Genomic DNA, 112,598 nt, shown 5'->3' with positions numbered 1-112,598 from the left:
CTCTACCTTCTGATGTCCAAAGCTTTTACATCACAGATGATGTCCTCATGGTTGTTGTATTTGTTATCTATTGCTATGTAATGGATTACCACAGATTTAGTAGCCTGGAACACCACGCATTTATTATTGCACAGTTTCTAAGGGTCAGAAGCCAAGGCATGGCTTAATTGCATTTCCGGCGTAAGTCTCACAAGGTTGCAATCAAGGTGTCTGCCAGGCTGCATTCTCATCTGTAGGCTCAACCGGAAAACAATCTGCTTCTGAGCTCCCTCAGGTTCTTGGCAGCATTCATTTCTTTGCAACTATAGGGCTGAGTTTCCAGTTTCTTTCTGGATGTCAGCTAGCAGCTGCCCTTACTTCTTAGTGTCTAGTCTCTTCAGTTCCTAAAAGCCAGGAGGTGAAGATCATGGGGGGCCTTTAAAATCTGTCTGACACAGTGGACTAATCAGACACCTTAGTCTAGGTAGCCCTGATTATAATGTGATCACACCTCCACATATGCTCCAAAAATTTAGGACCTTGTTCACCAAGTAAAAAATATGTGAGTGGATTAACAATATCCAATCCCTCTGTCAGTCAAGGAAACCCACAAAGAAAAGATGGCTATTGAAAGTAATCATGAGTCTGGCTTTCTGAAACATTCGTGATCTGACAGTGGGGCACCTTTTATCAAAAAAGCTACACAACAGTGTAGTCAAGATATAGGATCAATCTTCCACACTCATCACCACTGACAGGCAGCTGATATTATTAACCATTGGAAGAGTTCCCTCAAAAACTACTTTAAAAAAAAAAAGATTCCTGGGGCATCTGGGTGGCTCAGTCGGTTAAGCGTCCGACTTCAGCTCAGGTCATGATCTCACAATTCTTGGGTTTGAGCCCCACGTCACGCTGTCTGCTGACAGCTCAGAGCTTGGAGCCTGCTTCAGATTCTGTATCTCCCTCTCTCTCCGCCCCTCTCCAACTTGCACACGCTCTCTCTCTCTCTCTCTCTATATATATATATATCTCTGTCTCTCTCTCTCAAAAATAAATAAACATAAAAATTTGTTTTAAATAAAATAAATAAACAAACAAACATTCCTGGGGAATTTTGCTTGCAAAAAGATGGAGTAGACATAATTTTCCCTATTTCCCCTGCTAGTACAACTAGAAATCAGACTTAATACACAGGCATACCCTGTTTTACTGTGCTTCTCAGATAATTGAATTTTTTTCAAATTGAAGTCTTGGCAACCCTCTGTTGAGCAAGTCTAGTGGCACCATTTTCCAACAGCACTTACTCACTTTGTTTCTCTGTGTCACATTTTGATAATTCTTACAATATTTCAAACTTTTTCATTATTATTATATTTGTTATGGTGATCAGTGATTATGACTTGCTGAAAGCTCAGATGATAGCAGTTTTTAGCAACAAAGAACTTTTTAATTAAGGTATGTACATCATCTTTTAGACATAGTGCCATTGCACACTTAATAGACTATAGTGTAGTGTAAATATAACTTTTATATGCACTGGAAAACCAAAAAATTCATTTGACTCACTTTATTGCAATATTCACTTTATTGCAGTGGTCTGGAACCAAGCCAGAAATATTTCCAAGGTATGTCTGTATAAATAAACAAAGAAAGACTTTGAAAAGTTGCAAGGAGAAGGTAGACAGGCTAATAATCTAGGGACACAAGGAATGACATGATGGTGAGTTCCCCAGGTTTTCTTTTTGTCTCACTGGCCCAGACTTGGAGCCTAACAAAAGCCTGTTCTCTCTAGCCAAAGGACCAGGAAGGGGAAGCCTAGAAAGACAAAACAGAAAAAAAAATGTTTGGACAATAACAGCTATAATCTAGCCAAATACCACAGAAAACAAAATACCACCAGCAAAGGCCAAATAGAATCCTAGACCTCTCTGCCCTTACCAAGTTATACTAAGGTGAAAACAAAGGGCTAGTTCTTTGAAAGGGTCCATGTAATGGACAAACTGCTAGCATGATGGACAAAGTAAAAAAATGAGAGAAGATACAATTACCAATGTCAGAAACAAAACAGAGGATCTCACTACAGACCTTACAGGCATCAAAAAGACGATAAAGGAATCCTACAAACAACTCTACACATACAAATTTGATTTAAACATAATGGACCGTTTCCTTAAAAAACACAGATGAGCACAACTCACCCAATATGAACTCATTTGAATAGCCCTGTAACTATTAAGGAAATTGAATTCATAGTTCAAATATTTTCAAAAAAAGAAATCTCCAAGCCCAGATGGTTTCACTGAAGAAGTCTACCAAGTGTTTCAGGAAGAATTAACACCAATTCTATACAATCTCTTCCATAAAATAAAAGAGGAGATAACATTTCTCCAGTCACTTTGTGAAGACTGTATTGCTGTGACACAAAACCAAACAAACACAACACAAAAAAGAAAACTACAAACCATTTTCCCTCATGAATATAAATTCAAAAATCCTTGACAAAATATTACCAAATAGAATTCAGTAATATCTAAAAATAATTATACTCCATGACCAAGTGGTTTTTTCCCCCAAGGATGGGAGTCTTGCTTAAAATTCAAAAATCAGAGGCACCTGGGTAGCTCAGTTGCTTAAGCACCCGACTTCTGCCCAGGTCATGATCTCGCAGTTTGTGAGTTCAAGCCTTGCATCAGGCTCTGTGCTGACGGCTCAGAGTCTGGACCCTGCTTCAGATTCTCTGTCTCCCTCTCTCTCTCTGCCCCTCCCCCGCTCATACTCTGTCTCCCAAAAAATGAATGAAAACATTACATTTTTTTAATATTCAAAAATCAATCAGTGTAATCTGTGATATTAATAGTCAAAAGAAAAAAGTCACACAAACATATCAATCGATGCATAACAAACATTTGACAAGTATCAGTATCATAAAAATGCTCAGAAGAGGAATAGAGGGGAATGTCACAATTTGTCCTACAAAAATACTGCAGTTAATATTCACTTAATGTAAAAGGCTGGGGTTTTTTCATATATACATTGTGACTATATTTATATAACATCCTTACAATACAAAGTTATAGAAACAGAGAATGGATTCATGATTGCCAACAGTTAAGCAGGTGAGAGCGGGAGGGAAATGAGCGTGGCTATGAAAGGGCAACCTGAAGGATCCTGTGGTGAGGAGCATGTTCTGTAGCTTGACTGTATCCATGGCATGTTGTTGGGATATTGTACTATAATTTTGCAAAATGTTACCATTGAGGAAAACTGCTTAAATGGTGCATGAGCTGTCTCTGTGTTATTTCTTACAACTGTATGTGCATCTGCAATTATCACAAAATAAGAAGTGTAATTTAAAAAATATTTTTTACTTTATCTCCCTCACCTCCTCCTGGTCAACTTAGTAAAACAGTTTGGTCACTGAGCAAAAGTGCGGCTGTCTCCAGAAAGGGATACTGTCCTCTTGGCCGCTTCCTGGGTACTGTTTGTGTAGAAGGGGTGGAGGGTTATACAGAGGTATTTTGAGAATTCAGAATTCTGCCTCGGTGATTCTTGGGCATGATGTCTCATTCTTTCCCCTACTGGCAACACTAGGTCATCTAGGTTGGTATAAGGTGCAGGCTGGCCAGAAGGGGGCCTAGAGGATTCAAATTTCATTCTGGTTCAGCCACCTCCATCCTCTTGTTGGATTGACATGGTCCTAGATCATAAGGAGAACAAACACTTGATTGTGTACACTGCTAAGTCCTCCTACAAAAGCCCATGCAGGCACAACTGGAGGACATAAAGGATCTCTGTAAGTTTCCTTAAACTGCGTTTGTCTTTCTTGCACCTGACCCTCTGAACAAAAGATGTGGGTGTGAAGCAGGTGTGATTAGGAAAGAGGAGGTTATAGTTACTGGAACGGACACACTGATTTTGTAGAGACACAGGGAGAGCAACAGCCCTAAGGGGGGGACACCATAACCCCTGGAACACAGGGAGGAGTGGATGGGAATATTAATCATAAATTGTGTTTCAGAACTGCCCCTAGGGGCTTTCTCCCCAAGGAAAATACCAGTTTCCCCCAAACTGTTGCAAGCATCTCAGATGACACTGCGGGTATGTCATACCCTATCAGACAGCCCTCAGACAGCCCAGACCACAATTTAACCTTCCCAAAGAGTCTGGAAACAAGGGATGACTCCAGTTTCTGTAATGCCCTGACACAATACCTGTCAACACCTCTGAATGGTTTCTTCACTCCCATTCACAGTCATCCTATGAGTTAGTAGCATAGACAAACAGGACAGGTTGGACTGACTACCCTGGGGTAGTCTTTCTAAAAACAGAGACTAGGGGGGCACCTGGGTGGCTCAGTCAGTTGAGTGACTTCAGCTCATATCATGATCTCATGATCTATGAGTTCAAGCCCCATGTCAGGCTCTGTGCTGACAGCTCAGAGCCTGGAGTCTGCTTCAGATTCTCTGTGTGTCTTTATCTCTGCCCCTCCCCCACTCACACTCTGTCTGTCTCTCTCTCTATCTCTCTCAAAAAAAATAATAAACTTTAAAAATAAAATAAAATAAATTAAAAAAAAACACAGACTAGCTTCAATTATTCTAACTTAACTAGGAACTCTAAGGCTTACCAACTCACCAGGGGGCTACATAGGAGACACTGTCAATCTATACACCCTCCCCCACACCGCTGACCCCCCTGAGCAGAGACTTTCCAACAATTGTCAACAACCTTAGTCTTTCAAGGGACACCATGTGCATTCCTAAGAATGTACTTCTTGAAGTGAAAGCCAGGCACTAACTTGCCTCCCTCCCCAAAACACAGTGAATTGCACCTTCAGAATTGTCACAAGAGACCTACAAGTGTTTAAACAAATACCACCAGCAGATCACGTACCTCTCAGACCAAGAAGAAGATCTCTCAAAACTAAGACTATGCTTAGTTACTTGGAGATGCTTGCCAGAAGGATAAATGACTCATTAATCATGTGGAACTCTCATGTCCCCCTACAACGGGAGTCATCTAATTAGAAAAAAATGGTGCAAAATTTACCTCTTACTATAGTTGATCTTGTTCCTCAAAGGCATTCAGGTCAGGATTATTAAGGATGATAGACTGTCTCCTTATGGGCCAAGGCAGAGTTTGTGCAATCATAAATATATGCTGCTGAATTTAGAGTTATGCCTTGGGCCAAATGAAAAGATCAACAGAAATTTAAAGAGAAAGACATTTGGTTTTCTAAGGTTGACCCTGATGGTTTATGGGATCTGTTTAGCTGGTGAATCCAGAACCTTGGGCAGAGAAGGAGGGAGGTTTGAGGTCAATCCCACTGCTTGGAGTCCTATTGATGGTAATTAAGTTACCATCAATAATGGTAATTATTGTTATCCAATACTGGTAAATGATTTAACAATAATGGTAAATACTGCTGTCCAATTATTGTCCTTAATTAAATGGTATCCAAGATAAATCAAAAGATTAATCAGATTGGCTGAAGGAGTGGCATACTTGTGGGAAAATATGCTCCAAGTAATGATGATAAAGAAACAAGAGATGGATATTGTTTGAAGACAATTTTCCATAAGACAACACTTCTGGTTGTCTTATGAGCAGAAGTACTGACAGCCTTTCTTCCAGATTATCTTTTCAAGAATGTTTGCATTTTGTTTAAGCAATGTTTAAGCAATATATCAGCCCTGGAAAATAGAGAACGTCTCCTTCCAGAGCAGAGGGTATAATAAAGAAAATGTCTCCTTCCAGGGCAGAGGTTGAAATGGTTCGCTTGCAACCCATTATAAAATGTTAGGGTTTTCTAAGCTCAGGAACCCATTATATGTTCAGGCATCAACTGTCTCTCATTCTATAGGATTTGAGGTTCTGAGAACCAGCCCAAATGCTGACTCTGGCTGCTGTTATTACTATGAATAGCAAACTGTCCTTCCACTCTGACCCATAAATCTCATGTCCTTTTTCATCATTCATGACACCGTGACAGACTAACATGTTAGCTTACATGTAGGGGACAACTTCATAACCTTTACATTCCTTGATAGAAGCACCATGGTCTATCAGCCATCACCCCAGATCTCTCTCAGTCAAGGCACTGTAGTTGTCACTCTGACCTTGTTTGCCTTCAATCATTAAATCCACCCTTGTATCTGAGGTTAGGTGTCTCACCTGCAATCTCATATTCTGAAATCTCATCATTGCCTTCAGCAATAAAGCCCAGCACCATGACAGCATCTTCTATCATTACCCCTAGCCCATGGTAATTTCTCAAAGACACCAAGTGTCCCACCTTGTCATTAGAGCATTCCTTATTACCTTATGAATGGAGTGTCCCCTGGACCCTCTTAGAAAACATGATCAAGGGTGGGTCCTCTTGTCTCATATAATAAATCCACTCTAATATTCCCAACTTCCTGAGCCCCCTGATCCCTTTTTCAGTACTCTGCCAAGGCAGTTCTGGAATTTCCAACTGTTTTATTATAAATCTTTATCATGCCCAAGCTTCATTGAGTCATTCCAGCAGGCAACTAGGACAGACTGCAAGTGTCCTTGCCAGGTCATCAAATGCCAAGCACAGGAGAGTGCTACCATGTTTATAAACTTCTTCCTATCTGGTCTTGCATTTCACCCTATGTACTCCAATGTTCACACGTATTTTTTTACTGGTTCCTGCTAGTTCATTATAGCTGGGTCCCACAATTCTTTTGGGAAGCAGTGTATTTCATCTTGGTGACAGAAGTGTATTTCTTCACTTAGGCTATTGGTTTAGAGGCAGTGAGGTGTAGGGGGCAAATCTAAGAAGAAGGAACACTGCCCTGTGAAGCAGCCACCTCAGGGGATCTTTCATGGCTACCAGGCAAAGTGAGACCACTGTCCTCTAACAAAAGAAAGGCAACTTCTTTTGCCAACCTCAAGGATTTAGGGAAATCAGGAGGTCAAGATTCTAGAATACCTATTCAAATATCTTTATTGCAGATGTCAGAGTCTCACTGCTTGGTCAGGGCTCTGGTTGTAGCATAGAAGACATATCAAGGCTACTTATTCAGTTTTATTTGCAGGTCTGCTAAGTTTTCTACTAAATCTTGGGCTTGATTTTCATCACCATATGCTGATCCCTATCAGTGATGGAGTTCTCTTTAAACACTGCCTTTGAGGCTTCTCTGCTTTCATAGCCTAGGTCAAGTTTATAGTTGCCTGAATTGAGCCTGCCATTCTCTTCTTTGAGGCTTTTGAGGCAATTAACAAAAACCTAACAACTCCCTAATTCATAAAATCTGTTCTAATATAGTTCAAGTGCTGACCCTGCGGTATTGTCTAGTGTTTCCTCTTCCACTTATATATACTTCATCCCAAGGCATGAAAAGTAACAATCTGAGGGTTAGGGTTAGGGTTAGATGTCTGAAGCCAAAAGTGAAAAGATCCACATTCAGTGTTTGAAGTGAGATGCTGTTCACCTGAGGTAAGACTTCTCACAGGGAATTATCTGCTACAGCTGCATTAGAAATCTGAAGTGGGCTCGAGGGATGTGACACAAGGCAGCAGAGGCATCAGCTATATCTACCAAGCAAACAGAAGGGGGAAGTGGAAGAGTTTAAAATACTAAATTTTTTAAAAGTCAATAAGGGAGAAAAAAGAGGACCATAGAAGAGGTGGGACAAATAGAAACCACTTAGCAATATGGTAGATTTAAGCAGCAATATATCAGTAATTATATCACACATAAATAAACCAAACAAAAGACGTATTGTCAGGGTAGACAAACACACACACACACACACACACACACACACACACACACACACACACACATACACAGAGCTGTATGCTATTTATCAAAAAAAGCATCTATAAATATGAACACTAACCAAAAGAAAGCTTAAAAAATCATATTAATAACCAAACAGAATAGCCTTTACTGCAAAAAAAATTAATAATAATAGATATTTCATAATGATAAAAGATTCAATGCACCAGGAAGATATAACCATTCTATTTTATACACCCAGTAACACAGCTGCAAACTACAAAGTGAAAACTGGCAGAACTACAAGAATAGAGGGACAAATCCACAATCATACAGGATATTTTTTTTAATTTTGTTAATGTTTATATATTCTTGAGAGAGAGAAGAGAGACAGAGAGAGAGAGAGAGAGAGAGAGAGCATGAGCAGAGGAGAAGCAGAGAGAAAGGGAGACACAGATTCACAATCAGGCTCCAGGCTCCAAGCTGTCAGCACAGAGCCCAATGTGGGGCTCAAACTCACAAACCATGAGATCATGACCTGAACCAAAGTCTGATGTTTAACCAACTGAGCCACCGGGAGCCCCAATATGGCATATTTTAACAACCCCTCTCTGCGATTTATAAAACAAATAGACAAGACAAAATTCTAAAAGTGTAGAAAATTTTAAAAAAATTTTAATGTTTTTATTTATTTTTGAGACAGAGAGAGACAGAGCATGAGCAGGGGAGGGGCAGAGAGAGGCAAAGACACAGAATATGAAGCAGGCTCCAGGCTCTGAGCTGTCAGCACAGAACCCGACGCGGGGCTCGAACTCACGGACTGTGAGATCATGACCTGAGCTGAAGTCGGACGCCCAACCGACTGAGCCACCCAGGCGCCCCAAAAGTGTAGAAAATTTTAAACTCACAATTAACAAACAACTTGACATTTATAGAGTACGTAGAACTATATCAAACATCTGCATAATAAATACTCTTTTCAAACACACATGAACATTTACACAAGTTGATTATAAACTAGTCCATGAAATATAAACCAACAATTACAAAGATTTTGAAGTCATACAAGATATGTGTTCTGACTACAATGAAATAAATCTAGAAATCAGTAACTGAAACTAAATATAATATATCCATGATTCAGAAATTTGGAAAAATATACTTCAACATAACCCATGGGTCAAAAATGCAATCACAATGCAATCACAATAGGAACAAGAAAATGTCTCAGCTGACTGACAGCATATCAGAACTTTTGGAATGTAGGGAAAGTTGAAACTTGATAGTATTAAATACATATTAGAAAATACCAGGGAGTGCCTGGGTGGCTCAGTCGGTTAAGCATCCGACTTCAGCTCAGGGCATGATCTGGCCGCTTGTGAATTTAAGCCCCACGTCAGGCTCTGTGTTTACAGTTTGGAGGCTAGAGCCTGCTTCTGATTCTGTGTCTCCCTCTCTCTCTGCCCCTCCCCTGTTCACACTCTGTCTCTCACTCTCTCTAAAAATAAATAAACATTAAAAAAAATTAAAAAAAGAAAATACAAGAATGGCTAGAAAACCAATGATTGAAGCATCAAGAATATGGTAAAAGAACAAATTAAACCCAAAGAAAATAGAAAAAGGAAAATAATAAAGTCAGAAATACATACATTTTGAAATGAAGGGGTGACTGTATGTCTCAGTCAGTTGAGCGTCCAGCTCTTAATTTCATTCAGCTCAGGTCATGATCTCACGGTTCACGAGTTCAAGCCCATATCAGACTCTGCACTGGCAATATGGAGCCTGTTTTGAATTCTCTCTCTCTCTCCCTCTGTGTCTCTGCTCTCCCCCTCCTCAAAATAAATAAATAAACTTTTTAAAAAATGAAATAAATGACAAAAGTTGAGATATAGCCAAAGTAAAAGCGATGAATCACTGAAGTAGTAATTAGGAAAGTTTATTGGGCACACACCAAAAAAAAAAAACAAAAAAAAAAACAGTTTGCAAAAAAAGGAGACTCAAACCAAAACACGGAATGAGGTTCAGGGACATATTGCTATAAAGCAGCTTCTATCAGGGGAAAGCAGTGACTGTTTATTCTTCACAGTGATTGGTTACAGCATTGCAATTTTCTTAACTGATAGGGAATTGTTCAAGGGTTACTTCATATCAACCCTGAGAAACATTTTAAGTTTTGCTTATGGTTTTCAGAAGCATAAGCAAGAAATGGATCAGGTCAAGTTAGTCTTACAAAGTAAGCTAAATAAAGCTCTGTTTGTACGACTAAACTGGTTTTGTCTGCTCAGGGAATTTTCAAGGCTCATCTCTGCTTTTTATTTTAACAATGCATATATATATATATATATATATATATATATATATATATATAATGATATGAAAAGATATTCACAATATATTGCCAAATATTTTTTTTTAAGTAGAATATCAGGTATTTTAAGTCTGTTTATAAATGTATAAAAATGTTATCTCAGGAGATTGGTACTAGGAATGACTTTTACTCTCCACTGCATATACTAGAATGTAGATTTATTTCAATGACTATACTTACATTATATATTTTCAACTTATAATTTTTAAGTAATTTCAAAATTACAGAAAGATCAAGATCAGTACAAAGAACTCCTGTACATCCTTTATGCAGATTCTCCAATTATTAATACTTTCCTACCAAATTTCAGTTCACTCTGTCTCTGTCTCATATAAATATTTGTATTGAACACAAATACAATGTTACCATTTAATCCAAAAAGTCAAGTTTCAACAACTGTTCCAATAATGTACTTTATACATCAGGATCCGTTACAAGACCATGTGTGCATTTGCCACGTTTCTTTGCTCTCCTTCAATCTTTTTTAAAAAATGTGATTGTTTATTTATTTTTGAGAGAGAGACAGAGCGTGAGTGGGGGAGGGACAGAGGTAGAGAAAGACACAGAATCCAAAGCAGGCTCCAGGCTCTGAGCTGCCAGCACAGAGCCCTATGCAAGGCTCAAACCTATGAACCGCACTGCAAGATCATGACCTGAGCCAGGTCAGATGCTTAACTGAGCCACCCAGGTGCCCCTACTCTCCTTCAATCTTAAACAGTTTTTTAGTGTTTCCTTGTCTTTCATGACCTAGATTCCTTTTGAAGAGTACAGGTCAGTTACTTTGTAGGACCTCCTTCATTTGGAATTTGCCAGATGTCTCCTTATGAGTTATGCATTTCTGGAAGCAATACCATCAAGACCAGGAGGCACATGATATTGATTTGTCTTATTACTGGTGATATTAATTTTATCCTTTGGTAAGATGATGTCTGCCAGGTTTTCTACTATGAAGTTAATTATATACATATTGTACTTCTTACATAAGCAAGAACTACTTTGTGGGAAAATACTTTGAAGCTGTGTCTACATTTATTAGTCGGCATTCTACTGTAAAATAAGCCTTTCCTTCTTCCCCATTTATTTGCTTTTTTTTAAATTTAATCTGTATGGATTAATGGATTCCTACTTTATAACGGGTAACGTTGTAAAATTTTTTATTTGGAGTCTTAAATTGGCCCAGACTTGGCAAGTAGAAGTCCCTTCAATTTAGCTCATGAATCCTTTTGACACGTAGCCAGCATTCTTTGTTTATTCTTTACTTTCTGGTATATGATGTTCCCAGATCAACTGGTCTTTTTATCTGCCTCAACCCTGGAGCCAACTATTTCTCCAAGTATCCCTGATTCCCTAGGGTGGACAATGGTATTTAGAAACCAAGAAAGGGGCTAGATGTGCTCACTGCTATTGTGTTATTGCTTCTAGGCCCTCTTAGTGGAGTGTGTGTGTGTGTGTGTGTGTGTGTGTGTGTGTGTGTGTAAAATATCATCATTATATATGGTAATATTTTGTATTATCATATTTATGGCAATATTTAATCAATGTCAATTTCATGATCTTAATGATTATGCTATGATCATGCAGGAGAATGTCGTCATTTTTTAAAAGTACACATTAAATTATCCAGAGGTAACAGGATATATTCATAAACTAAAATATTAAAAAATTCAACATTTATTTTTAAAAAATAAGGTTTCATGTCTGCCACTTCCTCTCAAATGGTTCAGAAAATAATCACAATAAAAGAGAGAAATTTATGTATATATATATGCACATATATGCATTTATCCATATGTATCCACATATATATACACACACAGAGACATACATACCTATTTGTATATATTTAAAACCCCCAGTTTCAGCCCAACACCATAGGGCTTATTCAACACATTCTCGCACTTTCCATATTTGAACCTCCTTTCTCTGACAGTGAGATAGTTGGCTTTCATGAACCTCAATATATTTACTTATAGACTCAATCTCCCTGAATGTAACTAACCTTCCAGCTTCACCAGCAGATTCCTTAGTCCTAAGACATGCCAACCAGTACACATAAACATACCTATGCATACCTATACATGCACATAAGCCAACTACTATAGGTCTAACCCTTAATCCTGAGGAAGGGAGAAAGAAGAAGAAAGGAAGAAGAACAAAGAAAAGGAGGAGAAAGGGGAGAGGAGGAGGAAGAAAGACTACTAAATGGCCTTTTGACTAAATTACCCCTTATGGAAGGAGAAGAAAAAGTAAGGAAGAAAAGAAGGAAGACAGGGAGGGAGGAAAGAAAGAAAGGAAGAGAAGGAGAGAGAGGAAGGATGAGGGAAGGAAGGAAGGAAGGAAGGAAGGAAGGAAGGAAGGAAGGAAGGAAAGAAATATGACCACTTATTATATAACTTCATAAAAGACTTAAAACTTCTTCCAAAAATAAATATGAAAAATACGTCTAGAAAAGACTGGAAAATGTTGCTAAAATATTAATCACACTTATGTCTAGGTAGTTAGGTTTTGAATCATTTTTATCTACTACTTGTTTGTTTTACACTTTTTTCAATAATCAACATGTAGTACATTATACTTTTAAAATAAAAAAATGGAACAGAACAAAAGTCCACAAATCGATTCACATGTATATTGATGTTTGTCAAATTTGTGAAAAAAATTCAGTGGAGAAAGGATAGAGCTTTCAACAAATTGTTGAAACAATTGGGTATTCACATACAAAAAATAAATAAAATATCTTTCCAAAACCTATGTCTGCCCATACTCTGCAACATATACAAAATTTAGCTCAAAATTGATCATAGATTAAATGTAAAATTAAAACTATATAGCTTGTAGAATACATAGGAGAAAACCTTTCATAACCTTGGGTTAGGTAAAGATTTCTAAAATAAACCAAAAGCACAATCCATTAAAAAAAAAAAAAAGAAATGAGAATTTGAACCTCATTAAAATTAAGAACTTCTGCTCTTTGAAAAGCACCATTAAAAGAATGAAAATACAAGCTATCTATTGGAAGAAGATATTTGCAAATCACATACCTGATATGAACTTGTATCCAGAACATATAAGAAACCCTCAAAAACCAAAGCAATTAAAAAAAAACTACCCAGTATTTTTAAATGGACAAAATATGTAACCATATTTTATAGAAAAAAAAATACTGATAGCAAATAAGCACCTGCAAAGATGTTCAATATCATTCATTAGTCATTTGAGAAATGGAAAATTAGAACCACAGTGAGATACCATTACATACCTGTTAGCGTTAACAGCACTCCGACTGATCTTGAGGGTTTACCTGCTTCAAGCTTAGGCACTCTGCCTGCTGACCAAAACTTCAGAGTTTGTAGCAGGTTCTGCTTGACATACTGCAAACTGCTGGACTTGAGGAACAAAGGACCAGATTTTCTGGAAGGTAAGGCCTGAGCACACTCGAAAACAGACACCACTGACCATGGTGTCCTCAGTAAGAGATTCTGGGTCCAGGGGCAGGAGTCCGTACTGCCTTGCCAGGACATGGCTTGATGGACTACAGGTGCAGCTTCTACTGAAACACCTGGGAGTCTGGCAGAGGCGAGGAATCTGAAAGCCCTACAAGGACAAATGATCAACGGTTGAGCCCCAGCTTCTCCTACACATGCCCCCTGACCATTTCCCCTGCTTCCTCCTTGAAAAGCTTCCTGCTACACCCGGACTGGGAAGCTGGTCTTTGGGACATCAGTCCACCATCTTATTTTAGCTTCCTGAATAAAGCAACCTTCGCTTTTCCACCAATATTTGTCTCTCCCATGTTGACTTTCAAGCAGCAAGCAGCAGAACCTGAGTTCAGAACCAGTCCTCTGTCCGGTAACATTAGAATGGCTAAAATTAAAAGATTGGCCCCATCAAGTGGTAAGGCTGTGGAGCAAGTAGAATTCCCATGTAGAGCGAGTGGGGACAAAATAGTATAATTGCTATGGAGAACAGTTTGATGGTTTCTTCCAAAGTTAAACTACACTTACCCTATGGCCCAGCAATCCCATCCCTAAAAAAATGAAACCCTAGGTCCACAGAAAGACTGGCACATAGATGCATAACTACTTTGTTTGTAATAGTCAAAACTTACAAACAACCCAAATGTCCATCAATAAGTAATTGGATGTGGTACCTCCATATAAGGCAATACTACTCAGCAATAATCACTGTGGATGAATCTCAAAATAATTGGGCAGGGTGAAATAAGTCAGACAAAAATTTCTGTATGATTCCATTTATATAAATTTATTTAAAAAAACACAAATTAATCTTTAGTAGCAGAAAGTAAATAGATCCAGGACAGGGTAGGAGGGTTATGGGAAAGAGAAAAGGAGAACTTACAAAAGGGTACAAGTGTATACATGTGTCAATATTTATCAAATTGGTACCTTTTATGTGTATTTAATAATAAAAAAGAACAATTATTAAATTGTAAAATATAAATATGTACAGTTTATTTTATGCTGTTTTAAAACTTTATAAAGCTGTTTTACTTTATAAAGCTGTTTTAAAATGATGTTTTTAAATAAAATAATGCTATCCAAAATATCATTACGGCAGAAGTATTTTATCCCACAATTTTTTTCCCAAAGAATCCATTCATAGATTCTTTTTTTTTTTTTAACACTTATTCATTTTTTGATAGAGAGAGACAGAGCGTGATTGGGGGAGGGGCAGAGAGAGAGGGAGACACAGAATCCGAAGCAGGCTTCCGGCTCTGAACTGACAGCACAGAGCCCAACACGCGGGCCTCGAACTCACCTCCCACAATTATTTTTTAAGAATAGATTCTTATAGGGACACCTGGGTGGCTCAGTTGGTTAAGTCCAACTTAGGCTCAGGTCATGATCTCACAGCTTGTGAGATCAAGCCCTGCGTTGGGTTCTGCACTGACAGCTCAGAGCCTGGAGCCTGCTTCAGATTATGTGTCTCCCTCTCTCTCTGTCCCTCCCTGCTCACATTCTCTCTCTCTCTCTCTCTCTCTCTCTCTCTCTCAAATATAAATAAACACTTAAAAATTTTCAAAAAAGAATAGATTTTTATAAGTAAATTTACTAGATCAAATAGTAATGATATTTTTAATGTTCTTGAGACACAAATTACTTTCAAGGTTGAACAAATTGTTACTGTTAAATATCACATCTCACCCTCCCCAAGCTGAGAACTATTTTTTTTTAAATGTTTATTTTTAAGAGAGAGAGAGACTGAATGCAAGGAGGGATGGGACAGAGAGAAGGAGACACAGAATCCGAAGCAGGCTCCAGGCTCTGAGCTGTCTGCACAAAGCCCGTCACGGGGCTCGAACCTGTCAACTGTGAGATCAGAACCTGAGCCCAAGTCTGCTGCTTAACTGACTGAACCACCCAAGCACCCCTCTGAGAACTAATTTTTTAAAACATTTGCAAATTTGATGATTTTAAATGGCTTCTTATTTTTATTTACATTTTTATTACTATGGAAGCCATATTTTAAACAGAAAATTTACAAACTTGAGAGGCTCAAGGGAAAGCATTTAGGGTGAGATTGCTGTGGAACTCAGGTTCTGTGAGAGATGATGAATAGCACAGGAATATTTGCCTGAGGAAGCCCCAAAGGACGCAGAGAAAGTCCTGAACTCTCCCTTCTAGGAACCGTAGGGCTATCTTTCAGGGAAGGAACTAGACCTATGGTATAGGGCACTAGAGGGAAAGAAAAAGATCAGATTCTGTGTGGCCAGAGCTCTTACCAAAGGGAGATTGTAGGTCAGGATGAGAAAGGATCTGGTTTGGTTTTGTTTTATTTTGTTTTGCTTTGTTTTGTTTTGGTGGTAAGAAGATGAGTGACCCATAACAGCAGTGTCAACACTGTGAGCCTTAACACAATGAAATAGGCTGCCTTCCCAGCCCTGGTAATCATTAAGAAAAGCCTGGAACATATGTGGCAGACCCATTGCAAAGGGAGTTCCTGACTCAAGGAGGAACTTGGATGAGACAGTCTTGAATCAGATGATCTTTATCAACCCCCCCCTTTTATTGATATGTAAGTAGCATACATCACTGGATAAGTTTCAGCATAAAGATCTGGCTTAACACATGTTGTGAAATGATTACCACAGTAAGTTTAGCTAACATCCATCATCTCAGTAAATAGAATACAGATACAATAAAAAGAAATGGGAAAAATTTTTTTCCTAATACAAGATTAGGATTTACTCCCTTAACTGCTTTCATATATATCACATAGCAGGGGTAACTATAATCATCATGTTGTGCATTACATGCCTAGAACTTATTTATCACATGATGTTTAAAAGTCATCTGATTTTGTTTTTCTCATTCCTCCTCCTCTATTTTTTTTTCTATTTGCTTCTACACTTCCCTGGGAATAGTGACTTGTCATTATCTTACTATGTTTGCAAATTGAAGGGTGAGAAATAAAGCCACTTGTTTATAAGAACATAGTGAGAAGCCTTTAAACACATATTAACTAATCACAGACGATGGATGTATTTCAGAGATGAGAAGAGAAATTCCTGAGAAAGTACTTGGCTGGCTCCATAATCATGTTAAAATGGCTCATGACCAGCACACCATTATTATTACCCCTTAATGAATGACTAACCAGTGCCCATCCCAGACAGAATATCCAAACAAAAAGACACAATAGTCATTACAAAGGTTTCATCAGTTGCACTTATCTCTCCACCAAAACATTTGAAGGCAATTTATATACTGGCAATGAAACCATGTACTGTGAAGAAGGATGTATAACTCACAGAACTCTGAGGAGGGAGGAAGTGAGAGGGAAGGAGGTAAGAAGAGTTTGAGACAATGTCTTCTTCATTAAACCCTGAAAGCAGCTAGATGGAGTGTTTGATGCCATGCTAGAAGGTTTTGATTTAATAATGAGGGGCAGGTCTTCAAGCTAGAGACTGACACAATCATGTTATTAAGAGTTATCTCTGAGGAAGTGATGTGTTGATTTTTGTATACTATCTGTCTTCTTCATAGGGATATGAGCGCCTGAAAGGTGTTTTATCTGTTTTGTTCATTGGTGCTGCCCCAGCACAGCTCAGGCAGTCAAAATATTTTTGTTTAATGAACAAATAAATCCTAGCAATTAGTAGGCAAATGAGAGACTGAGCGATCAGGAGCCAAGGCAAGGTGTGAGTATGTTCTGGAGTCTAAGCCACTCAACAGCTGCTGGGCACACAAGGCTGCATAGGCTGGGGGAAAGAGAACAGGTAAGATGGAGGGGTTTCACAGTTACTGTTGTTTTTTGTTTGGTTGGTTGTTTACTGAGATAAGATTGACATATAACACTATGTTAGATTCAAGTGTGTGACATAATTATTCAATATGTGTATATATTGGTAAATGATCGCCATAGTAAGTCCTCTTAATTAACATCCATCACCACACATACTTATGATTTTTTTTCTTGTGATGAGAACTTTTAAGATCTACTCTTTAGCCACTTTCAAATATGCAATACAATGTTGCTGACTATGGTCACCATGCTGTGCATATGTCTCCATGATTTACATATTCTGTAACTGGAACTTGGTACCTTTTGACCACCTTCACCCATTTTGCCCACCCCCCCATCCCACACCTCTGGCAACCACCAGCCTGGTCTCTGTATGTACTAGTTTGGGGGCTTTATATTTTTTGTTTTAGTTTTTTTAAGATTCCATATACAAATGAGATCATATGGTTTTTGTCTTCCTCTCTCTGATTTATTTCATGTAGCATAACCCCCTCAAGATCCACTCATGTTGTCACAAAGGCAAGATATCCTTCTTGTTATGGCTAAATAATACTCCATTATATAATACACACACACACACACACACACACACACACACACACCCCACATCTTTTTTATCCATTCATCCATTAATGGACACAAGTTGCTTCTATATCTTGGCTATTATAAAGAATGTTTCAATAAACATAGGAGTGCAGGTACCTTTTCCAGTTAGTGTTTTTATTTCCTCTAGATAAATACCCAGAAGTGGAGCTGCTGGATCATATGGCAGTTTTATTTTTAATTTTTTGAGTAATCTCCATACTGTTTTCCATAGTGGCCACACCAATTTATATTCCCACCAATAATGCACAAGTGTTCCCATTCACTATTGTTTTTTTCCTCATATGTGCAGATGGGGCAGAACTGTGCCCATCCAATTAATGTGATAACTGGGTGCAAAACTATAGCAGAAATTTGGCTAAAACATAAATATATAATCCAAGGTTAGAATAGGACGTTTAAAATTCAAAAGATGGAGAAAAATTGAATTTATAGTCCACCTCTTCCCTAGTTTAAAATTTACCATTGTACCAAATGCAAATCATCTGTACAGTATTTTAGGCCCTCTTTTTCCTTTTGTGCCCCATGGATATAACCAGTTTGTCACCTTCCTTCAGGTACATTTACCTTTAAATGTATTATAAATCATGAAAATTACCCACTATTTATTTTGTTTAAACCAGCCTCTGAGAGTTTTGATAAGAAATGCTACATTTCTTTCTATTGGAAAGTAAGGGTAGTGGTTTTGTCATCCATCAAACACAGGCTTCTCAATGTCCAGCATTACTTGTCCAAATGTCAGCTCAAGTCTGCCCCCTAGAGCAGAGTAAACCAGTGTCCTGACAGTGTTGCTGAACTGTATTAAGTTCATAGTTCTGACCCTGGGCTTTTCCAGAGGACTGCCATTTTTCCATTTTATATGCTCCTGCATTATTTGAAAGTTCATCAGATACTACTTTTATAAGTTTAAAAGTTTCCAGTTTAGGAGATACATATTAGCTATAAGAGAGTAGTACATGACAGTGTCTTGACTAAAATAGGCATCCGACTTCGGTTCAGGTCATGATCTCGCGGTCTGTGGGTTCAAGCCCCATGTCAGGCTCCGTGCTGACAGCTCAGAGCCCGAAGCCTGCTTTGGATTCTATGTCTCCTCTCTCTCTGCCCCTCCCCGGCTCTCTCTCTCTCTCTCTCCCCCTTTCTCTCTCAAAAACAAACATTAAAAAAATTGAATAGAGATGAAGAGGAGCTCAGGATGGCTTCAAACCAACCAGGCTCCCACTTGATGACTGGTAAATGATGCTACCATTCACTGAGATAGGGACCACAGGGGCAGGGGCAGACTGAGGGCAGACAGGACACGAGACAGTAGTTTACTTTTAAAAGATGAGTTTGAGGGACACCTGAGTAGCTCAGTCAGTTAAGTGGCCAACTTCAGCTCAGGTCATGATCTCACAGTTTGTGGGTTTGAGCCCAGCATCGGGCTCTGTGCTGACAGCTCAGAGCCTGGAGCCTGCTTTGGATTCTCTCTCTCTCTCTCTCTCTCTCTGCCCCTCCCCTGCTTGTACTCTGTGTGTGTCTCTCTCTCAAAACTAAATAAACATTAAAAAAGTTTTAAAGATGAGTTTGAAATGCTTGTGAAATCTGCAGCTAGTCGTACATCCAAGGGCCAGTTGTGTGTGTGCATGCACTGCTCTGGACAGAGGTCTGCAACCCAGGATATATTTGGGGATCTTCCACATGTATGTAGCTGATGCCATGGGAATGTTTGAAATTCTCCAGAGAGAATGAGGAGTGAGACAATTGCCTAGGCAGAGCCCAGAAGAAAAGCAGTATTCAAATGATAAGGATCCCTCACCAAAGACCAACCAGGAGTGATCAGAGGTACAAGGTAACCCAAAAGAATAGTAGGTCACAAGAACCAAAGAAAAAGTTTCAAAAGGGGCAGAGTGGACAGCAGTAGCAGATGCTGACAGAAAGTAAGTAGAGTGTATTTTCATAGAATGTGACAGTAAGGAGATAATAGGGTGACTTTCATGGAAACATTTTCTTTTTTTTCAACTTTTTTTTTTTTTTTTTTTTTTTTTTGGGACAGAGCGAGACAGAGCATGAAGGGGGAGGGGCAGAGAGAGAGGGAGACACAGAATCGGAAACAGGCTCCAGGCTCCGAGCCATCAGCCCAGAGCCTGACGCGGGGCTCGAACTCACGGACCGCGAGATCGTGACCTGGCTGAAGTCGGACGCTTAACCGACTGCGCCACCCAGGCGCCCCGGAAACATTTTCTATAGAGGGTAGACAACCTCTACCTTATGCCACAGATTGAAGATTGCCACAGACTGAAAACTGAGAAAGAAATGTAGATATCTCTTCAAGTTTTCTTTGAAAGGGAAGATAGTTGAAATTGGTAGCTATTAAACATCATGGATGATACCTAGTGGTATATTATGAGAGAAGGTTTTTAAGATAGAAGGATCTTGAGCATGTTTCAAAGCTATTGGAGGGGCCCCTGGGTGGCTCAGTTGGTTAACCGCCCCATTCTTGATTTCAGCTCAGGTCATGATCTCACAATTCATGAGATCGAGCCCCGTGTCAGGCTCTGCGCTGACAGCAGGAAGCCTGCTTGGGATTCCCTCTCTCCTTCTCTCTCTGCCCCTCCCTCACTCATGCTCTCTCTTTCTCTCACAATCAATAAATAAACCTTAAACATTTTTTTAAATAAATAAAAGCTATTGGAAAGGAACCATTAAAATTATGCACTAGACTTACTGATTTGAAAAGGTGTTAATGTTATATTGCTAAATGAAATGAGTTCATGTCTCAAAAAAAAATTTTATGTATGTGTGTATGGATACACACAGACAGTATTCTAGAAGGACATATGGCAAAGTATTAACCATGTTTATCCTTGAGTAGGTAGAACAAAAATTTTAATTTTATTATTTTCCTTTATCTGTATTTTTATTATGAGAAGTATTGTTTTGTGATATTTTTTAAAAGGCAATAAGCTAGCAACTTCCTTTTCAGAGTACTCTCTCCTCCATGTGCTATGGTCCTGAAAGTATATTGAAGACAGACGTCATTCCAGTTTGATGAAATATATTGTAAAATTCTTAACCATGATTTTTACAAGGACGGCTACCCTTGAGTTTGGGGAGGCGAAGGTAACCCAGGTAACCTGGCTCAAGTAGGAGTCAGCTACTGTGTCAGCCAGCCCACCACTCTATCCAAGGGTCTTCTCATCCTGAGGGTGGGCTACCTCTCCCCACACCTTTCTGTATTCTATAAGCAGACCATCACGAAATCTGAAACTTGGTTGGCAAGACTGAAAAGTATGTGAAGCAAGGATAGGGAAACAAATGTTTCCTTCACAACTACAGCATAATGCGGACCTCGATGGTGGGCCAGGCTCCATCCTCCTCCTCACTGGTGGCAAATAACAGTCAAAACTCACCATGTAATAGCTTGAAGTCATCTTTTCATGTGTGAAAATCATCATACTGCAGTCTAAGACCATATGAAAGTGCCAATCCAAAATGGATGAAAGTATCTACAAAGAACTTTTCACACTCAACACCCCAAAAATAAATAATCCAGTTAAGAAATGGACAGAAGACATGAAGACATCTTTCCAGAGAAGACATCCAGATGGCTAACAGACATATAACAAGATTCTCTACATCACTTATCATCAGTAAAATACAAATCAAAACCACAGTGAGATACCACCTAATACCTGTCAGAATGAGTACAATTAACAACACAGGAAACAAACAGATGTTGGTCAGGATGCAGAGAAAGCAGAACCCTCTTACACTGTTGGCATGAATGCAAACTGGTGCAGCCACTCTGGAAAATAGTATAAAGTTTCCTCAAACAGTTAAAAATAGTACTACCCTACAACCCAGCAATTTTACTACTAGGTATTTACCTAAAGGATACAAAAATACAGATTCAAAGGGACACATGCACGCTGATATTTATACCAGCATTATCAACAATAGCCAAAGTATGGAAAGAGCCAAAATGTCTATCAACTGATGAATGGATAAAGAAGATATGGTGTATATGCATATACAATGGAATATTACTCGACCATCAAAAAAGAATGAAATTTTGCCATTTGCACTGACATGGATGGAACTAGAGGGTATTATACTAAGCAAAATAAGTCAGAGAAAGACAAATACCATATGATTTTACTCATATGTGGAATTTAAGAAACAAAACAGATGAACATAGGTGAAGGGGAGAAAAAGAGAGAGAAGCAAACCATAAGAGACTCGTGACTATAGAGAACAAACTGAGGGCTGATGGGGGGAGGTGGGTGGGGTATGGGCTAAAAGGTTGATGGGTATTAAGGAGGGCACTTGTTGTGATGCACTAGGTGTTATATGTAAGTGATGAATCACTAAATTCTAAACCTGAAACCAATTTTACCATATAGGTTAACTAGAATTTAAATAAAAACTTGAAATTAAAAAAAAAATGGATTAAGGTATAAGTTGTATGAAAATTGAAAAAATTCAACATCACTCACTTTCAGGGAAATACAAATCAAAACCACTGTGAAAGTGGTCCACTTTCTTACACCATACATATAAATAAATTCAAAATGGATGAAAGACCTAAATGTGAGACAGGAAACCATCAAAATCCTAGAGAATAACATAGGCAGCAACCTCTTTGACCTCAGCTGCAGTACCTTCTTATCTGACATGTCTCCAGAGGCAAGAGAAACTAAAGCAAAAATGAACTATTAGGACTCCATCAAGATAAAAAGCTTATGCACAGTGAAGGAAACAACCAACAAAACTAAAAGGCAACCAACAGAATGGGAGAAGATATTTGCAAATGACACATCTGATAAAGGGTTAGTATCCAAAATCTAAAAAGAACTTATCAAACTCAAAACCCCCAAAACAAATAAACCAGTTACTAAATGGGCAGAAGACATGAATAGACATTTTCCAAAGAAGACATCCAGGTGGCCAACAGACACAAGAAAAGAGGATCATCATCACTCATCATCAGGGAAATACAAATCAAAATCATAATGAGGTATCACCTTCCACATTCAGAACGTCTCAAATTAACAACACAGGAAACAACAGGTATTGGCAAAGGATGTGGAGAAAGGGGAACCCTCTTACACTGTTGGTGAGAATGCAAACTGTTGCAGCCACTTCTGGAGAACAGTATGGAGATTCCTCAAAAAGTTAAAAATGGAGCTACCCTACAATCCAGCAATTGCACTAGCTATTTACCAAAGGATATAAAAATACAGATTCAAAGGGAGACATGCACCCCAATGTTTATAGCACCATTACCAACAATAGCCAAATTATGGAAAGAACCTACATGTCCATCAACTGATGAATGGCTAAAGAAGATGTGAGATACACACACACACACACACACACACACACACACACACACACACACACAGAGGAATATTACTCAACCGTAAACAAGAATGAAATCGTGCCATTTGCAACAACGTGGATGGAGCTAGAGTGTATTATGCTAAGCAAAGTAAGTCATTCAGAGAAAGACAAATACCATATGATTTCACTTATATGTGGAATTTAAGAAACAAAAGAGATGAACGTGGGTGGAGGAAAGGAGTGAGGGAAACCATAAAATAAGACACCTAACTATAGACAACAAACAGGTTTGATGGAAGGAAGTGAGTGGGGGTCAGGTTAAATGGGTTATGGATATTAAGGAGGGCACTTGTGATGAGCCCTGGGTGTTGTATGTAAGTGATAAATCACTAAATTGTACTCCTGAAACTAATATTACATTATATGTTAACTAACTGGAATTTAAATAAAAACTTGAAATTAAAAAAAAACACAATGAGGTATCACCTTACACCTGTCAGAATGGCTAAAAGCAAACACAAGAAACAATTGTTAGTAAGGATGTGGAAAAAAAGGAACCCTCATGCCCTGTTGGTGAGAATACAAACTGGTGCAGCCATGTAGAAAACATAGAAAACAGTATGGATGTTCCTCAAAAAATTAGAAAAAGAACTATCATATGATCCAGTAATCTCACTACTGGGTATTTACCAAAGAATGCGGAAACACTAATTTGAAAGGATATATGCACCCCATGTTCATTTCAGCATTACTTACAATAGCCAAAGTACGGAAGCAGCCCAAATGTCCATCGATAGATGAATGGATGAAGAAGATGTAGTATATATATCCAATGGAATATTATTCAGCCATAAACAATAAACAAAAAAACAAACAAACAAAATCTTGCCATTTGCAATAACATGGATGGAGCTAGAGAGTATAATGCTAAGCAAAATAAGCCAGTCAGAGAACGTCAAATACCATATGATTTCACTTATATGCAGAATTTTTAAAATTTATTTTAAGAAAGGGAGAGCACATGCACAGGTGAGGAAGTGGCAGAGAGAGAGGGAGAGAATCTCAAGCAGGTTCCACACTGCCAGCACAGAGCCTGACCCAGGACTCGATCTCATGAACCTTGAGATCGTGACCTGAGCTAGAATCAAGAGTGAGATTATTAACTGACTGAGCCACCCAGGCACTCTCATAGGTGGAATTTAAGAAACAAAACAAACAAAGGAAAAAAAGAAACAAACCAAAAAACAGACTCTTAACTAAAGAGAACAAACTAATGGTTACCAGAGGGAAGGTGGGTGGGGGGATGGGTAACATACTATAGAGAAGATTAAGAGTACATTTATCATGATGAGCACTGAGTAATGTACAGAATTATTGAATCACTATATTGTATACCTGAAAGTAATTTAACACTGAATATTAATGATACTGGAATTAAGATAAAATTTTTAAAAAGAAAACTAAAAAAAAAAATACAAACCATAGATTGCTATTTTACTTTTCTCTCAGTTTTGCTCCCCCTTTTTTTCTTTTTCTTTTTCCTTCTTTTTACTATCCATGACAAAGTTAGTGTGTATCTTACATAAGGAACCAACTATAGTATTGATTATAACTAGTAGTTTTGGAGATATTCTTTACAGAATGGAGACTCTGGCTGCCCTTGGACATTTGAAGAGCCAAGATAGAAACAAAGAACAAATAGGGGAAATGGGCAGAGGACCTGAAGAGACATTTTCCAAAGAAGACATACATACAGACAGACAGACAGACAGACAACAGACATATGAAAATATATTTAACATCAAGAATCACCAGGGAAATAGAAATCAAAATCACAATCAGATATCACCTCATACCTGTCAGAATAGCCATGATCAAAAGGACAAGAAATAACAAGTACTGGTGAGGATGTGGAAAAAAGAGAACCATTGTGCACTGTTGGTGGGAATGTAAATTATACAGCCACTACAGAAGATCATATACAGTTACCTCAAAAAATTAAAAATAGAACTACCACATGATCCAGAAATGCTGGCATTTATCTGAAGAAAAGAAAAACACAAATTCCAAGAGAAATACACTCCTGTGTTCACTGAGGCACTATTTACAATAGCCAAGATATAGAACAAACTAGGTGTCCATCAGTGGCTAAATGGATACAGAAGATGTGGTATATATATATATACAATGGAATGTTATTCAGCCATTAAAAGAAAAAAATGAAATCTTCTCATTTCCAACAATATGAACAGACCCTGAGGACATTATGCTAAGTGAATAATAAGTGACACAGAGAAAGACACTGTATGATTTCACTTATATGTGAAATCTAAAAAACAAAACAAAGGAACAAGTAAAACAAAACTCATAGATACAGGGAACAGACTGGTCGTTGCCTGAGAGGAGGGGGATAAGGAAGTGGGATCAAGAGGTACAAACTCCTTGGGTCGTCTGGGTGGCCCAGTCAGCTAAGCATCTGACTTCAGCTCAGGTCATGATCTTGAGGTTCGTGAGATCGAGCCCCATGTCGGGCTCTGTGCTGACAGCTCAGAGCCTGGAGCCTGCTTCAGATTCTGTCTCCCTCTCTCTCTGCCCCTCCCCCATTCATGCTCTGTCTCTCTTTCTCTGTCCAAAATAAATAAACATTTTTAAAAAAAGAGGTACAAACTCCCAATGATAAAATAAATAAGTCATAGGTATGTAAGTGAAGAATGGTGACTATAGTCAATAATATTGTGTTTCATATTTGAAAGTTGCTAAAGGAGTAGATATTCTTGTAGGAAAAAAAAGATTTTGTAACTATGTGTGGTGATGGATGTTAATGAGCATTATTGTGGTGATCATCTCACAATGTACACAAAAATAAAATCATTATGTCGTTCACCTACAACTAATATAATATTAAATGTCAGTTATACTTCAATATAAAAAAAAAACTAAATAGAATTCTAGTATCTTTTCTCCTAAAGAAGAAAAATTGTGATACCATATGGCCTCAATGTGTTAATTAACCCAATTGTTGTAATCACTTCACAAAGCATACACACGTCAAATCATAATGTTGTACTATTTAAAATACACAATTTTAGGGGCACCTGGGTGGCTCAGTCGGTTGAGTGTCTGACTCTTGGGTTTGGCTCATGATCTCAGGGTTCCTGAGTTCAAGCCCCACGTCGGTCTCTGCACTGACAGCGCAGAGCCTGCTTGGGATTCTCTCTCTTCCTCTCTGTCTCTCTCTGCCCCTCTCCTGTTCATGCTCTCTCTTTCTGAAAATAAATAAACTTTAAAAAATTATAAATAAATAAAATATACAATTTTATTTGTCAATCATACGTCAATAAAGCTGAAAATTAAGAAAAAAAAAATAAGTTCTCACTCCAGCAACACATATACTAAAATTGGAATGGCATGGCCCCTGAACAAGGCTGACATGTAAATTAATGGAGCGTTCAATATCTTTTCAATAAGCCATGGGATATAATGTAAGTATGGTGACTACGGTTTATAATAATGTATGTTTGCAGGCTGCTAAGAAAGGAGATCTTAAAAGTTCTTATCACAAGAAAAAATATTTTGTAACTTTGTGTGATAATGGATGTTAATTAGACTTATTGTGGTGATAATTTCACAAAAGGTTAAAAATATCAAATCATATTGTAGACTTGAAACTAATGTTATATGTCAGTTATGTCTCAATATAAAATTTAAAAAAAAATAAGAATATGGTCTCATAAAGTTAAAACCCAGAGCATAAATCTAACCTCAGTAAATCAATCTCCACCCATGTGATCAAAATCATAAGCTATTGCCAGGTCCTGCTTTTCTCACATCCACTCATTTCCATGCACATCACACACACACACACACACACACACACACACACACACACACACACACCAAGTCAGGAGCCAGTACTAAAAGGAAATTAAGGTGCAAGGGGCATCTGGGTGGCTCAGTTGGTTAAACGTCTAACTTCGGCTCAGGTTATGATTTCGCGGTCTGGGAGTTCAAGTCCCATGTCAGTCTCTGTGCTGACAGCTCGGAACCTGGAGCCTGCTTTGGATTCTGTGTCTCCCTCTCTCTCTCTCTCTCTCTCTGCTCCTCCCTTGCTTGCTCTCGCTCTCTCTCTCTCTCTCAAAAATAAACATTAAAAAATTTTTTAAATAAAAAGGAAATTAAGGTCCTGCCTCAGGTTAGAAGCATGAGTCAGAATGAACTGGTCTCTGGCCCTAACCCTGCCACCTACCTCATCAATGAGTTCCTGAACTTGTCTAAACTTCAGTTTCCTCAGCCAGCAAGTGAAAAGAATAGTTCCAATCCCAGTGTAGTGAGGATTATTTTAGGTGAGCCATTGAAGAACCTGGCACAGTAGTTGGCATGTTAATTACCAGTTCTCATTAAATGGTAGCCATTAGACGTACTTACATAATTACTTCTAATAAAGAAGTAAACCTAGAGTCACACCAATGTCTTTTATTTGAAATTATTTGCAAGGTTGATGTGGAAGAAGAAGAGTTTGTGAAGATGGGTGGGTGGTTCTTTAAATATCTCTCTTTACATTTTTAAGAATTACTTATTCTATTAAGATACCTTTGATTCTCCTTGTGCCCATAAAAGGACAACAACTCTCAACTAAGAGGCCAGAAGCAGCTGGAGCAGGTGCCCAGTCACCTTGGGGGACTGCCATACCCACTGCCGGCTGCAGTCACTCAGCACCCGCAGACACTCTCTTACAGCTACCTCCACCTGGCCTGGCATTCGGGGACCCGAAAAACACAGTGGCATCTGTAGTCATGATGTGGAGACAAAATACTATTTGGGCTCTTTTTCAAACAAGGAGGGCGTGTATTCTTCTCTGTGTTCTTCCTTCCTAGATTTCCTTCTTTCCTCCATTTTCTTTCGAGATTTTATCTCCATCCTCAGACATTCTCTTTCATTTCTCTCCTTTCTGCTCTCAGGTCCCTGAAAGAGAAAGGTCAGAAAAGGGTAGGAATGTACTAACAGCTAACAACGTGCAACATTTCTCCTATCAGAGATGAAGAAAGCACTGCTCATGTAGTAGACTTGCCCATCTTAATTTCACATAATAAGTTAGCATAAGCCTAAGTGTGTTGCTAAAGGTTTTAGTCATAAATAAAGGGAATGAGCCTTGGGTATCAGCAGAGAGACTGTGGAGGAAACTCAGCCTGTACACAACCCTGTGTCTGCCTCTGACATGTAGAGAGATGTGTTCTCACAGTACGATATAATTAATAGCCTCCTGGTGCTTTTCTGAAGAGGAATATGGCAAGTGAATCATACATGGACTGATTCTAACTTCCCAGGGCCCACTTCTTTTAAATTACATTAATAGTAGGGTTTGCATTAGTTTTAATGTGTGAAGAATGGAGTGTTGAGGAATGACATCCAACCACATTGTCATTCCCCAACAGGTTGCCCAGGGGTCCACATTCACTGATTCATTGAACACACACTACTGCTCTAAGATCAGGAGATACAGCACTAACTAAAGAAACCCTACTTCTTCAATATTACACCTAGGTGGACAGTGACAGGCAATCAATAAGCCTAAAAGGCAACAAACGATATAACAGATAGTGATAAGTACAACAATGATGAGCAAACAGGGTGATATGATAGGGAAGTGTGGAGGGGGGAGGGGAATGTTTCTTCAGTTTCCATGGTCAAGGAGCATCTTTCAAAGGAATTACTGACTAAAGAATGGCACTGATAAATGTGCTGATGGTGTCTACTTACACTTCTATTTTTAAGAAAAAAACCAAATAACATCATTACTGTCCCCCGCCTCCATAGGAACTGGAAACGCGGGGGAACGCCTGAGTGTCTGTCAGTGTGATGAGAGGCAGTCAGATGAGCAAGATCGTGACTCAGTCCTGCAGGCTGAGTTATGAGGGTGTCCGGTTCCTGCAGTGGTGTCAGCTACTCTTCAGTGCTGAGTTGTTTTCATACCTACATTGCTTCATTTCTAACTATAGTGGTCCAGGGGTCAAAGTCACAAAGCCAAACAAACGATGAAGCTGAGATACAGCTTAAGAGAAACCTAAAAATTGTACCAGGTCTGTAAATGTGCCTCCAGATTGTGTTCATCAGACCCAGCAGCTGTATTAGATCCATCAGGCTGATAAAAGTTCATATTAAACAGTCATGAATGCCTCTAATACTTATAAAAGCAGTACAAAAAAGGAGGAAATACAGTGATGATTACTTTCAGTCTGGCTTTTCCCTTATTGAGAATAAAGATTATCTGAGCAACGCTCATTAATAATGAACTGAAATCAGGGTGCCTGGGTGGCTCAGTCGGTTGAGCGTCCTAATTCAGCTCAGGTCATGATCTCACAGATTGTGGGTTCAAGCCCTGCATCAGGCTCTGTGCTGACCACTTGCTCAGAGCCTGGAGCTTGCTTCAGATTCTGTGTCTCCTTCTCTCCCTGCCCCTCCTCCACTCACGCTTTGTCTCACTCTGTTTCTCAAAAATAAATAAATGTAAAAAAAAAAATGAACTGAAATCTGTTTTCTTATTTCATTTAAAAACAAAATGTAAAAATTTTCGAAATAAGCCAGTTGAGTTTTTCAATATCAAAATGAAAGAATTTAATTTTGTTGGTCATGATCAGGTTACAAAATTAGTTTGTGGCTCTTTTTGATGCTGAAGGATAAAAAATTTTAATTTACATGTTACTATACATTTGGCTCCCAACCAAAATACATATCATTTTTAGATTTGCTAAAAAACCACACTTTTTAGTGTAGTTAGCTTTAGAAAAGTATGTCAATTGTTAAGTAGGAACAAGTTTTAAAGTATACGTATGTTCTAAATTTTTTATTTTACATTAGGATAAACTTTAAAGTATATACTCTTTAAAAATTGATATAACAGAGAGGCATCTGGGTGGCTCAGTTGGTTAAGCGTCCGACACTTGGTTTCGGCTCAGGTCATGATTACACAGTTCATGAGTCCAAGCCCTGCATCAGACTCTGCACTGAAAGTGTACAGCCTGCTTGGGATTCTCTCTCTCTCTCTCTCTCTCTCTCTCTCTGCCCCTCCCCTGCTCACACACTCTCTCTCTCTCTTAAAATAAATAAAGTTTTAAAAATTGATATAAAATAAAATATTCAATAAAATTATTTATCCTATATACATTTATATATATATATATATATATATATATATATATATATATATTATATATATAATATGAAAAAATAACTGATTTTGTGAATCCCTAGGAGGTTTCTAGCTATCATACATAGCCGTGAAAAGAGTTCTTGAGTCAAAAAATTGAAAATGCTGTCTTGCTTGCCTCAACACTCAAAAGGAAGAGCTTGGGAAATGAAATATTAGCAAATATTTTAGGGAGAATATGATGAGTATCTTTTTAAATAGGAGAACTGATTTCATGCTTGCACACTGTTAGGACTTATAATATTAGCAAATCATATCATATAAGCAGTTATATAAGATGTGGATCATGAGGACATCAGATCAACAAAGAACTGTTAAGATTAAGTTTTTGTTGTTTTTTTTTTTTTCAAAATATACCGTGACTTGCTCTGGAAAAAAAAAAATTGAGGCTGATATGTCTCCTGAATTAATATAATGAATTACTTTAACAAGTAATTTTAAAACAAGAATTCTTTCATTTCTGTTTTATTCCTGCCAAAAGCTCATAATCTAAATCTAACCATGAGGAAATATCAGATAAACCGAAATTAAGCATCATTCTAAAAAGGTGTCTAAAAAAGAAGCCTGTATTCTTCACATGTCAGGGTCATGAAAGACAAGGAAAGACTGAGGAACTGTTCCAGAATAAAATCAATTAGGGGGATGTGAAAATTGGTTGCAATACATGATCTGGAATTTCACTATAGAGAATATTAATGGGGCAACTGACGAAATATGAACAAGGTCAATAAATTAGATATAAAAGTATTGTGTTGGTGTTAATTTCCTGAGTTTAACTATTATACTGTGTCTTTCTAAGAGAATGTTCTGCCCTTGTTTGGGATTTAGGAAGGGGAGAAAGATACAAGTAAATATAACATAATAACATTTGGAGGGAATCTGAATGAAGAGTATATTTTTTATACTATTCTTGCAACACTGTTCTAAGTCTGAAACTGTAGTGTTTTGAAAAATGATATAAAGAGGGGCGCCTGGGTGGCTCAGTCGGTTAACTGTCCAACTTCGACTCAGGTCATGATCTCGCAGTTTGTGAGTTCGGGCCCCACGTCGGGCTCTGTGCTTTCATCTCAGAGCCTGGAGCCTGCTTCTGATTCTGTGTCTCCCCATCTCTCTGTCCCTCCCATGCTCATGCTCTGTCTGTCTCTGTCTCTCAATAATAAATAAACATTAAAAAAAATTTAAAAATGATATAAAGAAAAGACAAAACAGGAACTCTTAATAATATTTAGGTATGGTAAGTGACAGTTGCTCACTATTCTTCCTTCCTTACTCCTCTTATGATCAGGTGGAGAGAGCAGCCTACTGAAGGACAATCACACCCAGGGTCACTCTCTGGTAAAAGTGAGGTGCCAGCTGCAAGGCAAAGATGCATGGTGACAGTCCCAACAGCCATCACTGCTAACCTGAAGACATTGTGTTCACATGGACAATGAGGCAGGAAGCACCCGCAAGTCTTCCTCTGTACATTCATAGGACATAGCTCAAAAACCGGGTGGCAATATGCCTAGTTGCTTATTTTTCTGCCTGGTGCATGGCAGAGACATATTACTATTCTTGTTTTGCAAAATAAAACAAACAAAAAACAGAAAAAAGAAGTTACTTTTCTCAAGGCCACTCAGCAAACATGTTGCATAATTCAAAAACTATCCCCAAATTAATAGGTCTCTAGTTTATTACTTTATATATCAAGCTTGGCATTTGGAGTTTCTACTCTTCACCCATTTCATGCCTGTCTCTCCTTTGTGTTTTACGTAGACTCCCACAAGGCCCCCTGAATGCCTGGACAGCTCCTACTCCTGGACACTCACTAGACGGGGTTCAGAGATCTCCTTCTGTGTGCTTTTTACAAGTGCAGGGGAACACACTGCCGTCACACACTATCTGCTACAGAATTAAATACGAAAGGAACAGTTGGGGTAGTTTTTCCCTTCTTCAAATAGTGAAAGAAGAACAAGTCACGATTATTTATAAGAGTGACAAAAATAGTCTCAAAGAACCAGAGGACCTCAGTAACAAAAACATTCCACCTATAGTCCTCCAGGAAATCTTCTTACACTTATTGGAATCCCCAATAAAAATAATTTAAAAGATGAATATGCATCTGGGCTATCTAAAACTGAGTGTCATTTTTCATAGACCTCATCACTAAGCTGTAAATGAAGAAGTAAGAGTTGTTCTCCTCAAACTTGGGGAGGATGAACCCCTTTGGGTTTCCTTTTCTAAAGTGGTTAAATATTCAATAACTCTGTTACATACCGAAGAGACAGAGCGTCTGGTTCTAAAGCACAGTTGTTGTTCAAAGGACTCTGAGAATGCTTGAATTTTGGAATGGGATCTTCCTTTTGATTCCAGTGGCTCCTTGAATGACTCATCTGCTGAACATTTTCTATAATCCCGCATGTGGGTATGGCATCGAAATCCCTGGTCCTCATGAGAATGCCTTCTGGGATGGCTATCAGATGATGTGATTCTGGGAAGCACAGGAAACTGGAAATACAGAATAAAAATTTTTATAATATAAAGAGACTGTACAATATTAGCACAGGGACAGATTATCCATAAATTACCAACTAAACAAATCTCATGTTGAACTGAAATTTTATCTTTTTGATTAGCAGGACATTCCTTCTACAATGAAGGAGAGTCAATTGATTAAAACATTAAGTAGAACATCCCAAGACTAACTTTGTTCGTCCTCCACCATTAGGGCAATATAATGAAGCATTCCAAGCCCTAAATTGATACGTAAAAATAAATTCCAAAATTTAAAAAAAAACTTTAAAGAATATAAATGTTTAAGAAATAATGCAAAGGTGAATAGTTATATGATTGCTATATTTAGAAAGAATTTCTAAGCAAAAGCAATGGAAAAAGCCAAAAGGAAAAAACTAATTTAACTGCATAAAAATAAAGCTAATGTGCAGCACAAGCAACATAACAAAATTCATGGTAGATTTAAAAACTTTAAAAATATTTTGCTACATTTTAGTAATGTTTAATCATAATATCCTGAAAAGAACTATCTCACATACATATAAACATACAAGTCATATAATGTAATAGTATCAATGTTAAAGTCATAATCAGAAAACAATCAAAAGACAGACAGTTCAGGGAAGCCAATCTTGAAAGAACTATTCTCTTAGGTCGCCTGGGTGGTTCAGTCAGCTAAGGGTCTGACTTTAGCTCAGGTCATGATCTTGAAGTTTGTGAATTTGAGCCCCTCATTGGGCTCTCTGCTGTCAGCACAGGGCCCATTTTGGATCCTCTGTCTCCCTCTCTCTTTGCTCCTCCCCCACTCACTCACTCTCTCTTAAAAATAAATAAATATTAAAAAAAAAAAAAAAAGAGGGGCGCCTGGGTGGCTCAGTTGTCCAGCTTCGGCTCAAGTCATGATCTCACAGTTTGTGGGTTTGGGCCCCGCATCAGGCTCTGTGCTGACAGCTCGGAGCCTGAAGCCTGCTTCAGATTCTGTGTCTCCCTCTCTCTCTGCCCCTCCCCGGCTCTCGTTCTCTCTCTCTCTCTCAAAAATAAATAAACATTAACAAATTAAAAAAAAAAAAAAAAGAACTGTTCTCTCAATTTTTCTCACTTCCCAACCGACTCCAATTTAGCTTTTGCACGCAAGGCTGATTTTGGTCAGGATATTGGTCTCAATGTTGCCAAACTCTGTGCACTTTTGCTCTTTAATCATTTTGTAGCATTCAATCCAGTAGCACACGTGGCTCCCCTGGAAACAATCTTTCCTTGTCTTCTACCACTGCAGCTCAAGGGTGATCTTTCTGCACTGTGTTTTAGACATTGCTACTCCCTTGTTCCTCTAGCAGCTTACAACTATTGGAGTTCCTCTGGGTTCTAAACTAGTCTTTCTTCCCTTCCTTTCCTTTCTCACTCTACACTGTCCCCCTAAATATCTCATCGTCAGGCTTCAGTTTCTAGCTATATTATGATTTCCTAATGTGTATTGTTAGAGCAGACATCTCCTTGGAGTTTCTGCACCCTCAAGTTTCCTCATGGTATCCCACTGGCACCCAACTTGACTTGTGCAAATCTGAACTCATGACCTCTCCTCCCCAAACCTGCTCCTCCTGTGTCCCCTAACTTAGAAGATGGCACCACCATGCACTCAGTTACTCAGACCAGTAACTCAGGAGCCACTCTTCACATTCAATTGCCACGTCAGCAGATTCCACCTCTCAAATGTCTCTAAAAACTACCCATGCTTTTCAAGCACCACTGTTACTATTGTAATTCAAGGCACCCAGATCATCTTTCAGCCAGGTTACAGAAGCAACCTCTTCATAGTGGATCTCCCATATCCATGCACTCATTTATTTTGTTGTTCCTGCAGCAGAAAGAGTGGGGAGGACAACTACCAAGTCACAACTGATCACTTTTCGTTTTGCACCTCATCTTGTATCACCTGCCCTTTCGGTGTCAGTCTCACTGGTTAGTCACTTCCTCCAACTCCCATGCTCCTACCCGGCACAGGCACCTTCACAGATGGTCCTCTGTGCTCATGACCACTCACCACCCTACCACATTACCTCAGGTAATGGCGAATCATACTCAGTCATTCTGCATTTCCACAGAAACCCTTCCCTACTGCCCTGGTTGGTTCCGGTCCCAGTTAGATGCCTTCCTGGGATCTTGTACTTCTCCTGTATGATACTCATCACAACTATACTCAAAATTTGGGGTAATTTTGTTACACGTCTCTCTTCTCCATTAGACCATATGCTCCATCACATCAAGAGCCATGTTTCATCCTCTGCTAGAATCCCACTATGCAGCACTTTGCCTTATTCACAGCATGAGTTCATTAAATATATATTAGATGAGGGGCACCTGGCTGGCTCAGTTAGAAGAGCATGAGACTCTCAATCTTGGGGTTGTGAGTCTCAGCCCCACATTGGGTGTAGAGATTACCTTTTTAAAAATCTTAAGCCTTTTAAAAATAAAACCTTAATATATATATGTATATGCATATACATATATATACACATATATATTCTTTCATTCTCTCTCTCTATATATATATGAATAAATATACAAAGAATGAAAGAAAAATAAATATCAAAATACCAACTGGTAAAAATTGTTTATGCTTATTAGTAGACAAAGATTATGGAAAATGAAATAATACACAATCTTACCTTTCAGTTTTAAAACAAAAATGTTACTAATGGTACCAATACCAGCAAGAGTGCAGGGATCTAGGCTGGTAGGACCACAAATGTGGATAGCCTTCCCAGAAAGCTGTTGGCGATATGTGCCAGGGGGCTTACAATATCCCCCTCCTTGGATCCATCCATTGCACATTGTTGTTTGCTGTATTGTGTCCCCCTGCCCCAAATTCGTATGTTGAAGCCTTATATGAGTAGCTCAGAATATGACATTTGGAGACAGGGCCTTTAAAGATTAAGTCAAGGTAAGACCATTATGGTGGGTCTCATTCCAGTCTGACAAGTGCCATTATAAGAAAAAGAAATTTGGACACACACGGAGGGATGCCAGAGATAGGCTCACACAGAGGAAGGAACGTGAAGACACAGCAAGAAAGTGGCCATCTGCAAGCTGAGAAGAGAGGCTTTGGAAGAAACCAAACCTGCTCACACCTTTATCTCAGACCACTAACCTCCAGAACTGTGAGAAAATAAATTCCTGCTGCTTCAGTCACCCAGTCTGTGGTATTTTGTTATGGCAGCCTGAAAAAAACTAACACACATGTCTAGAAACTTTCTCTCAAAAAATAATCAAAAATGTGGTTAAAGATTTGTAAAGCTACTAAAAAGACATGAGGTAAATTTGTATATATTATTCCATTTATTATAGGTAATACTGAGTACTTGGTGCTTTGGATAAACTGGGGAGCTAAACACTTTGGATAAACTGGGGAGCTAAACACTTTGGATAAACTGGGGAGCTAAACAGGCACAGTGTCCTGCAGAGAGATGATGTCTGCATAGGAGAAGAACACTAAACAAAAAGGGCATATGCCTACAGCCTTGGCCAAATGCTGTAAAGGAAAAGTTCAAGGTGCCTTGAGAGGATATAAAATAGGGTAAAATAATGTATGTTTGTGTGGGTGCTGGAGTGGCTAAGAGGATCGGGGAGACTTTTGTGAAGGTGTGATGATTAAGATACAGTCTGAAGGATGAGCAGGGTTAATTAGGGAACAGGGAACACTCTTCTGCCTGAGGATGAGCCCCATATGTGCCACAGAAGAGCTTGCAGGCTGTAAGGAAAAGAAGCTCGCTGAGCGGGAGCACCTGGGAGGAGGGAGGTGGGAGGAGGGCTTGAAGCAGGATAACATTGTAAGATGGACAACCTTAAAACATACCTGAATGTTTTGAAAGGTTTTCTTTGTGCCATGGAACTTTTTTTTTTTTTTTTTAGCATTTTCTAAGTTTTCTGCAGTGATCATGTATTATATTATCGAGAAAAAAAAATGGTACTTTAAAAACTTGAGACTGAGACACAGAAGAACACATACTAAATGACTCCACTTGCATGAGGTCTCTAAATTCCTCAAACCCATAGAAGCGAGGAATAGAGTGGTGGTCGCCAGGACTTGAGAGAAGGGGGAAACAGGAAGTGGCTGATCAATGGGTATAAAGTTCCAGTTATGCAAAGATGAATGAGTTCTAAAGGTCTACTGTACAGCCTTGGACCTATAGTTAACAATACTGTATTGCACACTTAAAAATCTGCTAAGATGGTAAATCTCGTGTTAAGTGTTCTTGCCACAATAAAATTTTATTTATTTATTTATTTTTATTTTTTTTAACGTTTATTTATTCTTGAGACAGAGAGAGACAGAGCATGAACGGGGGAGGGTCAGAGAGAGGGAGACACAGAATCCGAAACAGACTCCAGGCTCCGAGCTGTCAGCACAGAGCCCGGTGCGGGGCTCGAACCCACGGTCCGCGAGCTCATGACGTGGGCCGAAGTCGGACGCTCAACCGACTGAGCCACCCAGGCGCCCCCACAATAAAATTTTAAAAATAAAATTTTTAGGGGCGCCTGGGTGGCTCAGTTGGTTGAATGTCCAACTTCAGCTCAGGTCATGATCCCGCGGTCTGTGAGTTCGAGCCCCGCATGGGGCTCTGTGCTGACAGCTCGGAGCCTCGAGCCTGCTTCGGATTCTGTCTCCCTCTCTCTCTGCCTCCCCGCCCCTCACTAACGCTCCGTCTCCCTCTGCCTCAGAAATAAATAAACATTTAAAAAAAAAAATAAAAATAAATAAATAAATATAATTTTTAAATTTGAGGTTGGATATGAAATGAGAATGTTTGCACAAAGGGCATAAAAAAAAGGCAAGAGTTATATACTTAATATTATACACTTAATATTTCCTATAAGATAGGTTTTTCCAGTTGTTTGTTTTTGTGTGTGACTTTGTGGGAAACAGGCTTAAAAGATCTCTCTAATCGATTACAGGGAGAAGTTCCCATTTTTAAATATGTTTACTTACCATGCAAGCTCTACTTTTGGAATTTTATATGCCCTTCTAGTGTAATTTTCCTGGCAAAGACATGAAACAGTGCCCTAGCTTATTTTTATGTAGCTTATTTTTACCAAGTACGTACATATCACCTCCACAGCCATGGACTAGCCTTAGAGGTTTCTCTCCCACACTGTGAGTGTGGGCTCTTGCCCACGGGATGGGATCCTTCATTTTGAGCTCACCAGCTGGGGTCCCAGATGACAGAGTGACAAAGTGTGTACAGACACTGCCTTCAGACCAGTCTCTGTCCAGTTCCCAGTTCTGACCCAAGGCATAGGTTCTCACTTTAATTAATTAATAAGAAATCGGTGGGGTACCTGGCTGGCTCAGTCCATGGAGCATGTAACTCTGGATCTCAGGATTGTGAGTTTGAGCCCCACGTTGGGTGGAGAGATTACTTAAAAATAAAATCTTTAAAAATTATAATAATAAATAAATAAAAAGACATTGGTTATGTAAAATTTTCCTCTGGAGAGCTTAACTATTTGATATTCTTTGTCTTGGCTTTAATTGCAATCACCCTTCACTTGTACCCCTCCTGCTCTCTGTGTAAATACAAGCCCCTGAGACACCCATTAACACCAAAATGAGAAACAATGAGGAGAAAGTTCCAGGTGCTGGGATAATAAGACCCATGTTAAGTCGTAGTGCACAGTACCAGAGTACCACACTCTCTGGGGACCATGTCCTTGACCTCTGACCTCAGAACAAATCCTGGGAGGGAATCATCCTTCCCTTTTACAGATGAGGAAAATGAATCTTAGGTCAGCTAAATGTCTCGCCTAAGACTTATGCATGCAGGTGGAGAGAAAGAGAAAGGGCAAGCTTTATGGTGTCTCTTCTTATAAGAGTAGTAATCCCATCTCACCTCATGAGCTCATCTACACCTAATTACTTCCAAAGGCCTCATCTCCAAATACCATCACATTCAGGGTTAGGACTTCAGCATATGAATTTTGGAGGGTTAGCAGGGGGCGGGGGCGACATCGGTCCATGACAGAACATATGCCAAATGCCAACCACCAGTATAAAATTACCTACTGTCTTCCCATTGTGATATAAGAGAGAAAGAGAAACATTAGAGACAATGAGGGAAAGGCAAAATGAAAGACTCTAGAACTTTTTGCAGTACTTAACTAAAGCATCATCTGGAAAAAAATTCCCAATTTTCAACACTTCCAGCACATAATAATAAGAAGCATAGGTGCTCGTTAGGTACCAGGCAATGTCCTAATTACATTATATAAATTACTTATTGAATCTTCCCTACACCCTTATGAGGCATATGCTGTTCCCATCAGTCACCTTTACATATGGTCAGAGAGACGTAGGTAACTCAGTCAGTTACGCTGCTAGTGGCCGACCCTGGGTGGCTGCCTCTGGAGCCCTCCCTTCATCCTTCTCTACTCTGCTGTCCTTCCAGCGACTCCTCTACATCCAATAGAAAATAGAAAACAAATCCATAGAGCGTTATGCTAAAAGTGCTACTGTAGAGTTGTCACTGTTGCCTGAAACTCTATCACTAGTTTCATCTTTGGGATTAAGGCATTGTCTCCTGTTGAAATTAAATATAAATTTAACCTGAAAAACAAGAAACCACTGTTACTCACGTAACTTTAGGGCACTCCTTCTCCTCAGGTTTATGAAAAATCCTCTGAGGGGGCCATGCCCCGCCCGCTCCGTGTAGTGAACAAATGCGGGCAAACCACCCCTATGGTGAGATACTGTAATGGTGACAGTGTGTAGCCATACTCAGGTCAGTCAGGATAAAAATGAAAATTGTAAGTGTCTTCTATTGCTTTAAATTGAGACCATGAAGAGAGAATATAAAAATGGTTAAAGGAGATTATTTATTTATTTATTTTGAGGGAGACAGTGTGCATGGGGGAGGGACAGACAGAGAGAATCCCAAGCAGGCTCTGGGCTGTCAGCACAGAGCCCCACACAGGTTTTGAACTCAGAAACTGGGAGATCATGACCTGAGCTGAAACCAAGAGTCGGGTGCTTAACCAACTGAGCCACCCAGGTGCCCCAAAGGTGATTATTTTCAAAAAGAAAAAAATGGGGACACATAGGTGGCTCAGTCCGTTGAGCATCCAGCCTCTGCTCAGGTCATGATTTCTTGGTTCATGGGTTCAAGCCCTGCCTCAGACTCTGTGCTGACAGCATGGAGCCGGCTTCAGAGTTTCTTTCTTTCTGCCCCTCCCCTGCTTGTGTTCTCTCTCTCTCTCTCTCTCTCTCTCTCTCAAAAATGAATAAACATGAAAAAAAAATTTTAATCCCTTGGGTGCAGACAGGTAGAGGCTTATTTTTATATCCCCTCAAATGATATCATGTGGGCAAGCATATACTGTGCCTACCTTGGAGCACTGAGAAAGCATTTAGAATTAGCAAAGCTTGGGGTGCCTGAGTGGCTCAGTTGATTATGCACCCAACTTGAGCTCGGGTCATGATTTCATAGCTCCTGGGTTCAAGCCCCCCACTGACCAGCTCTGTGCTGACAGCTCAGAGCCTGGGGCCTGATTGGGATTCTGTGTCTCCCTCTCTCTCTCTGGCTCTCCCCCACTCACACTCTGTCTCTTTCTCTATCTCTCAAAAGTAAATAAACATTAAAAAATAAATAAATAAATAGAATTAACAAAGCCCTCGGCCAGGGAATTTGGTTCTTCCTTGAAGACTCCTTTCATTTAGCATAATCTCCCCTTCCATAGGCCCAAACTGTGCCAAAGGATGGTAAGAGAACCATGGTAAGATACAGAAGATGCCTAGAAAGCTGAATAGACTAAAGTCTTTAAAATCCGCTTTCAAAGAGCAGAATAAATAAGGAATACAGAAACTTTTACTTGTGGCGCTGGAGGTACAAGGCACATCAGTTCAGTTAATGAAAGAGACTTCATATCACTTCATTTTTTTCCACCAAGAACATCAGGACAGTAAAGTTAGATTTTTAACTTCACTTTAAATCAGCAATCATAGATCATTAAACTGAGGCTTGTTAAAAAATAGTGTTCTCTAAAAAGGACCACGCTCTACCCCTTGTCTACCTTGTTCTTTCTGACAAATTGTATTTTCCACTAGACTGGAAGTTCCACAAGCTCAGAGATTTTGTTTGTCTTCTTGTGCCCTATAAGCCTATAGAGGCTTGCATAATGTCTGGCACATAATAGGTATTCAATAAATATGTCCAATGAATCAAGGCTCCATCGCTATGGTTTTGCGGGAATCATGAGGCTGAAAGCCATATTAGAAACCACATTCAAATGGGAAAGAAGGAGAAAACTCTTCTCTTCCAACGCATGTAATATTTATGGATACAGGTTACTAATAGGTTGTGAGAGGGAAGAGCCTTAGGTTGGAGCAGTGGGGAGAGAAGAAAAGAGATAAGGCTAAGAGTAAGCTTTTCTTTTTAAGTTATTCATTGAGCTCAAAGCAAAACACACACACACAAAATGAAAACCTAATGGTTCTCATATCTCTAAGGTAAGAAAAACCTGAGTACATTTTAGAATTCGAACAGTTAAGTATCCAACTACAGGCTCTCTTCATAAATATGTGGCATAATGTGACCAGAGGTGGAGATTCAGACCCCTGACTATTTCCCAGGACTCTGCTCACCTCACTCTGGGTCCCCTGCTCTGTGTTCTGTGCTTATGCTCTTGCTGTTCTATTGAATAATGTGGTCATTTTTATTCCATGCTTTGCATCCTTAAATAAGCACATGCTTTCTGCATGTTAGTCTGATAATTATGGAAGTCACTGTTGACTAAGAGAATCTGAAGAGGTTAATTCAGGCAAATGCTCAAAGCTAGCATGGGCAGGAAAAGATATATGGACATCTTTTAGAAATGTCATACATAACAAATTCCACCCTGATAGTTTAAGGCAAACAGCACTGAAACCTAAAAATTGATTCTCTAAAAAGGATTATGTCAGTATTAAAAGTCTAATAAATGCTAAAATTTATTCAACAAAACTGTATTTTAAAAGTCATGTTTCTTCTTTTGTTTTCCTATTTTCAGTGGCTCCAAAGGGCTGTTGAGATAAATAGCAAATCAGAACTTTTCTCTTTGTTTCTCCCTGGTCCTCACTATCTGGAAACTGGAAACTAATTACACTCCTGGTTCACACATTGTGAATACCTCACTCGAAGTGGAACATAAGAGATTAAAATGAGAGTGTGATATGCAGGTGTTCATTTACAACAGAATCATGGACAATTAGTACTAGAAGGGTTCCCAGGGATCATCCAGTCCAGCCTCTCTTCTTTTTTACTTAAGGTACCTGAAGCTCAAAGAGCTGTTGAAACTTGCCCTTAGTCCCTGAGTATGCATTTGGTAAGAAACCTATTTTCAAATATTTGTGTCTTAAAGACATTCTTCAAAACTTGCTGGCCAGTGGGAGTAAAAGAGATTTTGCCTTACACACTTTTATATCCCTTATAAGCATTAAGCATCTGAGAACTCTAGGGATAAAAATGAAATAAAATAACATTACCCCAAAACTTACTTGTTTCTGGGGTTGACAGAGGCAGAAGGTTGAGAATGTATTCTCTACAGCTGGAATTTTAAGTGACTCAATGAAAAAGAAAAGCTGTATTATTGTTGTGTAACTGGGAAGCAGAGGACATGTGTGTCTGCAGTGGAGTCTTCCAGCACCACAGCTGAACAAAGAGAACCACTGTCTGCACCTGCTGCGGAGTCCTCACCTGGTCAGGCCCACCCACTCCCCATCAGGGGCTTTCCTGCTTGCATCTTGTTCCCTAGACATTGGGTGTTTGCCTTGCTGAGGGCAGGACAATTGTGGCTCCTTCTACCCTCAGGAAACCAAAGGGGAACCAGAAGAAAGAGGATATCAAATTTATTCAAAGGTGGTGATTTATCATGTGGAATCACCAATTCTTCAGAGGTTATCAAATAGTGGAGCTTATTTTCAGTATTTTAAAAAGACTATAGGAAATCACACATTGACCCATGCCGATGCTGCACAAACTATAATATCAAGTGTCTTTCCTTTGGCTTGAATTACATTAACCCTCAGAAGGATTGTCTCAGGTTTATCAGTAGCTCCGAATTGTAGTTAAAGATATCTTAGACTACTAAAAATGAAGAAATCTTTACCTAATAGATGAACATCAGTTCCCCTGGAGAACAAGATAAAGTAATAAAAGGGATTTTTGTGGATATAAAAAGGTTTAGAAGTACTGCTTTTTAACCAAAGAAAATTTTATACCAAAGGCCTCTTCAAAAATTATCCAATAGAAACCCCCCTCCCCTAGTCCAACTCTCCCCTGGTTCTCTGATAATAACTCACTGGGCAGGGCAGGGAGGTTTTCCTGTAACTGGCAGCTTGTGATCCATGACGGTCTCGGAGTCCTCTCTCATTCTCTTCTATCCAGCTGTGACCCCAGAAGCTGCTCATCCATTTGGCAAAAGACACATCATCATCATCATCATCATCATCTTTGTGCTCCATGTATAGGTGATTCAAGGTACTGAAGGCCTGTCCCTAGATCTGACAGAGAGCAATATCATCCAACAGGGCTGACTTGATGAAACCCAGGATCTCCCCCAAAAGACAAAATGAAACTGGTATTTTCAAATGCTCTCCGATAATGGGATTCTTAAGGGAGAAAGATTTACTAAACAACCACTTCACCATCAGGCAGCCTCAGGGAATGTCTATTTATAAATTGTGCAGCCCACATTCCCTCCCCTCCCCCTGTCTTTTTAAATTGAGGCTTTTTAATCCTTCCATTGCTGGGGCTTGTGCCTCCAAGCCTAAGGGTGGGAAGCACAGTCCACTGCCTGGTTTTCCCTGTGCTTTGCTGCCGATGGCATGTGATGGCATCTCCAGCTGTCAATGATGATGGAGCATGACCTTATAATATGCCTGTCAGCTCCAGGCTAGTTCTGAAATGGGGCCACTTACAAGGGACAGACTGACTACAGCCTGCTAGATGGCCAGCTTTTGGCATGTTATATTGTCTGCTAGATACACTCCTAGTAAATAAAACTGCTATTGATACAAAATCCTGGAATTAAGGGAGCATTTTTTTTACTGATGTATCATTTATATCTGCATAAATGTAAATAATATACATGTATGTATATAATGTACAAATATTAAGCGTTCAGTTTGATGAATTTTTTACATGCATATACCCATATATAATCACCACCATGCAGGTGAAGACAAAACATTTCCAGCATCTCAGCTGGCTCCCTTTGTCCTTCCTCCAATCCAACCTCCCTCCAAAAGGTTATGACTTCTGCCCGCTGACTCTATAATTTTGCCTGTTTTTGAACTTTGTTTCAATGGTATTATACAGAATGTATTATTTCATATCATTCAATGTTATATTGGTGAGATTTATCCATACTTTTGTAGTAATGGTAGTTCATGCTATATAGTACTGCATTGTATGAATATCCCACATTTAAAAAAATTCAATCTACTAACTGATGGTCATTTTGGGCTGTCATTTGGGTTGTGTTCAGGTAGGGCTATTATAAAAAGCTTCTATGAACACTATAACCTTGCCTTTTAGTGGGCATTTTTTTGAGATAACAGGAATAATGGATTTATTAAACCCCTGCTTTGTACCAGGTATGAAGTCAAATATCTTACATATTTGTAAATGTACATATTTTTAAATGTATCCTGGGAGGTTTGTATCACATTTTATAGATAAGGACAGTGAGATTCAAACAGATCATCACTTGCTCAAGGTTAAATTACTACTAAGCAGCATAGCCAAGTTTGAAGCAAGGTGTAGAATAATGAAGTCCAGACTCCACCATTCCACCAGTATTACAAGAAAACTTTGAGAAATCTTGCATTTGTAAACAGAGGTATTCTTGGCCATTTCCCATATGAAAACTCTTTGAGCTGCAAAAAGACATGCTTAATAATTGTGACCAGTGTTTCTAGAGCATGGTACCACAATTTCTAAGTTGCTAAGGGAAAATAACCAAAGCATAAAATAGCTTGCAACATTTTTACTTCTTGTTTTAAATAGTGAGAGATACAGGCTTGTAACTTTGTATATTTTTATTACAGAATGCAGAAAGCCTGCTTCTCAATGGCCCAGATGAGAAAAGTTATAACTATAAATGTATGCAACCACTATTGGTTGTCTCTATTATTAAAGAAAGAAACATGGTAACTTCATTGGGGAAGCAGGATAGGTATGTCCACAAAACTTAACTATGGATAAACCTCTTCTTTTCTATTCCTCTTAAGACAGGAATGTCTTTTCTTCCAATTTTTGAAACAAAATAATAAATCTATGACCAGTGGATTGAAAACCCAGAACAGATCATACCTAATTATTGCTTAAAAGTATTTTGAGGAAAAGAAATAGGACATTATTTTAAAAACCTTTTTGAGTGACATCTATCTCTTGGAGTTCTGAACCCTTCTTATATTGGGAAATGTTCAGATAAAGTTATAAATATGGAGATTTATTATGTGGAATTGGCTTATGCAATTATAGAGGTTGATAAGCCTCACAATCTACCATTTGCAAACTAGAGACCCAGAAAAGCCAGTGGTGTAATTCAGTCCAAGTCTAAAGACCTGATAACCAGGGGAGCCAATGGTGTAAATCCAAGCCCAAGGGCAGGAGAAGATGAGATATCCCAATTTATGAAGTGAGGCGGGAAAAAAGTGCAAATTCCTCCTTCTGTCCTTTGTTCTAATCAGACCCTCAACTGATTGGATGAGGCCCACCACACTGGGGAGGACAATCAACTTTATTGAGCCCATCACTTCAAATGCTAATCTCATCTAAAAACACCCTTACAGACACATCCAGAAATAGTGTTTAATCTGGGCACCCCATAAAATTGACATAAAATTAACCATCACAGGCACTAATCCCATTCATGAGGGCTCCACCCTCTCATTTATCTCCCAAAGCCGTTATCTACAAACCATCATATTATATTTAGGCTTCAACATATGAATTTTGTAGGATTACAACATACAGCCCATAGCAGGGTCCCCACATAAACAGCACCCATTAAAAACCATGGGCACTAAGTCCCAAATGAGAATGTAGACACTTCACATGTGTTGCCAAAACTCATTACTGGAGAAATTAAATGCATCCTATAATAAGGCTTCAATGGAAAAAATATATATATATTTTGGAAGCTTGTGCCTGGCTTTCTTCAGACTTCACCCAACATGCCCTTTACCATTTTAGATTTTACTTTGTATCCTTTCAGTGTAACAAATCTTATCCATAAGTATAACTATATGCTGTGGATTTTTCTAGCAATCTTTAAACTGTGGTGCCAGTTGGTGTCAGAAGTGGGATTTATTAAAAACAGCTCTGACTCACTGAAATATGGCTAAAACAGTGTTTGGAGAAAGGAGGTATGAAAGGGATACAATTGTGAACCTTCACCTCCCAATGGCTACCTAGTCACCTGTGGTATGAAACAGCAGCTGAGATGATGTCTCTTGTGAAAGGTGAAGTTTACCTATGGAATTAAAAATGATAGATCCAACCCTAGGAGAATTGGGTTTATTGGCTGCTTTCGGCCATGGTAGCTAAGGTGAAGGAATAAAAAAGTGCAGGCTGGGTGACACCTTTAGGTTTTGTTCTGTCCTTCAGGTGGGAAGAGAAAGGGTTCAAACATTCCTTTAAAACATTTTGTGTGAGCCAAAATGTTGTATGTTTGTATTGTTCACTCCTCCAAGTGGGAGGAAATAAGATTAAGTCAGTTCCAAGGCTGGAGAAAACTTTACACAAATTAGGAAAAAAAGACAGAGATGGGGGGGGCGGGAGAAGAAGAGGGGAAAAATAACAATCTACCCACTGGTGCAGCAGCCTGTTGCATTCCAGCTGGGATTTCTCAGTAGTTGTAATGTTAATTCTAAAAGTGTTGAATTTACTGCTAAGGTTTGAGTAAACTTGCAACAACAACAACAACAACAACAAAAAAAAAAGAAAAAAAAGAAAAAAGAAAAAAAAGAAAAAAGAAAGAAAGAGCAAGAAAGAGACTTTCTAAAATGTGTTTATTTTTTGTTTTATGGGTATTGCATCTGGGTATATAATTTTTTTAATGATGTAAAAAATATATGCTTGTAATTTCATAAAGGCTAGAAGGATTATTCTAATCTGGTGAAGTCTCCCAATAAAAGTGTTAATATAACATAACTTTCTTGTTTGGATGGATTAAAAATTTAAACTCTTTGAACTTCTGAATATTGAAATCTTCATAACTAATTATTTTTGCTATGATTTTTGCCTGTTGGACCCTATGAGAAAAGGCAGACAACATAAAGAGAAATATTCTCCACAGGAAAATAGAGTTTTTGAGGTTTAAAAAGTAGTTTTTTAGCTTGATAATAAGTTTCTGTAAAATCAGAGGTCTGACTCTTACAGGCTGGTGATTTTCTAGACTAAGTGTGTATATTTTTGAGTAGGTCAATTTGAACTCTAAGTCCAACAAGATAAAGGGGGCTTAAAAAGCCTTGGAACACCACTGTCTAACCTGTAGTCTCTCACCTTTGCTGCTGTCAAAGAAAAGTCATTGGCTTTTTGGAATCCTGAATTCAGAGATCCTAATTGCCTGGACTCGATGGTATGCTGAAACCTAACAACATCTGTAACAGACAGTTCCAATCTTGGAAAGTAGACATAGGCTAAATGAATCAAACAGACTCTAAGACGACTTTAGACTTAAGACACCCCTCTGTGGGGCCAGAAACATTGTGGATGCTGGCTGGACAACATGGGTCACCTGTAGATACCCACTAGTAAGGGCTCATTCTCTGATGGGACCATCTGAAACCAAGCTGCTAGTGGCTGTATATTTCTAACACAGGGGCTAATTGCATTTGGGATGAATGATCACAAGGAACCTAATGTGTGATTCCCATTGAAAGCTGTTAAGTTGGAAGACAACACAGAATGTAGGGTAGACCTCTCCACTCCACTCCTGACAGAGGGGGGTCTCCTCTCACCCGCTGCTCAGGAATGTCTCACTGCTGTTGACTTATGTCTGACTTTCAAGATTATTTGAAATTTGCAACGACAGACCTGATAGCCTGATTCTACCTTACTTACCTTTCTCCTTAGTTAGGCAATTTGATTATTAAATGCAGCAATTCCCAAACAAAGATTGTTCTTTTTCAGGCTGATTATTGAATAAATGATCAGGATGAAAAGGGTGAGGGTTATGTAAACATGTTCTGAAAACTTTTGAAAATTCAGGATTTTGTCCTAACCAGTTCCTGAAGATGATATGTCTTTCTGGTTAAGTTATATTAACAGTGTTTTTCTGTGTAAATTCTTCTATCCCTCTGTTATGAATTTGTTAAATTATCACTTATTAAGTGGAGCATGGGATGTCAGATGGTGAACTGTGGTTCAACAACAGACCACAAGCAGAATTAAAATAGAGAAGGTTTTTATTTACAGGTCCTGGAGGAAGTACCTGGCACACCTTGAGGGCTATTGTGGGGAGGTCATGGCAGAGTGCCGACAGAGTGAGGCAGAAGCTGGGACACAGGTTTTTATTAAAGTCTGCAGGTGGAGTGCTTTGGGATTCCCAGGTCTAAGGTTACATTGGTCAACTCAAGCTAAAAGGGCAGGGTCTGATAAGCCACAGGGTAGTCTTATTTAAGGAGCTCCATAAGGGGAAGGCAGTGGGGGTCAGGGGAGATTGTTGATCACAAGGGCTGTTGGGGAAGTGATAGCAGGAACTTACATGTGCCTGTGACTCTGCAGACTGCTATCTAGGGCATGTGGTTGTATGAGGGGTCTAGTGTCAGTTTAAGGTCCCTGCTTGGTCAAACAAAATGATGTCAAGGTAGCAATACCATGGAGTAACAGCTAAATTCTCAATACCCTCTTTACACCCAACCCTTGTTGATGAAAAATGAGAATAAAAAATGACTGGGGAAGAAACATAAAGTAATGATTATTAAATGAGACACACTGATTTTGTAATAACAGAAAACACACACACACGCACACACACACACACACACACATACACACACACACACACCCAGCACCTGGGAAATGCCGGAAGGAGGACATTAATGATCCCTATTTCTCATAACTACTCTGTTTTTCAGAACTACTCCTGAATGCCAATGTTGCCTTCCCAGGATGCTGTGAGGTCCTGAATTCAAACCAACTACTGAACCTATGATCACACCTGACAGTGCTGACTGTGGGGCAGCTCCTATGTTCCCATGAAGAACACCTCTAGATGTCGTCCACACTCATGAGGCAAATGAACTGATGTCAAAAACAAGCAAAACTGGCTGAAACTGCCTTCTGGAAGTCCTTCTGGAAAACTAGGGACTCAACTGCATTGCTTGGACTGGACAGAGACCCTAGAGCAGAAGGACCCACAGTGGGAAGCCACACTGGGGGGCCCTGTTAACCTCTAATGCCTAACTAATGTATGCCTTCATTGGGTGACCTAACAATTGCAAACTTTTTGTTTCCAAGAGTACTCTCTGGGATTATATATCTTATACATGCACCTTGACTTTCATGAGTCACCTCAGTCCTGGAAGACATGCAGGACAGCTTCAGCTTTACTAGCCTTGTACTGCACTTGAACTGATGACTTAGGTCAAGTAAAAAAAGTTAATGCAAAAACTTTAGGAGAGGGCCACCTGACTTACTAAAATTGAAATTGTTAATTTTTTAAAAGGTTACTTATTTATTTTGAGAGAGAGAGTGCCTGTGGGCCCATGGGTGGGGGAGGGGCAGAGCTAGAAAGGGAGAGAATCCCAAGCAGGCTCCACAATGTCAGCACAAGATCATGTCATGAACCGCGAGATCATGACCTGAGCTGAAATCAAAAGTCAGACGCTTAACTGCCTGAGCCACTTAGGAGCCCCTGACCTTTATTGTTAATGGGACTTGTTTAATTTTAATTTTTTTAATTTATTTTTAGAGAGAAAGCACGAGCAGAGGATAGGGGCAGAAGAGGAGACAGAGAGAGAGACAGAGGGAGAGAGAGAGAGAGAGGGAGAGAGAGAAAGAGAGAACCTTAAGCAGGCCCCATGCTCAGCACAGAACCCAACTCAGGTCTCAATCCCGTGACCCTGGGATCATGACCTGAGCCTAAATCTTAACCAACTGAGCTACCCAGGCGTCCTAGTGGGATTTGTTTTAATTGGCTAAATCCAGGACTGTGGAGGGCATAAGAGAGTCAGTACAGCAAGTTGCCTTCACCCTGCCGCATGGGGTTCTACTGATGATAATTTTGCTCTAAAAACGTCTTGGCCAAATGGGGTAGACTATGTGGAAAAGAGTTAGCATAGTAGCCTGAGATTACATATCCTTAGAAAAGCCTTCCTGAAAGGTTGGCCCTTGACTGGCATCTGGGAACCTGGCTGGTTAACTTTCCCTAGTATTATAAAATTTACCCTAATTAATGAGTAGTCTAAATAGCTTATCCAAACTTTGGTTTATGCTGAACTAGTTTTTTTTTTTCTGAAAGTCTGGAATTTCTGTACATGCTAGACAGTGTGTGCCTCATGACCATCATCCAATAAAAGGCCTGGGGTCTGAGTTCCCAGTGAGTTTCTCTGGTAAACAACACTTCTCATTAATGGAAGAATTAAGCATGTTCTATATTCCAAGGGCTCTTGGAAGCTTGAGACAGTTTTCCTCCAGACTTCGCTTATGTGTCTTTTTACTTTGATGATTTTTCTTTGCATCATTTTATCAACTGCATGCTGAGCCCTGTGAGTCCTGTGAGTCACTGCACCTAAGGCTGGTCTCCAGGACTCCCCAATACAGGAAGGAAAAGGAACCCTTCACAACTTTGGCCAAAAATTCTCCCAAAGAAATAAGCTATGAAGTTACCCCCCAAATGAAAAAGAATTTGGTCTACATTATATAAAATCAGTCCACTTCCATTTTTTCTCCTACTTTAGCTCATTTACTTAAAGGTATGAGAAAGATGGCTCCCTGATTTGCCTGAACAAAGGTCCTTATAACAAACCCGGAGCAGCAAGGGGACAGCAGCAGCAGTTGTCAGGTCTTGGCAGCTGGCGGAGAACTGCTCTTCCAGTCTGTCTTAGAATCCCTCGCACAAGAGGAGGCCATGTCCCAACCTGGGAGCCTGGCCACCAGCTTCCCCTGGCGGAGCCCTGGACACCTGCCTTGAGGAGACAGTGCCAGGGGCACTGGACCAAAGGGAGCTGCCCTTTGGCTCCTGCTCTAATGTTCTGCCTTGCCAGGCCCACGGTGTGTACTCAAAAGTGTCAAAGGGGCCAAGACAGCTGAAGTTTTCTAGAAAGCTTAAATGTGTGTTTTCTTATCATTCTTAATGTGAAAGGAATTACCTTCCCTTCGAGGGTAGGAAGCTTGTGGTGTGTGTGTTCTCATAAAGCAGTCAGACATCATGGGTACCCAGGGAATCAGTGAGAATAATCCTTGGGCTATGTGAAAATGAAGCAGCTTTTCGATGCCCCCTCTCACATTCACTGCTTCAGGAGATTACTATCATGAAAAAATGATTTTCTCTTTATTTCATTCTCTCATTTATTTATTTCCCTTTATATACTGCAATGCCTTCCCTTTATTTATTTCATTCTCTATAGCCCCTATGGTTATAGTAATTTATTTTTTTGGTTCATTTTCTTCCTTGGCAGTTAAAGGGAAGAATTATTCCCCATACTATTTTCAAGCTTTCCTGAGCCAGTCTCATTCGAGAAAGGAGGTGCTATGTATGGGAGAACTGAGCTGCTACATCCTTATATATTTATGTATAGTCAAAATACATCAGCGGTTTTTATACAGTTTCTACTTGCCAGAAAGCAGTGCTTGAATATTTGAAACTGTGTGCTGTTATATTTAGTGTCCTGGTTGTTAGAATGTTCTTTTGCAGGCAACATGTCATAATGTAGTCATCCATTTCCATGATTGTTACCAAGTTACACTGTGAAGTTTGCAGTGTATCAAGTTACACTGTTGAAGTGATCATCAAAGGCACGACTGCTTGGTGTTTAACCAAGGGTCTGAAAGTATGTATTATTTGAGGGCAGATAATCATTATTTATTATTCTAAAAAGTTATGTAGCTTATATCATGAAAACTATTTTTAAAATATACTATTGTTGATGTAAAAAATATATGAGGAGGATGGGCGCCTGGGTGGCTCAGTCCACTAAGCCTCCAATTCTCTCATTCTCTCAGGTCATGATCTAACAGTTGGTGAGTTTGAGCCCTACAATGGGCTCTGAGCTGGCAGCATGGAGACTGCTTGGAGAAGTCTCTCTCTTCCTCTCTTTCTGCCTCTCCATCACTCACAAACACACGTACTCTCTCTTTCTCAATATAAATAAATTTTAAAAATGTATGTATATGAGGGTGGAAAAGGTTTGCCTACAAAAATATTGGTTAGATAAATATCTAGTTACTTTGGCATTAAGCATCATTAAGTTCTGCAGGATTTGGGCTACTGGTGGGTTTCATAATAGTCAAAGTCATTAGATGCTGGAATAGGTTTTTATAAGACAATACATCATCTCTTCCACAGAGAACTTTAAGCATGGCATTCATTCTCATCTGCCAGAGATGGAACCTGTCTAGCTTTGCCTCCAGTAGTATTCTTAATTTTATGGCCTATCAAGGTCTTGTTGATCCCTGAGCAGCTATTATTCTAAAACAGATTGCACATCCTATTTGTTAAAATTTGCCATTATGTAAAAGAAAAAAAAAAAACTTTATCAGTTTAGTTCATCGGTGTGTTATACTTCAGAAAAGGCTTCCTCCAAGTCATTAATTACAATTTCACCGAAACTAAGGGTGATGTCTTAGCACTTTCTTTTAATCTGAGTCTACAAGCCTCCCCATAAGAAATGCCTCAGAAAAGAACTGAAGGAATTAGATAATCTTTTGAGCTCACTTCTAAGAGGGGCAAAATTGTGCAATGTACAATAATGGTGTAGACCACCAAACATTTAAAGGAAACTGTGACAAAATATGACATTTAGGAAAAGAAATTGCAAAGTTTGAGTCAATAAACAATGGGTGGTCTTCAGACTATTACAAATAAAAATTTTAATGAAGCTTCAGAACAATATTTTCTGAGGATCAAATGCCATATAATGTTAGTATGAATATAGTCTTTCTGGAAAGAAATATAGCAAGATGTATTAAGAAGATTTTTAAAAAATATTTATATTCTTTGATCCAGAAATTTTTCTTCTTAGTATTATAGGTATATAAACAGGTACAACAAAAGATATTTGTTCATCATAACATTATTTAAAATAGAAAAAATATGGAAACATCTTAAATGTATGACAATTGAAGACCATGCTAATAAATTATGATATATTCATATAACAGAATTCTGTGCAATCATAAAAAAGCAAGGGATTTAATGACACTGAAAACTTCTCAAAATATTTGTCAACTTGACTGGGCCATGTTACCCAGATGTTTGGTCAAACATTATCCTGGATATTTTTGTGAGGGTGTTTTTGGATGAGATTTACATTTTTTAAGTGTAAACTGTTATTTATTTATTTATGGCAAATAAAATTTCAAAAAAATTTTGAATATAGTTGACACACAATGGTACGTTAGTTTCAGGTGTACAACATAGTGATTCCACATCTCCATATGTTATATTATGCTCACCACAAGTGTAGCTATGTCTGCTACCATACAACATCATTACAATATCATCGACTATGTTCCCTATGCTGTGCCTTTTATTCCCATGCCTTCTTCACTCCATAACCAGAAGCCTGTATCTCCCATTTCTCTTCATCCATTTGCCCATCCCTCTGGCAACTATCACTCTGGTCTCTTTATTTATAGGTCTAATTCTTTTTTTTTTGTTAGTTTATTCATTTGTTTTATTTTGTAGATTCCACATATAATTGAAATCATATGTTAATTGTCTTTCTCAATCTGATTTATTTCACTTAACATAAGACCCCTAGATCCATCCATGTTTGTTGTAAATGGCAAGATCTCTGGATGAGATTTATATTTCAGCTGGTGGACTTTGAGTAAAGCAGATTGCCATCCATACTGCAGGTGAGCCTCATTTAATCAAAAAAGCCTAAATAGAAAATAAGGTTGACCTACCCCCAAAATAGGGAATTCTACCAACAGACTGCCTTTGTACTTCAACTGCAATATTGCTTACCCATGAGTCTCTAGCCTGCTGGCCCACTCTGCAAATTTTGGACTTCCAGCCTCCATATCACGTGAGCCAATTCTTTAAATTAAATCTCTCCCTCAATCTCTCTCTCTCTCTCCATAACACACACACACACACACACACACACACACACACACACACACACACATCCTACACATCCTATTGGTTTTGTTTCTCTGGAGAACACTAATATATACAATTCATTAGTATGATCTCAAATATCAACTATGAATCATGGATTTCAGATAATTTTTATTTGTTCTTTATACTTATTTCTATTCTCTTCAAGTGATTATGCATCACTTTTGTAATCATGAAAAGATGTTATTTTAAAATTTGTTAATGTTTATTTATTTTTGAGAGAGAGAGAGAGAGCACAAGCAGGGGAGGGGCACAGAGAGAGGGAGACACAGACTCTGAAGCAGGCTCCAGGCTCTGAGCTGCCAGCACAGAGCCTGATGCAGGGCTCTAACTCACGAACTGTGAAATCATGACCTGAGCCAAAGTCAGAGGCTTGACCAACTGAGCCACCCAGGTGCCCTGAAAGATGTTATTTTAAAACGACTCATGCGGGGCGCCTGGGTGGCGCAGTCGGTTAAGCGTCCGACTTCAGCCAGGTCACGATCTCGCGGTCCGTGAGTTCGAGCCCCGCGTCAGGCTCTGGGCTGATGGCTCGGAGCCTGGAGCCTGTTTCCGATTCTGTGTCTCCCTCTCTCTCTGCCCCTCCCCCGTTCATGCTCTGTCTCTCTCTGTCCCAAAAATAAATAAAAAAAAAAACGTTGAAAAAAAAAATTTTGAAAAAAATAAAACGACTCATGCATGTCATACTTAATGGGGAAAGACTGAAAGCTTCCCCCCTGAGATAAGGAAAAAGGCAAGAATGCCCACTCTCACCACTTTTTTCAACACAGTGCTAGAAGTTCTATCCAGTTCAATAAGGGAAGAAGAATGGAAGTTGGGTGAGGGAAGGCATACAGATTTTAAAGAAAGAAATTAAATTGTCTCTATTTGTGATAATGATTGTCTCTATATAAAATCCCAAGGGATATACAAAAAATACTCCTAGAACCTAGAAGTGAGTTTCAGCAATGTTACCAGATACAGACTCAATACAAAGAAAAATTAACTGTATTTTCTACATACTGAAAATGAACATACAGAAATAAAAATTAAAATTATAATACCATTTACAATTGCTCCAAAGAGAGTGAAATACCTAGATACAAATCTAACAAAACATGTACAGACACTGTATGCTGAAAAGGACAAAAAGCTGATAAAAAGAAATCAAAGAAGATGAAATAAATAGAAAGGCTTACTCATGAATTAGAAGAGTCAACAGAGTAAAGATGTCATTTCTCCCCATACTGACCTCTAGGTTTAATATAAATGCCTATCAAGGTGTTTGTAGACATAGAAAAGCTTACTCTAAAATTTATAGAAATTCAAAGGACATGAAATAGTTAAAAACAGTTCTGAAAATGAAGAATAAAGTAGAAAAATCATGCTATACAATGTGAAGGCTTACTGTATGGCTACAATAATAAAGAATGTTCTATTGATAGAGAAAGACACACATGGACCAATGGAACAGAACAGAGAATCCAGGAACAGATATAAATATATATATTTAAACTAGATTTTGCAAAAGTGCAAAAGCACTTTTGGCAGGGTGGGGGTGGGGAATAAGGAACAATCTACTCAACAAATGGTGCTGGGACAATTGGACATTCACATTTTAAAAACTGAATCTTCCAGCAGCCATCTGGCAGTGCACACACATGTGTGTTTGCCCTGTTTAAAAAAAAAAACAAAGTAAAAACAAAGTAAAAAATGAATCTCGACCTATGTCTCACACCTTATACAAAATTAACTCACAATGGATCACAGAATTAAAAATAAGTTGTGAAGTTATAAAGCTTCTAGGGAACAAAATGGAGACAATATCTGAGATCAAGAACTAGGTAAAGAGGGGTGCCTGGCTGGCTCAGTTGGTGGAACGTGTAACTCCTGATCTCAGGGTTGTAGGTTTGGGTGTAGATATTACTTAAAAATAAAGTCTTGGGGCACCTGGGTGGATCAGTGGGTTGGGTGTCCAACTCTTGATTTTGGCTAGGGTTGTGATCTCACAGTTCATGGGATCAAGCCCTACATCAGGCTCTGCACTGACAGTACAGAGTCTCCTTGGGATTCTCTCTTCTCTCTCTGCCTCTCTCCTATTCACACACACTCTCTCTCAAAATAAATAAATAAATTTTTAAAAAATATTTAAAAATAAAATTTAAAAAAATAAAAAAATAACAAAGCAAAGAGTTCTTAGATTGACACTAGACATATAATTCATAAAAGGAAAAACTGATTAGCTAGATCCCATCATATTAAGAACTTTTGCTCTGTAAATCACCCTGTTAAGAAAATGAAAAGAAAAGCTAAAGACTGGGAGAAAATATTTGCAAACAATGTATCCAACAAGGACTAGTTTCTAGAATATATAAATAACTGTCAAAATTCAACATTAAAAGAACAAAAGAGCAAAAGACATGAAAGACACTTCATTGAAAAAGATATATAGATAGCAAATAAGCACAAGGAAAGGTGTTGACATCATTACCCATCAGGAAATGCAAGTTAAAGACAAAATCAGTTATCCCTCTAAACACCTATCAGAATGGATAAAATTTATTAAGACTAGTGTAAACACCAAATGCTAGAGATGCAGCAGAGAAGCTAACTCATTCTTGCCTTGCTGGTAGGACTTAAAAGTGGTACAGTCACTTTGGAAACCAGTTTGCTAGTTCATTTTAAAACTAAAAGTGTGGGGCTCCTGGGTGGCTCAGTTGTTTAAGTGTCTGACTCTTGATTTCGGCTCAGGTCATGATCTTACAGTTTGTGAGATCGAGCCCCAAACTGGAATCTGTGCTGACAGTGAGGAGCTCACTTGGGATTCTCTGTCTCCCTATCTCTGCCCGTCCCTGACTCATGGCATGCACATGCATGCTCTCTCTCTTTCTCTCTCTCAAAATAAATCAGTATTGGGTATAATGCACTATTGGGTATTTACCCTTGAGTAATTAAAACCTATGTTCATGCAAAAACCTACACGTGAATGAATGTACAGATTTGATATACACAATTTAGATTGCCCTCAAGAGAATTATGCTGAGTGAAAAGTCTTAAAAGAATTCATACTATATAATTTTATTTATACAACATTCTTGAAATAACACAATCATAGAGATGAAGAACAGATTAGTGATTGCCAAAGGTTAAGGATTGGGAGCAGGGGGTTGTGGCTATAAAAGTTTAGCATGAGAAAAACTTTGTGATGATGGAACAGTTCTGTATTTTGATTGCAATGGTAGTTACATGAAACATGTGTGAAAACTGCACAGAATTTTAATACACACATACGAGTGCATGTATGACTAATGAAATCTGAATAAATTTTGTAGATTGTATCAATGTCAATTTCCTGGTTTGATATTGTCCTATAGTTATGCAAGTTGTCAATATTGGAAGAAGTGGCATGAAGGGTACATGGGACCTCCGTGTGCATTTATTTGCAACTTTCTGCGAATCCATAATTATTTCATAATAAAAGTAAAAAGAAAAATGACTACTAAGAAAAAGAAACTTCTCTAAATGGGTAGCTACAAGATCAAAATGCTGTTGAGCTAGAGGTATTCGGGGATGACAATAATGAAGACAGCATAGGTTTTCAATCTCTCTGAATCCCCACATAAAAAAGCCAGTAGAACAATTGTAGAGGAACATATCCATAGACAACTCTACAGCAAATATTGGTGACAAAATGGGCTCTGCCCCCAAGTGGACAGTGTGAGTCAAACCACCAAAAGCTAAGACCTGGGACAGTTGTCCAAGCAGGAGGAAAAAGAAGGAAGCAACAGGGCATCTGCCAGACCTGAGAACAGGAGAACCACAAAACAGCCAATAGTTTGGCAAACATAAGGGACCAGTTTAAGAACAGTGCTAATCTTTCATCCACCAGCATTGCTAAATTATTTTATTATTTCTAGTAAATTACACTTTTGGGGGGGTTCTATGGAGACAACCAGATTGTCTGTAGATAATGAAAAGTTACTTCTTCCTTTCCAATCTCCTTTTATTTTCTTTTTTGTCTTATTATTTTGTCTAACACCTTCAGTACTATGTAATAGAACCTGAAGTCCCTGACTGATTCTTGACTTAAAAAAGAGAAAAGTACTAACATTTCATTGTTAGGTATGATAATTTATTTAGACTTCCAGATGATCTTTATAAAGCTTCTATAATAAAAATGTTTTTATAATTGTGTCATGGGCAATTATGGCAAGATAGTAACATTGGTTAAATCTTAGTAGAAGATGGTGGTAGAGTAAAAATAATTGCAACTTTTTTGCTACTTCTCCTATGGAAAGTTGGAGTCTAATTCACCTCCCCATGAATCTGTGCTGGCCTTAGTAACGTGTCTGACCCATAAAATGTGGCACAACAAGGCTTTACAAAGCCATGCAGCTTCTTCCTAGGGCTCTTGGGACATTCTCTCTAGGAACCCTGAGATGGCCCCGACTGCCATGCTGGAAAGGCCACAAGAAGGTGTCCCCCTGAGTAATCTGAAATGCATCCAGTCTTCAAGCCATTTTCACCAAGGTGTCAGGCACTGAGTGAAGCTTTCTGGAACCCTCCAGATCAGGCCAACTGCCAGGAGTATAAACCATTGACACCAACAGGAGAGTCAATCAAGCCTTGCCCAAACTCCTGAGCAATACAACTTTAAGATATAATAAAATGGTTGTTCAAAGCCACTAAGTTGCTTTAAGCCACTGCTACTTGGGATAGGTTGTTAAGCGGCAATAGTTAACCAGAACATAGACACAGAAACTATCTTTTATGGCTTTACATTTTTTCATAATTTAGCAAAATTGAGTCTCCTCCTCATTGCTGGATTTGAAGCTAGTTTCCACTGGTTTGGAAAAACAACAAAAGGTAAAGATAGGGGACGTATAGCCTAGAGGTCCTCAGGTTCAATGCTAGATCAAGGCTAAGATCAAGTTTGCATAACCAAGGTTCCTAGTCTAATAGGAATGAATTAGAAAATGGTACCCTTTTTTTGGTGGATATTCCACTGCAGGCTGATCACTTAGTGATGGACAGTATCTTCATGCAATTCAGAAAAAGGAGCACCTTTCTCCAGGCAGACACAGCCTGATACCAGACTATGAGGAACAGAATGCAGGCTGGACCTTAGCCCCCACTTGATCCAGCCTTCTTGTGTAGGGCACAATTCATGTAACCTATATATAATATCTTTATAAGTATAAGCAAGGCAACATTTCCACATGCGCAAATGACACAAATTCTTGTGGGTGGTGATGAACTAAATTGATGAGGATAGAAAGATCTTAACAAATCTGTGAGTGGGCAGAAAGGTAGCAAATGCATGCATCAAGTATATGCATGCACGATCAGTCACAGCTAAGGAGAGGGAGCTAGGGTTAAGGAAAAATGCAGAGGTTCCTTCTGACAGCAAAAAGAGCAGCTACTTGATTGAATCATAAAGTGACATTCCCCCCGAGAACAAAGAAGTACCACCCACTTAACTGATGCTTTGATGGAAGTTGAATAAGGCGGAATCCATCAGGAGAAAAATTAGAGAAAAATTAACAGCATGAGGGCTCAGAGGAAACATGGACTTCGATATATCATAAGTAGGGTATGAAGGACAAACCAGTCAGGTCCCAATGGAAGCAGCTTCAGTGGTGCCGATGGTAACAATGACTACAGCATGCTTGGACTGGAAACCAGTAGACAGGATGATGGTGGATGGTGGGGAAGCAGACTATTTCTGGTGATGGCAGCAGTGACAGCATGAGCTGGTCTCTTAGATGATACCTGTGGTTGGACAGCAATGGTGGCATTAGATTATTAATTTTGGCAACAGTAATGGAAATGAAGCAGCAGTCAGGGAATTGTTCAACAAACCCTTCATCAACTCTTTATTCAGCACTGACCACGTTTCAGGTATCATGTTGGGTGGATAAAACAAGTATGTTAACGAACAATTCTTATGTGCTCAGCCACGTAATAGATGTAGGAGCACAAAATGACCAGAACATGATTTTCACCCCTCAAGGACTCAGAATTGAATATGGGTAGCACATGAGAACAAATAATTATGGCAATGTAGGAGTTGTGAGGGGGAAATATATATTGTTGTGCAGGTCCAATGCAGGAAGAGAAAGCATATCCCTTTGCTCTGACATATAGCATTACAGGAGACATTGTGTTATGCACTGTATAAGATAAAAGATGAATCAGATATACCTTCTGATCTAGGATGATTATAGTCTAATAGATGAGGCAGGACAAGTATAATTCTATAAAACAAGGTAAAAAGAGTTCTGTTTTAAGAAAGTTCCAGAGAAGTATTTTGGGAGGTTAAAGGAAGGCTCATATATAGTAGATATACTATATATACTATTAAAATAGACTATTTTAAGTAAATGGAAATTCTATTTATTCTATCCTAAATGTCATTTTTTCCCCTTTTTTGATACCCTTAAATATCATTTCCTTAAAACAGTATCTATTGAGTGCTGACTATATGCTTTGGCCTGAATGTTTGTGTCTCCCCTGCATACACCAAATTCTTAGGTTGAATTCTTAGCCCTAATGTGATGGTATTTGGAGATGGAGCCTTTGGGAGGTAATTCGAATTAAATGGTATCATGAAGGTGGGTGGGGCCCTGGTCCTATGCAATTAGTGCCTTTCTAAGAAGAAGCACTAAAGAACTTGTGCACGTAAGCACTCACTCTCACACACTCTCTCTCTCTCTCTCCCTTAGTTACCACACAAAAAAAGAGAGGTCATGTGAGGACATGCCAGGACTAGAGCTCTCACTAGAAACCAAATTGGCCAGAACCTTGATCTTGGACTTCCCTGCTTCCAGAACTGTGAAAAATAAATTTCTGCTGTCCAAGCCACCCAGTCTATGGTATTTGGTTATAGCAGCCCTAGGAGACTAATACAGATTTTGGCACAGTGAGTGAGGCACTATTCCCCCAAAACTCATGTCCTCACAGGTAAAATACATTCATTTTATCCCAATATCCCCCAACTACTCATTCCAGCATATATTCTAAAAGCTAAAGTCCAAAGTCTTGTTTCAACATCATCCAAATCAAACATGGATGACGAAAAAAACATTGAGTGAGACTTAAGATATGATTTATCCTGAGGCAAAATTCCCATCCAGCTGTGAACCTGTGAAACCACACGTTATTTCCTTCTGAAATACAATGATGTGACAGACAGATTATAGACATTTCCATTCCAAAAAGGAGAAATATGAAAGAAGGGTTGAGGGGTCCCAAAAAAGTTCAAAATTTAGTAAGGCAAATCCCATTAGATCTTAAGGCTCAAGAACAATTTTCTTTGTTTCCATACTCTGCCCTCCAGGCCCAATTGGGTGGCAGGGTCACCTCAGTGAGGGAGGGGAACAGCCCAGTCCATGCAGCTTTCTACAAGGGTGACTGCCTCTGAGACACCTGGTGGGCCCACCCTTTGAAATAGAAGAGGAACCAGCCCTGCCCTCTGACTCTGTAGTGGGAATGGCAGTCCTCATTTTTTAACAGCCTCTGGGGTCATTGTTCCCTTTTGAAAGATAAGGCATGCTTATAGCAGAGTAGCTCTATGGTCCCATATGGTCTCATATATCACAAAAGTCCAATAGCCTTCCTTCATTCTGCTGTTCCCCCTTCATTTTGGTCCTCTTTAGTCCCAGCTGGCAGTGTTTCTTCTAGTATTACTCCTGGCTCTGCTGAGATGGCTGATGAAGCTCATGAGTTGTACTCAAGATCTATCAAATAGTTGTTCAGCCATACCATTAGTGTTTCTTTGAGAACAAGCTTTCTCATTTTGCAATATGGATAGGCTAAGAATTTTCCAACCTCCAGTTTTTAGTTCCTTTTTACTTAACAGTTTCTTCTTTGGTACATCTCTCTCCTCTCCCATTTTACTGAAAGCAATAGGAAGGACCCAGACCACAGCTTCCATATCCAATTTTATCACTCATAAGTCCTACCTTCTACAAAACACTAGGACACAATTCAGCAAAGTTCTTTGGCACTTTATAACAAAGATCATTTTCCTCCAGTTTCTAGTAACCTGTTCCTCATTTACTCTGAGACCTCACTGAAAGAGCCTTTAACATCTATATTTCTACCAACATTCTGTTCATGATTATTTATGTATTTCAGTAAGAAAATGGATGCTTGGTCTCCATCTCTCACTTTTTTCTTTCTGAGCCCTCAACAGAATTGCCTTAAATGTCTTTGTCTACCAATAGTTCCTTCACAGAAATCTTGGCTTTTTCTAGCACATAACTGAAAACTCTCAGCCTCCACCCATCACAACTCCAAAGCCACATCCACATTTTTAGATATTTCTCACAGCAGCACTCCACTCCTAGTACCAAAATTTGTATCACTTAGTACGCTCCAGAGAAACAATCTATTGGATATATATGTTTATAAAGATATTTGTTATAAGGAAGAGACTCATGCAATTATGGAAGCTGAGAAGTCTCAAGATCTGTAGTTGAGAGACACCCAAGAAAGCTGATGGTACAAATTGCAGTCTGAAAGCTGGCAAATTCAAGACCCAAGAGCCAATGCTTCAGTTAATTCCAAAGGCAGGAAAAAAAAAAAGAAAAAGAAAAAGAAAAAAAACAAACAATGTCCCAGCTACAGGCAGTCAAGCAGTGGAACCTCCCTCTTACTGAGGGAAGATTAGCTTTTTTATTCCTTTCAAGCCTTCAACTGATTAGGGCCACTCACATTAGGAAGAGCAATCTGCTTTACCTAAATGTTAATCTCATCCAAAAACAGCCTCACAGACACACCCAGAATAATATATGGCCAAATATCTGGGCACCTTGTGGACTAGTTGACCAGATAAAATTAACCCTTACACTATCTTCTGGGCTCTGGAGTACAAGATGAACAAACTTTTTGTAGAGTTTATGTCCTTTGAGGGGTCACATAAATAATTTCAAATACTGCCAAGTGCTATGAGTGAGCCTCACTCATAGATGAGCTTCATCTATAAAATAGATGAAGTGTATGGAAGGAGGTGGGGGTGGGCAGGCATTTCCTTATAGGAAGTAGAGAAGGTCTAAAAGTTTCTGAGCTCAAGAATGAAATTGGAGTTATGCTTTGGGAAGAGTAATCTAGTCTCTAGGTGCAGAGTAACACATAGAAGAGAGGTTCTGGAAGCTGGGAATCTAATACAGCATTCAGAAAAGATAAAATAGAGAAAAGAGGGTCTGTGGACTCATTGGAAGGCTTGAACACCAATCAAGCAGCTATCTACCAATTCTACAAATAATAAAGTCTTTCAGGTAGCAATGACAATTAAGGGCATAGAATTTCACAATTTTAAAGCTATGAGGAGCCTTAGAAATGATCTAATCTGGGGCACCTGCGTGGCTCAGTCAGTTAAGGGACCGACTCTTGATAATGGCTCAGGTTGTGCTCTCACTGTCTTGAGATCCAGCTGCTTAGAGTCCCAGATAGGGGTCCCCACGGGCTGAGTGTGGAACCGGCTTAGGATTCTCTCTCTTCCTCTCTCTCTGCCCCTCCCCCACTCATGCTTTCTCTCTCAAAAATAATAAACATTTTAAAAAAAGAAATCATCGAATCCACTGGTCACATTGGTGCTCACAGTCTCTCTCTCTCTCTCTCTCTCTCTCTCTCTCTCTCTCTCACACACACACACACACACACACACAGCTCAGTAGTATTAAAATCTAGAATGAGAACTCGGGTCTTGCAACACCTGGCTGGCTCAGGCAGTAGAGGATGCAACTCTTGATGTCACAATCATGGGTTCAAGCCCCATGTTGGGTATAGAGCCTACCTAAAACAAAACAAAACTCAGATCTTTTGCATTCCAGTCCATTAGATGTTCTACCTCATTCAACTGACTCCTAAGATACAGACCAGAGAAGAGATAAAGAAATCTTCTATTGAGTTCCATGAATCTAGCAAGAGAAAGAAAATGTCTGTGTTCACATACACAAAACTTCAGTTTTCTTAGAAACAATTTTACTTCTCTCCTTTCAAATTTTAGAAATAGAAAATTAAGCAGTGAATGTCTGCTATTTTGCAAAAAACAAGATATGAAGAAGACCTTATATATTATCTAGTTAAATCTTTCATATAAAGGGGTGAGAGGTGTGTTTTCGCTATTTCACAGCTTAGAAATTTATGCATCAGGTCAATAAGGTCATAGAACTAGTGACATGCAGTTCTATATTATAATCAATTAGGAAATGATAGAGAAAATGGGAAAAAGATGAATAGGCTAGGGAATGAAAATGTTATGTTTACCAAATCACAAAAGAAACAAGAACAAATTCATTTACTGATGACAACCTTAAAAATCAAACCAACAAAAGCAGCCCTTTAAATAAATATTAAAGTGTTTCAAGAAACTCTAACACTGATGTCTTTGGAAAGGGGACCTGGGTGGCTGGGGACAGGGAGATTTTTCACAGTAAAACTTTTATAACTTGTATTGCAACCATAACAATGTTACCTATTCTGATAAATAAGTAACAGCTAAAAATAAAAACCTTCAAATGACTTAGTTCCTGCCAATAGTAATTACTAGCATTCTACAATCCCCCGAGGCTGCTGAAAAATGGAAATTTCAAGAAAGAAAAATCCTAATTCTATTCTGAAGAGGCAAGGGTGAAATTACATTAAGGGTCAGAAGACTTTCCTTTGAGGTTTGGGAATCAAGAAGAGGACTACCTACCCCAACCGCTATTTGATCAACTCAATTCTATTGCTATTATTTTTAAATTTTTTTTAACGTTTATTTATTTTTGTGACAGAGACAGAGCATGAATGGGGAGGGTCAGAGAGAGAGGGAGACACAGAATCCAAAGCAGGCTCCAGGCTCTGAGCTGTCAGCACAGAGCCCCACGCCGGGCTCCAACTCAGGGACTGTGAAATCATGACCTAAGCCGAAGTCGGATACCCAACTGACTGAGCCACCCAGGCGCCCCAATTGCTATTATTTTTAGCTCATCTTTTAGTCTGTTACTAAGGAATTCCTTTACCTGAAAGCAATTTACTAACTGGAATCTACATGAAGCGGGAGAAAAGCAATGATCCTGAAACATTCAAATCAGCCCATTCTAATTTAATCCGTCTATTTTGGATATTTTGGATTGAAATACATTGTATTTCAATCTTTATGTAGCTCTACTGTGATATTGAAAATTCTGTTGTGCCCCAAAGCAAAATGATCATTTGTAAATTTTTAATATAAGGGTTTGCAGACCAGTGTATTTGAAATAGGGAGTCATAGCTCTGAATTGGTTCTCTAGTAATACTTGCCTTTTCCCATTGAAAATACTATGAATTCCGAAAAATTCCTTGCAAGGGAAATTCTTGTATTTTAAGATGTCTGGTCCAGAGCACGGGGAAAGGACTTGACAAAGCTATTCGATATATGAAAGCTATGGATTGACATTTCGGTTTAGGAATGAAGCAAGAAATCTGAGACAGCTAGTGCAAAACACCCAAGGCAGCGGGCGGATCAAAGCACTGCAGAGGGCGCGGGTGCTCCAGGGATCGCGATGTGGGCTGGTGTGTCAGGAGAAATCCAGCAAAAGGCACAAATATGTACTGGAAAGCCGCTAATAGGTGAGAACTCTGGGTCTTCGCATTTCTACCTACTCAGTTCCCGTACATCATCATCGCTTTCGTAACTGGTGCAGACGGTGAACCATAGGGACTCAAGCCGTTTTGGCCGAAGCAAATTTAGATTTACCCGTTTCCCCCAAGTCTGATTTCTGCTATCTGCCCCCAATCTAAATGCCTCCAAACTAAAATCTGGCCATAGTAGACATAAAAGAATCAGTGACACAACAGGCTACCTATGGCTTTGAGCTCTTCTTTAACACACCTTTACAAGTCCTTCTAATCCACTGGCTTCACAGACATGAAGACAGAAAACCAAGCTACAGGACCTGAGAATCTAAGAAGCGCCTACGTGGCTGAAACGGGAAAACGAGGCCCAAATTCTACCAATAAATTGGGCTATTTGGGCTACGCCCCGCCCACCGCTCCTGCCAGCCAATAACATTCACAACTCTTCAGCCACTCCCGCCCATTCGTAGGGCTGCTGCAAATCCTCCACTGACCGCCTGCGCACTGTAGATCCGACTTATATGCGCCCCTCCTCCGCTTCTCAAGATAAGAGGACCCTCTGAAGACGGAGAGGACGACACTGGCTACCACTGGAGTCCGAAGACTCCAGAAGCTAGTGTCACAAACAGCGAGGGGGCTTAAAGAAAGAGAAGGAGCCACTTACGACGACTCTCTCCCGCCCTGTTCCCCCTAACCCGGAAGTAATTCTCCCCTATTTCCGTTCCCGCCTACGGTTAAGACGGGAGGAGAAGGACGGTAGGGTCTGGCCCGGCATGCCCTGGGCTTCCGGTGACCTCTGGCCCTTTTCTGTCGTCCGCTCTTGCTTCCCAGCGTGCTCGCTCGCTCATTGCCTCCCTTCCCTCCTTCTGGTCTTCCTTCGCACGCTACCTGGTGACTGAGGCGCCCGCGACGAGCAGTGAGGCGGTGGCGGAGGACACTCAGTCATGGCCGCCTCTAAGCCTGTGGAGGCGGCGGTGGTCGCAGCGGCTGCGCCCAGCTCCGGGAGTGGGGTGGGCGGCGGCGGTGCGACTGCAGGCCCCGGCACTGGGGGCCTGCCGCGATGGCAGCTGGCGCTGGCAGTCGGGGCTCCCCTGCTGCTAGGTGCAGGTGCCATGTACCTGTGGAGCAGGCAGCGGCGGCGCCGGGAGGCTGGGGGCCGAGGAGACGCCGGCGGTTTAAAGCGCAACAGCGAGCGGAAGACCCCGGAGGGTAGGGCCAGTCCGGCCCCGGGCAGCGGACATCCCGACGGCTCCGGTGCTCACCTGGAAATGGTGAGAAGTAGCCCTGGGCCGTGGAGGTGGAACCCAGCGGGTGCAGCCTTTTCTTGACGAATTGTGCAGGTCAGGGGGCTTCCCGTCAGACGAAAGCTGCCTGGAAGCACATGAGTTTAGGGACGCACATTTCTGGATGCTTTTGTAGGGATTGGAATAGCCCGAGGGCACAGGTTAGCGGCCTTCTTTGACAGTTTCCTTTTAGTTTCAGAAAAATACATATGTGGGGTTTTTGGTTTTTTGTTTTTTTCTGAGTGACACAGCATTTATCTCTGGTGTTTTGGGTACGGGGGATATTTGCAAATGTGATGATTGTGTTTAACTAGTGAGGGAAGCCAAATTCCATGAACGATTAGTACATTGTGGTTGATAGGAATTGTGATTTCCAAGGCCTAGAATTTGATAGATAATAACCTTTAATAATGAGCCACCCCGGTATTTGAAGTCTCAGGGTATGGGATGGGTAAATACAGTGACTGTTGGTTGGCAAAGCGAAATGGTGTTGAGTAGCATTTGCTTTTTTATCTATGGGAATGAGTTTTTAAACTTTCTGGGTAGAAGCATCTTAAATTCGTTTTTAAATTTTACCTGAAAAATTACCAGACCAAGCCTGGCCTGCGTGATAAAGGTTCTTTGATGTCAGGCCATGCATCAGAGTATCTGCTGAACTACTTTGTATGGTTTTGTTGAACAGACTGTTAAATCCTTTTGGTATCTGACAGCTGTGGGCAATTGACCTGGCTACATTTAACAATACTGGGATAGGGTGGGGTGGAGGATTTTATCTGCCTCTCGGATTGTACAGTGGTAATTCCAGAGTAACTCAGAGTTCATTGAAACCTTTGATCAAAAAACTCCCAGTTAAATACATTTGCAAGTCATTTCCACCTTACATTATTCAGGTTAAAGACATGGTTTTGCTAAGTAGTCAAATAAGCTTTAAAGGAAGTTTTATGTGGGAGTGAACTACCATAACTTCATGCCTAATATATGTCAGACATTGTGCTAGGCCATGAAGAGAGCCAGAGACAGTCTTTGCAATGGCAGAGTAAAACATTGCCCCCTCACCCCAGCTTTTTTTTTTTTTTTTTTTTTTTTTTTTTTTTTTTTATGTAGAAAAATGCAGTGTAGTAAGCTGGAAGAACCTATGGACTGTAAGAACTAGGAAATGTGCACTTTATGGTGGGCTCTCCAGCATAGTTACCTTGGGAAAGTCATTTGATCACTCTGATCTTAGTGTCATCCCATACAATAAGAGAATTAAAATACTCTCTTTAAGTCTTATTTTTTCCAGCCTTGAAAATTGGTGATTCTGAATGCTAATGACAAATCTGAAATTCTCTGGTCATTTTTATTTCATTTGTTAGTTTAACTTTAATCACGGAAGAATAATGAATGAATGAGAAATATATAAAAGCTTTTAGTTCTATAATCACTAAAAAAAAATAATTCTTACACATGAAACTTTTTGACATTTTTTTGTAGTTTCAAAAACTTCCCTGTCTCAAAAACTTCCCTGTCTCACTCATTTGGTGTTTGAATTTAGTACACCATTGGTATAGAATTTAGCAAATTGTCTTACAGATTTTAGATTTTCTTGAGTCCATTTTTAGTTTTTCAGCATTGCCTGGGATAACAGGGTGATGATTTTTAAATTTTTGGAGTGTTTTGTCATTTTATCAGAATAATTTTTTATTAATTCACTGCTGCTAAAAATTAGATTTTAAGATTGACTTCTTTGTGTAACTTGAACTGCTCTAAAATGATTTATTATTTTTGACCTTAAATAAAACTGAGCAAAACACACATATGGTTGTTCACCTTGTGGAATTTGTGGGCTTATATTCTTGCTTTGAATTACTAAATGATTCTTCACTAAAGCAACAGTAGGAATGTCTTTTCCATTTTTGTAAAGGAAATTTGTGTTTTTACTGATGGACCAATAAATACTGGAAGACTATTTTTTGTCTTTTTTATAGTCTGGTCCTTAGAATTATTATTAGATTTATCTAAATATAACTGACCACTAGTTATAATTTATTTATTATCTGTGGTTGGAGAAATTGCTTTATATTTGAATAGCACCTTTCAGTTGGCAACCTTAGTGGGTTTTGTAAATAAGGAAGTCATTTGTTTCAACTGAGGAAAAACTGGCAGAATCCTGATGCTCTGTTCTTTCTCCACCTGAGCAATAGCTATAATTTTTAAGGGAATGAAGGAATGGACAAATACTGTCTGTTCAAGGTTCAGTGAATAAAACAGAAAATCATTGCTTTTTGTCTGTTGGCCTATGTTTGCCTTAATGTAAAATGAACTAATAAAACTGGCTGGCTTGAGATTTTTGTGTACAATGTAGACTGTATCCAGTTATCTTTTTTTCTGGAATAAACACCGGAAAGTAAAAGCAGAAATTCATATTTCTGTTTAATTAATGGGGATTTTAGGATTTCACTAAAGAAAGGCATCTAATTACAGTTGATAGCATCTGACATTGAAATACTTCAAGTATTAAATCATGTTCCATTTGGGGGCACTGGAAAACCTACCACAAGGTGCTATTTTGCTTCAGTAATGTTTTTAAAAAGACTTGAAGAATTACAGATTTCCAAAGTTGGAAAGATTCTTTGAAGATCATCTTATCCATATGGCTTCTCAATCTCTGAGTGTCTGAGGTATCACAAGGGACTACCACACCCACATATATACCAAGTATGGTATTCTGGCTGCACAGATGTCTTAGGTATTTCTTTTTTTCAAACAGGATTTTTTGAAAGGTGCATTTATTTAAAACTTTGATTGGCTATAGTAGCGTTCTATCCTGTTGTTTTTTAATCTGATAAAAAAAATACAGTTATTCTGGTGTTCAAGCTTTTTTAATGTTGCACAGTAGTTATCCCACATGAAATGGTTAGAAACCACTAATCTAAGTCAGCCCTCTAGAATGGGAAAGGAGAAATGTACTTAAGCATTTTAATTAGGAGAGCAAAGACTGAGTGACCTGGTGTTTTCAGTCATCTTTGAAATGAAGTAATTCTCTCCCCTCAAATGATCTGTTTCTAGTCATTTTTTTTTAAAAATCAGGGTCACTGGGTCACCTGGGTGGCTCAGTTAAGCATCTGACTCTTAGTGTTGGCTCAGGTCGTCATCTCATGGTTTATGGGATCAAGCCCCACATCAGGCTCTGTGCTGACAGCACGGAGTCTGCTTGGGATTCTCTCTCTCCCTCTCTCTGCTCCTCCCCCACTTGTTCACTCTCAAAATAAATAAACTTTAAAGAAAAATCAGGGTCACCAGTGACATTTCTATGTAACAAGTACAGTGAACACCTTTCAGTCTTTATCTTAACTTGATCCTTGGCAGTATTTTACATTGTCTTCTCTTAATTTCATAACTTTTCCTGTGGCTTCTGACATCTTGTATTCTGATTTCCTTTGCCTTTTAAAAAATTCCTGATACCTCCCTTGCTGATTGTTCTTGGTCTCCTTTCCAGGCTCTTTTCTCTACCTCTTCCTTTTGGTGACCTTCATGGTTCTATCATAAGCATTCTCTTACTTTCCACACCTTCACTGGATACTTGCTTGCTGTGCAGGAACTTATCACGTATACTGATAGCTTCCTAATTTCTTGTGTATAGCCTACACCTCTCAAGAGGCCCAAATTTAAGGGGGAATTCTCACTTCATTACCTTACAGGTATTTCACATCCAGACTCCTTCCTGTTTTTCTTGAGAATACCAACTAATGTGCCTCATCAGACTACTTTCCTAAGCCAGAGACTTGGATATCATCCTTAACTTTTAACTATTGGCATATTCTCCACATCTAATCCAGAAAAACATCCAGAAGAGTTTTAAGCCTGACTGCTACATTCACACAGCCATTATTTCTCAACTGAATAACTGCTACTCTCATTGTCTTCCTTGAATCCATTTGTCACTACCAGAATAAAATCCTGACAGTTATGTGCTTAAAATCATTAAGTGGTGTTCTGTTCATTGCCCAACAGATAAAGTTCAAACTCATCGTCATTTAAGATCCTCCATGATCTTGATCCTGTTTACCTCTTCAACTTTATCTCTTGACATTTCCTCTTATTTCTTGGCTTTGGATATTCTGTGAACACTGCCCAATACTCTACCTTCTCATCCTTCAAGTCACAACATGTAGATCATTTAACCTTTTCTGAACCCTTTACCTGGGCATAGGTTATGTGATTACATAACACTGAACTTTTCCCTTCCATAGCACTTACCACATGGTACTAGAGTTGCTTATTTATATCTTTCCTACTATATATACTCTTGACTATGTGAAGGCTGGGACTGGCTCTATCTCACTATTCTCAGAACCTAATAAATGCCTTGTACAAAGCAGGTGTTGAGTCAGTGTACCAATGAAGCTTCATTCTTTGACGTGTATGTGTGTGTCCACATCTCCACAAGTTGAATATTTTTTCAGAATTCAGCTTTTCATTTTTATTCCACCAATCAACCTAGAACTTGGTATAACAGTCTTAAACCTTACTTAAACATTCTTTTTATAAATCACTTGATTTTGTATGAACTACAACCATAATCCTGCAGAAGCTGCATTCTTACAAATGAATTCTTAGGTAAAGAGTGTTCTGTATTATGATTCAGTGGGTGGGGTTGGTTGTAGATTTTTGAAATATTGGGATACAATACGGGAAAGGACTTATTATCTCAGGTATTATTCATATAATAGGTTTTATTCATATAAAAGTAATATTTGGTTGATAAAAGTATTTTTAAAAGACTTTCTCATGCTATAAGTTTTCCACAGTTGATTGCTACTTCTGTTAAGCTGGGATTCGAATTTTTAAATATGCTTTTGGAATTTGGTAAATTTAAGAGAATGAAGCCATTGAAAAGAAACAGTGTTAAACCACTTTGTCTATATTTTGATATATGTAAATGTATATTAGGGTGATACCCATTTTATTTTCTTACACATAGATTACCTGATTCCAGTTCATTTCCTTTCACAGTAACTATACGTGATTATCAGAATAATATTTTGTAAATATTTGCTGAGCATTTACAGTGACTCCTTATTGCCAAATGTCTATCATTGAAAGCTTTCTATAATGTAGTCAATGTTACCATTGCAGGACTTGTTTTAAAGGACCCTTTCTGGTCTGAATTTGTGTGTGTGTGTGTGTGTGTGTGTGTGTGTGTGTGTGTGTGTGGTTTTTCCTCCTTGGAGTATTTTCCTGGCTGTTCTTTATTAGTCATTTTTGTTCCAGAGCACATTCCTGTAAGTAACCTTCACTGACTATCAAATCTCCATTACTTTTTTTTCAACTTTGTATTCTACTAAATTTACTGGCATTATGCCTTAATATCTGTTCCTTTGGTCTTTAAATGTTACTTGTTTTTTCCAGAGTAGATTAGCCTCTGCAAAAGGTACAGGGTAGATTTGTAGGTTTTGCCTCTTGTTTGACAAGTTCTAGCACAGTGCTTATGGAGAGGAGACCTACATATTTACTGTGTTTTTCATTGTTTCCTTTTAGATTTATTACCTGAGTTACTTGTTTTTAATTCTTGTGTCTTACCCAAATACTTTTGGATATATGTGTGTATATTTATATGTAGTTGCTACTTTGGTTCTAATAATTTTCTAGTTATTAGTTACACAGTTTACTAATTACCTAATCACATTTTCCCGATGTGAATTGGGGTTTCCGGTTTTTTAATCAGTGGTGATTCTTTAGAGAAGCTGCCAGTCTACTTGTTTCTTGACCTGCCTCTAGTGTTCCTTCAGGGTAAAGACTATCCTGTTGATTGTGGAGTCACATCAAATGTGCTTTTTATTAAAATGAATTCAGTTATATTTCCTTGGCATAAAGAAAGAAAAAGATCTGATTGTGCTGATGACTCTCTTTGTCTTTTCATTTAAAGACCTTTTGCCCTAAAGTTAGTAGTTAGCAAGATAGGATATCTGAATCTGTTTTGTTTCAGTTCCAGAGTGTGAATCTGGATGTGATTGTAATAATAATCTTCATAAAATGTGGATGACAATCCATGCAGTACAGAAGTAAAGTTTAGGCAACCTGGAGTGGAATTGCTAGAGTTTGAATCCTGCCTTGAGCAAGTTACTCTGACTGTCTGGCCTTCAGTTGCTCTTTATGTAAAATGAGGATAGTAATAGCACCTACCATGCATCTCCAGTGTGGTGCTCTGCTAAAGATTTGTCAAAAGTAATTTTGACAGTTGATTTTTTTAAATGTTTATTTATTTTTCAGAGAGACACAGTGAGCAGGGGAGGGGCAGAGAGAGGGAGACAGAGGATCTGAAGCAGGCTCTGTGCTGACAGCAGAGAGCCCGATGTGGGGCTCAAAGAACCACAAGATTGTGACCTGAGCCAAGTCCAGTGCTTAAGGGACTGAGCCACCCAGGTGCCCTTTTTGCTTAATGCATTAACTTCAGGATTCCTTGTGAGATTTGGCTTCAAATATTTATTGAATTCATTTAGCAGAATCACATGGAATCATGGAGTTAACTCTGCTGAACAGTTATTCATTATGAAAGAGATGGAACTTACCCAAATCATGCATGGGGGAAAAAACCTAAGTTTTCTAGTAGACCATTTTAAATCATACTTTATGTGACATACTAGGCAGATGTCAACATCTTTTTCATAGTTCTTCTGTATTCTAACCAGTATTGATGAAGTTTGAATTCACACTCATGTATGAAAATTGAGTATGTGGCTGAAGTGGAGTAACGAAAGTTTGGAGTCTTGTGTGTAGGTCTTGGTGGTGGGAAGTTACTGGAAGGTTTTGAGCAAGGAATGATACAATTTACTTGTTAAAAAGAATTTTCAGAGCAATTAGAAAATAATTCGTTGTAATAAATGCAGAGAGAGCTGCATTTTCACATAACTTCAGTGTAAAATATTATGGAATGTTCAGAACCTGAAAACGGCTACCCAAACCAAAAGTGATTTCCAGTAACATAAATGGCTTTTAAATGTCTTTTAAACATAAATGGTTTTTAAATGACGTTTAATCCACCTGAGTACTTATAGATATGCAAACAAACCGTATGAAATAAACTGGCATTTCAGGATGTTCCCATTATGTTTTAGATCAGTATGTCTGCATCTCATTTATCAAATATGCTTTCAAAATTGTCTTTGAGCTTGTTTTCTAACTCCAATCTTTAATTATGAAAGTTCTTATTATAACTCAAGAATGTAGACTGGTGGCGGCAGGTGGGGATTACTGAAAAGCAGTGTGAAGGATTCTTGTAGGATGGAATTAAAATCCCTCATAAGGAATTGTTAGTCATGTGTTCTCTAATGCAAACTTTTTTGTCCAGTGCATTTATTTTAATTTCTGCCTGCTTTTGGCCTCAAAGCTTGTGAAAATAAGGTCTAGTTCCTGATGTAGGGGAAGGCTGGCATTGTGTTAACCAGCTTTTTGTCCTACATTTCATCAGTGGGCCAAAATGATTAGTTTTTCTGTACTGTCCTTGCTGTAATGCCATTCTTTCTCTGCATTTTTATTTTTTTTATTAAAAAAATATTTTAATGTTTATTTTTGAGAGAAAAAGAGAGCACAAGTGGGGGAGGAGCAGAGAGAGAGAGGGAGACTAAGAATCTGAAGCAGGCTCCAGGCCCTGAGCTGTCAGTACAGAGCCCCTGTGCAGGGCTTGAACTCAAGCTGCGAGATCATGACCTGAGCTGAAGTCAGACGTATAACCCACCCACGCCCTCCGTCTGTATTTTTATTAAGGAAGGGAAATAGTTGGACAGAAAGTAATGAGGCAGACAGTGGGCGTGGGGTGATAGGGATGTTAACCAAGGTTGTGCTCTCCAGAAATGTGGTTTGGTTTGCTTTCTGGAGTGGAAATGGAAGCAACTGAAGAAAATTTGCACTTGGTGATTTGCCTATGTAATTTGATCCTTTTCCACACAGTGTCATTCAAACCATTGTTTTTTTTACAGTATAATAAAAAGAAGTTAATCAGATTCTAATTTTGGCCTTAGGAGTTAAAAGACTTTTTTTTTTTTTTTTAAGACTTTTCAGGCCCAACATGAGGCTTGAACTCAACAACGCCAAGATCAAGAGTCGCATGCTCTACTAACTGAGCCAGCCAGGTGCCCTGGAGTTAAAGAATTTTTAATAACTTTTAAAAGGAGCTATTATATAAAACGACTAATGGAGGAAAATAGCTAATTGAAAGATTCACTTGGTTGGTTTTAAGTTGATTTAGACTTTGCTGGATAAAAATAAGTATCCATCCTCTAAGTAGAGAAAGGAAAGCCTTGTGTACTCATCTCTCCAGATATGTCTGTTCTTTTAACTTGTCAGCCCTTGCTATAACTGCCTCTTCTTGTATTCTGTATGATATTATTTGGCCTTAAACTTCTAGTAGACAGGAAGGAGTTCATTACCTGTTTCTGCGGAGACAAGGTCATTACTCTGTCCAGAAGATGTTTTTATCTAATCTGTAAATCTTTATTAAAAATACTGAATAAGGGCACCTGGGTGGCTTAGTCAGTTGAGTGTCCGACTTCTGATTTCAGCTCAGGTCATGATCCCAGGGTCGAACCAGGCTCCATGCGCCTGTGTAAGATTCTCCCTCTCTCTCTCTGCCCCTCTCCCCAGCTCATGCTCTCGCTTGCTCTCTCTCTCTCTCTAAAAAAATAAAAAAGTTAAAAAAAAAAATACTGGGGCACCTGGGTGGCTCAGTCGGTTGAGCATCTGACTCTTGATTTCAGCTCAGGTCATGATCTCACAGTTGGTGGGATCATGGGATCTAGTCCCTCATTGGGCTTTGCACTGATAGTGCAGGGTCTGCTTGGAATTCTCTCTCTCCCTCTCTCTCTGCCCCTCCCCCCTTTCTCTCTCTCAAAATAAATAAATAAACTTTTAAAAACAGTCTTCAGTAGGTCTGTAGTCAAATATACTTCTCACATGCTTTTAATATGCCACATTATTTTCTACATAAACAGTCCCTAGTGTTTAAGGATGTGTATTTGCCATGTCCTAAATGAGTTAGAAACATTGTAAACGTTTTGCCAAAAATTGGAAGAATGTTTATCTTGATATTTAGTATCAAAAGTAACTTTCCTTATTTTGAAGTTTTATTGGCCCATAAAGATTCCTGATTATGATGTGTTCTTGGCAAATTGAACCTTTTATCAGTAAAACTGTCCTTTTGTGTTCCATCTGAGGCTTTTTAATGCTTTTTTGGTCTGATACTGCCTTATTTTTCTTAGTGTTTGCCTTCTCTAACTTTTATAGTCTTTTTGACCTGTCACTTTGTTTTAGGTTATGCCTGATAGCATAGTTTGAAAATTTTTTAATATGGAGATTTAACCTATTGACATTTAACCTATGTTGTTATTAACCTGTTTAATGATTCGTGCCATATGTAACCTGTTTTGTTTTTTCCTTTATCCTCCCCTTTCTACTTGTATTGATAATTTGCCCTACTTTTGGGTCTATTTTTAGTGATAAGGAAGTTATACTACCTCTATTTCTGTTCTTGCAGTCAACCTTAAAAACTAGTTTGGCTAGGTATAAGATTCTAAATTGGAGATAATCTTTCGTCAGAACTTTAAAGTTGTTACTTCATTGTTTTTTAGTACCCCACGTTGGTGATATTCTAATACCACTTTGGTTCTTTTTCCTTTGTGGATAGTCTGTTTTTTCTACCTAAAAACTTTTAGGATTTTTGTTGGCAAATTTCACCATGATGTGTCTAAAAATGTGTGTTATTTCAGCTCCAGGAATTTTTCTTTTCTTTTCTTTTCTTTTTTTCTTTTTTTTTAATTAGGGCTCACACTCAATGTGGGGCTTGAACTCACAACCCTGATCAAGAGTTGCATGCTCTGCTGACTGGGCCAGCCGGGGGCCCTTCCAGGAATTTTTCTAATATTTCCTTCAACACACCATTCTGTGCCTTTCCTTCTAAATTCCAGATAGGTAGATGTTGGAACATCTGAATTTATATTCCATGTCATTTAGGTTTTCCTCCAAATGTCTCATCTTCCTGTCCTCTATTTTCATTGCATTCTGACAGATTTCCTTGGCTCTATCTTCTACTTGTTAATTTGCTCCTCAGTTATGCCCATTCTAATATATAGTCCCAGACTGTCTATTAAGATGATCTCAGCAGAAACTGAGTTTTTCTTTTAATGTTTATTTTTGAGAGAGAGACAGGGAGGGAGAGAGAGGGAGAGGGAGAGATATCTCAAGCAGGGGTGGGGCACAGAGAAGGGAAGGCATGGAATCTGAAGCAGGCTCCAGGGTCCAAGCGGTCAGCACAGAGCCCGATGTGGGGCTCAAACCTATGAAATGTGAGATCATGACCTGAGCCAACGTCATATGCTTAACCGACTGAGCCACCCAGGCGCCCCAATCCCAGACCGTCTGTTGAGTTGATTATAATAATCCTTTTTAATTTTCAAGATGTCTAATTAGTATTCTTTCAAAGCAGACTCCTTTTAAAATCACTGTGATAGCCTCTTATTCCTCTGATGTTAAAGTTTCAGTTTGCCTGGTTTATCCTGTTTTCTCAAATACTAGTTTTTCTATTTGAGTTGGGTGCCTCTCTCTTAGGGTATTAAATTTTTTTCTATGGTAGCCGTTCTCAGCAGTTTGGTCTCTTGTAAGACAGCCAAGGTATGCCTATCACTTACCTCTTGGGTGTAGGGGATCCTCGCTCCTTCTGGATGACAGCCCTAGTCCAGGCTCACTTCTCCTCTCAATGGAGTGGGAGGACTGTAGGGGCTGCTTCTAATGCACTTTTCCAGCAATAACTTGATAGTTACCCTCCTATAGTCTATAGCTATATACGAGATTCCTGATTGTCTATGATGGATATTTTGTGCTAAAGATTTTCACTGTCAAAGCGTTTGGAAGATGATTGAGGCTTTTGACAAATGGAAGATTTTATATTCATCTTTTAATTTATTTGTGGTTTATTTGGGTCTCCTACATCCTAGTTTTAAAATACGTTCCTTATTGACACTAGCTGGCTTAAACTAGCTGTTTAATATTCTGAACTTAGATAAATGGAGTTTCCGACAAATTTTTGCACACTATACTTTTAAAAAATAATTAGAGTAGTACTTGGATTAAAGGAGAAGGGAAACAAAAGGTAAATAGTGGGGGGAAAGCAGCAAAGAAAAATGAAGCAAGAGTAAGGGGGGAAAAAGAGCACGTTCAAAAAAAGGTTGGTGTTTCACTTTTCTGTTTAGGAGTGAGATGCCCTGGTCCATAAGCAACTTGGCTTTCACGACTCCTGTAAGTTATTTGTGAGGGCAACTACTTCTGCTTTTGTTTTGTCAGTGCTTACCTGTTGCAGACATTATGTATTCTTTCATAATCACATATTTGTTAAAGTTGGATGATGCTGGGGTGCCTGGTGGCTCAGTCGGTTGAGTGTCGACTTCAGTTCAAGTCATGATCTTACGGTTTGTGGGTTCGAACCCCATGTCGGGCTCTGTGCTGGCAGCTCAGAACCTGGAGCCTGCTTCGGATTCTGTGTCTCCCTCCCTCCCTCCCTCCCTCTCTCTGTCTCTCTCTCTCTCTCTCTGCCCCTCCCCCACTTGCGCTCTGTCTCTCTTAAAAATAAACATAAAAAAAATTAAAAAATAAAGTTGGATGATGCTGACAAACAATAAGTTTTGGGTAAAGACATGCCACAAAGCTCTTGGACTTAGCAGCTAGAACCCGGATAACTGGAATTGTCTCCAGAATGCTTCCCAAATGTTGACTGAAGTATTCACAACTGTCCTCAGTGGGTACTACCTACGAACTCTTCTTATTGTACACAGTATGTAAGTTGGGTCCTCTAGGAAGACTCTGAGACTAAGACAAGAGTACAGAAAATTTATTGATGAGCAAACAACAGATTTGGGATAACAATTATAATGAAGATGACAAAGTGTGTCTAGTATCTATTCTATACTATTGACAAACAGCCCAATAGAAAAATAGCAACACACATGAATAAGTGGTTTTCAGAATAAAAAAGCCTCGTGGCCAATAAACATGAGAAGATTTTCAGATTCATTAATAGAGGAAAATGTAAATCAAAATAATATTGGAGTATTACTTTATACCATGGTTTTTCAATGAACTTGGCACTATTGACATTTTGGATTTGATAATTCTTTGTGTTGGGGGGCTGTCCTGTGCATTGCAGAATGTCAACAGCATCCCTGATGTCTACCCACTAGGTAACAGTAGCAGCTACCCAAACCTACCCCCTGCAGTTGTGACAATCAGAAATTTCTCCAGACATTGTCAAATGCATCCTAACTGGTAGTCACTTCTGACTGATAACCCATTAGACTGGCAAAAATTAGCTATCACAACTCTTGCTGGCAGGAAAGTGGATTTTAAATATAAAGTACTACAGCAGTTTTTTTGAAATTAAAAATACATAAACCTTTGGCTTAGCAATCCTACTACTAAGACTTTATCCCATGAAGATATTTATATGAAGTGACTTACATTGTAAACAGCTATTCTACATACCCATTTTTCTTCTGTCAGTTTATCACTGTTTAGTCTCTGATCTTAATCTATTCCTGAGTATTGATAAGTGTTCTTTCTTCTCATTTCAGAACTCTCTTGATAGAGCGCAAGCAGCCAAGAACAAAGGCAACAAATATTTTAAAGCAGGAAAATATGAACAAGCTATTCAGTGCTATACTGAGGCGATCAGTTTGTGCCCTATAGAGAAGAATGCTGACCTTTCCACATTTTATCAAAACAGAGCTGCTGCCTTTGAACAGTTGGTATGTATCTTAGGGTTGTTTTTTTTTTTTTTCCTGTTCTTTTTGTTTTCTTTATTTGCATAATGTTTCAGTTAGTACCACTCAAACCTAATAAGTTTTTTGAAGTTTTGAAATTACAGGCTTTTTGTTTTCATATCTTTTAATTACATAACTTTTTTAAGAACAGATTTGAGTTTTGCTGGTTAAAAATATAATCTAAAGTTATATATATCAGGTTCTATAAAATTAGACAATACAGGAAACTACAGTTTCTGATAACCCCATCCTTCTCAACAGTTTGAGGCTATTTTTTTCAATTTTTTGTTTCCATAAATATTAATAGTAGCGTGCGGGGAGACCAAACTTATTACACAGTATTGTTTGTGACATTCTTTAATTGCCACTATATCTTGTGCAGCTTTTCTTAGCACATGCAGATTTGTTTTATTCTTTCTGAAATGGTATATGTAGTAGCTGTTACATGTTTGTATACTGGAGAACATCTAGTGATGAACATTTGGGTTGTTTCCTGTTTTACCTATTGCATTCAGTATTTGAGTAAATATTTTCGTTAAGTATTTTTTTGCATACTTTCGGGAGGATAAAATTCTAGAAATGGAAATCTAAAGAGATAGCATCAGCACCTACTCCCAACAATATGAGCATGCTTGTTTTCCATTACTCTCGCTGACTATATTATCAATCTTAATATTATTTGCCATTTTTTCTCTCATTGTTTTAATTTGCACTTTTAGAAATGTTGCTGAAGTTCACTATTCTTTTCTGTGGTTATTGGGCATTTGTAGTCTCCGCGTTTTTTTGTTCAACCAAATATTATTGACTATCTTCCTATACGGAAGGTTGCTATGGTACAAGCTGGGTCTATAAAAGCAAACCGTTATGCATAGAACTCAAGAATAGCTAAACAATGAACTATTTAAATGACATTTTCACAAATGCTTTAAATAATTAACATGATTCAGTAATAAAAAAATGACTGGCGATGGGATTGGTGCATAAAACAGTAGAGGAGACAGTGTTACAAATAGAGGAAACGGTGTGTATAATTGCTCTGAGGCAGGAAAGAGTTTGGTGTGATTAAAGAATTATAAAGGATCCTGGAGTATAGAGAGATGCAATTGGAGAGGCAGCAGAGGGCAGATGAGACAAAGTCTACAGCGGTAAGGAGTTTGGATTTGATTCTGAGTGTAATGGCAAATATTTAAGGGTTTTAAGTAAGGCAGGGACATCCTCTAAAATTGCTTTAAATGTTCTGTCAAGAATATATTGTAGGGAGGCAAGAGTGGAGACGGGGACACCAAGTAAGGATGTTGCTGAGGTAGCCTATGTGAAACATGAAGTAAGCTGAGACCAACAAGTTGCTGTTATATTGGATATGAAGGGTGAAGAAAAGCAGGAATGTAAATAATAGTGGAATGGGGAAGGAGTGAGACAGCTACGTAGAAGTTGAATTGAGAAATGTCTCTTTTGGGAGTCATCTAATTTTCTATTTTATATAATGCCAGGATGTTAGATGTGGTCACCTAGGATGAGAGAAGAGATGAGACCTTGAGGACTCAGGTGGAGGGGAAGAATTTAGCAAAGGAAATTGAGAAGGAGCAGCCAGTGAAGTAGGTAGAAATCAATTAGAGCAGCAGTTCTTTGGAGGTTTGGCAATAAAGAGGAACCAAGAAATGGGGTAGTAGCTGCAGGGAATTATGGACTCAAAGGAGGGTTTTTAAAAGATGGAAAATAACTAGAGTAAGTGGTTTTTTTTCGTTTTCTTTTTTTTTTATATGCTCATGGGAATGATTCAGTAGAGATATAGATTGATGTAGAGGTGAAATAGCTAACAAAGTAAAGTCTTTGAAGTGGAGAGAGTATGGATCCAGCTCACAAGTGGAGGATTGGCCTTTGATGAAGAGGGGTGCTTCCTCAGTTTTAACAGGAGGGAAGGAGATGATAGGAGCACAGAGATGCAGGTAGGTTTGTAGATTTGGTGGTAGAAAGATGGCCTAAGTATGTCCTTTGCCTGTTTTTGAAAATCAGGTTGCTTTTCTTTATTTACAGGTATTTATAGAGCTGTTGTAATATATTGTGGATCTTAACTCTTTTTATGTACTGGGAATATTTTTGTGTGTTGTGAGACTTAACACTCAGCCTGTTAAGTTTCGAAAAGTAATTTCTGTTGAACAGCGATTCCTTTAGTGTGACTTTTTTTAATACTTTCAATTACAGCAAAAATGGAAAGAGGTGGCACAAGATTGTACAAAGGCTGTTGAACTTAATCCCAAATATGTGAAAGCTCTCTTTAGACGTGCAAAAGCCCACGAGAAGCTAGACAATAAGAAGGAATGTTTAGAAGGTGAGGGTATTTTTGTGTTTACATATGAAAATTATATAAGGCTTTGTAGTCATTGGTAAGTTTATATGAAGTAGAGAAATCACTTGTATTTAAAAGTTAGATTCTTCCCCAACTGAGAATTTGTTTTCTAATTTAAATTGAGATTTCTGATACTTGAGTATTGTTTCTGTTCTCAATTATGGGACTAAATTAGTATTAAGATTTGAAGTTTATGTACCATACATTTTTAACTTGGCAATTAATGAGCATCAGTGTAATTCCATGATAAAGAAATCAGAAAAGAGGTTTTAGTAAGTGATAGTGTTGCTAAGATTCTACATATTTTCAGTTAATGTCCTATATAAACATGAAATAATTTTAAGATGAGTCATTAAAGAAAACATTTGTATTTTTGTGCTTGGTATTTTCAAACATTATTTTATACCCAATTGGAAATTATGTATTTGGTACAAAGCATCAGGTGAATTTGCCATTCTGAGTAAATTCTGTAAGTAAATATTCTGCAGCCTCTAATTGGCCATATCTGCTTCTAAAACTCCAATTAGAATATAGGCTACTGGCTTATTTTAAAGTACATTTTTGTGGGTGACGTGGAGCTAAACCAAAGTGATTTCTACAAGCTAAATCTGCTTTAAAAGCATCAATAATCAGATTTAGCCTTAATTACTTTTTAAAATAACATTATTTAAAAGGAAAAATCCATTTTATTTTTAAAAGTCTGGATTACCAAGTGAAGTGGTTTAGAGAACATTTTAGAAAAATTTGAGGTTTTGTGGTGGTGTGTATTTTGGTGATGGGTAGAAGGACTGTTGCTTTGGAAAAAGAGAATTCTGAGTTTTGAGCCAGCCCTTGAAGTTATTACCAGTTAATAATTGGCAGAAAGCTGATTAAGTGGATTTTAGATAGGTAGACTGAGATGGGAAAAAGACATTGACTTTGGCATTAGCCAGGTTATCCGGGGAACATATGAACAGATTGACTTGTTTGGAGGAGCAAAGATTTGGAATTCTGAGAAATTGAATTCAGAAAGAGTGGGAACAGCCAATGCTTGAATACTCTAAAAGGTTGAGAGGTTCAGGAACCACTGATCTTTTAAATTTCAAACCACTTTATCTTGAGCTGTGGCATAACCAGATGAAAATGGTATTTTGAAGCAGATTTAATTGAGAGATCCCTGGCAAGATGGCTTTGGACACAAGGAATAACTTGTGAGGTCTATAAAAAGAATCAGACATGAGAAAGCCACATTACATTGATAAGGCCTTTAGGTGCTGGGCACAAGGGAATCTTCCTGGATTCTTCATTTATTTACTATGTAGAATGTGAGGGTGGTAAGAAACATCACAAACCATACAGGGTAGTTCCTTGGATTTCACAGGTGAGAAAAGTGAATAACCAGAGAAGTGGAATGAATTTCTGAGTTTCGAGTTTGAGTTATAGAGTATATAAAACTAAAATGTTGAGAAGCAAATTATTGGAAATGAAATTGATAGCTACATCAGGCCATCAATTTGGTTTGGCTTTCGGTGGTACATGGTGCCCGTTTGATGCTGCTAATCATCTTTGCAATAATTTTATACTTTTGTTTTTTCCATCATCTCTAGATGTCACTGCTGTGTGTATACTAGAAGGGTTCCAAAATCAACAAAGCATGCTGTTAGCTGATAAAGTTCTTAAACTTCTTGGAAAAGAGAAAGCCAAAGAAAAATATAAGGTAAATCTAAGTTGGTTAATAGAGGGGATATACATTATGAAGAGTCATTTTAATTTACACTGCTTGAACTTGGGCATGATGGCAGTGGTAACAACTGAAATTAGATCTGTGTTACACTTCTTTTCCTGTAATGTTGGGCTTTTGTGGCTTATCTTTTTAAAAGAAGAATGTAAGCTATATGCAATATTGTATGTGGAGAATACTGAAAGAATTCATCTGTATTAGACGTTGCCAAACAAAGCCTATGGACCGCATCCAGTCTGCCACCTGTTTCTATAAAATTTTATTGGAACACAGCACTCAGCCATCATTTTTGGCTGCTTTTAAGGTAAAACAGTAGAGTGAGGTGGTTGTGACAGGGACTGTATGGCCTGTAAAGCCTAAAATACTTACTACCTGGTCTTTTATAGAAACAATTTGCCAGGCCCTGTCTATATCATTAAAGGTATATTTTTAAGCATATACTGTATAAATTGGCATTGGTTTTAAGCAGTCTGTAACAGATAATTTAATTCAAGAAGCCTTACTGAACAAAACTCCATGGTGGCCATTTTAGAAATAAATGGTCCTTGCCCTTACAGAATTACAGTTTAGTGAGAGAGACCATTAATAAGTATAAAAGGCATGATATGGGGAAGTGTCATGAGGGATAGAAGTAGTGTCATGGGATTACCACAGGCATCACGAAATATCTATCACTGGAAAATTTCTGCTAAACTTCAGTAATATCAAGGCAATTGTTCCTTTTTTCTTTAAGAATAATGTTTCCCTTAAGTTGATTTTAATAAGCTGTGTGTTTTTTAAATTTTACACCCCTAAATATTAGCTGAGTTAAACAGTTAAAATGGGTTTCTTCACTGCAGGACTTTCATGTGCTAGGATATGTTGTGAATCTTGGAGAGGAGTATAGCTGTAGTTGTTCTTGGTCTCTTTAAACTGTGCTTTTTTTCTCCTTGAGCATTTCCTAGAACTGGGATTCCTCACAGCACTGTAAAATATCATTTAATAGTCTCGCAACCTTGAGGGAGCCTAATTTCCTTGTGTATATTTATAATGTTATCGTGGAGTGATTATATTGGTTGGTCTTCAGGGTGCTCAGAAAATACGAGATAACCCACATTTACGTAGGTTCCAAATTAGTTTCCACTTATATTTTCTTTGAAGTTTTTATTTAAGTAATCTTTACACCCATTATGGAGCTTGAACTCACAACCCCGAGATTAAGAGTCGTATGCTCTTGTGATTGAGACAGCCAGGAGCCTCTCCACTGTTCATATGCTACCTTTGTAAATCACAAAATACTTTTCATGTTATTGTTTTTATTTCTACAACAGCCCTATGAGAAAAATAAGGCAAGTACATTTGTTGCCATTTTACAGATAAGAAAACTGAAAGTGACATGTGCAGGGTCACATGGCTAATTAGTGGCACAGCTGGAACTTGTATCTTATTCCTTTGTTACTTAAGTCCATCACTTGCATTGTATTTATTTTAAATGTGTAATTCTGTGTGGAAGGCAGGAAGATACCTTTTCCAAGCTGAAATAGTAAACTAAAAGACAGTAATGATTTAGTCTGTCTTCAGCAACTGCTATTTAAAGTGGCAAATGATTGCCACTATATATTCCTATACAATCGTTAGTGAAATACTGAAATTAAGCATACTTGTCATTTGATGGGTGACCAATTGATTTACAGTATTAACCTGTATAATCCTAAATGAAGACATTGAATTTCTCCCATAAAAATAGGGCTTTCCCTAAGATTTCCTTTGTCTTCTTTCCCAATCTTATCTATTCTAGATTAGATAATTTACTTACAAAGCCAAATTCCCTTGGGGTGCTGGGGTGGCTCGGTAGGTTAAGCCTCCAACTCCTGCTTTCAGTTCAGGTCATGATCTCATAGTTAGTGGGATTGAGCCTGTTTAGGATTCTCTCTCCCTCTCTCTGCCCTCCCCTGCTTGTGCTTGCTCTGTCTTCTCCTCTCTCACTCGCTCTCTCAGAATAAATAAATTTAATAAAGAAAAAAGCCAAATTCCTTTTTGTCCTTCTTCAAATACAAAGGCATTGAATCTACCAAAAAAAAACAGGAATGGTATTTATTATGCATACAATTTAAAATACCGTATTTCAACTTAAAAATCTTTGGGTTAGATTTTTAAGATAAAGGATCCAAAATATAAGGGCCCTACGGTTATGTTATTCCCTGTACCCTCTTGAAGATTTTATCCTAATTGGACTAAAAGGAAATAATTCTATAATGATGAATCACGTTGCCATGCCAAAAAGTAATTAAAACAAAAAATGTGATTTCATTCAGACTTTCAGTGGCATTTACTGTAATGGAGATCTTCAGATGCAGTACAGCTGGAGGTCAGATGAGAGCCCATGGTAAATGGACTTAAACATTATAGCACCTGTGTAAGATGTGGTCTTGAGTGATTAATTAAGATGCTGATCTAGAACAGAGACCAGAAGGAGATAATTTTTATTTTTTATTACATTTTTTAAAAATTTATTTTTAAGTAATGTCTATACCCAAGATGGGGCTCAAACTTACCACCCCCAAGAGTTGCATGCTCTGCCAGCTGAGCCAGCCAGGTGCCCCAGGAAATAATTTTTAACTCGGCAGTTATTTGCCTCCTGTGTTTGAGATTTCACTTTCTTGGACTTTAACATGTAGTCCTAGGAGGTCTGGATATTTTACATGTTTGGAGAGGAGAGGTGTCATTTAAAACCTGCTTTGAACAACTGGGATGAGTAGCTTTACCAGTTCCACTGTCTCTTGTCCTGTGGTTTGCAGTCTGATATTCTTCAGTTATTTGAGAATGAGATCCTAGTTTTTACAGCAGTCATTCTCAGTATTGTACAAATGTACCTGCTTCTTTGGTCGGTGTTTTCTCATTTTGAAATATTTAAATGTGATTGAATTTCAGAATCGTGAACCTCTGATGCCATCTCCACAGTTTATCAAATCTTACTTCAGTTCTTTCACGGATGATATAATTTCTCAGCCCATGCTTAAAGGAGAGAAGTCTGATGAAGATAAAGACAAGGAAGGAGAGGCCTCAGAAGTTAAAGAAAAGTAAGTTTATCAACTGTAGTATCTACGTAGTACCACATGATACTCTCAAGAGGATTCCCAGTGAGTCGAACAGTTGACTGTATTTGAATAGGGGTACTAACTTGAAAATTATCATGTAGCTCAACATACAGATGTTTTAGTGCAGGGAAGTTTATAATTTATAACTGTGAGATGCTTAGGAGTGCCCCATAGAGTGACTTTCTTCCAAGTTTTTCCTGCTTGCCTAGCCATTCTTTGGGCTTCTTGTGTCTGTTTCTGTAGAAAACTGAAACCAAAGTACAAGATGCTGTGTTTACAACTGAGGATCAAGTCATGTATGTATAGAAGTCACCTAGTCTGCTCATCCATTTATATTTATCAGTATTGTGTTTTGCTGTTAAGGTTAGCTCTCCTTTCTAAGAGAAGGTATAATATTATTACCAACATGACATTTTTTAATGAGTTGGGAAGAAAAGGGAATATTTGTTCTAGTAGCAGAGCATAATTTTGTGTCCATGGCATATTGGAAAGTTTGAGGAAACATTGCTTTTGATTTGTATGTCCCTAATTTTTCAACCAATGTTGGCCACCTTTTAAGGGAGGATACCATGTATAATTGTAGTTGATACACAGTCTTTTCAGAAAATTGTAGTACAGAAGTAAATGTTGAAGACCATGCCAATAATTTCCTCTTCGGGTTAGGGAACATTCCTTGCTAGAAAAATTGCAGTGAAGTTAGAGTGCAGGGAATATTACCATGTAATTATAGGATAAGTTAGCAGAGTTGTAAGATTTTGACTGATAAGTTACTTGCCAGTTTTCTCTACTCAGGATATATAATGAAGGAAATGAGAAATGTATTTTAACTTACAGAGACTTATATTTGTAAGACCCCTTAAAGGTCAGCTAGTCATCTTAGAAGAATACTGATGTCGCTGTATTTTAAAAATTTAGGGAACGGTGATTTTTTTTTAAAGTCCTACTTAATAGAAGAATCTTCCCTTAAATTTGCTTCTTTGGTATTTCCACCTATTCATTCTAGGTCTGTTTTGTAAACAACACAACTTCTGGGTGAGAGTCCTTCAGATAATTCTCTGCCTCCAGTATTGCTCCTTGACAGTGCATTTTCTACAACATAGCCAGAGTGTTCTCTACCAAGCAGAGATCAGGTCACGTCTCTTCCCTTGGCTTATGTGACCTAAACTTAATTATCTGCTAATTCTCTGTTCTTTCTGTTAGGCATAAAATAACTGTTGAGTGACATCAGTATGCCACAGGTGTGAAGGTGAATAAGACTGGATCCTTATCAATGATGCAGATCAGTCAGTCATTAGCTCATCCTTTAACATATATAAATGTCGAAGCCTGCGCAGTAACCCTCGGTTTCTGCTGTTGACTCTGCTGTTTACCTTTTTTTCCTAGTCTCCAAGACATCGAGAAAAATCCCAGTCCGCATCAGAAATCCTAATCAGTTATTCCTCCACCACCACACCACCCTATTCCAGTCCCATACTGGAATGTTAAGGGGAAGTAGATAGTTGATTAACTCTAGCATACGAGATGTTGCAAGTTTCAGCATTTGATCCTTTCTTAGTAAATAATTTCCTATGTTCATTTTTATTTTCAGTTCTGGATATCTAAGGGCCAAACAGTATATGGAAGAAGAAAATTACGATAAAATCATAAGTGAATGCTCAAAAGAAATAGATGCTCAAGGCAAATACATGGCGGAAGCATTATTACTACGAGCCACCTTCTACCTGCTTATTGGCAATGCCAATGCGGCCAAACCAGATTTAGATAAGGTCATCAGTTTGAAAGAAGCTAATGTGAAGGTACATTTAAAAATGTGTGTGTGTGTAAAACTTGATTAAAAAAAGAGACTTACAGGTTTTCCCAAATTTTCAAATTTTAGTTTCTGTTCTCCAAAAGGCTGTTTTTATTTTGGAAGGAACTACCCCTAATGATGATTGGGTCAGTATGGTGAAACTGAAACATAAATATGAGTGATGTTTATCTTTAGCTAGGAAAGGATTTTTTTTTCTTTTTTCTATGGCATCTGGTAACTTGAGCTTCCCGTGATAGCCACTGCTTACTGTATTAGACTATACTTGGATAGGGGTAAGGGTGATATAGCAGTGCTATAGGTAATATTGTAAATAAAAATACAATAGGGAATACAAGATTATAAAATGCATTCAATAAAATAAACACATTTAATCTGAAAGATTTTTGTTACATGAATTAAAAAATAGGTTCTAAAAATATGATATAGAGATATATTGAAATATACCAAAAGTTTTTGTAGTTGCATAGTTGGAACAGCTTTTTATCTTCCAGGTATTCTTATGTGTACATAATTATTTTCATAATTAAGATTTAGGGGGACCTGTTGAATTATATGAGTCTTCTACTCAGTGTTAACAAGACAAAGCTTAGCTACCAATTAACTAAAATTTCTTACTAGTTTGTTACATTTGTTCGGCCTGTTTGCTCAGTGAATTAAGTGAATTCTGTCTTTTTTCACCTCCAGATAATTCATTCATGTATTTTGTGTAATATAAAAGTTATTTTCAAGGCCTGAATTTTTAACAAACTATCTTAACTTCTTATAAACAAAAATAATTACAACTAAGTATTATTAAAAGTTCCTTTTAGAACTACCCTACGACCCAGCAATAGCACTACTAGGAATTTACCCAGGGAATACAGTAGTGCTGATTCATAGGGGCACATGTACTCCAATGTTTATAGCAGTGCTTTGAACAATAGCCAAATTATGGAAAGGGCCTAAATGTCCATCAACTGATGAATGGATAAAGAAGATGTGGTTTGTATATACAATGGAATACTACTTGGCAATGAGCAAGAATGAAATCATGCCATTTGCAGCAACATGGATGGAACTGGAAGGTATTATGCTGAGTGAAATAAGTCAATCAGAAAAAGATACTATGTTTTCACTCATATGTGGATCTTGAGAAACTTAACAGAAGACCATGGGGGAAGGGAAGGGGAAAAAAATAGTTACAGAGAGGGAAGGAGGCAAACCATAAGAGACTCTTAAATACAGAGAACAAACTGAGGGTGGATGGGAGGGTGGGGGAGAGGGGAAAATGGGTGATGGGCATTGAGGAGGACACTTGTTGGGATGAGCACTGGGTGTTGTGTATAAATGATGAACCACAGGAATCTACCCCAAAAACCAAGAGCACGCTTTACACACTGTATGTTAGCCAATTTGACAATAAATTATATTTAAAAAAAAAAAAAGTTCCTTTTAAAATGAGGTTTTCAAATTGAAGATACACTAATAATATGATCTTTATTTTTATTTCCTAGTGATCACAAATATGTTCTGTTTTTGTTAAAATTGTGGGGGTGTTCTTACTTCATCGAAAGAAAATTTACATGTACTTTTACCTCAAAAAAATTTTTTTTGGAGAAGAAACCTATTTCTTCCTTCATGACCATAACTTTTTGTTGTAATGGCAAGTGGTAACAATGCTTATCATACACCCTGTACAAAAATTCACTCAAAATGTCAAAATGTGGTGTTCTCTCGCTCTCAAAAGAAAAAAAAAAAAGACTTGTATACTTTTAAAGGATGAGCTTTATGGTGTATGAGTTATACTTGAATAAAGCTGTTACTTTAGAAAAACTAAATTGGAATAAACAGTAACAGTGAACCTTTTCTTTTCTCATTTTGGTTATGTAGCTTCGCGCAAATGCTCTCATCAAAAGAGGCAGCATGTACATGCAACAACAGCAGCCTTTGCTGTCTACTCAGGATTTTAACATGGCTGCTGACATTGATCCTCAGAATGCAGACGTTTATCACCACCGAGGACAGGTACTTTTCTTATCAAGAGTTCTGACCTTTGTATTAAGGAATAGGATACTAGTTTTGAGAAGGTTGTCAAAAGTTTTCTTGTGTCACTTCTGATAGCGTGAACAAAGTATCAAAGTATTTCACAGTCTGGGTGGGCATTTATGTAGTCCTGTCTTGAATATTTGTCCTTTATAAAAAAAGAAACAGAAGGTTACAATTACTGGCTTGCTGGTTCGAGTTTGTTTTTCACGTATTTCTGGCTTTTAGGTTTTCAGTGAGTAAAACATTAAAAGCATTTATTGAATATTTTAGGTTAATGCTAGAATCAACAGGATGATTTCTGTGGGCTTGCTGTAAGGAAATAGCGTCCTAAACTATACAAAAAACTGTACAAAAAAAAATCTCTTCTGAATGGAGTTTTATAGTATTTGGTTTTTTAGTAAAAATTTGTTTTTTAGCAAAAATACATAGTGAAGGAAATCATTTCCAATTCCAGCCTTATCTGGGGAAAACAGGTCTTTATAACCCGTTTAACATGGATGGCTTCTTGGACTACATTAGGGTGGAATGTATAGGCTACATTTCCATACAACAGAAAAGCTGAAGTTCTTTCTAGTGTAGGAAAATTTTACCTAATACTTCTATCTGAAGGCTGTTACGAGATGTTAAGATAATCTCTTAAAATTCTTGACATTTTGATCCTTACTGGTAGTGTCTTAAGATTAATTTGAAAGATAATTACTCTTGTCTGATATGTTTGAAATTTGAAAGTAGGGATGTTTTAGTCTTCTAGGAGAACAGGTTTCTTGCTTAAGAGTGACCAAAACTGCAGTACAAAAATGGTGGGTTTAATAGTATTTAGTGTTTTTGAAAAAACTGGACACTAGTTTTTACAATCTTTCCTTTAAATGATAGGATTTTCTAGTTCATGATTTCTAGAAAGTAATTTTGTATTGAATACTACATGCTTAGCATTATGCTAAATTGTGGTAAGAGACACTGTATAGATAATTGTTTTTTTTTTCTTCCTTAGCTGAAAATATTGCTTGATCAAGTTGAGGAAGCAGTGGCAGATTTCGATGAATGTATTAGATTAAGACCTGAGTCAGCCCTGGCACAAGCTCAGAAATGTTTTGCATTGGTGGGTTCTACTTTCTTTTGTATTTTCCTAAACATCATTTTTATTTCCCATTGTTAACAAAAATAAGTGTTTCATTGTCTACAAAACCGTCACCTATTTTTCTGCCAAAGGAAGACTACAAGAGAAAAACTGTTGGTTTAGGGAAATGGAAGTATAGTTGCTAATTGAGGTTTTGCTCCTATATTTCTCTGGATGTTTTGAGTTTATCTTGATAGGTGTTTGTCCCTGATTTCATCCTCCCCTAAACAGCACCGTTCTTCTTACTTTTCTACCATAAACTAGCACAAAAAACAAAAGCATTTTGAGGAAGTACTCTTCAGTCATACCACATAACTGCTTTCTCATCTCGCCTTTGTAAAGCTGTTAATACTCAGAAACATGACGCTAAAAATCAGGTAAAATAAGTCCATTTCTAGTGAAATGAGGTACTTTCAGTTAGCCCTTATAGTCTGAGTCCTAAAAGAGTTTTTCTTAAAGAAATTGGGTCACAAGCACATTTATATTATGGATGAAAAATGTTACTAGATGAAGCTTTATAACACCTGTAGTAAGGTGATAATAAATTATATTTAGAAGCCACCATTTACAAAATGGAGAGCATACTGGACTTCTAAAAGCCCTCATTTATATGCAATGGTAACTTACACGTTAGTATGCCTTCTTCTAGATTATTAAACATCTTGAGATTGTATAATGGCAATGAAGTCATAGTTGTACATAGCAAATGGAGATACATCCAGAGATAGTTTCTTGCAACCCTTTTAGATGCAGCAAATTAGGTTAGCAAATCACCTGCTTTTCTGGAAATAATTATGTGATTTTTGTGTGACTTTTGTAATATGTTAAATTCCATGAGTTTTTGAGTTCTTGATTTGACAGGCCTCTTTTGATTTATTTCCACAGTATCGCCAGGCATATACAGGAAACAATTCTTCACAAATCCAAGCAGCTATGAAAGGTTTTGAAGAGGTTATAAAGAAATTCCCAAGGTGTGCTGAAGGCTATGCACTGTATGCTCAGGTAAATGTGATTTTTCATATTTTTTTAGTGGGCAGTCCTTTTTTTTTTTTTTTCTTTTTTCTTTTAAGATTTTATGTATGTATGTTTATTTTTTGAGAGAGAGAGAGAGAGAGAAAGGGAGACACATAATCCAAAGCAGGCTGTAGACTCTGAGCTCAGAGCAGTCAGCCCAGAGCCCGACACGGCTTAAACTCACGAACTGTGAGATAATGACCTGAGCTGAAGTCGGACACTTAGCCTACTGAGCCACCCAGGTGCCCAGAACCCCTAGATGGAGAGTTACATGCTCCACTGACTGAGCCAGCCAACCAGGTACCCCCAATTACCAGTCCTTTTAAAGAACTGTATTCATACGCTGAATTCCATATGGAAATCAGAAAACTGTGCTTCCCTGGTTGCAGCTTCTATGAATACAAATAGCTTTGTTCCTGTTTTGATTTTCCTGGCACCAAAATGGTCTTGAATCACCTCAGGAGTGGCTCTTATGTTAATACAGTTTGAAAACCCTGGCCCTAAACTCCTAACATGGGGAGTCTGAAGTAGAGCATTTCCCTCAAGTGTTCATTTGGATTGGGTTCGCAAAATTAATTCCTTTAGGAAAATTTACCCTGTGCAATTGGTGAGAAGAATGTCCAAGGAAAGGTTTTTCTTTCTCTTTGATCATTGTTCTTTTAAATGGTTAGATAGGCTGTAACAGCTTATTTTAATTTCTCTATGGTTTGCCAAGTCCTGAGCTTTCCTTGCTTTAGGATTGAAGGTGTGGAAAGTGGGATGTATATTTGAATTTTTTTCACTTTTTAATTGTAGTCTGAAGTCTCTGAGAACTTACCAATTTTCAGTCATCCATTTAAATGAAAATGGTTAGCTTCTTATAGCCACAGTTAGACTTTTTCCTAAATGATCTTGGAATGGCTGTTTTCTTTCTTAGTCTTTAAGTTGAAATTTGCTTTTGGTATATTCATAAACCAGACATCTCAATACGCTGTATAATATCTTCTCTTACTCTTTTTTATTCCAAATAAATGTTTTCCCCCTGACCCAAACATCACAGAAATAGGAAACATTTAAAAATGACCATCTGTGGGGGTGCCTGGGTGGCTCATTCAGTTGTGTGTCTGACTCTTGATTTCAGCTCATGTCATGATCTCACTGTTGTGAGATCGAGCCCCATGTCAGGGTATGCCCTGAGCGTGGAATCTGCTTGGGATTCTCTCTCCCTCCCTCTCTCTCTGTCCCTCCTCTGCTCGCTCGTGCAATCTTTGTCTCAAAAATAAACTTTTTTTTTTTTTTTTAAATGACCATCTATGGTAGATTCCTACCTCCAAACCTTTCTGAAGGTTGTTTTTGTTTTTATTGTCTTTCATGCTACCTTTAGTCAAGTTGTAAGTGCCACAGGCCATGACTTTTTTTTTTTTTTTTTTTTTTTTTTTGTGAGTGGGATTATGACAAGATGGACTCGTGTTAGCTCTGTTCTTTAAAAGTCCTAATATCACTGCATTGTTAGGAATTGAGATTCAGGATATGAAGTACAACCCAGAAATTCTTTAAATTGAGTGTGAGGAATGCCTGGGTGGCTCAGTCAGTTAAGCGTCAAACTCTTGATCTCAGCCCAGGTCATGATCTCACAGGTTTATGAGTTTGAGCCCCACATTGGGTTCTGTGCTGACAGAGCAGAGCCTGCTTGAGATTCTCTGTCTCCCCCTCTCTTTGCTCCTTCCCTGCTTGCTTGTGCTCTCTCTCTGAAAAGTAAACATTTAAAAAAAAAAAAAAAAATAGAGTAGGAGCACCTGGTGGCTCAGTTGGTTGAGTGACCGACTTATGGTTTCAGCTCACTTTATGATCTCATGGGGTCTGAGCCCTGCATCCTGCTCTGCACTGATAGCATGGAGCCTGCTTGGGATTCTCTCCCTCCTTGTCTCTCTACCCCTCCCCCACTAGCACTCGCTCATTGTCTCTCTCTCAAAAATAACATTTAAAAACCTTTTTTTTTAAATAAAATGAATTGAGTTTGAAATGATCTTATCTCTCCTTAGAATTTCTAGACAGGATGATGAAACATTGCTGATTACGCACAGTATTGTGAAAGCATGTACAAGATAAAATTTTATAAAATGTATTATATAAGTTAAAATAGGACAAACACACATTATAATTGTATGACATTTTTATTGAAAGGTACACTTGGGTTTGATTAGGTTTGATTAGGAACAAACCAGAAGACGACAGTACCACCCTGTCCTCATCACGGAAATGAAATTCAAAAGGATTTTTTTAGCACAGATACTAGGTACAGGTCTTCAGAGTTTTCCTAATTGCACATTGCCCTGTCTCCTCTGTGCCATCTTCAGAACAGCTGTGGCTTACTCGGGCTATCTTCTTATCAGCCCTAACATTACTAGTCTGTTTGCACTAAAATAAGTATCCTTTGACCCCTCCTCTGCTTTTTACTTCACATATAATATATATGTTACTTTATACACAAATAGATGTGGTTACATAGTGTAACTTTTTTAACTCTCAAGCTTGAGCTTAGATGCTAGCCAGCTCTCCATAGTTTCAGTGTGAACTGGTATCCATGTAACCAAGCTTTCCATTTCTGCCATGGGATTTGCCCTAAAATAGTTGACTGTAGCTGCTTTTTTTTTTTTCTTTTATCAGTCATTTTTAAGGAATCACTTTGGTAACAGTTAACACCTAATTGAATTTATTCTTCCAAACGAGTGGCTCGGTTAGTTGAGTACCCAGCTGTTGATCTCGGCTCAGGTCATGATCTCAGAGTCCATGAGATCAAGCCCAGTGTCGGGATCTGTGCTGACAGTATGGAGCCTGCTTGGGATTCTCTGTTTCCCTCTCTCTGCTCCTCCCCTGTTCTCTGTTTTAAAAATACATAAATGAACATTAAAAAAAAAAAAAAAAAAAAACTGGCACCAAGAGTGGGATTTTCTCTACGATGTACCAGATCATCTGTTATTGTAATATCACTAACCACTTGCCAAAAAGAAAGAAAAGTTAATATTTTGTATTTATAACAATGCTTTGTAAAAAAAAAAAAAAAAAAACACTAAGATGTAACATTTTTAAATAAGTTTATATCCCCAAAACAGAATTTGGTAATGAATGGATAAATTAAGTAAATTTTAATAATTAGTAAACAATATACTTTTAATTGTTTAGGTTGACAGTTACCTTAATATAACTGAAGTATCTCCTCATATAGGCATTAACAGATCAACAACAGTTTGGTAAAGCTGATGATATGTATGATAAATGTATTGATTTGGAACCAGATAATGCCACAACATATGTTCATAAAGGGTATGTATATTTGTGGTTCTCTTTGTTTCTGTAAGAAACTGTATTTCCTGCATAGTAATAAGATGGATTTCTTCTAGTCCTTAAGAAAGGAAGTGGGGGACTGTGATAGAGAGTGTCAGTGAGTTAACTGACAAATTTCCTAATGCTGTGGATGCTTTATTAATTTTTGAAATTGTACTTACATTTCATTCTTACACAGTAATAAATGTACTAGCATAAAGATTTCAGTTCTGAACATCCTGTCAGATATTACCTGTATCAAAATAAGTTTTTTCAGTCCTTGTGTACTTGAATTATCATTAAGAAAAAACCTTAAATTATACAAAATAAAAAATTAGGCCATGCAAGGTAAGTCCGTAATAGAGCCTAGACCTTTGGACACTTTTTTCATAATAAGGAATTTGGACTATAAAACCAATATAAAATTGAGGGGGGGGGGAATTAATGCTGATTATGTACTGTTTTAGTTGGGTTTTCCTTGTAAATTCATTGAGGTCGGAAATTGAGTCACGTACTTATCCTAATGATACTGTGCCATCGTCCCATCTGACTGCCTTGTTGCATTTGCAGTTTACTTCAGCTTCAGTGGAAGCAAGATCTGGATAGAGGTTTGGAGCTCATCAGCAAGGCTATTGAAATTGACAATAAATGTGATTTTGCATATGAAACCATGGGAACTATTGAAGTGCAAAGGTAACTCCTACAGTATGTTAGAAAATTTAAGGCAGCGCCATAGATATTTATCTTCATTCTTCTCATTACAGATATGTTATTGTCAATATCCACTAAGTCTTATTAATATGTCATGCCTTTTGAAGTAAGCTTCCCTTAAAAGTATACAACTTTGATTTGCCTTGTTTCATTACTTTTTCAATTTAAAAGTCACACTTTAAGAAATTGTTTAAGTCAAGCATATGCGTTAGAAAGGAAAATTTGAGCATTATGTGTAGGTAGGAGCACAGCCAAGGGACTTGGGGGAACCTGTGATTGGAGGGGAGGGACATGGGGTGGGAGTGTGGTGGTAGGAGATGAGGGGAAAGGTGAGTTCACACACATGTGAAGGTAAGGCCCCTGGATACTATTAATGTTCTCTGAGGTTACATCACTGCTTTTTTTTTTTTAATCTATCTTTGGGGGGTGGGGGGAGAATGCAAACAGGGGAAGGGCGGGGTGAGGGGGACAGGATCTGAAGCAGGTTTAGCACTGACAGGCTGACAGCAGCGAGCCCTACGTGGGGCTCGAACTCACGAACTGCGAGATCATGATGTGAGCTGAAGCTGGACACTCAACCGCCCCATGTCACTGCTTTCTAAAGGAGCCTTATGATTTAGTACAGAAACACAATGAATTTAGGGGCCAGACAGGATTATAATTTTGAGTAAGTCATTTAATTTCTCTAGTCTCACTGTTCTTATCTGTAAACAGAGACTACAGAGGTATAATGTAAGCACATAGTATTTATAATAGTAGCTAACATTGAGTGCTTTCTTTGTGCTAGGCACTATTTTGTTTCTTATAAAGGAGCAAAGAATTTATTAGGATCATAGTTGAACCTTAGTGGTCAGAAACTTCACTGTATTCTTTAAAATTCCTATAGGATGTGAAACATTTAAAATTTTGTTCTTTTAGAGGAAACATGGAGAAAGCCATTGACATGTTCAACAAAGCTATTAACCTGGCCAAATCGGAGATGGAGATGGCTCATCTGTACTCACTGTGTGATGCTGCTCATGCCCAGACAGAAGTTGCAAAGAAATACGGATTAAAACCACCAACATTATAAAATAGGGGGAAAGAGAATGACCCTCTTTTTAGAAGTTTACTCCCTTTTCAACTGAACCCTAAAGACACTGTCATGAACTGTGTTGAATGGTGGAACTTAGTATTTCTGTTTGTGCTGTTGTCATTCATTACAGGTTTCATGTCTAGGTGTTGTGGGAGTGGCTGTTGAAGGAAGTTTGCAGTGTTGCAGCTTTTATTCCCTGTGCAACAAAAGCTTAGAACCTGTTAAAGGGATATGAAAGCTGCAAAGAGTACAGATGATAATTAGCCATGCAAATAAAAACTTTGATTTGTTGATTTGGCTTTTTTTTTTTTTTTTGAGGCGGGGGATGGGGGGCGATGGTTATGTTCTGGATGATTTGTGTGTGTGTGTGTGTGTGTGTGTGTGTGTGTGCGCGCGTGTGCACGCGCATAATATATTTTACAGCATGTTGGTTTTTAAATTCATATAGTAAGTGCTGTAAAACAAGTTTCTTTGATTCAGTTAATCCCTTTTAGTTTATTTAAGGAAACAAAGCTTAAATGGGGATTTTGTTTTGAAGGCAGCAAAACTGAGACCCTTTAAACCACTGTCAGCATGCACAATGCCTCTGATTCTGCAGAATTGTTAGATTCAGTGGCAACTTAAGCCTTTTGACCCCATTCAACTCCAATGGATAATGTACATTGTTCCTAAAGTCTATAGCAACTGGCTTTCATACAGTAAATCACACAGAACCAAATATTCTGGTATATATGCTGGAAGACTGAAAATTAATGGGTGAGTGAACCAGGCAAGAGGTAAGATGAAATAGAAATGGGTTTTAATTGCCTGTGGCTATTTTTTATATTAGGCACACTATTTAATAGTGTACTTTTGAAAGAAAATTCAGGTTGGTTGTGTGTATAAAGATGAAGTGTTATACATGGGAGTGTTTAATTAGCTTAAAATGTGTAGTGCAGAAATGTGGCTAAAGGTTCCAAAAGGATATGTTTTGGAGTCAGAAGCATAGTACTTCGGTAAGTTTAGTGTTTTAACTATGGCTATGTGTGCTTAAAGAATTTTAAGCCAGTATTTTCAGAAGTGCTGAAGAAATGTGGAATGCTTTTTAGTTTGGAGCTAACCTTGCTCTCTAGTGCCTGACTGCCCATGCCTAGATCTTTACTAGGGACACTGACAGTTTTATCTTTACTTCACCTTCTTACTGAAAAAAAAAAAAAAAAAAAAAAAAAAAAAAATTTGTTTTTGTTTTACAATTGTCACTTTTCTAGACCATCCTTTTGTTTATATGCTGGATTTTTCTGGTGGGAGAGAGGTTGTGTTCTTAAAGTGTCTCGTTTTGAGATATTCGGAGTTGGGAGAGGTTTATTTAAGTCTGAGTATAATAAAAAAGCAAGCAAGCCTTTGGTTACACTCTGGAAATGAATTCTAATTAGTTTACATTTTTGGGAGTAAAGGAGCACTGTATCCCTCTGTAAGAGGGTGCTTTATCCTAATGAAGTCAAAAAGATTCTGTCTACAAGTGCTACTTTTTTAGAAACTATGAGAAATGACCCCTTCCAAAGTCAGTCTGGAAGACACTGAGGAGGCCTCTAGTGGGGACAGTTTAACATAATTGAAGATGGCCTGGATAATGGAAAGTTTGAGAGCTGTGCATTTTAGTTCTTAAACTATGTACCAATTATCATGATCCCTGAATACAGAAATGTTCTACATATCTGAATAACCTCGGACTTAAAGTTTTTATTTGCATGGCTATATTTATATTAACACTGGTATTTTCTTCTACTCTTCTCCCTTCCTACCCTTTGGGGTTGGGTAGAAAAAGACACGAAGGAAACTGAAGCATGTGCCATTCAATACTATCATTCCAAATCCTCATGGACTATTGCTTGTTCTGAAAAATTTGAAACTGCACTGAAAGCTGCATTTGTCTGTATCTTTTCTTTTGTAAATGACCTCACATGTAAATTCACCAAATAAATATTACATTCAAGCTTTTCTATCTGTCCTTTAAATAAAAAGATAGGTACTTTATTCGTTTATCATAGTATTGAGTAAAACCATAATCATTCTCTTATGGGCTTAAAATAACTGAAAATAGGTCTCATTAGTATATGAAGCAAATTAAATTTTTGGTGTGAATTGTGGAGGTTCCTGAGAACATCTGTCCTTCCTATTGGAGAAACAAAGCTCTAAGAAGGGCTACCAGAGCCAGCTTTCTTTATTCCTACCTATACCTGCCCTTACCTATGCTTGCATGGCAGCCTAGAAGTCTGCCAACCAGACCTGAGCCTTGTGTCTAACATGATCTTCGAACTGGTTTCACCAAGTTTTGGTCACAGTTTGCAACCACTCTAGTCTTTCAGAAAGGATGCCTGACATTATCTGTCTAGTAACTGAGGTATAAATAGGAATACATCCCAAAACAACAGTAAAAACTTTGGTTTTAAAACAATTCTGGTAGAACTTTCAGATCTCTGGGAACTCAAGGCTGTTTATAAATAGGAGGACCATATGATTTAAGCAAACCAGGAAACTTCTGAGTATAAAAGTAATAATTACTTAAGCCTGTTCTGGGTACACTGGGCTCTTTGCTATTTGTATATATAAGAAAATAACATACAAGGAGGGGGGGAGTAATTAATCCTAACCTCAGTCCTCTTTAAAACTGATTTGTGAATAAAGTGATAGAACTTTAACTTGATCTGTTTTCAAGCCTTAACACACTGTGACTGAATAATGGTCCCCCAAAATATACCCACATCTTGATCCATGGAATCGGTGAATGTTAATTTATATAGCAAAAATGAACTTGGTAGATATGATTGTTAATGATCTTGACATGGGAGGATTATGCTGGATTATCTGAGTAAACCCCAAATGTAATCCCAAGTGTGTTTGTAAGAGGGAAATTGCAGACAGAAGATTATGTGACTACAGGGAGAGAGTAGAGTGACGTGGCCACAAACCAGGGGATGCTGGCAGCCACCAGAAGCTGGAAAAGCAAGAAATAGATTCTGCCTTAAAGCTGATGTTAGCCCTGCCACTAAATTCGTGGCAGCTTGGTTACAGGACTGATAGGAAACTAACATACACTCCTCCCATCTATTGTGTACACATGGCTTACAATTTAAAGGAATTCTTTTAGGTATCTCAAAGTCCAGCACGTCTTCGTGTACACTTAAATTTTGGCAAAAAGTGGTTTAGGCAATGAATGTATACTCAGGCCACAGTGTGGAGGTTTAATCAATAGCTGGAACATTTGTGATGTAAAATACATGTGATCATGGTACACTCAACCAGACCAAAAGGCTGCTCCTTCAGTTACGAGGCAAAAGTTGACACACCAATCTCTCTGATGAATATAGATGCAAAATTCAACAAAATATTACCACACTAAATCATGCATTAAAAAAAATCATTTACCCCAGTCAAGTAGGATTTAATCCATGGAGATTCAAAATTTGCAAATCAATGTACTATATCACATTAATGAAAGATAAAAAGATATGATCGTCTCAATGGATGCAGAAAACGCACACGACAAAGTACAACATGCATTCTCTCAAAGTAGATTTAGAGGAAACACATCTCAACGTATTAAAAACTACATATGAAAAAACCTATAGTATACTAACATACTCAATGGTGAAAGCTTTACTTCTAAGATCAGAAACACACACATGTCCACTCAACACTTACCTGGAAGCCGAGCCACAGCAATCAGACAAGCAAAAAAACAAAAGATATCCAAACTGGAAAGACGTAAAACTTTTACTTTTGTGGATAGCACAATGCTATATACAGAAAATCCTAAAGACTCCACCAAAAAACTACTAGTACTAATAAATGAATTCAGTAAAGTTGCAGGATACAAAATCGACATTATGTAACAGATTATGTAACATATATCTGTTACATTTCTACAGACTAATAATTAGCAGAAAGAAAAATTAAGAAAGTCTCATTTACAATTGCATCAAAAAGAATAAACTTTAGGATGAACCTTAACCACGGAGATGAAAGACATGTACTCTGAAAACTATAAAACCATAATGAAACAAACTCAAAATGGAATAAAAAGATACCATGGTCATGGAATGGAGGAACCAATCTTGTTAAACTGCATACTACCCAGAGCAATCTACAGATTTAATTCAATACCTGTCAAAATACCAACATTTTCCACAGAACTAGAAAAATTCTAAAATTTGTGTGGAACCTAAAAAGACTCCGAATAGCCAACGCAATCTTGAGAAGAACAAATTAGAGATGTATCACTATCCCAGATTACAAATTACACAACTGTAGTAATCAAAACAGTATGGTAGTAGCATGTTAAAGGACCCATAGATCAATGGAACAGAATAGACATCTCCAGAAATAAAACCATGCTTATATGCTCAATTAACCTATGACAAAGGAGGCTAGAACATAACAGGGAAATGACAGCCCCTTCAATAAATGGTGCTGGGAAAACTAGACCACTTTCTAATGCCATACACAATAATAAACTCAAAATGGATTAAAGGTGAGACCTGAAACTATAAAACCTGCAAAAGAAAACAGTAATTTCTTAGACATCAGCTGTCACAACATTTTTCTAGATCTGTCTCCTCAGCCAAGGGAAGCCAAAGCAAAATTAAATTACTAGGACCACATCAAAATAAAACGCTTTTGCACAATGAAGGCAAACCATCAACAAAACAAAAAGGCAACCTACTGAATGGGAGGAGAAATTCACAAAAGATATATCCAATAAAGGATTAATGTAAAAAACATATAAAGAACTTCTACAACTCAATCCCCCCCCAAAACAAATAATTCACTTAAAAAATGGGCAAAGCACCTGAATAGACATTTTTTCAAAAAAGACATACAGATGGCCAACATACACATGAAAAGATACTCAACATCACTTATCAGGGAAATGCAAATCAAAACCACAATGAATGGCTCAAATCAAATCAGAATGGCTCAAATAAAAAAGACGAAATAACAAGTGCTGACAAGGATATGGAGAAAAAGGAACTGTCCTGCCCATTGGTGGGAAGGCAAATTGGTGTAGCCACTGTGGAAAACAATATGGAGGTTCCTCAAAAAATTAGAATTACCAGATGACCTAGTAATTTCACTATGGGCTATTTGCCAAAGAATAGGAAATACACTAATTTGAAAAGATATATGCACCCCTATGTTTACTACAGCATTATTTAGCTAAGTTAGATGAATGGATAAAGAAAATGTGGTGTAGAGGCGCATGGGTGGCTCGGTTGGGCATCCAACTCTTGATCTGGACTCAGGTCATGATCTCATGGTTTGTGGGATTGAGCCTTGTGTCTGGCTCTGCACTGACAGAATGGATCCTGCTTGGGATTCTCTCTCTGCTTCCTTCCCAGCTCACACACGTGCTTGCTCAAAATAAACAAACTTAAAAAAAAAAAAAAAAAAAAAAAGGTGGGGGCACCTGGGTGACTCAATTGGTTAAGCATCTGACTTCAGCTCAGGTCATGATCTCACAGTTTGTGAGTTCGAGCCCCACATAGGGCTCTGTGTTGACAGTTAAGAGCCTGGAACCTGCTTTGGATTCTGTGGCTCTCTCTCTCTCTGCCTCTCCCCTGCTTGCATGCACACGCTTGCTCTCTCAAAAAATAAACATTAAAAAAAATTTTTTAAGAAAAAATGTGATATACATATATATCATATATATTATGTATATAATATATATGATGTACATATATATATAAATATATATATGTATATATATATATAGATATGTATAGATAGGTAGATATAACACACACATATAGTGGTATATTAGCCATAAAATAGAATGAAATCATGCCATTTGTAACAACATGGATGGATCTAGAGGGTATAATGCTAAGTGAGATACATTAGAAAAATACCATATGATTGCACTCATGTAGAATTTAAGAAACAACAAAGAAAAAAGAGACAAACCACATTTCTATGCACCAAATGGTCACCAGAGGAAGGGAGGGATAATTGAAATAGGTGAAGGGGATTAAGAGTACACATACCATAATGAGGACTAACATATAGAGTTGTTAAGTCATTATACTCGTGCCTGAAACTAACATAACACTATGTTAATAAAGAAAAAGTGGAGATGCCTCTGCCAATATATGAAAGAAACATGAAAGGAATGACACTATTTCCAAGTATTTTTTAAGTGTTGAAATTATACAATATGAAAAATAACTACACTCTGGTGTACTTTAAGGTGACAGAGCACAAATTCTATTGGGGATTGACAGCTAGTATTCTTTCTAGATGGTCTTCATGCTAGAGGGTATTTAAGGTCCTGCTGATCACTGGGACAGAAATGGCAGTGGTGCCTGTCACGAACCAAAGGAGGGGAGGAAGCTAAAGGTGGGAACACACTAAGGATCAACATGACTACTGCCTTTCAGAGTGCAGAGCACTTAATCTTGCCAGTTTTTTTGTTGGCACTGGAAGAAAACAGAACTCTGTGCAAGCATTGTCCTAGAAGCCACAGGAGGGCTCAACAGACACAAAAGGCTTCCAGAGCAAGTGCGGGGGGAAAGACCATGACTAAAACTAACATCTGGGCATCATGAAAAGTTTAAAGTACGGGGGACTGGACAAAGTACATAAGATTCTCTGCAGAGATGTCCCATTGTCTAAATTATCAATGAACTGCTGTATTAAACAACTTGTACCCAATTTTATCTCCGAGTGTCTGCCTTATGTCAAGAATTGTGAAGGATCTAAGATTTTACCTAGGACTTGAGATCCTAGGTCAGAGACATGGACTTAATTAAGAACAGAAAGCTTCATGTTCGCTTTGCTTCCCTTGTACCCCAGATACTATGGAGATGATCTGAAATAATCTAAGTGGATGCTGCATGGGCAGTGGGACTGTGTCACAGATGAGAGACTCTGAACATAGGAAACTCAAATCTTAATAGGCTGATTGCAAGCAAAGCTGCCTGACTTTGGCAGCAGAGGAAAACATTTTTATTATACTGGTTTGTAAATAAACCTGTCCTAAGCTCCAGAAAGAGACAGTCTCTATATTCCAAAACTTTCAAACTTCTTTGAAAGGACAGTCTGGAAGAAATGCCTCTGTTCACAAGACAGGCAGAAACTTAAGAGACTCACTGAGAAATGATTACCCATCTCTACATGTTTTTACCTTCTATTCACCTCAAGCTTAATCTTTCACCAGTTCAGAGGATTATGCTGTCTATCTGGGACGATAGCATGGTGCAGGGAAAAGTATTAATGGCCTCAGCATGAAGTGACTTAAGTTCTAACTAACATTGCTTTCCACCGGTTGCATTATCTTAAGTAAATGAAGGTCCCACCCAGCTCTAAGTTACATAAAGTTATACCATGTCCCAGATCTTACCCAATTAGAATCCTTTAGGGTAAAGAAATGATTCCAGCAAACGTAGAAAACTTATTTAGCCAGAAAACTTGTACATGTATTAGTGCAATCTGTAGGAAAAAAAGTCACTCCAATTCAACTTGTTTTTACTGAGCACCCATCACGGTGAGGACTAGCCACGAAAAGAGCATAAAGGCCTTGAGGAACTCCAAAACTAAGATGACAAAATTGGTGCCATAAAGTTCTATACAATGTGGTATGGAAACACAACAGTAATGAATTCTGCTAAGACTTGAGGGATAAGTAGTATTTGAGTAAAGAGCTTTCTAAAAGATGGGGAAACCACCAGAATTTAAAAATAAAACCTAAGTGAAGAGACATTATGAGTATGAGTTGAAATAAGCCTCTGAGTCCAGCAAGATGAAGCTTTTGTGTTTCAAAACTGGTGAGAAGATGCCAATAGTGTAGCTACATGTTTGCGAATTATCAGCATATATTTAAGACAACATGTAGATGAGCTTACTTCAGGAGAAAATTAAAATTAAAATGGGCTAAAAATAAAACTTTGGGAAACATCAACATCTAAGGGAAAAAGGTGGCAATGAAAAAGTGGTCAGACCACTTACCACAGTGAGACCAAGGTCACATTGATGGTGTTAGGTTTCAGAGAGGTCAAACGAACAAGTCTACAAATAGATCATCAGTAATCTTCGTCAGGTAAGTGTCATTGGAATGGTGAGGGCAGACGCTGGCTGCCAGGCTCTGAAAAGTAACTGAAAGATCAGAATGGACTAGTAAGCCGAAATGACTCCTTTAAGAAATGTGTTTAAAAAAAAAAAAAAAAAAAAAAACAGGGCAGTTCTAAACTAAATGAACCTCAGGAGGTCTATGCCAAAACACATAATAATTAAAATGGCAAAGTTTAAAGATAAAAAGAATTTCAGAAGTTGTAAAAGAGAAGCAAAAGCTATATATAAGGGGAACTCCATAAGGCTATCAGATGATTTTTCAGCAGAAACTTAATAGACCAGAAGGAGGTGGCATGATATATTCAAAGAACTACAGTCAGGAATACTCCACTAGTCAAGGTTATCATTTAGAATTGAAGGAGAGATAAAGAGTTTCCCAAACAAAAGTAAAAGGAGTTCTGGTCTTACATGAAATGTTAAAGGTACTTAACTGGGGGAGATGGGGGAGGTGGGGTAAGGCCATAAGTAGAAGTAAAAAAATTATGAATTAAAAAGATGTAAAATATGACAACATACACCTAAAACACGCAGGAGTAAAAAAGAAGAATGTGTTCAGACTTAAATGACCACCAACTTCATATAGTTTGTCAGATACTTAGAATCCTATATATGAACTTCATAGTAACCACAAACCCAAAACCTCTAACAGATACACAAAAATAAAGAGAAAGAAAGCCAAGCCTAACACTATAGAAAGTCATCAATCACAAGGAAAGAGCAAAAGAAGAAACAAAAAAATACAAAAACATCCAGGAAACAACTAACAAAATGGCAATAAGTACATATCAATAATTACTTTAAATGTAAATGGTCTAAATGTCCAATCAAAAGACAGAGTGACAGAATGGATGGGGAAAAAAGCCATCTATATGGTGTCTACAAGAGACTCACTTCAGTCCTAAAGACACATACAGACTGAAAATGAAAGGCTAGAAAAAGATATACCATGCAAATAGAAGTGGGGGGAACGGGGGAAAGCCAGGTAGCAATAGTTAGACAAAATAGACTTTAAAACAAAGACTATAACAAGACAAAAAGAAGACCACTACATAATAAAGGGATCACTCCAACAATCCAAATCTCAGTAAGTTTAAGAAGGTTAAAGGCATATCATGCATTATTTCCAACAATGATATGAAACCAGAAATCAATCACAAGAACAAAACCAGTAAAAATATAAACATAGAAACTAAATCATATGCAACTACACAACCCATGAGTTACAAAGAAATCAAAGAGAAAATAAAAAAAAAAAACTACACATAGAAAAATGAAAATGAAAACACAGAAGTCCACAATCTTTGAGAAAAATCTCAAATTAACAATGTAAACTTACACCTAAAAGAACTAGAAAAAGAAGAAAATAAAATCTCAAGGTTAGGAGAAGGAAGGAAATAATATAGGTCAGGGCAGAAATACATGAAATAGAGACTAAAAAAGAAAAGATCAATGAAACCAAGGGTCAGTTCTCTGAATAAATAAATATTGATAAATCTTCAGTCAGATTTAAAAAAAGGACAAAAATAAAATCAGAAGTGAAAGAGGAAAAGTGACAACACCCACAGAAATGCAAAGTATTACAATAAAAAAAATTAGCAGCAAACTGGACAACCCTGAAGAAATGGATAAATTCCTAGAAACATATGTTCTTTAAAAAATGAATTACAGGGGCGCCTGGGTGGCTCAGTCAGTTGAGCGCCAACTTTGGCTCAGGTCACGATCTCACAGTCCGTGAGTTCGAGCCCCGCATCGGGCCCCTGTGCTGACAGCTCAGAGCCCGGAGCCTGTTTCAGATTCTGTGTCTCCCTCTCTCTGACCCTCCCCCATTCATGCTCTGTCTCTCTCTGTCTCAAAAATAAATAAACATTAAAAAAAAAAAATTAAAAAAAAATGAATTACATACATACATACAATGGAGTATTACTCAGCAATCAAAAAGAATGAAATCTTGCCATTTGCAACTATGTGGATGGAACTAGAGTATATTATGCCAAGCAAAATTAGTCAGAGAAAGGCAAATATCCTATGACTTCACTCACATGAGGACTTTTAAGATACAAAACAGATGAACATAATGGAGGGGAAGCAAAAAAAGATATAAAAACAGCAAGGGGGACAAAACATAATAGACTCTTAAATATGGAAAACAGAGGGTTACTGGAGGGGTTGTGGGAGGCGGGATGGGCTAAATGGGTAAGGGGCATTAAGGAATCTACTCCTGAAATCACTGTTGCACTATATGCTAACTTGGATATAAATTTAAGTAAATAAATAAATAAATAGGAAAAAAAAAACTGAATCACAAAGAAACAGAAAATCTGAACAGACCAATTACTAGTAACAAAACTGAATTAGTAATCAAAATACTGACAAAGGAAAGTCCAGGACCAGATGAATTCACAGGTGAATTCAACCAAACATTTAAACAAGAGATAATACCTACTCCCCTCAATTATTCCAAAATAGAAGAGGAAGGAAAGCTTCCAAGTACATTTTCAAGGCTAGCATTACCTTGGTATCAAAACTAGACAAAGGCACTACTAAGGAAGAAAACTACAGTCCAGTATCTCTGAACACAGATGCAAAACTCCTCAACAAAATATTAGCAAACTACATTCAACAATACATTAAAAGGATAGTTCATTGCAATCAGGTGGTATTTATTCCAGGGATGCAAGGATGGCTATTTGCAAATCAATCAACATAACACCACATGAACAAAACGAAGGATATGAATCATATCATCTCATATGCAGAAAAAGCATCTGACAAAATTAAACACCCATTCATGATACAAACTCTCAATAAAGTGGATTTTGAGGAATCATATCAACATAATAAAGGCCGTATGTGAAAAAAACCACAGCTGACATCATATTCAAAGGTAAAAACCTAGAAGTTTTCCTCTAAGACCAGACACAAGACAAAGATATCTGATAGCCTCACCACTTTTATTCAACATTACTACTGGAAGTCCTAGTCCTAGTCACAGGAATCAGACAAGAAAAAAGGAATAAAAGACATCCAAATTGGTAAAGAAGTAGTTAAAATGTCACTATTTGCAGAGACATACTAGACAGAGGAAACCCTAAAGACTCCACCAAAAAAACTATTAGGAATAATGAATACAAAATTAACACAAATCAAAAAAAAAACAAACAAAAAAAAAAACAAAAAAAATTAACACAAATCAGCTGAGTTTCTATACACTAATAATGAAGTAGCAGAAAGAGAAATTAAGAAATTAGAGAAATTAAGAAAAAAATTTAATTTACAATTGCATCAAAAAGAATACAATACCTTGGGGCGCCTGGGTGGCTCAGTCGGTTAAGTGTCTGACTTCGGCTCAGGCCATGATCTCACAGTTCATGAGCTCAAGCCCCGCACTGGGTTCTGTGCTGATGGCTCAGAGCCTGGAACCTGCTTTGGATTCTGTGTCTCCCTCCCTCTCTGTTCCTCTCCCACTCCCACTCTGTCTCTCTCAAAAATAAAGAAAGATTAAAAATAAATTTTTTTTAAAGAATACCTATAAATAAACTTAACCAACGTGGTGAAAGATGTGTACTCTGAAGACTATAAAACAATGATGAAAGACATTGAAAATGACACAAATGTAAAGATTTCCTATGCTCACGATTGGAAGAACCAATCTTGTTAAAATGTCCATTCTACCCAAAGTAAACTACGGATTCAATGCAATCCCTATGAATATACCAAAGCATTTGTCACTGTAGTAGGATAATACTAAAATTTGTATGGAATCACAAAAGATCTCAAAAAGCCAAAGCAACCTCAAAGAACAAAAACAAAGCTGGAAGTATCACAATCCCAGATCTTAAGATACAGTAATCAAAACAGTATGGTATTGGCACACACACACACAAAAGATACATAGATCAATGGAACAGAATAGACATCCCAGAAATAAAACCACGCTTATATGGTCAATTAATCTATGACAAAGGAGACAAGAACATACAACAGAGAAAAACAGTCTTATCAATAAATGGAGCTGGGAAAACTGGACAGCTACATGCAAAAGAATGAAACTGGACCACTTTCTTATACCATACATAAAAATAAACTCAAAATGGATTAGAGACCTAAATATGAGACCTGAAACCACAAAAGTCCTAGAAGAAAACATAGGCAGTAATTTCTCTGACATCAGCCACAGCACTATTTTTCTAGATCTATCTCCTCGGGCAAGGGAAACAAAAGCAAAATTAAACTTGTGACTACATCAAAATAAAAAGTTTTTACACAGTGAAGCATACTGTCAACAAAACAAAAAGGCAAACTACTAAATGGGAGAAGATATTCACAAATGATATATCCAATAAGAGGTTAATATCCAAAATATACAAAGAACTTATACACCTTAACTCCCAAAATACAAATAGCCCAATTAAAAAATGGGCAAGGGACCTAAATAGACACTTTTCCAAAGACATACAGATAGAGATGTCCAATAGATACATGAAAAGATGGTCAACATCACTAATCATCAGGAAAATGCAAACCAAAACTATAATGAGGTATCTTACACCTGTCAGAATTGGTAGAATCAAAAAGACAAGAAATGGGGCGCCTGGGTGGCGCAGTCGGTTAAGCGTCCGACTTCAGCCAGGTCACGATCTCGCGGTCTGTGAGTTCGAGCCCCGCGTCAGGCTCTGGGCTGATGGCTCGGAGCCTGGAGCCTGTTTCCAATTCTGTGTGTCTCCCTCTCTCTCTGCCCCTCCCCCGTTCATGCTCTGTCTCTCTCTGTCCCAAAAATAAATAAAAAAACGTTGAAAAAAAAAAATTAAAAAAAAAAAAAAAAAAAGACAAGAAATAACAAGTGTTGGTGAGAATGTGGAGAAAAAATAAGCTTGTGAATACTGGTGGAATGCAAATTAGTGCAGGCACTGTGAAAAATGGTATGGAGGTTCCTCTAAAAAATTAAAAATAGAAATTCCATATAACCGAGTAATTCCACTATTGGGTATTTACACACACACACACACACACACACACACACACACACACAACCACATAAGCACTAATTCAAAAAGTTATATACACCTCTATGTTTACTACAGCATTTATAATAACCAAAAAAATGCAAGCAACCCAAACGTCCATAGAGGAATGCATAAAGATATGATCTATATGTACAATGGAATATTAGCCATAAAATGGATGAGAACTTGCCTTTGAGACAACATGGGTGGACCTAAAGAGTATTATGCTAAATAAATCAGAGAAAGACAAATACCATATGATTTCACTTATATGTTGAATCTAAAAACCAAATGAATAAACAAAAAGCAGAAAGAGGTTCATAAATACAGAGAACTGATGGTTGCAGGGGTGTGGAGGGAGGTGGGGTGTGCAAAATGGGTGAAAGAAAGTAGGAGACACAGACTTCCAGTTACAGAATGAGTAAGTCATAGGGATGAAAGGTACAGAAGGAATATAGTCAACAATATTGTAGTAGTGCTATGTGGTGACAGAGGTAGTCACCCTTGAGGTGAGCACAGCATAATGTACGACTTACTGACTCATTATGTTGTACACCTGAAAATACTGTAACATTTTGATAAATTAGTAATAATAAAAAGAAATGTAGTAAAAAAAAATGGGAGTTTTTTTTTATAGGATGGTATAGTTTTAAGGGAGAATGACTCTACAGATACAATAGTAATGATAGTTGAGCACAAAGGAACACATTTGTAGGTTTAAAATATTTCAAGAAGAGCTAGGCATCACAACACTTAGAATATTACTACACCTTGCCCACCATGCTCCATTTTTCCAGATTCATGTTCACTTGGTGAATTATGAGCCAGCTGTGAAGTAATCAGTGAACAAGAAGTAATGTCCTCACACGTTTGAGTTTTGGTATTTGATGGTAGATCTAGAACTTAAGTTTCTTTCTTTCTTTCTTTCTTTTTTTTTTTTTTTTTAAGTAATCTCTACACCCAACATGGGGCCTAAACTCACAACCCCAAGATCAAGAGTTGCACGTTCCACCAACTGAGCCAGCCAGGTGCCCGTGTGGCTTAACTTTTTAATTTCTGATTTTAACAAGACCATGTTATCCGAAAGCACTTTCTTTCTTCCAACAACTAACTAGCTTTTACTTATCCTTCAATCTTTGATCAAAAAGATACAGAGCTGAATCAAGATAATAACTTGACAAGAAATATGAAACTGCAACACAGAAGTGGTTATAAGGCATAAAGGAAAAAAGCCCATACGAAACCTGCTGCCCTGGCAATTATGTTTGGCCAGTGGAGACATCACAGAACACAGCTTTTCCCTTGCCATCCCCTGGCTTCATCAGAC

At 38.1% G+C, this 112,598-nt stretch overlaps 2 protein-coding genes across 6 annotated transcripts; one reads left to right on the top strand and one right to left on the bottom strand.

The window, feature by feature from the left end:
• Positions 1-27,746: 27,746 nt before the first annotated feature.
• On the bottom strand, positions 27,747-107,493 carry LNP1 (leukemia NUP98 fusion partner 1). 5 transcript variants are annotated; one of them, XM_053903260.1, is made up of 5 exons: positions 106,146-107,493; positions 59,900-60,063; positions 43,313-43,513; positions 32,749-32,979; positions 27,747-28,250 (listed from the first exon to the last, which is right to left on the bottom strand). In XM_053903260.1, exons 3-5 carry the CDS (start codon positions 43,472-43,474, stop codon positions 28,101-28,103), a joined length of 543 nt encoding a protein of 180 aa, XP_053759235.1. In that variant the 5' UTR covers positions 43,475-43,513; positions 59,900-60,063; positions 106,146-107,493; the 3' UTR covers positions 27,747-28,100. The 5 variants fall into 5 exon arrangements, with proteins under 5 accessions (XP_053759235.1, XP_053759234.1, XP_053759233.1 ...); XM_053903259.1 differs by lacking the exon at positions 106,146-107,493 and adding an exon at positions 66,560-66,586; XM_053903258.1 differs by lacking the exon at positions 106,146-107,493 and adding an exon at positions 66,390-66,471.
• On the top strand, positions 66,685-100,139 carry TOMM70 (translocase of outer mitochondrial membrane 70). The gene is made up of 12 exons (XM_019448169.2): positions 66,685-67,166; positions 79,775-79,948; positions 82,166-82,292; positions 83,897-84,006; positions 86,941-87,089; positions 88,696-88,903; positions 90,787-90,921; positions 91,934-92,041; positions 92,945-93,061; positions 96,279-96,376; positions 96,947-97,069; positions 98,006-100,139. The coding sequence occupies exons 1-12, from the start codon at positions 66,840-66,842 to the stop codon at positions 98,157-98,159; spliced, it is 1,830 nt and encodes a 609-aa protein (XP_019303714.1). The 5' UTR covers positions 66,685-66,839; the 3' UTR covers positions 98,160-100,139.
• Positions 107,494-112,598: the final 5,105 nt, after the last annotated feature.

This window comes from Panthera pardus, unplaced genomic scaffold, assembly GCF_024362965.1.
Source record: "Panthera pardus isolate Hobbes unplaced genomic scaffold, ASM2436296v1 HiC_scaffold_16, whole genome shotgun sequence".
Lineage (NCBI taxonomy): Eukaryota > Metazoa > Chordata > Mammalia > Carnivora > Felidae > Panthera > Panthera pardus.
The sequence above is the reverse complement of the archived record's forward strand: the minus strand, read 5'-3'. Positions and strand labels throughout refer to the sequence as shown.

Bases quoted from the DNA above. Each gene is read 5' to 3' on its own strand.
- LNP1 (XM_053903260.1), bottom strand. From the start codon at position 43,474: ATGGAGCACAAAGATGATGATGATGATGATGATGATGTGTCTTTTGCC. The intron at 32,980-43,312 runs GTGAGTTATTAT...CTGTATTTCCAG, and splicing joins AAACCTCCCTGCCCTGCCCA to TTTCCTGTGCTTCCCAGAAT. The intron at 28,251-32,748 runs GTATGTAACAGA...TTTCTCTTTCAG, and splicing joins CCAGACGCTCTGTCTCTTCG to GGACCTGAGAGCAGAAAGGA.
- TOMM70 (XM_019448169.2), top strand. From the start codon at position 66,840: ATGGCCGCCTCTAAGCCTGTGGAGGCGGCGGTGGTCGCAGCGGCTGCG. The intron at 67,167-79,774 runs GTGAGAAGTAGC...TTCTCATTTCAG, and splicing joins CCGGTGCTCACCTGGAAATG to AACTCTCTTGATAGAGCGCA. The intron at 92,042-92,944 runs GTGGGTTCTACT...TTATTTCCACAG, and splicing joins CTCAGAAATGTTTTGCATTG to TATCGCCAGGCATATACAGG.